The sequence below is a fragment of the Phodopus roborovskii genome, unplaced genomic scaffold (assembly GCF_943737965.1).
Source record: "Phodopus roborovskii unplaced genomic scaffold, PHOROB, whole genome shotgun sequence".
NCBI classification, from domain to species: Eukaryota; Metazoa; Chordata; class Mammalia; order Rodentia; family Cricetidae; genus Phodopus; species Phodopus roborovskii.
Window position 1 is genome coordinate 45884072 of NW_026126407.1, and position 144179 is coordinate 46028250.

The following is a 144179-nucleotide window of genomic DNA, read 5'->3' on the forward strand; positions in this document are numbered from 1 at the left end:
TTAATTGAATTCTCAAGCTATAAAGAAAACAAAAGAAAGCACAAACAAAATAAAAGACAAAAAGGAAAGGTAAAAAGTAAAGAACCTGAAAAAAAAAAACCCCAGCAGTTCAAATAAAATTGTGGTTCTTTGAATATCACAAAGTAAACATTCTACTATATTATTCACCTTTAAAAGTGAGTGTTGGGGGATAAATTGCAAATATATGGGATAGGATGGCCAGGGAGAAGCTGTTATTGCTGAAGAAGCCAGAAAGTTGACTTCATTACACACTGACTTCGTCTAGGTTCATTGAAATGTTGTAAGAAAATATTTGAACCTAGAGGAGACTTTATAGGTTTCTAGCCATTATGAATTCAGAGCACAGTGGGACCACTTTTCAGTTCATAGGTGATACCTTGAACTTGCTGTGTAGATCAGGCTGGCCTTGAACCTTCAGGGATTCTCCTGCTTCTGTCTCCTGAGCGCTGGGATTATGGGTGTGTGGCACCACATCTGGCCATGGGGCTTTTTTATAAGGTCACTAGCTCCATCAGGAGGGCCCCTGAGCAGATCATCATCCCTTAGGTCCCATTCCCCAAGACTGTTAGCCTGTACAACATTTGTGAAAACCTAGTGGAGTGTTAAAAGAAAAACTCAGGGGCGGGGGAGCAAATGGAATGGAATGAATGTCTTAGGAAAATATAGTTGACAAAACTTGACCTTATCAAAGATGGAAAGTTGAATCAGTTTCAAAAGAACAGCATCAATACTGAGGGGCTCCCCATGGCAGACACACACTACCATACTCAGCCTCACAGGAGAATTGAGTTGTCACTAAAAGTCATATTGCTACCTAAAGTGTTCCAGAATAGAGTAAATAAGGGTAAATTTCCCAATTCTGTTTTTGTCCCCCAAACAAGTTTGCTATGGAGATCTGGCTATCCTGGACCAAATTCTCTTTATTAACCAGGTAGACACTAATACCTAAAACTAATAAAGATGGTATATACAATAACATTCACATATAATATCAACGTTAAGCCCCAATTAAAATATTCATAAACACTAAAAATCATATCAAGAAAATGATAAATTATAACTAAGTCATAGTCTTGAATTATAATGAACTCAAGAATGGTCCAGTACTGGGATATCCATGCATTTATAAACCAAAGAAGAAAAATCTTGGTTATCATTAGCTTTGACAGAAATTAAATATCCATGCAAACAAACAAACAAAACCTTTTTTTATTTTTTTGACTGGGTTTCTCAGGAGCTATGGAGCCAATCCTGGAGCCCACTCTGTAGACTAGGCTGGCCTCAAACTCACAGAGATCCAGCTGCCTCTGCCTCCTGAGTGCTGGGATCAAAGACGTGAGCCACCTCTGCCCAGTGCAAAACAAACAAACAAAAACAAAAAGCATAAAAACCACTTTAAGGCATCAAATGGAAAGACAATTCCTTAACACAAATTATAGTTCCCAAATTAGTGTCTTACTTAACAGAAAACATTAAAGCCCAGGAGTAAAGCAAGGACACACTCAACTCCATTACTGTTTAGCATTGTGCTAGAGATATAAGTCAATGCCATTAAACAAGAAAAGTTAAGTTAGGGTGCTGGAGAAATGGTTGGCTTCCAAGACCACTGGCTGCTCTTCCAGGAGACCAAATATGATTCCCAGCACCCATATGGTGACTCACAGTTATAACTCCAGTACCAGGGGATCCCAGGGGATTCTTCTGGCCTTTGTGAGCACCAAGTATGTCCATGGTGCATAAACATACATGTAGACAAAACATCCGTATACATAAAATTTTAAAAATTTAGAAGGCTAAGCTAAGCATAAAATGGAGAAAACTGTGTGGCACACAAATATACACATAAAGCGAGAGGGAGAGGGAGAAAGGGAGGAGGAGGTGGGGATGTATGGGAAAGCCATAAAGAAAGGAGATCAACTACTTTGGTTTTTTTTTTTTTTTTCCAAGATGGGGTTTCTCTATGTAGCCCTGGCTGTCCTGGAACTAGTTCTGTAGACCAGGCTAGCTTCAAACTCAGAGATCTGCTTGCTTGTGCCTCCCAAGTGCTGGGATTAAAGGTGTGTGGCACCACTGCCCAGCTAAAGGTAAAAATTGTAATAATATTGGGATAAGTGGGAAAACATTTGAAAAAAATTCTAAAATTAGATTCACTCCTAACCTCATAAACAAGGATAAGTTCCAATTGGATTACAGTTTTAGTCACAAAACAAATATAAAACTAGACATCTGGAAAGGGCTATATGAAATGATGGCTAAATTATTTTGCAACTTGGGTGCAGGGAAATGCTATTAAATAAAATATACCTCAAAAACAGGTATAGCAAAAACAATTGATTCACTTGACTACAAAAAGAAAAAACTCTTACATGACTAAAACACATCACAATCCAAGTCAAAAGACATGTGACCCACAGGGACAAACTACTTGGACTGTGAGTCTCCAATAAAGGATGGATTTTTCTAATATTTCAAAACCTTCAAAAACTCAGAAGAAAAAAGATCCAAAGATATCCTGTTAAAAGTTTGGCGAAAGCAACAATCAGACAACTCACATACACAACAAAACTAAAATAAGCTTTAAACATATAACTCAAAATGAAAGAAATATAAGTTAATTAAAACTACACTAAGTGTTGAATGCCAAGAAGAAAGCTCTGTTGTTTGTGGTCAATCGAGCAGCCACAAAGGAGCCAAGACAATCCAGTGGGGGATGAATAGCCTTTTCAACAAACAACAGAAAGTTAATTGGATTTCCTTGTGCAAAAGAATGAAGTTGAGTTCCTGTATCACATCATAGATAAAAACTAATCCAAAGTGAATCAGAGTTGTAAAAAGAAAAGCTAAAACCGTAGGAGTCTTAGATGAAATCAGAGGGGTCACTCCCTATGACCCAGGGCTGGGTGATGGTTTCTTAGATGCTACATCAATAGCAAGGGGAACCGTAGTGCAAAGAAGGGGGAAAAGGCAGAAAGGATTGAAAACAAACAACGACATAAAACAGATGAATTGGCACCATCAAACAAGGACAATAGGCTTGGACAATAGGCCACCACACCTGCTTGTCTCAAAAATTAATGTGGAGATTAAGGAAAAAGCTAGGCAATGGTGGTGCATGCCTTTGATCCTGGCACTCAGAGACAGAGGCAATGGGTTCTCTGAGCTCAAGGCCAGCCTGCTTTCTGAGTTCAAGGCCAGCCTAGCCTACAGAGTGAGTTCCAGGACATCCAGGGCTACACAGAGAAATCATGCCTCCAAAAAAAAAAAAAAAAATGCCCTCTTCTGGCCTCTGATGCCACAGTCATGCACGTGGTACACAGACTTACAGGCAAAACAGAATCCAGAATAAAAATACAGAATAAAAATAAATCTTTTTTTTTTTAAGAAGAACCTCATCAAAACCACAATGACATACCATTTTAAACACATTATGATGGCCAGAATTAAAGAGATAAATGGACAACTGTCGGTAAGGATCTGGTGAAACTCGAATCTCCAAACATCATTGGTATTAATAAAAATGGGTACAGCTTCTTTGCAAAAGAGCTTGGCATTTCCTCCAAGTTAAATTTATAGTTGTTGTGTGAAGCAGCAGTTCCATTCCTGTGATTATATTCAAGACAACTGAAAGAATGAGGCCACACAAAAACTTACACACCAACATTCATAGCAGCTATACTCAGGGTAACCAAAGGGTGGAAACCACCCAAATGCCCTTCGAATGACGAGAGATAACCAACCATGGTCTTGCCAGTTAACACCACGCCTTGAATGAGCCTTGAAATACCATGCTGAGGAAAAGAAGCACGTCACAAAAGGTCACCCAGATTTTCTTTTATTTATTTAGCTTTTGGCTGTTTTGAGACAGGGTCTTGCTTTGTAGTTCAGGCTGGTTTTGGACTTGTGACCCTCCTACTATATTCAGCCTACTATATTCAGATCACATTATACATGTCCAAAACCATGTCCCACGTGACTCATTCCAGTGATGATCAGTGTTCAAAACAGTCAAGTCTAAACAAACAAAAAGCAGATCAGTGGGTGCCCATGGCTGCAGAGAAGGGAGAAGTAACTATTAAGGGGTGTGAGGTTTTTTTTTTTCCTTTTTGTTGTTGAATGTTGAAAATAATGTAAAATTACAGTGGTGGTGGCATATGCCTTAAATCCCAGCACTTCATGGCAGAGGCAGGCAGAGTTTGAGGCCAGCCTGATCTACAGAGTGAGTTCCAGGACAGCTGAGGTTACACAGAAAACTGACTTGAAAGAAAAGAAATGAAAATAAGGAAAGAAACCATATATCTATTGCCTTTTGTGGCTGTAATAATACACACTGGTAGGGGAGGTAGAGGCTTATTTGGTTTAGAGATTACAGTCCATCACTGAGGGAAAGGGAAACAGGAACTGAAACACTGCTTGTTCACTTCACTTCATCCAGGAGAAACACTGCTTGTTCACTTCCTTCCAGGTTCACATTTAAGCTATATTTCTTATACAGCCCAGGCCCACTTGTCTAGGGATATTACCACCCACAGTGGGCTGGGCCCTGTTACATCAACCAGCCATCAAGAAAATGCCTCCATGGGTAGTGATGGCTCATGCCTTTAATCCCAGCACTCAGGAGGCAGAGGCAAGTGGACCTCTGTGAGTTCGAGGCCAGCCTAGTCTACAGAGTGAGTTCCAAGACTGGCTCCATAGCTACTGAGAAACTCTGTCTCAAAAAACAAACAAACAAAAAAGAAAAGAAGAAAAGACAATGCCTCACAGACCTGCCTGAAGGCCAATCTATGGAGGCAATTTTTTAAATGAGGTTCCCTCTTCCTATGTGTGTCAAGTTGACAACCAGGATCACCCTACATAACACAGAAATGCTATCTACAACAAAAGATCATACACTTTACTTTTTTCCCCTCAGACAGGGTTTCTCTGTATCTTTGAAGCCTGTCCTGAAACTAGCTCTTTAGACCAGGCTGGACTAAAACTCACAGAGATCTGCCTGCCTCTGCCTTCCGGGTGCTGGGATTAAAGGCGTGTGCCACCAACGCCCGGCGTACACTTTATTTTTAAGGTTTTTTTTTTTTTAAATATACATGGTAGATAGGCACATAATAAATGGAGCTATGTCCCCAGCCCAGAGCTGTAAACTTTAAATGTAAGTTGATTGAATAGAGATATCTCCATAAAACTGATTTTTCTTGATCAAGAGAGTGTCCCTATTTTAGAAGGCTATGAAACTTTTAAGGTAAGTTCTTGCTGCAGGGAGAGAGTTGTTGAGGCAGGCTTTATGAGCTGTGTTCCCTCACACCTCTAGCCAGATGTCCCTGTTTCCTGGTCCATGCCATGTAGCAAGCATCATCCTCACACTCACACTATCCTGAGCCTTGTGCTGCCAAACCTTCTCTGCCAGGATGGACTACACCCTCTGGAACCTTGAACCAAAATAATCCCTTCCTCCTTAAGCTGCTTGTTGCCAGGCATTTGGTCACAGGTGGGAGGAAAGTGACATGTACAGCTGGTAAAGAACTTGGTGTTCCCATTCTTTCAAAAGCAAACAAGGCCAACATGCAACCCGCACCTCAGAGCTTGCCCATCTGGAATCACACAGCCACGGTCTCCGTAGGTATGCAAGGGACAGAGCCTGCCTGCACCCACTGTGTGCCCTGATCCCGAAGGAGGACTGCTAAGGTATCCACATGGCAGGCCTGCACACATACTAAGCTGGCAGGAAACCTGTCTCATTCTGCACAGGCAACACTGGAATTCACTAGCTGGGTGTGATTACAATCCGATTGAAGCTGGAATCCTGAGAATGGCTTTCAGAACCCAGGCTAGAGAACACTATTAAATGCAAATCCTTGCACTCACTAACACACATCTAGATAATACCATAGCAGATGAGTTCTTCCTTCCTCCTGGTTTTGCTTTGTTTTTTGTTTTTTTTTTTTTTTTTTTTGAGATAGGCTCTCATATAGCCCACACTACCTTCAAATTCATGCTGTGCAGTGAGGCAGGTCTTGAATTCCTGCCTTTAGCCTTGTGCTCTTCAGCTGTGCTCAGTCTACCCACAGAGTGTTAAGGCACTACAAAGCAGAGTTGTTTTGTGTATAGTCCCTTCTAAAAGTGAACCCGAGGGCAGAGACTGTCCTTTTCATCCCATGGCCCCTGTTTTCTCCATGCATCCCCACGGCACTGTTATTGCTCAATTGTTGGACTGAATTGGTACAACTAGTAATCTCCAAATGGGTCTGGTCCAAAAAACAACACATTGAAGATAATAAAAATCTCTGTGTTTATTGTGGTTCTTTGGTGACTAGTGACAGAAACTCAAGTCAAACTAACTAAAGAAAAAGCAACCTATCATGGATGCATCGATTGACCTTCAGCACAGCTAGACCAGAATTTTACACAGTATTGCTCAGATACTACACTTGGGTTCAGCTTTTCTCAGGTAAGCTCTGTCTTTGAAATGACAGTGTGACAGCATGTAGACTAAATCCTGCCAGTTTAATAGACCTGGAAGCAAAAAGCTCTTAGCCAGCATGGCAGCAAGTGGGAAGTTGAGGGGGTAGGTGATCAATTTGAGTCCAGCCTGGGCTACATACATAGTGAGACTCCATTTAAAAAGGTGAAAATAAAGTCTGACCCCCCCCCCCATCAAACTCTGCAGCAAAGGTCCTGGGATCAAGTCCTACCAGCCTGGCTTGAAGCTTAGATGAGGCTATACTAATTGGTTAGATCTAGATAACATACCCATGCCATTTGGTGAGTGAAGCTGGTTCCTTCCATCTAAATGGCTGAAGGGGAAACTAACTCACAAGTGTCTGTTACATACAAACAATAGCTCACTCATCATGTGTGTGTACACATGCACAGGAAGAGCACCTTGGCATTCCTGCCATGAAGTCTGAAACCTGAAATGCTACAAAGTCATAAATAAACTTCTTGAGCGCTGACAAGATACCACAACTGGGAAATTCCACACCACAACACCGTTTCCTGTTACTAGGGGTAGGGCTGATGGTGGTGGAAACATGCTGATCACTGGGGCTTGCTGGCCACCAGTCTCGCTCCAGGTTCACTGAGAAACCCTGTGACAGTTTTAATTATTGACTCAACACAGTCTAGTGCCACCGGGGAGAAGGGCCTCTGAGAATGCCCATAAGAGATTATCTTAATTACATTAATTGATGTGGGAAGAACCACCCACTGTGCATTATTATACCATTCTGTGGGCTTGGGTGTCCTACTTAGCTTTTTCAACTTGATATAGCCTAGAATCACCTGAAAGGGAAGTTTCTGAGGAATTGCCTAGGTTAGATCGGCCTGAGGGCATGTCTGTGGGGAAATGTCTTGATTATTAGTTGACCCAATAGGGTCCAGCCCACTGTGGGAGGCACCATCCCTAGGCTGGTGGTCCTGGGTTGTCTAAGAAAGCTCTTTCCTCCTCAAGTTTCTCTTAAAGTGTTTTTAATCACAACAATAGAATGGAATTAGAATATAGGGATCCTGTGTGAGTGTGGAGAAGGGGCTGAGCACTATGTATATATTAACTCACTGTTCTTGCTATGGATGTACTGTGGGTGACCAGCTGCTTCCAGTTCCTGCTATCTTGACCTTCCTGAAATGATGGGCTGTAACTGAATTGTGAGCCAAATAATGCCTTTTCCCCTAATCTGCTTTGTCAGAGTATTTTACCACAGCAACAGAAAATTAAACTAAGATAGACTCTATCTTAAAGGATTAAGGTGGAGAGGGATAGAACAGGGCAACCAACATTCTCAAGGACATATACCTGCACACACATGTACACATACATCACACACATACACCACATACCCAAGTACACACACAAACAAAAATAATTGAAAAAAAAACAAAGTAAACAAGACCTTTAAAAATAAAATAAAATTGCCATCAGGCTATGTATAGATGAGCCATGAATAAATTTCATGTGAGGCATGACCCCTTCCCTAACATCTCTCATTGCGAATATGCAAAGATTTCAAATCTGCACTCCAAAGTGATTCTGGGTCCTATGATACTCATCGTGTATGTAATGTGTGTCCTTACAGGCTAATTTTGTGTAAGCTAATTTTATTACTCAGATTGAAAAAGCTAAGTTATTTACGTCATGCAGTCAAGGTAGTAATGGCAGCTACCATCTACTGTTTGCTGTGTCCTAGGACTGTGTGAATCACTCCAGCCCTGCCAGTGAGTGCAATCTTGACGCTAACTACAATGGCGCAGATACAGTCACTGCCTATGTTCTACTGCCCAAATCGCAGGTCTGTCAACCTCAGTTTAACTCCCATGTCACACTAAGAAAACAAATCAGAAGCAATGGGTTTTTCTTGACTCCTTTGTCCTTCACCCACTCCCTCCCACCTGGGTCTATTCATGCAGCAAATACCGTGGGAGGTGACAAGCCAAGTCTCTCCCACATATGCTGGAAATGGAGACAAGTAGTAACAGGAGACCTTTGCCTAGAGGGTCCCAGTCTGGTGGAGGTGACTGTCACATAAACAACAGGATCGCAGTGCAGTGTAACATATGCTACAGCTAAAGAATTCTCATTTTCTTTCCTGTGGAAAAAAGTCTTATTTTAACCAAGTGGCATCATGAAAAGGTAATCAAATAATTTCAATTAAAATTGCAATTATCTCAACCGTAGACTTCACTAAATACTTATCTCTCAATCCAGAAAAGGTGATTTAAGTGGGTCTATCCTGTTCACTTGTCACTTGGAGATTCTGAAATATACTTGTTGCCCCGGTTTGCCCTGTTGACTTCCAGAGAGCAGATTTTCTCTGTCTCATTTTCTACTACATCAGGCTCTGGTTGCATTGCTCTTGCTCTCCAGACCTGACCGAGGTGTGGAAATAAATCCAACATATTTTAAAGTGTGGGCAGGTGAACTCGGTGACATTTTCAAAACGCATGCATTGGTGCTGGGTTAGTGAGCAGTTATGACTTTGCAGTGATCTTGCCATCCTTTTGTTTTAATGATGTGTACAATCTGCATTTGGTGTTAACTTGCCTTTAACACCTCCTAGAGTGTGCTAACTTCCCTGTCCCTTGACAGAGAACCCTTAATGTGCAACTAATCTTCTAGCTGGAAACATGATGCCAGTTCATTTTCACAATACTTACTTTTTTTTTTTTTTTTTTTTTTTGCTTCCAATTTATGGAAAACTATACACAGTTTTCCAGCCATTGTCATGGATATAAAGCTTCCTGTCAAAGTGACACATTTAATGCCCGAATCAACCTATATATAATACAATATCAAAAAAATATTAGTACAGGTGGGATGTGGGAACAGAAGTGTATGGGACAGGGTCACTCAGGTTAAGTTTTAATGATGATGCTGTCATGCACTGGGCTTTGGTCTTTCAAGTATTGTACTAACAAATTCCTCTTTCCTGCTTTTTGAGCCCCTTAGTCATTTTTCTTTATTTTTTTGCAGTTGTCCTATAACCTCCCACAGAGTCACCTGTCCTTGGTAGCAGGGCTTCCTGGCTGTACTGCAAGCATACCTTACTTTCCCAGCTTCCTAGCCACACGTCTGACCTAGAGAAGATTCCAGAAAGAAGATGGTTGTTCTGCACTCTCAGGCACACAAGTGGAAGTTCCAGGGTCATTCACTCAGGCTCCAAGCCCAGATGTTTCTTTCCAAGGCAGCCTTGCTCCAGGAAGTCTGTCTGCCTTTGAGTCTGCTGGGCTGGAGAGGAGGGGCCTTCACAGGGGAACTGCATTCCTAGCTGATGTGTATACAAGGGAAATGCCCAGTCAAGAGCATGCTCTCACCAGATGTTACTGACTCCCTGTTGGAGGGGAGAATAAGCTCTGCCTCTGATGGACACAGTACCAGGCTTCCGCCATGGGCAGGCAGAGGCTGTCTTTAGAGGAAGGCTTCTTTACTGGTCTCTCTGTCAGCAAAGCCCCTTGCAATCTCCACTTCTCTGTCTTCAGCCCAGTAGGAAAGATATGACTTACTCATCAGTTTTAGCTGATGCTGAAACTGATGAGTGAATCATACACTGGCCTTGTGAGCCTGTGGTCTGGTAACTCATGCCATCCTGAAAGTGCTTTCATATGTAAAATGGAGAGCTCTAGATGCAAAGATGGCTGGGCCAGTACAGTGCCTGCCACACAAACACAAGGACCCAGGTCAGATCTCCAGACCCAAGTCAAAGGTCAGGCATGACAGCACAGGCTTGCAACCCCAGTCTTAGGTGGCTGGAGACAGGCAGATCCTTGAAGCCAGCCAGCCCAGCTCAATGGATGTGCTTTCAGGTTCAGTGAGAAACTTCGTGATTAAAAAAAAAAAAAAAAAGACTTGAGTTGTTATCTCAAGCCTTTAACCTCAGCACTGGGGAGGCAGAGGCAGGCAGGAAGTCTTTGAGTTCAAGGCTAGCCTGATCTACACAGCAGTTGTAGATCAGCCAGGGCTATAATGAGACCAGGTCTAAGAAATAAATGGGGGGGGGGGAGGGAAGAAGGGAGGGAGAGAAGGAAGGAAAGAAGAAATGGGTGCTAGTCTCTGATAGTCTTTTCTCTCCATTTACTTTTTGGCTGTCAGCTTACTGTATATTGCTTTTATATTTTGGTATGTTCCTGTTATCCCTGATCTCTCCAAGACCTTTTTCATGAAAGGGTATTGGATTTTTGTGAAAGGCTTTTTCAGCATCTAATGAGATGATCTGGTGGTCTTTTCTGTTCCTGTTCTGGTTCTGAACATCTGAAAAGTACATCCTGGGGATGGAGAAATTCTCAGTGCCTATTCCCTCTAAAACATGTATTCCTTAACTAAAAAGTTGCCAAGGGTTAAGATAAAAGACAGTTAATACAGGCACTACTTACTAGAGATGTGGACCTCACTCTCCTGCCATGGGAGCAGAAGGGCTGAAGTGTCTTTGTTTGTTTTGAGATATATCTACTGCCATAGTCCTGTCTGGCCTGGAATTCAGTATGTACATAAGGCTAACTTCAAACTTGGAGCAATATTCCTGTCTCTCCCTCCCAAGTGCTAGGATTACAGGCAAATGCCACAAGACCACCTGAAGAAGCGTGTGTGTGTGTGTGTGTGTGTGTGTGTGTGTGTGTGTGTGTGAGAGAGAGAGAGAGAGAGAGAGAGAGACAGGGGGTGGTTGTGGACATGTGTGTGTGTGATTTGCAAGCACATGTGTGCATCTGGGGGCCACAGTGCCACCTTAGGCATTGTTCCTCAGGGGCTGTCCACCTCATTTATTGAGATACGATCTCTCCCTGGGACCTGAGGCTCCCAGACTGGGCGAGTCCAGATATCAGCTTGCTTCCTCCCCAGCACTGGATTGCTGTGGCGGGCATTCAATGTGGGTGCTGGAGATCTGAACTAAGTGCTTATGCTTGTATGACAGGTACTTTACTGATCGAGCCTCTTTTCAGCCCTTGGTTGAAAAGTTTTGAGAAGTCCCAGTTTCTTGGAAGAATTTGCTTTTATAAGCAAACCCTTCCTTCACCAGCTGGAAGGCCAGTAGCCCTTGTGATGTCGCTTTTTTCCTGAGCGTGCTGGGCGGAGTCTAGTTTGGACTGACAGTGCACCCAGCTGGTAGAACACACCTGGAAAGCATGTCTGCCAATTGTCTGTGGCCTAGTGACAGACTGCTTAGTTCGCTTTCCTGCCTCATGTTCCCTTCTGAGCCTGGTGATGAGGCTTGGCCTCAAGCAGCCCACCAAAGCCAGTATTTCTCTGAAATCTGTAGTTTTATCTTAAAATTTTAGGTCAGCTTTGTATTATTCTGCAAGACACATTCTTCTTCATTTTCATATGGTGATGTATGAAATAACATATTGGTTAAACTCTACTCCCCACTCTATTTCCTACTGTCTATTTAGGGGTGTCAAGGAAACTGCAGGAGGAGCTTCATGTCTGTCTGTCTTGCCACACTGTTGCTGTGTGTCACTGGGAAGCCAGTTCTATTCCAAAGTGAATCTTGGGTGGCTTGACATTTCTGCATTGCTCAGGGCTTGCTCAGGCTCCTGTGCCTCCCTCTGCCCTGTAGAGAGGGCACTACAGTAAGGAGGGAGGTCCCTCAAAGAGTTTTCAGCTGGGGAGTCTGCATGTTCCATCCCAGGCTTGCATGGCTAAGCAAGAGGCAGGAAAAACTTCGCAGTGAGAATGGTGACATTCTTTCCCTTTTCTTTTTACAACTTTAGAAATGGAACTTAGGGCCACATGTGTACCAGGCAAGCAACCTATCACTGAGCGGTACATCAGAATATTGACTTTCTGGGTTTTCATTTTGATGACATTAAAATAAAGATGGGTGGGTAAATTGTAAGGAATCTGCATGTTGGCTCCAGTAACCAAGCTCTACTATCAAGCAAATGGGGAACCTCAGACTGGTACTTCCAATTTCCTGGGCTGAGGAGAAAAGATTCAAGTGTGATTTCACACCAAAGTGTTATGTTTGTGCCAAATGAGAGTAAAATGCATGCCATCTTACCAAAGCTTCCCCAATATTTCCATTAGAGTAAGGTGAGTCTCACAGTACAGCATAATAGAAAGACAGACTCCAAACAGCTGCCCCATTAAGGCTCCATCTGTCAGTTTGTATAGGGAGCTAACTGCAGCAAAGATGAAGGGCCTAATATATGCACACAAATATATGTGACTATATATACATATTTATATACATATATTCACAAATATTGAAGATAAGTAACAACATCAGTGCTGTTAGTGTTGTTATGGTACCCTCTTAGTTTAGTAGCTGCACAGTAGCTCCTAAAGGTGGTCATACAAAAAAAAAACCTAACTTATGTGTATGGTTTTTTTTTTTTTTTGCCTGCACATATGTCTGTCCACTCTGTGCCTGATGCTCTGGGAAGCCAGATGATGGAGTTACAGAAGATGCTTAGTGGCTGCCTAGGTGCTGGGAATAAAACTCAAGTCTTCTGGAAGAGCAGCTAATGCTCCTAATTGCTGGGCCATCTTTTCAGCTCCAAGGTGCTCATATTTTATCTCTACTACAGCTACAAGAAGGACATTTGTGCCTGATATATACATATGTACATATATGTATATGTATGTATATATACATATGTATATACGTATATATACATATACATGTATATATATATATATTGGCAGAATAATAAAAGATAATGTAAGTCTATAAGACTTGGGGTCTATAAGAACTTTGTTAACTCTAGGTGAGTACAAATTCAAATTTGAACAAACTTTTTTTTTTTCCAGAATGTGATCAGAAATGAATAACAGAGAGCTATGGAAACAAACACTTCAATATAGGGGCTGGTATGATAGCTGAGTGTGAAGAAATGCCTTCTGTGAAAGCAAGCCCAGAACTCAAAAACCCAGACTCCACACAGAAATTATGCATAGCCTTTAGTGCCTATAATCCCATCACTGCAGGATGGAAAGAGGCAGACCAGACCCTAAGAGCTCTGGCTTAGCCAAAATGGGTGAGCTGCTATATCAGTGAGAGGCACTGTCTCAAAAAAGATGGGGAGGGACAGAGGAGGATACCTGATGTTGTCCTCTGACCTCTGCACAAGTGCATCCAGCAGTATACACCACATCAGCATATGGGATCACCATTGGCCCAATAAGTCTAAACGAAATTGAAGACCTCAGCAGGTATTTGCCCACTTTTAAAAATTAAACTTTAAAGCTGGTTGATGGTGGTGCACACTTTTAGTCCTAGCACTTGGGAGACAGATGCAGGTGGATCACTGTGAGTTTGAGGCCAGCCTGGTCTACAGAGTCAGTTCCAGGACAGCCAGAGCTACACAGAGAAACCCTGTCTCAGAAAACAAAAACAAACTTATTGTTGCATGTGCACACACATGGACATGCATGCTCATTTGAGTACCACAGTGTCTATATGAATGTCGGAGGACAATTCTGGTTTTCTCCATCTGTTTTCTGTGGGTTCCAGGGATTGAACTCATGAGGTCACCTCACCAGGCTTATGTGTCAAGCTCCTTTACCTGCTAAGCCATCTTACCAAAGCATTTGATAAAGACTTACTTTATAAAAAATACACACACACACACAAACACACACACACACACACACACATATATATATATATATATAAAATCATGAATATTTGCATGTGTCTGTGCAGGTCTCAGTGGATGCCAAGGGCATGAGATCCTCTGGAGTTACAAGGATTATGAGCTGTCCAACATGGTCACCAGGAACTGACCTTGGATCCTCTGCAGAAGCAGTACATCTCTTGACTGCTGAGCCATCTCTCCATCTCCCCTTTGTTTGAGAAAGGGTTTCATTTTGTAGCCCAAGCCAGCCTGGAATTCACTTTGTAGTACAGACTAGCCTGGAACCCTTGGCAGTCAGCCTTCCTCAGTTGCCTCAGCCTCCCGCATGGTGGGATGACAGGTGTGAGTCATGTACCTGGCTTCACATCCATAGCAGCATTATTCACAATGGCCAAAAGTCAGTAGCAACCAATGTGCTCACTGATAAATGGCTAAAGAAAGTGGGAACTGATACATAAAGTGTTATTATTCAGCCCTAAAAGTGAAAGGAATTCTGATGTGTACTACAGCTAGACAGACCATGAGGACACTGTTAAGTGAAATGAGCCAGTCATCAGTACACAGAGACAGAAGGTAGAATGGGAGTAAGGACCCTGGGGAGGGAAGAACAGAGAATTACATCAATGGGTACAGAATTTCAGTTGCATGAACAAGTTCTGTGGACAGATGCTGATGGCTGTGTTAACGGTGCACATAATGCCACTGAGATGCACTGGAATCAGTCAACGTGGTAAAATTTTAAAAAAGTCTTTATTACCCTTTTATTTGCTTATTTTGTATGTGTGTGCACATGTGTGTGATGTGCATGTGTTTATGTGGGTACATGCTTAAGCCAGGGTGCATGGATGGAGGTTAGAGGAAAACCTGCATTTGCATTACTCAAATCTTCCCTTCTACCATGTGGGTCTAGCCTGGAACTCAGGTCACTGGGCTTGCTGTTAGCACCTTTACCTACTGAGCTATGTCCTTTTCAAAGTGATCGTGCTGCCTTAATTGGTGCTCTATAGACAGGCCTAAAAACATTTTGCTTTATTTAGTTATTTATATTTTTGTTTTTACAACCCAGTAGAAGTTGTCCTTTCCTCCCCTCATCCCAGTTCCTCTCCCCTAACTCCCTGCCACACCCACTTCTCCTCCACTGTTTCTCTCCAGATACAGGCGGGCATCACATGGATATCAGCCAGCATGGCATATCAAGTTGCAGCGAGACTAGGCACCTCCTCTTCTGTTAAGGCTGGACAAGGCAACCTGGTACAACATGGTAAATTACACATTACTGTGTAATGTGGCACCATAAACACAAGGAAGGGACTGTATGTAGCAAGTAAGTACATGCTCACAGCAGCCTGAATGCAGCCAGTCCAGCTCTCCAGGGTCATTAGGTCACTACCCACTCTCAAGGTAAGTGCTTTCAAGCCTCTAGGACCTTCCCTGAGGAACTTCTACAGGACTCTCCAAGTGAGTATTCAGAGGATTCTGGGGAAAAAAAAACAGTGCATCTTCTGTTTTTTTGTTTGTTTTTTTTCTAAACAGAAGCACTGACCCCCAACCCTGTCCATATTGCTCTGTGGGGGGGGCAGGACATGGGCATGAAGGCTGGTGGCTTCAGATAGGGACACAGGTGCTACAGTATGCTATGACATTGTAAATGACTGACACAGGTCCTGCAGCAGCAGAGTTTGTTCTGTGTGGCATTCTAAAATGTCTCATGAACAACAGGTTAAGTTCCATCTGGCATTTGATGCCCCTTTCTCTTTATCGTCTATTGTGCCCAGGGGACATGGAAGGGTCCTCATACAAGTTTAGCCAAATAGAACTGGCCACAGAATACTTTCTCGGGCCATGCTGAGATGTAGATATCCCACAAACACACTTTGGTATACTTATATTTTATGAAAAACGATAAGCTGGAAGGGCCATAAACACTAGGCCAGAGGGTGGCAGATATTCTTGGGTTTTCTCCAAGACTGCCTTGGTTTTGCTTTCGAGAAATTAGTAAATACTTCTTGTGAGCGGAGAACCTGGGTGTCCTGTACCCAATGATGGCTACATGCCTTCCCTACTTTCCTGTATTCCTGCTCACCAGAAAGCAGTGCCAGTAGGAGCAAGACTCCCTGGTCCTGTGACATTTCCAATCTTTAGATACAACTAAGATACCTTGCAAATATAAAGTGACTTTCCCTTGTGTTTTGTTTGCTTGCTTGTTTGCTTGTTTCTTTTGTTTTTGACAGCCTTGGTTCTCCTGGAACTTGCTTTGTACACCAGGCTGGCCTAGAACTCACAGAGATATGCATCCTCTGCCTCCTAAGTGCTGAGATTAAAGGTATGCACCACCACCAGGCTTTTTTTGTTTTGTTTTTGACATCATATTTAAAAGACTGAAGGTGTGCCAAGGCCTAGGGAAGAGTCACGACTATTTCTGGGCAAGGCCCAGACAGCTTGCATTCATTTCTATTCTTCAGACGCAAAGACCTCAGGTCTAGATACCAGGCATGAAGCCATGCATCTCCTTCAGCCAAATGAAACCCACAAGCACTCCACCTTTACAATGAAGCTTGAAACCAGTCAAGCATTTTTTTTATTTTAAAAAAGAAAAGTCTAATGGTATACAGTCTCTACATGCTACAGCTAGGTGTTCACCCCCCTGCCCCCTCACATTAAACATGGGAAACAAAAGTCAACCCCAGGATCTGTCAGTCAGCCTAGTTGGTGTGAGAAGGGCTGAGAACCCAGGGGTCCCCAGCACCATCTGTGGGCAGACACACAATGGGCCATGCTGCTCAGAGCCCACTGTTCCTAGAGGGATGTCAGAAGCAACCTAGCTCCTCAGTGGCCCCAAAACAGGAACCGTGTATGGCTAAGGTGACCATGGTTTATCACATTCCCCAAGTAAGAGAGATGCTACTAATAATTACAGGGCACAAAGGCATTGCAGGCATAATATGGATACCTCCATTGCATTAGAATTGCTTATTGCTGTAGTAAGCTTGGTGGGGCACCTTTGCTCTTAAAAGCATAGAAATGAGAGTGAAGGCCACTGGTGATGTCACCAGATCTGGTCTTTTGAAGGATGAAAGCCCTCATTCTGACTGGCTTACTGTGGAGAAGATGGAGATGATAAGGAAGGTGGAACACTCACATATGAGGGGCTTGGTACCTCAACTAGATAGCACCGGAGACCAGGCATCACTCCCCAGAGCAGGGAGGTCTGGCCTGTGGGAAGTTTGTTCAGAAGGTGATCCATGAGCAGGTGAGAAGTATGAACCATTGTCTTGACTCTGTAGCTCTGCTTGGGGTCAGGTCAGTCCAGCTGCTAGAACCCTAGCAAGTTAGAAGCTATTCTTCCAAGCAAAGGCAAGGCCTCAGGCCTTGATGCAAATTCATTTCCCACCCATTCAGTTCACCCCTCTGACTTCAGGGAATCTTTGGTCTATGGTAGGATATGGCTGTCTGCAGTATACAGAAAAACCCTGAAGAACAGTTCAGACAGCCAGTGAAAGGGCCAAGATTGCCACACTATTCAGAGAAACAGCAAGGCTTCCCCAGGTGCAGTCTATGTTAGCACGGAAGAGCTCACTGGAAGGACAGGAGCTAAGCCATTAATGTTCTTGTTCATCTGCGATGCTGGGATGGAGCCGGAGCCCCATGAATGCTGGCCAGTGCTTTCCTGTTGCACCAGACCTCCAGTTGGCAGCTTTGAGGGTAAGAGGCAAGTTTCTTCCTCCCATTCAGAACACATATTTAGTGATAAATATTGAACTGTTCTTCTTAAGTCTTGGGGAGATCTGGTACCTATCCTTTACCCTGCTTTCCACCCACTACTCAAGTCCCCAGTGGGTTCAGAAACAATTTAAGGTCAAGAACTGTGCCATAGAAAGCTACTCTATGGAGAAGCCTGGTAGCAGAGGCTAGAAATGACTGTAAATGCCTGGCATGGCTCTAGCCATTTCCTGGCAGGATATGAAGTAGCTGGAGCTCAAACCTCCCCTGGCCTCCATATGGGGCCATGAATGGCCAAGAGTGACTCTGGCTAGTAAATATAAGCAAAGTCTCATTTTACCAAGTAGCCGTTTTCAAGTCCAGGTCTCCAGAGGTCAGGACACTACACTTGCTCAGGCTGAAACAATGCATCTAGAGAGCAGGGCCATCTGGCCCATGACCAATGTTTGTCTAGGAGGTTTGGGGGCAACACCTAAATTCAGAAACTGGGTCACCCGATTGCCTGCAAGGACTATACACTTTTCACTGCTGGTGGCCAGTATCTGGACAAAGCTGGAAGTACCATCATGCTCTACACCTTAACTTTCTTATTCATTACATATTGGGGCTGATTTTTGTCATCTCACAGTGCTGATGTGAAGATTAGTTAAAGGGGGTGGTGGTGGCAGGTTTGTGTTGGTGATCTGATTTGTAATTGGCCCAGACATTGCTTCCATGGTCTTGGAAGTTTTCCAAGGCAGGGATGGGGGGTGGGAGGGAGAGTCTGGCATAGGCTCCATCCCAGAGGACTAGATGTTGAAAAGCTAAGTCCCAGGTTGTGTGAGTCGCTGGCTCTACGTACTCACTTCCAGTTGACCAGAGCAATGATGACCACTATAGCTGATGGAGCTTGCCACAGAATCTTCAGACTGTGCGGGTGACCCAAGAAAAGGACAGTGAATAAGAATGCACCTTGCACACCTATAGTTTGCATCAGCATAAGGAGAGGACAAAAGGCAAATTCTAGTACCTGTTGCAAAGTAGGGACTTGCAAACTACTAGAAAAAGTTACAGAGCCAAATGCAAACAAGAAAACAAACAAAAAATAACAACAACAACAACAAAAAAAAAAACCCTTTGCTTCTTCAAAGACCTGTAAAACAGCTTCATGAAAGCTATTCAAGTGAAGGTGTCAAAACTCAAACAAAGCAAAGCAAAACCAGACAAAAGCTATGAGGCTTCCTGCACAGAGGAAATGTGTGTAGCCATGAAGAAATGCTAACTCTCAGCCTTCCCTCTCTCTAACTACTGCTTTCTCCTGAAGCCTTGGGCACAGACTAAGCAGGAATGTCCCTCAGGAGGTCAGGAGGTGTCTCACACCCTAGCCCAGTACTCCGTGTGTGTGTGTGTGTGTGTGTGTGTGTGTGTGTGTGTGTAGCTAAGCAGAGGAAGTAAATCATGGTGCCTCCACTGGCCAAAGGAAAGCAACCAGAGCTGGGGGGCACAGAGAGGGGGCAGGCAGGGAAGGAATGGGGGTGCAGAAGAGATCTGCTTGCACAAAATCTTTGGCACTGCGGGTAAGATGCAAACATCTTGGGAAAGGGGTTTTGTGGTTCCCAAAGCACAGGTTAAAAAAAAAAAAAAAAAAAAAAAAAAAAGAGTGTGTGTATGACAGATTCCTGGGGTGGGTATAGAGCAGGACAGGGTAGCCTCTTCTACAGGGTCTTTGGTTCATAGGTACCAGTTGGTCTGGGCTGGGGGCTAGAAATCTGATTTTAGCCCTGCAATAGCTATGAGACCTCCTGAGGTCTCAGTTAAATCTTTTAGTCAAAATAGGGAAGGGCTGCCCTGGGAGAGAGCATGCTAAATAGCAAACTGCTCTACAGGAAGCCACACCTGCTAAGGGCAAGAGTCTTGGCTATTGCATGGTCTTTGCTACTGTTGTTTTGCTTAGTTTGTCACCAACGCTGTTGCTGGTCCTTAGCTACCACAGCCCCCTTCAAACCACCAAGGGACGCTGCCTCAGCTTTCTGTATTCCCCTTCTGCATGCGGGGTACCAGCCTACAAGCTCTGTGCTAGCTACTAAGGATCCAGGTCATCCCCTGCCCTGGAGAAGCAGCTACAAGTTTAGGGCAATCACTCATTACTGTCCCCTTGCTTATACCACAAGGAAGCCCCCAGGCCACCTGCCCTGATACCCAGTCAACCCCTATCTCTTCCCTCACTGGCTTGTTCTTTCTGGGAGAATATGGGAGATGGATCAGGCAGGCCTGGACTCGAACTTCCTCCCTCCTCTTCCTAGTGTATGTTCTGGTGCCTGTATAGCCCGAGTTTCCTCATCTAAAAAATGGGTGTGATAGGATAGTGGGGGCTGGTTGAAGGTTTGGATATGAAGGCAAAAGGTCAAGGGCAGTTTGGCACCTACCAGGCAAAGAAGCACCCACAGGCCAAGTGCCTTGTGAAGGGCACCTTATTTAAACAAACTTGGGAACTCTTGTTTTAGGGACTGGGGAGGAATTGTAATTTGAAAGCCCTGGATGGACCAGAGGCAACAGCAACGAAGTGCAGAACACTCCTTGAGGACTGATCATGGTCCAAGGCAGACAGATGGGAGGCAGGATGACTAAGTGACTCTCCAGGACCTCTTCAGGGCAGCTGGCATCTGTTCAGGACTAAGAAATAGAAAGCCCGGAAGCTGATTCCTTCAGGACACAGTTCTTCCGGGTACCGGAACAGTGAATAAAGCCACTACTGGGCTTCTAGGAACATGGAGAAGTTAGAGTGAGTTGTCACAAGCTGTGTGAACTGTCCCCCTATGCTACATCTGAGCACTGAGGTGCAGTCTGGAAGCTTTCCAGGTGACAGGTCTCAGTTCTGGCGGCCTGAGAGTGTCACTGTCCTGCTCCTGGGTGACAAAACCATTCACTAGGAGAATAGATGCTACTATAAGGGGGATGTGACGTGATTTCTACCTGGAAAAGGCTTCCAGGGATGCCCCAATAGGAGAATCAGACCCCAGGCAACAGGACATCTCTGCACCAAGCATTCCCCACCCTGGGAGGGAAGAAGACACAGCACCCCAATGGCCTCCTTCCGTGAAACTATGTGGAGACTGATAAATTAAGATGGGTATTAAATACGGGGGAGAGGCTGGCAGGGAGAGCAGGGGGTCTCTGGGCGGGGTGGCAAAGCTAAGGTTTCTTCCGGAGGTAGTTGGAAGGAATCCAGCCTTCCCAGGAAGGAGCCCCGCTGAGGACCTGGCAGAACCACCAGCCACTGCTGCTCTTCTCCCGAACTTCAAACACTGTCCCTTCCTGGAAGCTGCTGGTGTCTTCATCTCCTTCAAAGTTGGCCACGGCCACATACAGTGAGTCCTTTGGGCCATCGGCATTGAGGAAGGAGGCTGCTTTCTCTCTGTTTTCTCCCACCTTGCCAGCTGTGCGTGGCCCTGGCCCACCTTTGCCTCGCATGTCATCTTGGCCCATTGAGGAGTTGGAGAGGAAGGGTTTGGCTTTTGGAGGGACAAGGAGGGCCCTGCCTGGGGCAGGAACGGCCTTGCTTTCGTTGGCTTCACGCTGTGGCCCTCTCACCTCTGGGAGGGGCCTGCATGACAACGGTGATGAGGATGTTTTCTTGGGGGGCGGGGGTCTTCGAGGCGGGACCACAGGTCTTTGCTGAGTGGCTTCTTGGACAGGCGTGGGCAAATTCTTGGGCCCAGGGTCTGTGGTCTTGGCTGGCCTGGGAGGGGCTCGGCAGGGTGACTCCTTTGGACTCAGCCCATCCTGTCTACCAGACCTGTCCTGACCACGGCCAGGTCCCTCTGCTGGAAGGAAGCTTCGGCTGAGGGCTGTGTCATGGCCCCCAGCAGCATGGTGGCTCTCCCCATCCAATAAGGCCTTTTCCTGGCATTTGGCAGGTCTGAGTTTGCTCCTGAGGTTATGTATGTCCACTTGATCTTCACTCTGAGCTGGCTCTGTCTTGGGGGAAGGAGTTGGCTTGGGCCTAACCTGAGGTCTAGACTTCAAGAATGGATTCTGGGGAGTGACTTCCACCCTCTCTTCGGGCAGCTCAGCTTTGGACCTGGAGATGGGACGGAGGTTGGGCTTCTTTAACTCCTTGGCCAGCACCTTGTGACCACACTCTAGCCCCATGTCGTTTTTCAGCAGGAACAACTTGCTTTTGTCAGGTTTGGGCTCTGGCTTCCTACTGTCCCGGGCTGGCGGGGCATGCTTGGCTGGAATCATTGGCAAAATCATGCCAGGGGGCTTGGGGGACGAGCCCCTGAGAGGCTCCATCTTTTGTCTCTCCCTCTCCAGCAGCTCCTCTTCGGACTTGATGATGGACTCTTTGCGTGGAGGGAGGCTGGGCTTCTCCTCCTGTGTGGGGTCTGAGATCTCCTCATAGCCTGCTGATGCAGACAGGTCTGAAGATGCCTTTCTTGGGGCCTCCTTTCCCCCCTTCCAGTCTTTGGACCACAGCATCCCAGAGTCCATACCACCATGTGGTGCTTCAGGCAGGGGTCTGGAGGGCCCCACTGCTTCTGGACCCACATTGTTCTCCATTGCAGTTGCATCCCCAAGCCGCAGCTGAGTCATCTCATGAGGCAGGGGAGCCAGGAAGTTGGGCCTTGAGGCACTGCTGGTCTTCTTGTACTTGTCGATGAAGGTTGCTGGGGCCCACCCCTCCTTATCTTCCATCTGAATGTACCACCAACCACTTAAGCTCTTCTCAATCACCTAGGAGGGGGAAAGGGAAAACACTTAGTAGGGCAGGTCTGATGCCACCCCCTAGGCAGAGTCCACAATTTATGAAAGAACCCACACGAAACCCTGAAAGCTGTATGACAGTGTGAATGAAAATGACTCCCATGGGCTCTTCATGTCAAAAATCCTGCTCCACAGTTGGTGGAACTGTTTGGGAAAGACTAGGAGGTGTGGCCTTGTTGGAGAAAATGTGTCACTGCAGGTGGACTTTGAGGTTTCTAAAGACTTGTACCATTTCCTCTCTCTCCACCCTTCACCCCCCCCCCCCCCCCGCCTCTTGCTTGTGGATCAAGAAGTGAGCTCTTAGCTGTTCTCACTGCTGTGCCTTTGCTTCACCATTATGGACTCTTAAAAACCTCGGAAACTGTAATCCCAACTAAATGCTTTATAAATTGGCTTGGTCATGGTGCTTTGTCACAGCAAGAGAAACTAATAGAACCAGCTATGGGCACTGTATCAGGGCACCTCACTGAAGGTGGGTTCTTGTCCATGTATTGCTACATTGCCTAGTCTAGCTTCTAATTCCCAGCTCAAGCCATCCTCCTGCCTTAGCCACCTGAATAGCTGGGGTTATAGGTGCACACTGCTATATCTATCAGGTTCTTGTCCACTTTTGGTTGTGATGGGAAACCTTTGAAAGATGTGGCTGACAGTACCTTAGAAGGCACCTCTGGGGGAGGGGGTACTTATTGATACCCAGCCCCTCTGCACCATGGGCTTTAATTCCCTTTCCCTTGTGTAAGGTGGGAAGCTACAGAGACAGCTTGGGAGGACTAGGCCACCAACACCATCTGCTGTAATGCCAAAGAACTACAAGGCAAAAGCCACAAAGTGATCTTGGCTTCTTTGGCTGAACACCAGAAGAGCTGGCTGGTGTTTATGGTAGCTATGAAAATGAGAATCTTCAAACACAGGAATCATGCTTAGGTTGATGATATGCTATGTTAACATCCAGGGGAACGGAGGCTGGTAGAATAATGCGAGTTTCATCTCTTCTCTCCATCTCTCCCTCATGCCCATACCCACTAGATAGATGATGGGTAGAAATGCTATTGTTATTTAAGATATGATATTTCCTGTGTCTTTTTGATACAGTATCATCTCAGTGAATTCTTTGAGATGAATGGCACACAAACTATGCTATGGACTGAAGTGTGCCCCCAAATTTACCTTCAGTACTCCAAATGTCCATGCATCTGGATAGGACCTTTGAAGAGTTAACTAGGTGGAAATGGGTCATAAAATCAGGCTCTAGTTTACCAAACTGATGTCTTCAAAGGAAGAGATTTGGAATACAGAATAAGGGACTGCATGTAAGGACACAACAAGAAGGTGGCTATGTGTAGTTCAAGGAAAGAAGTCACAGGAGATACCAGTCCTGCCACATCTTCATCTTGGACAGCTCCAGCACCACTAGAAAGTGAATCACTGTTGAACTAGCCCATCTGAGGTATTTTGGTATATGGCAGGCTTAAGAAAACCAGCACCAGCAATTCCCCAGCAGGTTCTGTACACAGGAAATCTGATGCTCATGATCCTCCTGTGATCCAGGGACAGTCATCTCACTGGACAAATGCAGAGTAGAACTCCAGGAGAGCTGTGGATCTCGAAGAAGGTTCTGGAGAAAGTGAATGGTGGAGGTGAGAGTAGAGGGCAGGCAGCTGGGCTCTGAGTACTGCCAGACCCTGCCTCTTAGGAAGAGCCAAGCCTGGCCTGAGAAACTGCTCTAGGAGTCACAAGGACTGAGGGCTGACAGGAAGGATAACAGCTACAGACTCAGCACTGGGAGGCCACCTCTGGGGCCTGCAGTGTTGAATTTCAGCTCGGAGATATGCCACCTGAATGATGTCAGCAGTAGTAATAGCCAATGGCAAGATTATTAATGCCTGAACAAGCAAAAGCACACTATCTTTGTGAAAGCATGCAAGTGCACTTGGTAGATGTTACATTAGCAAATCAGAGGGAAGGTCTCCAAGGAAAGGATGCGCTGCACAGGCTGGACAAAGTGACTCTAGTGGGACTGACAAACAGGTGGCCAGCATACTATTCTACTCAGTAGTGCTGGGTACAGTTAATGTCACTGCTGGACACGTAGCTTTCATCAGCAATTCAACTCCATCACTAAGACAGTGAGGGAAGGAAAATGGGATAAACAATGAAAAGAAGAGGCCACTGTGGCTCTATTACACTGACATTCAAGGGAAAGGAGAGTGGTACAAACTCTGGACATTTGGATTTTTGTTTTCTGTTGAGACAGGGTCTCACTATATAGCCCACACTGCCCTGGAACTATCTATGTAAACAAGGCTGGCTCCGGCTCATAGAGGTTGGGCTACTTCTGCTTCTTAAAGGCATATACACCCATGCCTGCCTCCTACTTGGATTTTTAATCATGTTTTTGTTGGTAGACAGAGCCATGTATTATGACAAAAGAAACTAATGCAAGGTCACTAGTATGAGAGGGGACAGCCTGGGCTCTTCAGACAGATTTCAGTTCAAGTCCTTGCTCCAGCACTTACTCACTATGCCCTGAGATGAGCATTTACCCACCCCCCAGAGTTATATCTGTAAGACAGGCTGACATCGATCTCCCAGGCCTCCTGTCAAGCTTTGTTCTCAAGTAGGTAAGGCACCAAGGAAGTACCTACACCAACTGTACACTCACCACTGCCACCTGACTGACATCTCAAAACATGTTTGAAAGATAAACAGGGCAGACACTGAGCTGACTCTCACTGTAGCCTGACTGCCAGGAGTCTCTGGATTCATTAATGAGTGTGGAGGACCTGAAATTATATAGACACGAACCAGAGAGCAAAAGAGGATAAAAGAAAACGGTGTATAGAACTCATCATAGGAAAGAACAGCTGTTTAAGCCCCAAGCTTCAGTGGCAACCATTCCCTCAAAACTCTGCCAGCGGGATCTGTCAATGTTGTAGGACTATAAAGCAAAACAGTCTCAAGGTGGCTGGTGGCTATGATTTTGTTAAAGAATGCTTGACGGGCTGGGCATGGTAGCACACACCTTTCATCCCCATTCTTGGGAAGCAGAAGCAGGCATTATGAATTCTAGACCAGCCTGATGTACATAGTGAATTCCAGGTCAGCTAGGGCTACAAATGGGGCCGCCGGGGGAAGAGTGCTGGATATGAGTTTGTTGCTGGACCAGCTTGAGCAAGAATAGAGGCGGAAGGTCAGAAAAGGAAAAGAGTGGCAACACTCCATTAACATCCTGAACATTCTGAGCTGGGGTGGCAGCACCTACAGCTCAACATCCTGTATTAGTAGAAACTGCAGGAGATACATTGCCAAAGGACCTCTAACTTTCACGAACTGAATCAAACCCAGGGTCTGTGTGCGTACACCAGGCCTATGCTCTACCACAGAGCTGTGCCCCCAGCCCTTAAAGGCTGTGTCTTAAAATCACATGGTGGTTTTCAGCTCTCTGGGGAAAGAAGCCTTTCATAGACTATAGTGTGGGCTTCTGGTTTCAAAGTGGAATGGACAGTTGTCTTCTCTTTATGCAGCATATTCAAGGAAAGAAAGCCATGGGGCTGCAGCCCAGGTCAGAGGGAAGTAGGGGGAGGGGTGGATTAAAGTCTAGAAGAAGCCTCAGGTGACCACTCCCAGTTTCTCAGAGGGCACGGAGTTCTGCAAAGGGTAGGAGACAGGGTGGCACCGAGTGGGGTGGAGACAGGAGCCAGCACATGACCGGGAGAAACTAGGATGTCACCACACAAGCAGCCAGCCTGGCTGGCCTCTGTCCTAGGTCCTGTTCTTGTATGGGAGACTATATAGGTGGCAACTGTGACCCCCTGCAGGCTGGGATCACAGAGCTGTGACACTGCTCTGTGGCTTAGAAGTCTCTAGAAGCCAGTCAACCTCTTTTGTGTATTTCCATGGACTACCTCATATCTTCCTTGTCTTTTCATTCTATGATGCCTGACCATGGGACTCATGTGCTTGGCAACTACTCTTACTTCTGAGCTACAGCTCTAGCCCCTGCAGCCCAAACCAGGGACTGCCAACACGGAATAACTGCAGTAATATCAATAACAGCACAAAGTGACAATCGAGGAAAAAGATAATCACTGATAGCAACAGGACTGAAAGTTCAACCACCATGCTTACACAGATAGAGAAGAACACCAAATTAATCCAAGGCCAGATGAAACAAGAACAGGCAGCTGTGAAAAAGAATCAAGAATGCTTGGAAATGAACATCATAATTGTTGAATGAGAACGAGTAACATACTGAACAGCTGAAGAGAAAACTAATGAACTAAGAGACTGGGCAGGATGTCCTAAGGATGTGCCACTCATCTTCCTGTGGTCAATACGTCATCTTAGATGGCATCTACCATCTGCAGATAGGTAGGAAGTAAGAAGTTATATTGTACTGTTTTGGGGGGAAATGACAAGCCAAAAAGTACATGTTCCACAGAGCTATAATCTTTTCTTTTTCTTTTGTTTTTTTGAGACAGGGTTTCTCTGTGTAGTCCTGGCTGTCCCAACACTCAACAGAGATCCACCTGCTTCTGCCTCCCAGGTGTTGTGATTAAAGATATGTAACACCAACATCTGGTGTAATCTTATCTTTTTAAATGCTCGCCAAAATCACAGATATGATCCTAGGAACATGAGGAGTGACTGGATTATAGATATCATAGAGATGAGCAGATTTAATATCTGCCTCCTGAAGTGGGGTTTACTCATGACAGAGCAGAAGTGGGGGTGCCAGAGGTCAGGTCAGTTGGTTCTGTTGGGAGGCATCTTCGAAGATTTCTTACCCCATGTTTTGATGCTGTCCTGCAACCTGCAGGCTTTCTCAAGTGCATGGGAAACATCTTTCATCCCTAAGCTTGTGGAGATAAAAGATACACACGAGAAGACAAAGGACTTACTATGGCTACCCAGGGATACAGAGCACACATGCAGAGAACGGGATGGAAAGATGAGAGCAGGGAAGCAGGAGGTGATAGGAAAAGGAACATAGGACCGGGAGATGGCTCAGTGGATGAAAGCACCCGCTATGTAACACTGATGACCCAAGTTTGATCCTTGGACCCATGGTAGCTCAGGACTGTATTCCCAGCCTCAGCACTCCTATGGCAACAAGGGAGGTGGAGGAGACAGGGGTTTCTGCTAAGGGCATTGGAACTAGAGGGTGGTGGTGGTTACACAACTCTGAATAAAAGAAACCACCGACTTTTCCACTCAAGTTGGCAAACAGTTTGGTATAATCATACCTTAATAAAGCCATTAACCTTGTCTCCCCTCCCTCATAGCAGGAGGTAAGAAGAGAGAAGGCAATGCCAAGAATAAAGAATGATAGCATGTGTGCTCACCTCGACTTTCAGGCCGGCCTGGAAGCTGATGCCGTCTGGGATGGTGGTCTGGAACTCTGCAATGGTGTAATACTCTTCTTCCACCTGGGGTGGGATGGGAGGCTTCGGCAGGTTGAGGCCTCGAGGCTGGCAGGATTACACATGGGGCTGACTGAGTCATGGTAGGATGAAGGGACTAAGGTATAGAACATCACCACTGATGGGATGCTAGGAAGCCTAATTAGCTTCTGAGGGGCAAAACAAAGGGATTTTGCTGAGCTTAGGTCTCACTTGGCCTTCAACTTCACAGTAACAGGAGCAACATGGGACATGCCAGCATATCATGAGAATTTGGGAAAACACAAAAGTGTCTGAATGTAAGGGACCGCAGACAGGACTTTGAATCAGACCCATGTGGGTTGGAATGCCGATGAAAGGGCCATGTCAAGCCTCCTCTTCATCTCCTGTAGAATGGGCAGTGCTGGACAGGTACCCAAGAAGTGGCTGACATTTTCCAAAGGCCACTTTCCAAATTTCTTGTAGTCACCAGTGTTTTAGAGTTTGAATATTTATATATATAGTAACACATCCTGGAGATGGGATCTAAGTTCACACACAAAATACATTTATGCTTCATGCATACCTAGCCTGAGAGTAGCATTTTATGGTATTTTTAGTCCATCTGTGTTCTGACTGTGCTCTGAGGTCAAGTATGGAATTCACATTCCACTTTTGGTGTCATGTTGGTGCTCAAAGTGTCAAGATTTTCAAGCATTTTAGGTTTTTAGATTAAGGATGCTCAATGTATATTGGTTAAAATGGTACCTACAGTCAGGACATGGTGGTGCACGTTTTTGATCCCAGCACTCAGGAGGCAGAGGCAGGCAAATCTCTGTGAGTTTAAGGCCAGCCTGGTCTACACAGAGATTTCCAGGCTAACCGGGGTTATATAGTGAGACTATGCCTATAAATAAATAAATGGACATAGAGTCAAAAATGGATCAGAGGACCAGATGTTATCACAGACAAACGCGTGCCTCTAAGATTCACATAGGTTGTCCCATGAAAAAGGATAACTGCTTGAAAAGGACTGGAATATGTGAGGTCTGGTGGGTAACCCTGACAGGCCCCAGGCCAAGGAGATGGGGCCCTAAGGCAAGTGTGCACTTACAATGGTCATGTCCCGGCGAGGAGGGGGTCTCTGCCTCATCTTTGGTGATCCTATGGGGAAACAAGACTTCACTGAGATGCAGAGTTCCACAGACAGATTCCCAGCTGTGGGAGCCAGGTGGGGTCTCATCCCTTCCCAGGAGCCACATGTTTGTGTTTCTATGAGCCTTTGTGCGAAGAGCCTCAAGCTAGGCTCAGGACCCTCCATTAACATGGCCTTCCCTGGATCTTTTCTATATGGGAACAACAGATGAATGGCACTGACCTTCAAGTAAAGGGTAACTGTCCATGCAGGGTGTAAAGCATGGGCTCAGAGCTATATAGGGCTGGGCCGAGACTCATCCCAGCACAGCACAAAATTACTGTTTGACTCTGAGCCATAGGTCCTTTTCTGTGGGATAGCCTGATGCATACCTCTCCCCAAACAGCTGGGTGTCGTGAAATACTGACTTCCATATCTACTAGAGTATTTGAAAATGCAATAGTCTTAGCTAAGACATTTAGCTGCCCATAGAAGGACAACCATTCTGAGACTTCCTTGCAGCTTGGTGTTGCCACATGACTAAGTCCAGTGGAGTATGAGGGAAAGTGGAACATTAGAGTTGTTTCACTCCTCCCTGATGAGGCCAACACGAAATGTGGGAGACCAAGATCCTTGACTGCATGGAATTATCATCTCAGCTGTGAACATAAAACTGCTCTACTGTGTAGAATGGAAATGAGTTTCTAGATCAAATGAGCCACTGTTATTAGGTGTGTGTGTATGTGAGGGGAGGAGACTTTGTTTAGGCATCTGAACATCCTAACAAAGTCATGTTACTTCAGATTTTCGTTTGGTCCCCTAGCATTAGCAGACTATGCTCTTGACCATGAGAGTCCAGAACCACAGATCTCTGTGGAGGGAACATGGAACTCAGCCCAGTGCCCTCATCTTTGTGAGGAGCTGGTGTCCTTTCTCCACAGAATCTTGTTGCCTTCAGGACCAGCACAGGATGCTGGGCACTGTGTTGAGGCCACAGTTCCAAGTACAAGGCAGACAACTATGAGTAACCCACTCTTGGGTGTGTGGGGAATACTAATAGGAAAATACATATAGGGAGGCTTGGAAGAGCAAGATGGGTGAAACAAAGCCAACATGGCTCACTTATGAGGTCATGGAGAAGACTGAAGGGTGTGGGCTTTGGGTTCAACCTCCAGTCCCACTGCTACCAGGTGAACAACCTATTTTTATGATTTTTATCTAGAAAACAAAAGCAGTCTCTCAAAGGCTGTCAGGGGAGCTAATCAGGAGACTCTCGACACATACTGAGAGCCTGATCATCATGACACAATGGGGCAATGTAGGGAAGGGGCAGAACACTGCTCAGATTCTGTAGTCTGCTGGTCCAAGGGTCTGGACAAGTTCCCCAAGTTTTTATTTTAGCCAGCAGGATATCAATAGATAGCAGGCTGTTGCAAGGAAAGAAGAAGGGTGACATGGAAGGTGCTCTAAGCTCAGATAGACCTCAGCTATCCGGAGCAAGGGTGGGTATCACTCACTCTGCTTAACGTCACCATCTGGCACCAGGCGACCTTCAAACCGGCCATCCCTCTGGTTGTTGAGCAGCTCCTTGTCCCTGCCCAGAACATTCTGATGCCGAGAAACACCATCCAGGTCAAGGGCCCCTGAGTGGGCAGAAGAGCTGGAGCCCAGCTTTGGGGGCAAGGGCTCCCCACTGCTTTTCTTTAGGTAGGAAGCAGGGGCCCAGCCCTCTTTGCCCTGGAACCTGGGAGGAAGGGAAAGGTTTCTGGTCAGGTTGGTCTGCAGGGCCTTGGTGTGTGGGGCAGGGAAGCCATGCTTCTATATGTCAGGTTCAGGACGGTAGATGTGGTGGTTTGCAAGAAAATGGACCCTAAAGGGAGTGGCACTAGTAGGAGGTGTGGCCTTGTTAGAGGAAGTGTGTCACTGTGGAGGCGGGCTTTGAGGTCTCACATATACTCAAGCCACGCCCAGTGAGACAGACCACTTCCTGTTGCCTGTGGGACAGGATATAAGAACTCTCAGCCTACTTCAGCACCATGTCTGTCTGCACACTGCCATGTCCCACCATGATGATAATGGATTGAACCTCTGAACCGTAAGCTAGCCCAATTAAATGTTTTCCTTCAGGAGAGTTGCTGTGGCCACAGTGTCTCTTCAGAGCAATAGAAACCCTGACTAAGACAATGGGACAGTGAACTCTGTGTTGTGGGCCAGAACATGCAATCCACTGCCCTTGGATGGTGCCTAAGCCTTCACACTAGCCTTCCAGGGTCTCCCCACTTGTTTCCTACCTGCCTCTATCCCTTCCACTTGCGTCTCCCAAATGCAACACTGCTTGTCACTTCCCCACATTGCTGCTTTTGGTGGGCCTCTACCTGGCAAGCTCCCCCCTCCCTCCTGGTGGCACCTGCTCCTCTTTCCAGGCTTTAGTTGATGTCATTAAGTCTTCTTCCAATCCCTAAGTGAGGCCCAATCTCCACAATGGCCCTCTGGCTTCTGCACACTCTGTAATCCCAGCACCTGCAAAATGCACTTGGTTGTGGTATTCTTGTCTAGTCAGAATATGAGCCCTTGGGTACGAGCACCTTGGTATCAGTGAACTCAATAAAGAAGTGAAAGGCCAAGGGGACAAGCCACCAATGTCAAGTCACATCATGGGCAAGCAGCAGTAAAGCTCTGCATCAGGGCTGTCCCCTTCAGTACCGCTGTGATGGTGACAACAGTCACGACAGTGAGGGACAGCACTCTTGCCACCTGCTCCATCAGTCCTGCCCTAAGCACTTCACAGCTGATAGTGTTTGAGCATAGTCAATCTTGGCAGGAGGGACTACAGGTCCAGCCCCCAACCCCCACTTCCCAGCGAAGCTTCTTAAGCACTGATGTGACCCCCACCAATGGAAAATTCCACATTTGACTTCATGTGATGGATCACAGTGAAAATGCAGCTGTAGCAGACTTGCATGAACTCATCTTCCAGCTGTGCTAACACAGTATACATGCAAGACAGCGAATCTTGGCTCTCCCTGTGGCTCTCCTCATCCCCAAGACATCACATTACACATATGCCACATTCCCAAAACATGAAAACATCCCAGATCCCAAAGACTTCTCTTACCATGCATTTGAGATAAAGGGTTTTCAACCAGAATTGGGATCTGTCTTAAAGACAAGAAGATTGAGACCCATTGGTGTTAAATGCCTCACTCAAGTTTTCAAGCACATCTGTGGCAGGAACAGACTTAATTTCTTCTTTATGGCATTTTACCAGCAGCCTCAGCCCCTGGTTCAAAGCCTTGCACTGACAGGGCAGGGCTCTGTGTCGTTTGACATAACATACTTAGACATGAATGGTGTCGTTTCATGTTGGCTGCCACTGAACTGAGGAATGACAGGGACTCCAACACACTAGCTCACTGTCCCTAAAAAGGATATCAGCAAGGACAATGACTGCTTAATTCTCACATGGCAGACCTTGGGTTTCATAATAACAAGTCAGGTCTGTTTGGAACAGAGATGTACTGGAGTAGGCTCACACTGGATCACAAGAGCCCACGACACGGATTTCTTCTAAACTCCACATTTAGTGGCATCACATTGGTGGCTTGAAAGTGGCCACAGGACAGGTATTTATACCATGGAAATCAACCAACCCCACTGAGAGCTACTAGTACCTCTCCAAACAGGTACTCACACCTTTGGGTAAAGAGCTGACCAGTCATGATTCTGGCAGAGCCAAATCTCATTAAAATCACTTAAAGAAGCTGGGCAGTGACACACACCTTTAATCCCAGCACTCCAGAAGCAGAGGCCAGCCTAAACTACATAGTGAGTTCCAGGACAGTCAGGGCTATATAGAAGCCCATCTCAAAAAACAAACAAACAAACACACACACACACACACAAACAAACAAACAAAAAACCCAATCCCCCCCCAAAATAAAACTGCTTTAAAAACAAAATGGCAAAATGGCTTAGGTTTCAGTGAAAAACAGGTAATTGTAACTGGAAGGCAAATTTACAAGGAGTTAGAAATCTGTACAATTAAGCATTTGTCAAACTTAAAAAGCCCTCTGAAAGAGAGTAAGTCTTGCTTTAAGTGGAAAAGGCTAGCTGAAAATACAACACAAGGCACATCCTCAGGCCATCACTTGGGGCACAAAGCCCTAAGCCCAGGCAGCACACATGGGAGCATGGGAGAGTGAGTAGGCTCTGGGGACACTTCTCAGCTTCGGATGACACTTACCCTCACCCTGACAACTGCACCCTGGACTCCAGAGCTGTGAGTTCCAGGGTATGTTACTCTGCAGCATGGTGCTGTGACAGTCACGTGTCATTTAATGATTGAACAATTTCTGAGAAATGCTTTATTAGTGACTCCTACCCTGGGCAAATACCACAGTGTGCTTACACAAACTCAGGCAGAGCAGCCCACTACACACCCAGGCTATGGTGTAAGTCATATAATAGTGTTCTGTTCTCTGAGGCTTGGGGAGCTCAGAGGTCTAGTCTGTTAGGACTTTACAGGAAAGATATCATCAGGGAGGGAGGCCATATCACATTAAGATGTGTCCTCTCATGGCTGAGGCAGAAATGTCACCTGCCTGCAGTTTCTCACAGACCTCTGTGAAGCTGGAGCCCATCAGGGCCCAGGATCCACTGAACCACAGGGGAGGCATAGGCAGATACCTGATCTTCCACCAGCCTTCCAGGTTCTTCTGGATGACCTCCACCACAGCCCCTCGCTCTAGGTTCATTTCGTCCTGGTCACGAGCTGTGTATGGGTAGATGACTGTGTACTTCTCCTCTGCAGGGACACAGGGTGACGGGGTGAGAAAGAGACCGGAGAGGTCCAGGATGCTGGCTGTGAATGTGAGTTGCACAGAGGGAAATTCTCTGTGAGGTTTCTGGCTCTCCAGGCTCCTGCAGGCAGAGCTCTAGAGGTCCCAGTCCCTCTGATGTCCTCAACATCACACAGCCACCCTTGCTTCTTTCCAATCTGTGCCTCAAGGTCATGGTTCATGATTTCATGCAACATTCTGACACACAGCATCCTCATCTCCCTCGCTCAGGTTAACTCCCCCATTTCAGGAATTGCCTTCTAACTAACTCTACTTTCACTATTGTTTCAAGTCTGTTTCCCCTGGGAAGAGTACGGGCTCCATGAAGGCAGGGTCTGGTCTATCTCAGTCATGTCTTTGCCTCCAGCACTGGAAGAAGCCTGGAAAAGCTGGCAATTGTTTCATGAGTGAGTATCTGTTTAGTGAGGGAGAATGTTCTGAACCCTGCCCCCGGCAGGGCTTGGGGGTTCCTTGCACACACAATGAGTTAAGGCCCTGGGCTCCTGCTAGTTCTTGCTGGTGGAGACCAAGAGTTCAGAGATAAGCTGAAATTGCCCCAAGGTGGAGAGAGAGCGCTTCTCATTGCTTAGACCATGACTAGATTACACTTTTTATTGGCCATGTACAGCCCTGATTCAACCATGCTTGTACCTGCATGGCTGGGTTGTTTTTCCCACCCCACTCTCCCCACAAGCTACAGCACTATCCTACAGCCCACACTCCTCCCTGACAGCATCTCCCACTGTGTTACCACAGCAGCTTGGAGATCCTGCTCATTGGCAGACCCTGGGCAGGATGCTCAGGAGAGTAAGGGAACAGTTCCCATCTACAGTGTCTGCACTGGCTGCTGACACAGAGAAATACAGACGCATGTCCCAAGGGAGCCCAGGAAGGAGAAGAGAGGGCTCTTAGATTACATTTCAGACCATAGGTGAGTGGCTCAGCCAGCCATGGTCTGGTGCTCATGCTTCTTGGGAAAACACTTGAGGCATCTGTTGCCAGCCAGCTGCTGCAGAGGAGGTGGGAAGCACTCAGGCATTTATTTATTTATTGAAATGGCCTGCTGACCCACTCTGAGGGGGCTGTGCCAACTTGTGGCACACATCTTGTGTTTAGCATGGTTAGCTGGTTCTCCTTGAATCAGCAGGTACCAGGCTGTGGTAGGAGAGAGGGAGGGAGGATTCTGCTGGCCAAGCATAGTTTTGTGTGGTCTGGGTGGAAAGGGGCACTAGCTGGGTCCTCATCTGAGATAGTTCAAACCCATGAGCCCTGGGTCCCCTCAGGCTCCATCTGGGAGGGATCTCAAACTGTGGGATGCTAGAGATTCTGAGTGACTGCAGACTGAGCTCGGGGGCTGCACAAGCAATGCCTGCCCATTTGCTGGTGGCTCGTCCATGTGCTGTGGAGGTGGCTGAGACCCTATCTCCTGGAGGGGAATGGATGTGCATGTGACCTTGGCCGAATCACAGTACTCTAAGGTCTGGCTGCTGTGATTGGTTCAGGGATGACACACAGTGGGAGGTCTGGGGGGAATCAGTCCTAGTGCTTGTACTGAAAGAGAAGCTGATTTTTTGGTGACTGTCCCTGATAGGTCTAGGATCGGTGTCATGAGAAATAGAACTGTATCGATGAGACAGAATAGGGCAGAGGTGGCAAGGGTACAATCAGCCTTGCTTGAAAGCTAGTTCTTGCCTGGCTTTTCAGTGATTACCACCGAGCCCCCCCCCCCCCCAAACTTTTAAAGACAGAGTCTCATTATGCAGTTCAAGCTGTCCTCAAACTCATGATTGCCTTGTCTCAGCCTTCAAGCTATAGGTATGAACCACTCACTACTAACCTGGCTTTTTGCTTAATCTGGTTGATGTGGCTTCCTCCTGTGACTCAAACAAGTTTGACAAAAGTAATGGGGCTGCCCAGTCACTCTCATAGAAGACCCAGGCACCTGTTTAAACTGGGACACTTCAGAGCCCCGAGGCTGTCAAATACCCAGGCCCACTCCTCCCCATCCTGCATGCTTACACACACAAGATGACAAGACCATTTTTTTTTTTCACATGCAGCAGACACAGACACTCCCAGAGCAGGGAGCTCATGCAGATAGATGCAAGGATCTGGCTCCAAGCACCAAATGCAGAGAAATCTCCAAAGGTAGGCACCTTGACGCCAGCTGATGGCATACAAGTCCCCCAGTGTCCGGCGGCGACCCATGGACCGGGGCAGAGAGCAGTACCTCCAGGAGACTGGCCAGGCAGCATGTTGGAGGGAGGTCAGAAGGCAGAGTTAAGAGCTGCTCACTCCTAGGGCTGTAGGCCTGTGAGTACCTAGCAATGTTTCCTAGGAGGGATCTACCTGGGTCTATTCCCAGCTCCAGGCATCCCAGAGAGGAGGTGCCTGGGGAACGAGCTTCATCTTGAGTAAAGAGGTGTCCAATAGACATTCTACTCCTAGAATCATTATACTTTGAAACTGTCATGGTAGAGGGAAAGAAAATGCCTAAATCTGTAGGAAGATGGGCTCCTGCCTGTCCTCTAGCTATGTGGCTCTGAGCAAAAAACAGCCCCCACTTTTGCTTTCTTTTGAGACAGGTTTTCTCTGTGTAACAGTCCTGGCTTCCTAGCTGCCCCTAAACTCATTTTGTAGACCAGGCTGGCCTCGAATTCACAGAGATCTACCTGCCTCTGCCTCCCACATGCTGGGATTAAAGGCATGTGCCACCACTGCCGGGCTAAAAATCAGCCTTTCTGAATTATCTGTATAATGGAGCTAATAGTTTCTCCTCAGGCATGTTCCTGAGCTTGGAACAAGGGTGAGGGAGGCCATTCTGAGTAAGGAGCCTATAAAACACATCACAGACTGTGCAAGGAGATACAGGCTGCCAGCAGTGTACCCCCTCCCTTTAATCTGAGCTCATCCTGTAGTAGCCTCTGGTAGCTTGGCCCCCAGTTCCCAGGAGGCCACTGAAGCAAGGCAAACAAACTCTGCAGAATGTCACTGTAGTACGACTAAATGCAAAGCCAAGTCTAATCTTTGGGTGTGTAAATTTTTGGGTTTCTAGAACCTCCTTCTCTTTACCCCCTTTTCTAATGTACTTGATTTGTTTCTGTTTCCTCAGAGCCATCCTCTAAAACCCAACAACACTCATCCCCTAGGCAGGAGGGAGACACAGGTCGCCCCATTCCCATGTTCAACAGAGAAGGCTGGGGCTTAGAGAGGCATCTCTCTCCCAGGGTTACTACCAAGGTAAAATTCACATTCAGGTCTGTCAGACTTCCAGACACTTGTGTGCAACCAGAGGCACCGAGGGCCTCTGCTTTGGGTAAGTTCTTGAAGAGAGAAAACATTGGGCCTTGTCATTGCTGGAGCATTGAGCATCACCACATACAACATCTACCATGAGGTGTCCCCAGGAAAAGGAAGTGTGTGGAAGACAGAAGGGGATACCTAATCCAATAGAAAAACCAGGCATGTTTAAATGGACAGGGTCAAAAGTCTTGCAAATAGGTAAGTATAGCTTGGTTTCGTGGCCACCACAGCAATGTTAGAGAGGAGGAGGAGGAGTAGTAGCAGTCAGCTGGGGGTCCCATAAAGGAGTGAGGGCCTAGCTTTGGCAAGGCTCACCTAGGGTAGCTTCCACAAACCCATGAGGAAGCACAGGTTTACTCCATAGTTCTAATCCCAGTCTGTACACAGCTATCAAACTATCAATCCCAGAAGGTGAGCTCCTTCCTACCTTCCTCGGGCTGGAGGGAAAACTCATCTTGCACACCATCCTGGCCCTCGAGGCAGGTTGCAGGGACCCAGCCTTGCTCTTCCGCAGTGCTGACGAACCACCAGCCTGTAAGAAGAATGCAAGGTGCTGTCAGCAGGGCAAAAAAAGGGTGTAATAATCCAGCTGTCCTTCGGCACATACGGGACTCCCTCAGGGCTCCTCTAGAGGTGCCCTGAGGGAAGCAGATCCTCACATATAGCAATCCCTCATAAAGGTATAGGATACACACAGGACCCTCCCACACCTGCAGGCCCTCATATAAAGGGTACAGGACACACCTAGGACCCTCCCACACCCCAGTAGACTTTAATGCATCCCAGGAGACTTATGCCAATAGGATGTCAAAGCTGTGAACAGTAGGCTGCAAATCTAAGGGTAAGGCAGGGAAAAGCTCTGGACATGTTCAGTACAATCACATTTTTTTTTCCTTAATTATTTTCTATCTATGGTTGGTTGAATCCAAAGATGCAAAATTCACAGGTATGGAAGCTGACCGTCAACAGTTAATGTTCAAATTAGGATAAAAAAAATATATAGCTAGCTCTTTGGTTCGAATACATCTGCCAACAGTGGCTATTAATTGCTAAAAAAACAAGCTAACAAGGAACTTGTTTCTGAACCTGGGACAGGGGTGAGGGAAGTTGCCCTGGGTAAGGAGCCTATAATGCATTTGCCAATAGTAGGGCGTGCAATGGACTGCTCATTCTACTTGCATGGTTTTGTGTAACCTTAATATTATCATCCTCATTGCAGAGTGAAGAAACTGGGACACAAGAAGGATAAGAGATGTGACCATGTTCATCAAGTGTGCAGCAGAGCTGTAGTCTGTGTTTGATCCTGAAGGCACAGGCCTCAAAATGTACTTGGCACATGCCAAGAGGAATCTGGCCACAGGACTGACTGCTCAACAGGCTTTGCACTCACACCACGTGCTCTCTGAGGAAGGGCTGTTGTGGGCCCATGGCCTCCACCTAAAGATGCCATGTTCTAATCCCTCAGTAACTGGTTTTTATATTTGTGTTTACCAACCATGAAAAAACATACACAGACCCTTAACATTACACCCTAAACCAGTGGTTCTCTACCTTCCTAATGCTGCAACTCTTTAATACAGTTCTTCATGTTGTGGTGACCACCCCGACCATAAAATTATTTTCATTGCTACTTCATAACTGTTATGAACTGTAGTATAAATATCTGATTGCAGGACATCTGATATGTGACCCCAAAAGGGGTCACGACTCACAGGTTGAGAACCTCTGCTCTAAACAAACAGTAAATGTGGTAACTACATTATATGAAGCATAATGCCACCTAGAGAGGATGTATAGTATTTGGAGGTTGTGTACAGGTCAAAAGTAAACCCTCAGTCTGTTTATATAAGGGACGGAGCATTATCTGTCCAATATATGTTTCTTCTTCACATCCTTCCTAGCAACCCATCCTGGTGGCTTAGGGATGGGCACTGCTTCCTTTTGTGTCCCTTGGTATCTATCTCCTTGCCATACAACCTTCATACATCTCTTGGGAACTAGAAAACCACAGAGTTAGGAACAGTGGAACTCCAGCTCTACAGCCTGCATTCACTTGGAGTCTGGTTCATCCAGCTATAGCACAAGGATTGTTGTGAGATGATGTGTGTTTTTCAGTTTCCATCCATGGGTCACTATTCCTGTAGCTTTCGAGACTTAAGCAGCTAGAATACTATTGGGGCACTGTAGGCCTCAGAAGATTGGGACACACACTCTCTCTGGCATTTCTTGCCTGCCCCTTACATTTGTTTTTTCTGCCTGATGCAGGCATGGAAGTGAAGATTTCCCTCCCCCAAGGGAAGTCATAGAAGCTAAAAATAGGCTCTAATCTTTTTTCACCTTGGAGTTCCTGGCTACAAAGAAATTAAATGATCTGACCTACTTTGATAATAGATTATAAAATTTCCATTTTGGAAGAGTTCCTACCCTATACAACACAGAGGCCAACAAGAGTCTGGATGAGCAGCCTGGCTGGTTTCCCCAGTATCTATTAGCATTTGATCTGACCCTTTTTATTCAACCACAGGTCAACACAGCTGCCAATTGTGCCTCTTCAGTGAGATCTCTGAGAACTCTGGGGGTTTGAAGAGCTTGCTGAGCACAGACGTTCTTGGAAGGCAGCATCCATAGAAGGTGTGTAATTGAAATGTTTCTCCTACCACTTGTCCATGCGTTCCTTTGCCTATATTCTTTTGAGCATCCTTGACAATGACCCTACAAGTATGTTTCTCTTGGTCTTAAAAGCCACTTAATGGAGACAAAGGGGGGCTGTGTGAAGCATGCTTGATAGCCAGCTGTAGGAAATGCAGGCAGAGTAACTAGGTTTGTACCTGGCTAAGGCAATGAGGGATAGCCTGAGCCTATGGAATCCAGCGCTACCCTGAGATTTGCAGGGTCAGAACAGAATTGGATTAAAGGATCTTAGGTGTCCACTGAAGAAATGAGTGCTGCTCATTGTGGGAGATATCCTCTTATCTTTTACAACCACGGGCGTGGCCTTGGAAGAGTTAGAGCATGGGACACTGAGATGGTGTTGTAGCGGTCCTTCCTTCCAGGTCATCAAAGGTGATAATGATTTCTAGACTGCATAATTTAGAGGTCTGGTTGGCTAATGCTAGCCTCATGACTAATGGTGACATGACCTGGAGGATGCCGGAAACATCATCTTCCTGTATTCTTGGAAGCAGGGACTATTCCTAGATTGCACAGTAGGGTCTGATTGTCTAACACCAGTCTCATGATTAATGTGGGTAATGGTAACTTGAAGGATGCTGGAAACACCTTCCTTCCACAGTTACATGGACTTAACTAGCCATCATACAATCATAGAGCTTAGCTCCTAGCTACTGGGAACCCAGTTGGGGGAGGGTGGGTGCTCACTCCCTACTTTTTCTGCATGGTGTAATGGCCGCTATGCAGCTAAGGGAGGAAGAAAAGGGAAGGAAGCATGCATTTCTGGAGCACATGCTGTGTGCCAAGTTCCGGTTGAAGCACTCTCTACAGTAGATCATTTACTCTTTCAACAGCTCTTTTGACAGTTTTCTGTGTTTTGTGGATGACAAAATTGGTGGCCAAAGGCATAGATCAACCTGGACTGATGTGCAGTGTAGAATCCAGGCCCTCTGTCTCAATCACCCCACCACTGGATGTGACCAGTGGTTCTGGGATGACAGGTGGGTTGAGGAGATAGGTGGATGCCCATCCTCTCTGAACAGTTTCTTTTCTTTCTTTCTTTTTCTTTTTTTTTGGAGATACAGTCTATGCAGTCCAAGATAACCTAGAACTTGAGGGTCTCTCATCTCTACAAGTGCTGGAATACAGGAGTGTGCCATCTCAGATCTGCAGCCTTCTAGAGGACTCCCAAGGGAAATCAACAAGAAAATTCTCAACGAAACACTCAACTCTGTACTTGAAAACCAGAAGGAATGTTTATGGTTATGAATGTCAGAACAACTGGCTGCTGACTTAGTTGCTACAAGCTCTCAGTGGTTCGGGGGAGCCAAGCCAGGTTGGTTTGCTTATGTGTTTTGGAGTTTGTACATGCTTCTGGTTTGTGGGGCTTGGCGATGGAGCAGGGTGCAAGTGAGGGAGGTAGTCCAGGCAGGTCCTCACCTGACTCGTTCTTCTCAATGATGTCCACCACTTGGCCCACACTGAGGCTGATCTCTGAGCTCTCCTGCTTCTGATAATCTGCCACTACCACATACTGCTCCAGGACCATGGGGTCCACCGAGGTCAGGTCACTCCCTGTGAACAGCAAAAGCTATCAGGTACCCCATTAGCTCCTGCCCATGTACGGAGGAGCAGAAAGCAGGGGGAAGGTTGGGTCAGGGGGCTTTCTAAGCAAAGAAAAATCTTTGTTACAGGATTTATCGTGCCCTGACTCTCCATCCTTGCATCCTCTCATTCACTTACTTACTCAGCCACCAAAGTTTACCAAGAGCACTTGGGTTCCAAGTGAGTAAGATGTGGCACATGCCCAGAAGCTGGTTGCTTAAGGGAGGGGTGACTCAAGAGGATGGTTTAAAAGTTGAGGTCACCATCCTGCCAGTCTTCATCACCCAGCTTCATCCTAAATTCCTCACCTGTGAACTCATTAGTCTCCAGTGATGCACTACATATTTTGTTGGGGACCACAGGCACAAAACTGGAGGAAATGATGACTACCAATCTTAACTAATAGGGGAGATAGACATGTGGTAAGTAAACATTTACACATACATATGTACACACACACACACACACACACACACACACACACACACACACACACACACGAGATCAAATCACAGAATTATCAGCCTGGAGATATTCAGCGCGGCAGGATAGAGAGTGGACAGGCAAGGCAAAGGTGTACCAAATGAGTGGTCAGTAAGACTTCTCAAGGAGTGACAGAATGTGGAGGCTCATGAAGGGAGGTGTCCTGGGAGCCGGGGAGGACTGGAGCAGGTAGGTGGAGTTCTTCCAGCATGGGGAAGCCGGGGACCTTGAGGAACAGGCTGAGGCTGGGAGGCCTTCGGTCAGAAGGAAGGCACTGCCCTGAGAGGAGCGCCTGAGGAAAGTGGTGCTCCGAGGTGAGGGAGCAGTTTGGATTTGTGAATCCCAAAGAGCAGGGTAAGAGTTGTGTGAAAGGGGAGCCAGAAGATGGCTCACCGGTTAAGAGCACTGGCTATTCTTCTAGAGGTCCTGAGTTTAATTCCCAGCAACCACATGGTGGCTCACAACCATCTATAGTGGGATCTGATGACCTCTTCTGGCATAAAGTCCTTCCTGCAGATAGAGTACTCTTTTACATAAAATAAATAAATACATCTTTTAAAAAAAGTTCTATGAAGGGAATGGCAAAGTTTACACCTGGACAAGTGACTCTGGCTGTCAATGTAGAGAGAGGTGGAGGCTAGCAAGGGAGAAAGTGCTCCAGACTGAGGGTATGAAGTTGTCAGAAAAGAGGTTAATGGGGGGTGGGGGAGGAGGCGGAGGAAGAGGAGGAGGAGGAATAGTAACATGTGATTAGACTGGGGCTTTAAATGAGGCTTCAGACCATTCATATTGCAACTAAGCCCTATTATGAATGGTGCCAGGAATATCCGAGGCAGATAGAATTTAGAAGTTGCCAAGGATGAAATAAAGGATTCCAAGGCTATATCACACAGCCCATAAGGAATTGACAGCAGAAGGGTTATTCTTGTCATTAATGCTAAAAGTATTTTCAAGCCACACAGTGCCTACTCTCAGATAAATTTTTGAGTTAGGTGTTTTTTCTTTCTGATGACATCTTGAATTTTTAAAGTGATGAGTAATGCCAAACTAAGATTTTTTTTTCCTTCCATAAGTTCACTAAATTGCAAGGCTTGCTGGAAGAATCTGTAAATAAGCTCTTGCAAGCATCAGATGACCTGCTCAACTGTGGTGAGATGCCCCCACCCCCCACCCCAGTCGCCATGGGATAAGCAGAATTTGAGGCCACATGAGTCAAGACTACAAGAGCCAGCTGGCTGTGACTGGGCAGTTCTAGGGACAGACAAGCCTTCTCCCATCCAGAGTTTGTCATAGAAAATGTAGATGTTTTCTGTTTTTAATTCGAATCTCTTTAAAATTCAATCAAGAAGGCTGGCTCTAAAATCAAGGTAGTGTCCACCGGTCAGATAAATAAGGAGCCCATTGAGGGTTTGGAGTCTGAATTCAGAAGGTGCCACGTTCCAGCCAGTAGGGCTATAAATAAACTTGAGCCCCATCATTGCAGGTGAGTGATGTCAACCACGGCCACCACAAATTAGAGCCTGGGCTCTCTTTTCCAGACAGGTCCCCTCATCAAGCCTGTTCCACCGGACACTTATTTTTGCCAACCAGAGCTGCCTCCTCCCTCTCTCCCCTCCTTCTCTCTGGCTCCTTCTAGGGGAGTCTCTGCATACTCAAAGCCAGAAACTCTGAGCCCAGTGGCAGCTGCTCTCTGATCTTGCTAAGAAAAGAAATGTATCATTATCCTGGGCCGAGGGCCGTTTGCAGCTTTAGCAGGATGCCATGGCTGTGGCCAGTACCCACTAAACCCCAAAGGAGAGCCAGACACAGTTAGTGAGCAAAAGGGGCCCTGGCTGATTCCAGAAGCTGTGCCTCAAGTAAAGAGTCCTCACTTTCCGCCATGATCAGCCTAGATGCCTGTAAAGCTGATCCCCCCTGCTCCCAGCAGGAAAAGGAGACCATAGCTTAAAATGTGGACCTTCTCCCAGAGACATCTACACGCTTGAGTGATAATCAAACAGCATCAGTTAGACACTACTAAAAGTGCCTTACACATACTACTATAGACTACCTGACAATCCAGTAAAACACATTAATTATTCTCTCTCTCTCTCTCTCTCTCTCTCTCTCTCTCTCTCTCTCTTCTGTGTGTGTGTGTGTGTGTGTGTGTGTGTGTGTGCGCGCGCGCGCGCGCACTTGAATGGAATCCAGGGCCTTGCACATGTTAGGCAACTATTCTACCATTGAGCCACACCCCAGGCCTGGATGTCACACATGAGTAAACTGAGGTAATGTCCTCAGTTTTCACTTACGGAATCTCTGCCTGTGCCTCCTCATGGAGCCCCTCAAACATTCTGGGGTTCAAGGAGGGCAGGATCCTGGAAGTTCTGAAGCCCAGCTGAGGCTGCCAGCAGGAGGGAGCATGGGCAGTAAGAAGAGTAGGGTTGCTGACGTTGTCTTTAGAATGCACAGCCTGTGGGAACCATTGCCCCCACCTCTCTTTCTCATGACCTCTGCTATAAGAGTGACATCATCCTAAGAATAGCATGGCTGTCTGAGGAAAGCCTATCGTGTGAGAAGGGAGCCCAGCAAGGCTTGTGTGACAGGCACAAAGCTCTGCCCAGGGCAGTGGTCTGAAGGGCTTAGAGGCCAGCCAGAGCTGAGGTTGTCTGCGGTAGACTTCACCTCCCTGCCTCGATGCTTGGTGTCCTCTCAGCCTGAAATTCCCTTCTCTCTTTGGAAAGCTCAACTTTAGTCCCTGTGATTCAGGGACTCTATCATCTCACCCCTCCCAGCCCTGGGGAAAGGTCTGAGTGTCCACATTGCTTTGTACAAAGTGGAACAGAGGCATAGAACCCTCTGCAGCACGGTTAGGAAGGCGTCTGTCTTCCCATGCCACAGGCACTCTCACCTCATCCTCTCCATAGTAGTTTTATCAAGGGATAAAATAGCCCCAAATCCTTCTTCAATCATCAGCCCATCCATGCATCCATCCATCCATGCATCCATCCATCCATCATCTCCATCCACAATGCATCCAACTACATACCTGATTACCATCCATCTGTCCTTTTATCCCTCTGTCTATCCACCCATCCATCTACCATTCATCTGCATTGTTGTGTCCCCAGCATGTAACCCAACAAGGGAACATGACAGGAATGAAAAGAAGAGAATGGAATATATGCTTACCCGATTTCTTCTTCCCAATATGCTCCCTGTGTAGGAGAGAGGGGTGAGAGAGAGCCAGTCAGTCCTTGTTTGTAGTGAGATGATCCTATTAGGATGGTGACAGTCTCCACCCACAGCATTCTCAGTGAATTCAAGTCCACCACAGGAACCCAGACTTCTTCTAAGAAAGACTCCCTCTTTGAATTCTGCCTTTATCTGTTTTAGATCCTCGGACCAAGTTTTCTATGCATTTGGAAGAGTGGAGATCCTAGGAAAGAGTCTCAGTCTGCCTAGCCATCACACTCTTTGGCAAGCTTGGTGGTGGTGGTGTAGAAGAGCTGTGGGTTAGGGACACTTAGCCAGGTTCCGTTGCCTCTTAAATGGGACCATCCTTGGACCATCCTTAGCTCAGGTACAGTGACTACACAGGCTGCAGGCAGTGAGACCCTGCAGGGGCCAAGGCAATGAATTCTGGCTTAGTTTTTACTTTGCTGACTTTAGGTCCCTGTGGGTCTGAAAGGACAACAGGAGGGGAGGAGGGAGGGAGGTGTCACTTGGGTAAGTCCACAGACCAACTTACTCTTTGGGAGGATTCAGGTCTTCAGGTCTTGTTTCAAAAAACTGCAGCACCTCATCACATTGAGAGATGTAGGGAGGCAGCTGGATCAGGGCCTAGAGCAGAGACATGGGTGAGCCCGAGGAAGGAGAATGCTGTCACCAGCTGTTCTTAAATTCAGACAGGCACTAGGATCACACGGGGGTATTCCTAAAACATAGACAGGGGCCCACCAGAGCTTTTGATTTAGCAGGCCTGTGGTGAGGCCTGAGACCAAGCATTTTAACAAACTTCCTGGTGATGCTGATGTCTTTGGCTTGGAGAACACACACATAAGCACATGCATTCTCCAAGATGTACGGAGATAATACATTCTGCTGGCATATGTGGAAACATTAAATGTTCATACTTACACAATCTAGCCCATACTGTACATGCTATTTTGGAGAGCGATGCTTTTACTAACAGTGTGAACTCCATTAATTTCATCTTTACCTACCATTTTCTTCTGTATACCATCTTTACCACATCACTGGAGAACATCTGAATGTGTTCAACACATGTCTGAATTTCCCAAGCTGAAGCTATAAATCCCAATGATTTGGATACAGGTTCCTAGCCATCTGGCAGAGTGGCTCAGGTGGGTTATAACGGAGCCTGGCTACATCTACAGTCAGGCTGCATGAAGTAAGGTAGGTACAAAGGAGGCCATAGGCATTTGTTCTGTCTGCTGATCTACAAACAAGGAGTCATTTGAGAATTTAACAGGTATCTTCTTTGCCAAGTGCTCATCACCGAGGAGGCATCACACTGAAAGAACACCACAATTCTACATTTAGTTAAGGTCCCCTCCTCTCATAGAGCAGGTCCTGGACCAGGAAGATGGAGGTGCAGAAAGCTCATGGTAGAGCTAGCTCAGGCTCCTGTTATCGCAGCCATAGTAAATGTGTAGGGTATAGGGGAATCATCTTTTTGTACACTGTGAAGGTGTGTCTTTGCCAAGATGTCTTCTGATTGGTTTAATAAAGCGCTGAATTGTCAATAGCTAGGCAGGAAGAGATCAGGCAGGACTTTCAGACAGAGAGAGAAAAGGGGGTGATGAATCTAGGCACAAGAGAGACACCAAAGGACACAGAGAGCAAACAGGAGGTTGACGATGGAGGACAGGTAAAAAGCCATGATGCACTGGATGGTGGTGGTGCACACCTTTGTTCTCAGCACTTGGGAGGCAGAAGTAGGCGGATCTCTGTGTGTTCAAGGCCAGCCTGGTCTACAGAGCTGTTACACAGAGAAACTTTGTCTTGAACTCCCACCACCAAAGCCACTAGGCAAAACACAGATTAATAGAAATGGGATAATTTAAGCTATATGAGCCAATGTGACAAGCCTTAGATATAGAATGTGCTTTCAAAATTAGTAAGTCTCCGTGTCTTTTTTTTTTTTTTTTTTTTTTTTTTTTTTGTGAGCTGGTGGCCCAAAGGGAAAAAAAAATCCATCTACATATAGTGTCCAATGTGGTGGCTCAAATATCCAAACAGGGCCCAAGAAAGCTAAAAAAAAAAAAAAGACTTTCTAGTCCTGCAGTCTCTGAGATGGGCCGGTGCTTGTTGTACAGAGGCACAGCTACCTGCTGCCCCATGTATAGGTGCTCAGTAAAGACAGATCCAGATGGAGGAAAAACTCTAAGCAGGTTACAGTGTGTTTAAAAAATGTGTGTAGGCTTAAAAGAAAAGAAAATGGGTATAGAGAGTCAAATTAAAAAGTTTACAAATAATAAAGTCTTTAAAGAGAGAATAAAATAATATAAAAAGAGTAAGCCACGTAAAGATGGAAAATACACAGAGAGTCTGGATCCTGTATGGTGCCTTGTTAACTAATTTTTTTGATTGCTGACAAGCAAATGATAGCTGCTGAGAGGCATGGGACTTTAAGAGGGAATGCTGTATTAAACCAGCCTAGATACTTTAGGGATGCCTTATCTTTAAAATGGAGGTCAGTAAATGTATTGCATTGGGGAGGAGGTTATGCTTTTGTTTCCACAGACAACAAAAAGCTGTGGATTCATTCAAAGTTGATGGAGATCAAGTTTGATCAGGAGAGATCCCTTGAAAATTCTGGTTACAGACATAAAAAGATAAACCTAGACAAACTACAATACAGGTGATGTATATTTTACCTGCTTAAACATAAAACAACAACAAAAAAATCATCTTTGGCTGGCTTGTATACAACAAACAGTCCATATTTGTGTTAATGCAGATATGTATGCTTCCTTTGAAAGTTTGTGTGTTTTCTGAGCAAGGGAACCAGACACCAGTGAAAATGGTGCCTCTGTTACAGCTTCCTCAGACTTCTGCATCCAGAGCAGCTTCAACACTGCTGGCTGAGATGTTCCAGTCTCACAGACTATTCTAGCCAGAACAGCAGATAAGCCTGTACTTTCCCATTGCACAGAGACTGGACAACACATGTTATATAGCTAGTTTTCCCAGGACTTTACCATTACCTCAATTTTCTCAGGTCCTCTAAAGATGCCATCACCCCCAGACAACAAGCAGTCTAGAGAACATGAGGACCCACATTCCCAAGTGGTGGGGTGGCTGGGTGGCTTCTGGTGATTTGTTGGGTTACGATGTTTGTTATCATCTACTCTCTGTCCTTTTGAATTTTTCTTCTAGGTGCCTCCTAGGTGGGACCAGATAGCATTTGCCCCTTCATGTCCAGCTAGTATCTTAGAGCATGCTCACCCATTCAAGGGTCATGCTTATTGAAGCACATGTCAGTATTTCTTTGGGCTAAATAACAAACTATTGTCCATGTGCATTGCATTTCCCTCATCCATCCATGAACAGGTGGGCTGCTGGCTCCATTTTTTTAGAGGATAATAGTGTTGGGGATGGGACCCAGGGTTCACACTAGGAAGTGTTCTATTGCTGAATTTCACCTCAGTCCCAATGAGCTTGCTTTCTTTCTTTCTTTCTATCTATCTATCTATCTATCTATCTATCTATCTATCTATCTGCCTATCTATCTATTTATTTTTAATGCACTTTGGTGTTTTGCCATGGGTGTCAGGTACCCTGGTACTGGAGTTATAGACAGTTGTGAGCTGCCATGTGGGTGCTTAGAATTGAACCCAGGTCCTCTGGAAGAGCAGACAGTGCTCTTAACTACTGATATCTCTCCAGCTCCTTGTTGATCATTTTAATTTGCCACAAAGCATCTCCTACTCTGCATCTGGCACCAGGAGGGACCTTTGCCAGGGAGAAGGACCATACTCTTCTGCTCCACCTTCCACTCAGATGCATTTCCTTTTTCTAATTCTGTGCAACGAGTGGTCATCCTTCCACCTTGCCCTGGGCTGGCTGTGGGTCTTTCCTCTGAAGTCCTGTGCTGAACCACATCAGGGAGTTGAAATGGTATGCCAGTTGAATTGTGCCATGCCCTGCTGTATGGACACCTTACATCTACCCAGTTTGTGTCAGCAACAGGCTCTTCAGCAGTACTCTCAAGAATAACTAACACTTTCTCTAGTTAGTGAGGCTTTGCTCTGGAAGGACAATGAACTGCTATAAATCAAGCCTTTCTGACACATTTTGCTCTTTTGTTTTCCATCATGAGTTGGGAATGCTTAAGAAGCTCTTGCTGGCACCACACACAACAACTTCCCAGCTTCCAGAACTATGAGCCAAAAGAAACCCGTTTTCCTTATTAGATATCCAGTCTCAGATATTCTGCTATAGCAACAGGAAATGAGCTAGACAGGGTTGTACTCAGATGTCCTGGGGCTAGAGGTATAGTTCAGTACAGAGCATTTGCTAGCTTGGTATCTATGAGACCCTGGAATCAATCCTCAGTACCAGCAGGTCCTAGTGGTGCACACCTTTAATCCCAGCACTTGGGAGGCAGAGGCAGGCAGATTTCTGTGAGTTCGAGACCAGCTTAGTCTACATGGTGAGTTCCACTACAACCAGAGCTATACAGTGAGACAGTCTCAGAAAACAAACAAACAAACAAATCAAACCAACTAAACAAACAAACAAAATCCCTGGTACCAAATTCCCAACAAAACCCAGTTCATTTTAGAAAAGAGTCCTTCAAGATGTCAGCCATGTCTGTCTTGGATAAACCCCACAGTCTGCAGTCATCAGCATTACCATTGTTAGAAATGATTTTTTTTCTCTATTGGAGAAGTGAGATGTGTTCTAGAGATATTCTGACGCTCTGGCCCCGTGTGAACAGAAGCCAGTGAGGCCATGTCTCACATACATCCTTCACAATCGTGCCCAGGGGCTGAGCCTCTTCTTGAGGGTTTTATAACTGGGTTTAGCTGGTCTGCCCCTAGAACTTTCTGCATCTGTTCTGGGCAGTCAGTCGCTCATGCCAAGTGCTGCCAGATAGACAGCTGGTATTTCAACGAGCCCCAGAGCAAGCTGAATGGCTGTTTATAAGGCTGTGTGACAATACAAGCTCATCATTGAGACAGGTTCAGGAGTCGTGTTTTCACTGTGTCTTTTTATAGACAGAAGTTCTTAGATGAACTGTGGCCAAATAAATACATCTTATTTGTGATCAGTACATTTTGTCTTTAAAAATCCCCCTCCATGCATAATAATAATAATAATAATAATAATAATAATAATAAATTAAAAAGTGGTACATTTACTACTCAGCAGTAAAAGACAATGACATCCTAAAATTTGCAGGCAAATGGACAGAACTAGGAAACAAAACAAAACAAAACATCCTGAGCAAGGAAACCCAAGCCCAGAAAGACAAATATAGTATGTACTCACTTATAAGTGGATACCAGACATAAAGCAAAATATACCCAGCTTACAATTCACAACCCCAGAGAAGCTAGAACCCTCTTCCAGAGACAGATGGAAGCAGATGCAGAAATCCACAATTAACTGTTGGGCCAAACTCCTGGAGTACAACTGAAGTGAGGGAGAAGCAATAATATGAACAAAGGAGTCTAGACCATGATGCGGAAACCCACAGAATCAGCTGACCCAAGCTAGTGAGAGATCACTGACTCAGGTCTGACAAATGGGGAATCTGCATAAGACTGAACTATACTCCTTTAATATAGGTGACAATGGTGTCACTGGGACAATATATGATGCCACTGGCAGTGGGTCCAAGCTCTAATTCTAATGCACAAACTGACTTAGTGGAGCCCACTCTATATGGAGAGACACCGTGCCCAGCCTAGACACAGGAGTGTGGGGGTGGAGAGGCACCTTGGTCTTGCCTCAATGAGATGATGGGACAGACTCAGGAGACTTCCTAGGGGAGGCCTCTGTGAGGAGCAGATGGGAGATGGTGGGGGGAGTGAGGGAAGCAGGAGGAGAGGAGGGAGGGAGGGGGAACTGGGATTGGAATGTAAAAAAATAAATTAATAAAAAGAAAAAAGAAAAAGAAATCCCTCCATGCCTAGAGATGGGAAACTATTTTATTTTCTAAGATCTTTATAGTGGCGGTTTGATCACGCCAGACCGCCTGAAACATAGTACAAGATGATCCTACATTCAAAACAGCTAGACAAAACAGCCCTACAGACTACAGCCAGGATATCTGAATCTTCTTCGAATCCCCCATGACAGCGCCCCTTACCAGCAGGAAGTAGTTTGGAAAGAACGACACCCAAATTCCCAAATATTGTGTATAAATGTTTGTTTTCATTTAATTGGACTTTGTTATATAAAATTAAATAAAAAAAGATCTTTATAGTGATGACTGACTTTAATCTCCTGGAAATGGTCCCCCTGTGCTGTGAGGTTGCTGTTAGTTATCCTCCGCATTCCTATCCCCAGTTGGAGACCCTTCATCTGGGAATCCAGTATTTCCCAGTGATCCAAAAAGTTGTCTCTGTCACGCCCAACCTGCCCAACCTGCAGGGGTCTGTTTCTGGGGTCTCAATTTGTTTCCAGTAGATTTTTCTATCTGGTGATAATTTTGTGAAGGATGGTGGCTTGACACTAGGCCTGGCAGAGCACTTTCTTGTATTTTACTACACACCCAGCAGCCAGGTTTGGGTACCAACAGTCCTTCCTTGCCTATTTCTACCTGTTGGAGGTTTCCATTTTCTACTAAAATTAAGCTCAGTGTGATGGATCTCATTGCCTTAAGTCAGTTCACAATGTCCCTAACAGATGTCTAAATGTTAGGAACAGCTTAAGGATCTTGAAGTGCAGATCTTGTGATGCAAGGGACAGTTTTATCTCCTCCCCAAGAGGGCAGGTCCTTTGATGCTGACCCAGGGAATCTGGACAATCAAAATATCAAAGTAGTGGCTTTGTTTCTTCTGATTTGTTGCAGGGCTCAGCTCGTATAACCTAAGCAGTTTCTTACTTGTGGTTAATCCATGATCTCAGTGTCATCCTGCAACCCAGGCAGCTGTAGGCAGCTGGTGACTCTTATAGCTTCAAGTTCTAAAATCCCCTTTTCAAAATAAGATGTCCAGAGGTGTGGAAGCCCCGGGCATGAGTGCAGCTGGAGGTGGAGAGACGTGGGTGTGCTAAGGAAAGAACAAGGTGGGAAGGTGTGGGCAGAGGAAGGGCAGCTTCTGGGAAATGTACAGGCAGGAACTGTCCAGCTGGGCAAGGTGACCCTAAGGACCTAAAGTATTTGCCAGCAGGGCCTGGACAAAAGGGATGTTACCTCCAAAATGGCAATTTCAGGCTTTATAGTTGAGACCTGGGACTTTCCGCTGAGAATTGGAAGGTAGTAGCAAAGTGCTTGTCCCTGCCTCCCACCCCTTCTGAAGACGGTAGTTAGGGGGGAGGAGTTTGTCTGCCTTTGTTAATCTGTTTCCTGTTGAAATACAAAAGCAACTGAGGCTGGGTCCTTGATGAGATGAAGGTTTATTTGGCTCACAATTGTGGGGCTGGCCAGAGCCTCTGGCTGTGTCATAACATGGTAGAGAAATGCAAAAGGGGACAAGAACACTAGATGGTCTTGGTTTTTCTAACAGCAAGCTCTTGAAAAAATGGATTCCCTTGAGGCCAGTATGAAACCCAGTTCTTTCAGGCTATGCCACCTGCAAACTGCTACCCTGAAAGTCAAATGTCCATCACAGGAACATTGGAGGAGTGCTCTCAATCTGCATTCAGACCATGACTGCGACACAATCCAGGCCCAATTACTTCAACCTCTTGCATTTTTATTTCTTCAGAGACAGTAACTGGTACCCAGGATGCTAAGTCTGGGCTCAGCTTGCAAGCCCATCAACACTGTGACTATGAGTAGCTGTGAGGCGTCATTTCCTCATCTACACAACAGGAATGTGGAAATCCACCTTGCATAGTCACTGGAGGGTTGGAAGAAGGTCATGTCTGACCAGGAGCAGACAACTCCATCAGGAGTGATTTTCAGCCCTTACTAGATGTCGACTGACTAAGAGGGCCCCTCTGTCCTGACACTGACCCCTTTTGTATAAAAGTTTTCAGATTTATTACAGTGTAATTTGCATGCCATAAACTTATTCACTGGAAGTGCCCAGAGCAGTATTTAGTAAATTACAGAGTCCTAGCCTTATCCCACAATTCAGCTTTAGAACTTTCCTATCCATCATCCCAAACATCAAATTTGCAGTCCATCTCCCTCCCACGGTCCCAGGGTCCAGGAAACAGTTCATTGGCTTTTTGTGCTTATGAACTCACCCTGCCTCCACATTTTATTCTATCAGTCACTTTTTGCATCTGGTTTCTTTCACTTAGCATCATGTTTCTGTGATTCATCTAGGTTGTAGAATCTACCCACATTTAATTGCTTGATAGCATCAAGTTGTAGACGACCCCTCCCATTTGGCTATTAAGACTTAATGTTGCTAGGAATGTTAGCATCCAAGACTCTGTGCAGACATAAACTTTCTCTTAGGACAGACCCAGGGCTGATTGTTTCACAGGGTTTGTTGAAAAAGGTTCTTGTTATGTACCCAGGCTGGCCTGGGGTTTTGTGGTCTTTCCATCTCAGCCTTGCAGAAATGACCCCATTATTTCCCAACAAGGTTTCTCATCTTATGTCCTACCAGGACGAGGGCTCCAGTTTCCCCTGATCCTCACTAACATCTGGCACCACTGCCCCACGATTAGACAGGGTTTCTCAATGTAGCCCTGGCTGTCCTAGAACTTGCTCTGTAGACCAGGCTAGCCTTAAATTCACAGAGCTCTTCCCAAGTGCTGGGATTAAAGGTATACACCATTATGCCCAGCTTTTTGTTTTTTGTTTTTGTTTTTTAAAGCAGAGAAGTTTGTCAATAGATTTGATGATGGCTAACATGGCCAAATTTATCTTTTAAGGACTATTATTTTTGTGTCACATTTAATAACCCAGGGTTATGAAGATTTCCTCCATATTTTCTTCTGGAAGTTTTACAGTTTTGGCTCTTTTATATAGGGCTTTGGTCCACTCTGTGTATGTTTTTACATGTGTACTCACACCTATGTGCACAGGTTTGTGTGTGTGGGTGTGACAGGTCTAACTGGACATTGACTGCTCACCTTGTTTCTTGAGACTATGTTTGACTGAACCTAGACATCACCAATTCAGTTAAACTACATGGTCACTGGGCCCGAGAGTCTCTTCTCCCCCCAGCACAGGGATTACAGATGGACACTGTCACATCTGGCTTTTTACGCCGGTGCTAGGGATCTAAACTCAGGTTTCCATGTGTCAGAAGCTCCTGTGACCCCTTTTGAGTTGATTTTTGTACAAAGTATGAGGTAAGGGCTCAAGTTCATGTATTTTTGCATGTGTACAGATGCTGTGGGCTGAAACTATGTCCTCCTTTCACCCTCAAGTCCATACGTTAAAGCTCTCACCCCTTAGGAGTGATATGTTTAGATGGATCTTTACAGACATAATTGAACATTAGACAGAATCATTAGGGGCGGGCCTTGAGCCATATAAATGGTGTCCTTTTGGATTAGGGTGCAGATATATAAAGAGAACACATCTTGCATAGTCACAGACAGCTAACTACAAGCCAAGGATAAAGTCTGGGAGACTCTGCTACTCAAATTTAGCTTTCAGAACTGACAGAAAACCAAGTCCTGCTGTTGAAATCCCCAAGTCTGTGATGATTTGTGGCCCCAATGAACTATGCAGTAACTAGTTGTCCCATCTGTTTATGAAAAACTGTTCCGCTGTGAAATGTTTTGGCATCTTGATGGGTATCACTTAGCCTGGCATTTTGGAACATTTATTCATGTTCACAATGTTGTTCACTGATCTGTGCATGGACCTTAGGATAGTATCACAGAGTCTGGACTACTGCAGCTTTGTAGGGAGTCTAGGAAAACTCACAGAGATCTTCCCAAGTGACACTTGTCTTTCAAGGTCCTTTGCATTTACACACACACACACACACACACACACACACACACACACACACACACACACAGAGTTGATCTTGTCAGCACTACTGTGGTAGTTTGAATGCAATTGCCTCCATAATCTTATAGGGAGTGGCACTGTTAGAAGATGTGGCTTTGTTGGAGTAGGCATGGCCATGTTGGAGGAAGTGTGTCACTGTGGGGGCAGGCTTTGAGGTCTCCTATGTTCAGGTATCACCCAGTGTAGGACTCTCCTGTAGGACTCTCAGCTGTCTCTTCGGTACCATGTCTGCCTGCAAGCCACCATGCTCCCCACCATGATGATAAAGGACTGAACCTATGAAACTGTAAGTGAGCCACCACAATTAAATGTTTTCCTTTGAAGGATTTGAGGTGGTCATGGTGTCTCCTCACAACAACAGAGACCTTAACTAAGGCAACCACTATGAAGTCCACTGGATTAAATTTCCAAAGAATGGTTGCTTTTTCAATTTCTAGTCTTCCAACTTATGAGTACAGAATGCCTTTCCATTCAGCTAGGAGGTTTTGTTTGTTTGTTTGTTTGTGATATAGGGTCTCACTACGCAACTCTGGCTACCTAGAACTATGTAGATCAAGCTCACCTTGAACTCACAGAGTTCTGCTTCTGCCCCAGATACAGGTGATCACTACCACAGCTGGCCTTACTCAGAACTGAATTCTGCTTGGCAATGCCTTGGGGTTCAGTGTATAAATCCTGTACTTTCAGTTAAGTATATTTTTAAGGGTTTTGCTTTTTTTTTTTTTTTTTTTTGAAGCTGGTGTGAGCAGAATTTCCCACCCTCTTGTGTGTATGTGGTATATGTTATATGTACATGTGCACATGTGCATGGGCGCAGATAAAGGCCACTGGTTGGTACTGGGTGCCTTTCTCGACTGCTTTCTACCTCAGGTTTTAGACAGCATCTCTCACAGAACCCAGAACTTGCTGGCTGGCTGGCCAAGGAGCCCCTAGGACCTGCCTGTCTCCACTCCCAAGGTCAGAATTACAGGCACCTAATGCCATCCTCAGCACTTCACGTTTGTGTTGCAAGCACTTTGCTGACTAGCACACCCGAGTGGAAAGTGCCTTCTCAATTCCACTTCTGGCTATAGAGACAACATGTGGCACCTGCATCCTGTGGTCTTACTATGCTCACCTAACAGGGAAACCAAAGGAAATGAAAACATGCTTCCTTCCCTACCAATACAATCCAATTCAGTCCAACGTCACCAAAAGGCAGGCCTCCCCCTGTTGGCACATTGAAGGAGTAAGAGGCCAGCTGCTCCATCAATAATAGGGGTTGAATGCTGACTGGAACATTCATGCCCAGGGCAACACCACACAGCTGCCGAAAGTGGATTAGGGTTGATTCCATAGTAGCATGGGGAATTTGTATGTTTTGTTTTGTTTTGTTTCCCACCCTCCCATGAACATTTGGCACTCAGAAAGGAAAACAAAACAGAACACCCACGAGGGAAGATGGTGTTGGCATCTCAGCTTACCTTACAGTACTCGTCAATTGGTATCAGGCGTTTGACAGCCACGTCCCGGATGTGGCTGCGGCGGAAGAGGATTTTGCCTGCAGGAGATGAGAACACATTCAGCAAGGCAGGAAGTAGTGGCCTGCCTTCTGCACCTGGAGTGGCTGTCTGGGATGGGCCTGGCAGCGCTCAGTGTTTCCAGTCTACACTGGGAGACAGCCTGGGTAACTAATGCCAAGCTGAGCTCTGGAACTCTGCTGCTGAGCTCTGGAACTCTGATGCTACAGTGGCTGGGGAGAATACTGGTAAGAGCTTTTAAAGTTTCATGAGGCTTGAACTCAGAGCCTTGTTGACACATCTCTATACCAGTAGGTTCAACATAGTAGATGGCACAGTCACTATACATATTTATGGACCACATTGTAAAACTATGATATGTGGAATCAAAGTGGTGAGGATGACTGGCATGGCCCTCACTCACTTCCAGCATTCCTCATTCCTGTTAGAAATATCCAAAACCTGTCTACCAGCTATTCTGAAAACCCCAATCTATAGTTGTCAGGTGTGGCTCCATACTGTGCTCCTCCCACTGAAAACCATTCTCACGATTGTCCAGGCTCTGGTAACCACTACTCTACCTGTTGCTTCCATGAGGTCCCCTTTCTCGCTTCTGCATTTGGGTGACACCATATGGAAAAGCCCCTGCAGGAAGGGCTCTTCCAAGCTGAGCCTGTGCAACCCAAGACCCTCCAGCTGTGTGGATAGCTCAGAGTGGAAACTCAGCCCCCTTCCCTTCCAGCATTTATGTCTCTGCTCCTGTCTAAGGGTTTCCTAAACTTGTGTGCTATTTCTGTAATGACTCTGTACCTTTCTGATCTACCCATGTTTGTAAGAAAAGAAAACTCTCGGAGATAATGCACCAAAGGGTTTGGAGTGCCTCGTCTTCTGGGTGGCAGATGACAGATCATGTTTTTTCTCTAAGCTTTTCCTAAAGTTTCTATCATATTGCTTTTAGAACCGCAAACGTGTCCTCCCACAGAAGAGGGGGGCAGTGCTGACAACCTGCTTTCCTCAATGGACCATCCCCATGGGAACTGGGGTGGGGAGCAACAGGCTCTGCTGGTGGCCCTAACAGGGAGGCATCTTTATGGGATTCTGGGCATCCTTTCCAGGGCAGGACTGTCCCCAACCCATCATTTCCAATTCAACTCCAGATTGAGCCAGTGGCCTTCCCAACCCCAGTCAATGTGACAATCAAATAGCCCTCATCATTTTCACTGGCCACTGCAGGTAGGGCTGCTTGTAAGCTAGACTCCACTGAAGTGTCACAAGCCTGTGAGGCCTCAGGACTAAGAAAGAATGTGATGCTGTGGAGTAGCCCTGGGCAGCTAATGCTTTCGGCTCATCTGCTTCTCAAACAGGAGAGGATCCTCTACCCGCAACCCAAAGTAATGTGGTCTCAATAGGTGTCAGTTCCCTTCTGCATGTGGGGGGGGGGAGGGAGAGCACTATTCAGGCTTCTTTCGGTAAAGGTAGTAAGTGGGCTCAAAGTATTAACAACTAGCATGGCACTACTGCCAACCTACGGCACAAGGAACAGACTTGTTCAAAGCCATCACCCAGCTATAGAGTCTGTTTTGGTTAAGTTTTTTTTTTTTTTTTTTAAGTCAACCTGACACAAGCTAGAGTCATCTAAGAGGAAAGCACAGATGAGAAAATGTCTCCACAAGATTGGCCTGTAGGCATCTCTGTGAATTCGAGGCCAGCCTGGCTTGACTACAGAGTGAGTTCCAGGACAGCTAGGGCCACACAGAGAAACCCTGTTTTGAAAAAAAAAGAAAAAAGAAGATGGGTCTGCAGGCAAACCTAAGGTTAGGTATTGTCTTGACTAATGATTCATCTGGGAGGCTCCAGTCAACTGTGGGCGGTGTCTGCCCTACACAGGTGGTTGAATGAGCCAGCAGTCAAGGAGCAGCATTTCTCCACGTCTTTGCCTCAGTTCTTGCCTTGACTTCCCTCAATGATGAACTGTGACATGGACATCTTAACTCAATAAACCCTTTATTCTCCGGCTTGTGCTTGGTCATGGTGTTTTATCAAAGCCATGGAAAGTAAAGGAGGCCAGAGTCAATGCTGAGGCTTCACCCCAGGAGGAGCGGAGAGGGTGGGAACTCCTCAGGCACAGAACTCAGTGCTTCCAGGGTCTCCCAGGGATGACACAAGGAAAGAAGGTGTGGCCTTGAAGGGACCTCTGGGGACACTTTGTAGCAGAAGAGCTCACTAGATGGCTATTACCAATCCCTCCTACACTGAGCTTACAGAGCCAAGGGTCTCTGGAGTCTGTGAACTGGGAGAACAGGGCTTTTCCTTAGAGGTCACCTCTACAACAGACCTAGAGCCTGGCCCTCGGTAGACCTTACAAAGGAGTAATTACCGTGTCCCCCAAAGCAGCATGGCCATGCATGACACTCTAGTTAAGAACACATTGATCCTTTCGCCCACCCTCAGCTTTCTGGGGCCAACGAGCACATGAGAGCCAGGTTACACTCAGGCCAGGAGCCAGGCAGTCTAGTACTCTCAGCAGTTCCTACTTGTTGGTGATGCCTCTCTGGTGAAGGGTGAGGACAGCCAGCATGGGCAAGGGTCTGATCTGATGGGAGGGTCAGGGAGGACGGCGGGGCTGCCTCCACACTGGAGTGGAAAGGGTGTCCAGAAGCAAGACGGGCTTTGATGGGAATGGGCAGCTTTTGTTTACCACAGGGAAGAAGGCCAAACTGCAATTCTTAGTTTTCAAGTCGCATCCTCTGCCAAGTTGGCCTCCACAGCTCCTGCTGGGATGGAAAGTCCACACAGGCTGGTCCTTCCCCCGCCTTTGTGCTAACATGAAACTCGCCTTTGTCTTGCTGACAAGGCAGTCTGGGTAGAGAGCTGACCTCAGGAGAGGGGACCCACTTCCTGCCCAGGGCACTGGCCTGGGGAATAGCTGAGAGGTGGGCTCAGAATGGATGGGCCAGAGGTCCCGGGACCCCTGGGGGATCTCAATCTGGAAGTGGGCACAAGGACAAAGGGGCTAGGTCCCGAGAGCAGCATTTGCATGAATTCTTGCTGGGAAAGAATTACGTAACCACAAAGGCTTTTAAGGGCTGGGGAGAGGGTCGGGCTCAACTTCTCCACCTTGGGAAGTTTCCCAGAGCTGACTTGTGCCTTTCATCCAGAAGAAAGCTACGGTTTTCTGCTCCCCCCTTTCTTGAGGAAAGACTGGCTTTTAGAGCCTGGCTGAACTCAAATATTCTTGGTCATTCCAGAATGACTCCAACATACAAAACCAAGAACCCCCAAAGGTAGGCCCCCAACAGTCCTCTTGCTGCCTTTGCTGAGAGCCTATTCTGTGCCAGGAATTAAACTTTGTGAAGCAGATTCACTGGCTTATTTAACAGATGTGGAAATGGGGGGGGAGGGAGAGGCTGGGGTAGTGATTAAAGTCACGGGGCTGAAGAGGGTTGACTCCAAAGCATGTGTTTTGCAGTCCTGAGTTTTGGCTATTGCAGCTGGCACATGGGGTTCTCTCCAGTGGGAGAAAAATTCCAGTGTGGTTGATTCTATTCCAGTGGAGGGATTAAAAATGTTACGTTTCTGTCCTTTTTTTTTTTTTTTTTTTTTTTTGGCAAAGAATTTTCCCAGCAGAGGGGGTCTAGCAAATACAGCTAGCTTAATATTCAACCCAGCCAGGCTGATAGTATCTGAGAACCTACTGACTGCATGACAGGGACCCATGAAAGGCAGAAGATGGTGAGTTCTCCAAACCATGGGCTATTGGTGTGGCCATCATCCGTGTGTAACAACAGCAAGTAAGCAGTGGCCCTCAGTGACCTGTCAAGATATTTACACCATCCTTATGGGCACCATCCTTATAGTACCATTCTCATCTCCAATGTGCAAGAGAGGAAATCAAACATGCTAGAATCATTCACCAAGGTTAGGGCTGCATGTGTGTGTGTGTGACCAGGGTGCCAAAGTTAGAAGTCACTCCAGCATGAGGCTTGGAGCCAGCCACCCCTTTGTTAGAATCCCAGGTCTGCCAACCATGCACACAGCTGTGGTTTCTCTGGGCCCTAGTTCCTCCTTTGTAACAGCTGTGTAATACCAACTACCTGTAGGGAATGAACTGGGGTGACTAGCATAAAGCACTCAGCCCAACACTGATGTCCAACGACAGCTGTAAGTAGCTGTTGTTGAAATCTGGAGTGGGTTCTGTTTCGGAGGAATCCCCTCTTTTTCACCCAAAGCCTTGACATTACTCTTTGGTAGGGGCAAGGGAGTGCCAGGGACACAAGTATGAGCCAAGACTGCACAGCATCCTTTGCAGCAGCTGGTGTAACAGCTGGCACTCAAGGTGCTTTGTAGATTTTTGTATTATGATCCCAACATAATCCCTAGAGTCTGTGGATATGATGGGAAACTCCATGCCCTACATTATCCTGGATCAGCCTGGAAACCACATGAAACCTGCCAAGCAGACAGCTTTCTTTCTCTGACACAGAGGTCAGAAGGATCTGAAGTTCCAGAAATTTTCTATGCCCCATCCTGGCTCCCTGTGATGAGGGATGCAGGCAGTTTCTAGATGCTGGAAGGCCCTAGCTGACAGCCATCAAGCAGGCTGCAGGGAATGAATTCAACCACAATGTGAATGAGATTGAATAGGTGTTTTTCTCTGGGACCTCCAGGTAGGCGGTGTAGCCTGGCTAACACCTTGACTTTGTCCTTGAACAGGGAACCCAGCTGAGCTTGCCAAGGCTTCTGTCCCACAGAACTTTGAGGCAATAATGTTGTGTTGTGCTGTTAAACTGTTGGTGACTTGTGATGTAGGAACAGAAAATGAACACAGTGGTTATACCACTGTGAAAACCTCCTGTGTTCTAGCTCCCACTTGAGAAGCTGAGCATTATAGATGGCAGGATCCCACCCAAGGACACGCAGCTAGTCAGAGGCATATGCCCATTCTTAGCTACTCAATCTGCCCTTGGCTGAGACTCTTGTTAGTGGAGCTGTGCTGGTTAGTCTGACATGGCTAGGACCATTTCAAATAAATACAAACTGAGATTACCCAGAAGAAGGAACAAGTTGAGGAATTGCCTCCATATGATTGGCCTGTGTGAGTGTATGTGTGTGAGTGGCCTGTTCTGAATTGTTAACTGATGTGGAAGGGTTCAGCCCACTGTGGGCAATGCCACCTCTGGGCCGGTGGTTGTAGGTTGTATTAGAAAGCCAGCTGAGCAAGCCATGGTGAGCTAGCAAGCAGCTTCCTCCATGGTTCCAGCTTGGTCCCTGTTTCATCTTCCTAGAGAAATGTAATTGATGAAATAAACCCTTTCTTCTGAAAGTTGCTTTTTCATTGTGGTATTTATCACAGCAACAGAAAAGCAAACTAGGAGAGAAACACTGCCCCCCAGAACCTGCCCCCAACTCCTCCGTGAGAAGGATGAGCTTGCATGCTCTTTTTGGGGTTGGGAGCTGTTCTTCAGTGGACAGGCTTGTCCTGTCTGAGAGCATGCACCCCACCCACCTGGCAGAAATGGAATGATCCTCTGTTTGGGATCCTTCTGACCTCCTTCCATGGGGAACTTGTCCAACATCTGCATCTAAACAGAGAGGGAAAAAAAGCAGAAACCTTTCACAATATAAAATACACATATAGGACATTGTAAAGGGGTATGTGAAATTTGTGATTTGACATATCAGAAGTTTACTTTGTCCAGCTTTCCAGAATCTAGAGGCAATGGGGATGGGGGCTGGATCTGAGTTGTGAAAGCAACTGTTTATATTCACAGCTTCCAAACTGTGAAAGCTCAAAGTTGCAAGAGACCATTCTTAGTTTTTTTTTTTAAGATTTCAAATTATGTATACATGTATATGCATCTGTGACACACATATGCAGGTGTCTTCAGAGACCAGAAATATCAGAGCTCCTGGAACTAGATTTAAAGACAGTTATAAGTCATTTGGTGAGGGTGTTAGAAACCAAACTTGGGTCCTCTGAAAGCAGGGGCAGTACCTTAACTACCGAGCTATCTCTCCAGGCCACCATTCTTGGTTCTCCTGGAGAGTTTAAGCCCCGGGACTTGAAATGTGAACAATAGCCTGATGACTTTTGTGTCACAGACAGCAGGTCATTCTGCATTCTGAGAAGTGAGAGGTGTGTTAAAATGCCCTTCACCTGGTTAAGCACATGCTTATGACATCATTTTATTCCTGATCGACTCTGAAATCTCCAACCTGCTCAGCAGAGCCCAGTGCTTGATGCTGTGTTGCATGCATGAGCCAGCCATGAAGACAAGCAGTCTCTAAAAGAGCCTGGAAAATAATCTGGTGACTGTGAAGTAGTAGTGTATGAGATACCACAAAAGAGGCAGGGGTAGAAGATGGAGTTGAGGGCAGACCATGAATACTTGTATCTGTGTCTTAGGGTTTCTAATGCTGTGAAGAGACACCACGACTAAAGGAACTCCTATAAAGGGAAATATTTAATCCAGGTGGCAGCTTACAGTTCAGAGGCTCAGTCCATTATTATCAGGGTGTGGAGTGTGGCAGTGTGCAGGCAGACATGGTGCTGGCTACATCTTGACCCAGAAGGCAACAGGAAGTGAGTGGACTGAGTGTCACACTGAGTGAAGCTTGAGCAAGGGAGACCTCAAAGCCCACCCCCACAGTGACATACTTCCTCCAACAAGGCCACATCTACTTCAACAAGGCTGTACCTCCTAATAGTGCCACTCCCCCCGGGGGCCATTTTCTTTCAAACCACCATACTGATAGCTTAAGAAACAAAAGTGAAGCTGGGTGTGGTGGCACACACTTTTAATCCCAGAGCCAAGGCCAGTGTGAATTTCAGGAAAGCCAGGATTATATAGTAATATCTTACAACAACAACAACAACAACAACAATAATATATAAAAATAAATAAATAAAATAATTTTAGAAAAAGAAAAAAAGTAATATGGAATCTCTGGTTTGGAACTCAAAGTCACAAGGATCTGTCACTTAACTCTTGTGTGTTCTGATGTAACTTTAAGGGTCTTCTCTTTCCTTTCCCGTTAATGACAATGAATCACATGCACTGCCTTACAGTTAAGGCTGGGCTGGAGGATGTTACCAGGGCTCTCTGCAGCTGTGTGCCATGTTTCTGAATCCAGAGTTGAACTGTACTTTCTCATCCTCAGAAGAGGACCACGTCTAATGATCAGTGAAACATGTTACTTCAGGGTGGAGGCTTGCCGTTTTCTAATCCCATTCTCTTGTGACGGACACACACTTCTGCCATCTGCAGTCCTGGGGGGTGGGGTGGGTGCAGAGCCTCAGCAACCCCGCCCATGGTCCATCCCATGGTCTAGTTGCCCCTCCATGCAGGATGCAAGTTGCTCTGCTGTCTGGTGGGGTTATTTGTTCGTTTTGTTTTGTTTGTGCTTACTTTTTTTTTTTTTTTTTTGAGACAGTGTCACTATGTTGCTCTGTCTATACTGGAGCAAACTATGTAGGCCAAGCTGGCCTCAAACTCACAGAGATCTGCTTGCCTCTGCTTCCTGAGTGCTAGGATAGTGCATATGTCACTACCACTATCACCAAGAATGGCTTAATAATGTAGATGATGGCCTTTTTTGGGGGGGTGATACTAGGTACTGATCTAAGAATCTCCCCATATACTAAGTCAGTCATCTACCACTGAGCCAGCCCTGAGGTTGCTTGTTACAGCAGCATATTCTGATCTATCCTAATTTACAAGGAAGCCAGAGCAGATGGAAAGGTGTCCCGAGCCTATCAAGAATGGCAGACAGGTGAACACTTCACCTGTCCACGAGAACACTTCAGGGAGATCATTATCCTGACTTCCCAGACATCTCTGATGGAAAGAAATAAGTCTGGAAAAGTCCAGGAGAAATGAGGCTCCAGGAGGGAGTAGGCACATAAGTAAAGGAGGAAATGTGCCCACAGAGCAGGCAGGTACTGCATCTCAGTAGGATTCACACACCCCTACCCACTCCCGAGTCCTCAGGACCCTGTAATGTGAACATTAGCAATCATCCAGTGTTTACAGCCCAAAGTGTGGCAAGGCCAGAGTCTACAGCTCAGGAGTACTTTGTCTCTGCAAAACCACACCTCTGCAATGCTGAGAAGATGCAGAGAGGCCAGGGGTCACATGTATAGTGCTGGAGCTCCTGGCTTCTTCCTCTTTTATACAATGCCTTGGGGGAGTCAGCCAGCTTCAATGTGGCGGGGCTTTCAGGGCAGCTGGGATATGCAGGCTTCCAGAAGCCTGGGGTAGAGGCTTTATCCATGGATTTATTTAGTTTTGGTTTTTCAAAACAGGAGTTTCTCTGTGTAGTTTTGGAGCCTGTCCTGAAACAGTCTTTGTAGATGAGGCTGGCCTTGAACTCACAGAGATCTGCCTGCCTCTGCCTCCCGAGTGCTGGGATTAAAAGTGTGTGCCACCACAGCCCTTGCGGATTTTATTTATTATTATGTGCAGTGCTAGGGATAGAGCCAAGGGCTTTGCACATGCTAGGTAAGAGATCCACCACTGTAGCCACTGGGCTACCCTGGGTTCCACTATCCACAGCACTATTTGTGGCTGTCCATCATTGGTCCCAACTCTGTCCTGCATGGGGACTGGAATACTTGGTCCACTGTCCTTCCCTGACTGCTGAAGCCACTGTGGGCCTCTTCGAAAAGACGGATTCATTTCTGAAGAGTTCCTCCTCACCAGCACGTAGCAGGCTTTCAATAAACACTGGCAGAATGGGTGCCAACAGTGGGGGAGACTGGCAAGTGTAGGTGGCACCTGAAAATACTCTGGGCTTTACAAGACATTCCATGGTAAACTTAAAACCACCCCGAAACACAAAAGCTTAATGAAAAAGAATCAAAGCATTCAATAGGAAGAATCCCTTTCTTCAGGAGGTCACTTCAAGGGACATTAAATAACTCTAATGAGTAACAGTCTTATTACTAATATAAAATGATAATTTAGAATACTAATATAACATATTTACTAATATAAAATGATAATAATGGCAACAGTGCACAGCAGTTGACAGTTAACAGTCTCATTTAGTTTCATCTGATCTTTACAGTGACTCTGAAACAAATGTTACAAATTCCAAGTTACAGACTTGGAAAGCTGGTAGCAGAGAGGGGAATGAACTTGCCTTAAGTCACACAGTAAAGCAGCAGCATGACCTGTCCAAACACCTTCGTCTAATCACATTCTAATTTCACTCTTTAGCTGCCTTCAGGGTTACATGGCTACGGAAAATCAGCTTGAGACAAGGTAAGCTTAAGATTCTGTGCACATGTGAGCAGCACATTCCTTTCCCAAAAGCAATTCATCAGTCTTAGCTGCAGAGGTTCTGAAACAGATACATTTACCTAATGCTATCTATCTCCTTTTCCCTTTTCACTATTAGGACAAAGTTGAAACTCCACCAAAGAGAAACGTGTTGTCAAGAATGCCACTTCTGTTCTCTTGGTGCCTTTTAAGACCTTTGGATCTCCATACTGGCTAACAAGTGTGCACACTGGCTAAGGAGTGTCTACACTGACTAGTGCCCATGCTGGCTAGTAAATGTCTACACTGGCTAACAAATGTCCACACTGGCTTATATACCACTGGTCTAACCTCAGATAAGTGCCCTTGGAGCAGACAGCTCAGGTGAAATCCTGATGCTTCCTCTACCAGCTGGATCCATCAAGCCTGTGTGGCCATTTAGGACATGAGGGACATTCTGCAGGTGGCTATGAATAACACTACTTTGAAACTGATTTGGGAGTAACTTAGTAGTATGGGAGGCGGTTGTTTTGTTTGATTTACTTATGAATATGTATGCTGCTCTGTCTGTATGTACACCTGCATGCCAGAAGAGAGTATCAAATCCCATTACAGATGGTTGTGAGACACCATGTGGATGCTGGGAATTGAACTCAGGACCTCTGGAAGACCAGCCAGTGTTCTTAACTGCTGAGACATCTCTCTAGCCCTACTTTTTTTGTATTACCCATATAAAACATACATCTTTCAACCATATCTGGGTACACAGTTCTGTGGCCTTATGCACACTCACTCTGTGGGCACCCAGCTACTCCACCATCTCTACAGACTTGCATCAGTAAGAGCACCAAATGGCTCTCCATCCACCCTGCCTGGTGCCACCACCACCTCATGATCAGTTGATTTTTCTGGGTACTTTGTACAGGTGTAGTGAAACATCTGTCCTTTTCTCTCTAGCCTTACTCTGCCCAGTGCACAGCTTTCAGGGTTCAATCACATTTAAGCCAGTATCAGAATTGGTTTATTTTGTTTTGTTTGTTTGTTTGTTGTGAGATAGGGTCTTTCTTTGTAGTTCTAGTGACATCTGTGACCCTTCTCCAGGGGACATACTGAACCTGGAGGACTCAGAGTAAAATGGTTGCACACACATTGTGAGGTGAACCCATGTCTGAGGCTTATTTGTAAAGGATTCAGGTGCTAGACATAGACATCAAGTCTTAGTGTCAGACATGACCACAGGAGTTCAACTTTTCTAAGAAGGTGAATGCTCATTATGGGGACATTTTTGCTGGTGACAGTGTTGTTACCCATGAAGTAGCTTGGGCCACGCTTCTTCTACCATGAGTAGCAGCCTCTCTTTACATCTGCTTAAATTTTCCACCCTATCGGTGTGGACACCTATGGTTCTGGTTTTCCTGATGTCCTCTAGTAGCTGGCATTTGGGCCCATTATCAAGATGTTGATCCTGTTTTCTGTGCTGGCCTTGAATACCTCATCCTATGGTCCAAGATGAGCTTAAACCATAGCAGACATTCATTTTTCCCCAAAGTAATGGCGCTGATGTGCCAGACACTGTCTGCAGCAGCAGCTGCTGCCATGGGGCCCAGGCACAGTGGAGGGGGGACAAGTCTTTGACACGGTGGCCCTGGGCCTAGTTGTAGCCAAAGCCAAAAGTCCTTGGATTTCTCAGTTCCATTCAGCTAACAAACATGAGCTGGGAGAATCCAACCTAGCTGGGGTCCTCCTGTCTGCACCATGATGATCCGACAAAAACTGGACCTTGGTCCAGAAGCATTGAGAACTGACAAAAGCCCAGCTGTCAAATTCCAAAGTCTGGAAGCTCAAGCACTGGTACCGTGCCCTCCCTTTCTTTATCTTTCTGCTGAGCTCAAGCAGCCTGGGCCTGTCAGGCATCCTACCAGCTAGCACCTGTTCCATATTCAGCAGCCCAGGGCTATTCTTGTAGTCTCCATCTCTTAGGAAAAATAAATAAATAAATAAAATAAATAAAAGGAGCTATGCTTCACATACCACAAAGATCACTCTTTAAAATGTACCACTCAGCAGTTCCTTGTGTATTTACACAGCAAGCAGTCATGACCACTATCTAATTCTAGAACATTTTCATCACCCCCAAAAGATACCCAACGTCTACAACCACTGTCTGCCCATCGTCCCCTTCCCCAAGCCCTGTGGGATTGCCCCTTCTGGGCACAATCACCAATTTGAACTTGTAGCTGGTAGCAAAAGCAGTGACAGAGAGCAGGGTGGCTAAAAGCATGGACTTTGGCATCACATAGCCTCAGATCTGAGTACTGTCATACTCTGTGTGACTGCACACGTGAATGGACTTCTCTGAGCCCAGGCGCTTTGGTCTGTGTAACCTGATAAGTTTGGTTGTGATGATTAAATGAATGGACTGGGCCCAAGAACAGTTTCAGAAATGCTGGCTGTTTTTACTGACAAGTTCCCATATCACCAGTGACATTACTCAGACACAGAAGAGTAAGGGAGTATGCCCAAGGCCACACAGCAGGGGGTGGCTGGACCCAGGGCTTGAGTTCTCTGCTTTTCTATTATACCACACCAGTTCAGCTGCCCCTCCTCCACCAAGCCTCAGCCTTCCCCTCACTGTGAGCCAAGTCACTTCTAAAAAAATAATTCAAAACAAAAATTAAAAACTGTGCCAAATAGGACATGAAATCATGAAATCATCTAATGTTGGGGTGTCATGGCCCCACAGGAGCTGGTTTCCTTGTCTAGTCCTTGGGGACAGCTGAACTGAGTGGCCCAACCTCTCCTACCCCTCTGGGGTGGGTATGGGTATGGGGAAGCTGCTTCTAGCTTGAACCAGACCCCCTAGAATCATATGGCTTTCCCACTTTGCCACCACACCATCTGGGACTCCTTAAAACCTGATGGAGCCAGGCTTCTGAACAGTGACACCATGGCAGGATGGCCACCCAAGGCAGCCAATCCTTCTCCAGCAAACCCTAATCCTTACTACACTGAGCTGACTGGGCTGGGAAGAAAAACTGAGAGTAAGAACAGGGGCCTCGTAAGTGCAGGATTTGGGTTGGGAAGACCTGTGACCAGACCCAGCAACGGAGGTCACTGCAGGGTCACTGCAGGTGTCACATCCGTGGAGAGGGGCAGATGACAGTTAATGCACTGAGTCAAGTCCATCTCATTTCACTGTCATAATAAGAACACGGCGGAAGCACTTTCTTCCCCATTAAAAGCGAAGGAGAAAATGGAGGCGTAGAAATGGACGGAGGTAACACCAATTCGAGACCTGAGTCTTGAACTTGTGTTTGTCTTCGGCCTTGGGCCAGGCTGGAATAAGGAATTCAAGTGGCAGTCTAGCTGTAATATGCCAGGATTCACAGGGCTCCCTCCCACTCAGGTGTCCCCTAGCCCAGTGTTACTGGCTCCCCACCACAGCTGACAGGCTGGGACAGAGTCTGATCCAGGTTCCCGAGAGCAGGGAAAGACAGCTGACAGAGACTGAAGGTGTTGACTTGAGGACACATGCTAAGTATGATGGCCAACAGACAAGCCAAGAGGCTGGACTAGGGTGGCCAGTGGGAAAAGAAAGCAGGTTGGTCAGAGGGTCCTGAGGTCACAAGTGGTCACTAGGCCCTCCCAAGGTCAAAGCAGTGTATTCTCTGGGTTCCAGGCAACACTCTGCTCTGCCCATGAATCCAACCCACTTCTCCCTTCATGTGTTAACTAGCTGAGTGGGTTCTGCTCTGCAGATGTAAATAACCCCTGGGATGACAATCATGTCACTCTTCTTCCTTAGCCCCACTGTTCCTTCTTGGAGTTGCCAGGCTGGCAAGAAGCCACCGAACACATGCCAAGACAGGACTCCCGAGGTAGACACCACTGCCTCTAACAGCAGCCTAGCAATAGGCAAAGGCTCTAGGTCATTTGCATTATCACCTGTCTGTGTGAATGGGCGGAGCATCACTGAATGCTATTGGCCACTCTCAAATGGGCCTGTGTCACCTGCTCAGGGCACTGGATGGAGCCAGTCATCACCACTGCCCCATGCCTCCTTTCCCTGTGTTTTCTTCTCCTATCTGCTCATTTTAGATGGTGGTTGGTTTATTTATTCCGGGGCAGGGGTCAAACTCTCGGTCTTGTGTGTGTGAAGTACATATTCTCCCACTCAGCCGCATCCCAGCCCCACAGCAAGTTTTACAGGTATCCCCGCTGTTTATTAATATTCAGCTCATTTGCAGCGGAGCAGCAGAAAATTATAACTGTATGTGGCTACATGCGGCCAAACACAAAGCATCACGATGAGCTCATTATGTTTTAAATAATTAAATGACTGGTATCTCACCCACTTTACACAATGCAGCAACTCCTGGCTTTGTGTTGTGAAGGCATTTGGGGACTGTTTTAGCTGCACTTGAGAGAGCAGTCAGGAGCCTATTGCACTCCGGACATTCTCCAGTCCACATTCTCAGGAACAGCATGGGTCTATGTCGTCAAGGATGCCTGCGGTTAATATTATCAGAGCCCGTGATTCTCCTTCCTAGCCCAGTCTATGCCCTGATATCAAGGTTGGAACAGCAACCCAGGAAAGCCCATTGGCTGTCATAGTGATTGGAATAGAGCTAAGGCAACAAAACACAAAGTGCTTGCCAGAACATGTGAGAAGTCATTGCTACCCTTTACTATAAAGCAGGAGCCTAGAGTTGTAATCACGTGTGATTGAGGATGAAGCCAATAGCACTGATGTGGGGACACAGAAGGAGGAGTCAGGTCAGACACAGAGTGAAAACTCCACAGTAAGCTGTGTCTGAAGCCTGGAAGCCTTCTCCTCCTAGGATAGTCAATCTCATGGCCAAAATACCCCAAGTAAATCTTAGCTGCTCTGTAACTAGTAGGGCAGATACCATACACCCATTGTGGGATGGAAGCTTGCCCTGGACCCTCACCACACAATAGGGAGAATGCACAAAAGTTCAGAAAGCCAGGGACATCCCTGTGTGTCTGTGGCATTGTCTAAAGAGCTTTGCCACATCGCCTCCTGAAGGACCCTGACTTCTCCAGCCTCCTTGGAGTTATCTGCTTTTGGAGACATGGAAGCTACAGGCCCAGAATTAGCATCATGTCACGCTAGTGAAGATGACCCTATTGAGCTGTCCAAAGCTCACAGTGAGACTGGTGGTGTACTGGTGGTGTATGCTGTTCACTTGTTCATTTGTTTATTCATTCATTCACATACTCACTCATGCAACATACATCAGTCGCTAAGTGAACATGTGCTATGTGCCAGGCCTTGAATAAAAACATCAAGGAAAGAAAGGATGGGAAAGACATGGTCCTGCCCATGACTGTCATGGTCTAGAAGAGACAGATAAGCTGAAAACATCAATATGAAGAAACTCACAGCACTGAGTGATGGCTCCTGATGAGCAGAGAACAAAGTCAGACAAGGTTTCCAGAAGCTGGGGACCCTGATGGCAGAGAGTCATCCAGGCCAATGATTCAGGTAGGAAAGCACAGAGTAGCATCCCAGCTGACAGTCAGTGGTGTACAAGCTAGGAGATGGTGCTGGGGAGACGGTGTGTGCAAGGTGTCCAGATAGGCTCAGCATTCTGGATCGCCACATGGTCACTGTACAAAACTCAGTTCAACATGGTTCCTCACTTATGCCCCAAAGTCCAAATAACCTTCTCCCTACCATAAATGCCCACCTGGAGGTCGAAGAACTTGCTGTAGCGCCGGTAGATGGCCTCTGTGGTGCCGCTGGACCACGTGACTCGGATGATGTAGACCTGCAGGGAGGGACAGAGGAGATAAGTGTTAACTATAGGGGGATGACTTGGTTGGAGCATCCTCTTCCAGTCCAGATCCCAGGGATTCCATCCCCATGGAACAGTACTGGCAGGTGCACCTGTGTGAGGTCTCTAATGGGTCAGGGGCATTAGCTCAGGACTGGGTTCATGATGCCCAGTGGGTTTCTTAGCAAAGTGAGTTTAGTCCAGCTGTCCCCGTCCTGCTCTCTCACCTATCTTCTGCCATGAGTTAAGCATCACAGAGGCCCTGTCGGATGAGAGCTCCTCGATTGTGGGAAGCTTCCAGCTTCTAAGAAATAAACTTCCATTCTTCACCAATTACCCACCTGTGCCATTCTATTACAACAACGCAAAGCAGACTAAGAAACTCTTCCATTCCTAAGACTGAGGAGGAGTTTGAGGCAGAAAAACTCAGCTTGGCCAAGGACCAGCTAGACCAGTCAGTCCCTTACTGTCTTGGAGCCTTAATAGAAGGGGAATAATAGCCCTTGCCTGCAGAGCTGTGGTGGGGATGGCACAGGGTCAGCTTGGGGCAGTTGCACGCCAGCACTGTAAGGGTGCCTGACTGCTCCCCAGGTGGCTTCTCTGTCAGAGTAATTCTTAAAACCTTCACACCAATCAAGAGAAGTCAGGTACTTGCATTATTAACCTCTTCCATTGCCCAAATACTGAGCTACCCTGATGTTTCCACCAGTGAGGGCTCAGGCCAACTCAGATGTCTCTGGAGTTTCAGCTTCTCCATCTGTGAAGTGGGCTAACAGCACCTGCCTCCTCTGTTTCCTGAGCTATATCTGACCTCGATCACATGCTCCAGTACACACAGGAATCAATACATTGGTAACAAATTTGGGGAAACTGAGGTAACGGTCGGACAGGCATATGCCTCAGTGGGGACAGCACATTAACTTTTCTCCATGGAGCCTCCTTCTCCATCTTGTCCAGCCCCTTAGAAACAGAGGAGGGGCTATCCAAGGTGACTAGGAAGAAGTGGACATGTGAGCTGGACCAATCAAGGTCAGTTAGCTTCAGCCCTGAGACTTTAGGGCCAACTCTGAGAGAGACCAATGCTCCTCCTCTGAAGCTGATCACCTTACCACATCTGTGGTGAGGTCAGCCTGAGAATGAAGCGATATACAGAAACTGGGAGGATGCAATCTGACGGTATCTAGTTCAGCTTGAAGCTAAGCCTACAGACACCTGTTTCCTGAGCCAATAATTACCATTTGGTCCACAGGGAGCTATGTATAATTATAATAAATCTGTATAATTACAATAAAAATAGCTTATTATTTTCACTTGTACATATTTATGGAGTATATTATGATAGTCTGATGTATGCATACCACGTGTAGAGATCAAATCTAAGTGTGTGTGGTATACATGATTGACACACATGACAGACATATCAATCATCTGATATTTACATGTGCACACACACACACACACACACATATACATACACATACACACACAAATGGTGCTGAGGATGGAAACTGAAGGTGTTAAAGCTGAAAGAAACTGCAGAACTCAGCTAAGCTAATTACCTTCTAGTTTGGTAAATTAAGGCTTACAAAGTGAAAACGCAGTATCAAAAGTCCCTGTCCATGGAGAAGTCCAAGCAAAATTTGGCTAGCTGGCTGCACAGGACATTACCATTAAAGATTAAAAGAAAGAGAAAAAATATTAAGAAAGAGTTTTCTTAAAGTCAATGTGAAGCACCTACCCATTTATGGAAGGCCTCTTCACATACGATCCCCTTCTGGACTCCTGTTCTCAGTCTCTGAAGATCCCGGACTACAGCAGGCCTACTGACTTACAGGAATGAAGCCCTGAACAAATCTAACTTAGTGTCTTTAGGCACGGGCCAGACTTTGTCACAAAGCTGTCCTACACCAGCCTCAAGGCCTCAGGGCTGGAAGACGCACACACCTGCTCTGCAGCCATGAGACACTTGCAAGGTGCTGGCCTCTCCGGCTGTGGTGCCCTTCACTCTGGAAGGGAGACAAAAGCCTCCTTGACAATCAAGCAGGAGAATGAGCAGCTATGGCCCTGTCTGGCACCTGGAGCACATCAGGAGTGCTCACCAGCTCCTCCCATGCTGTGGTTACCATGCTCCCGACTGGTACCCATCCCCCTATTTTGTGGTCAGTATCAGTTTCTCTTGGAGAATTACCTCCTTTCTCACTGTTTTCTTATAGGGAGGCATGTTTCCCATGCTTGGCCAAATGCAGCACTGCCTGGCCCCAGCCACAAAAGGGGGTCTGCACCTGACCCAAGTCAGGCTGACAGAATTCATGATTTCCAATGAATTTTTCATGATCTCCAATATATTTTCCCCCTTGAAAAGGCCCTGGCGGGAGAACACCCTGTGAGAAATGATTCCATGACAAGCATTTGTTGCACGGAAGAAAGCCGAGTGAAGAAACGACATCTATCTGGGATGCCTTTTTAAAAGCCTCAAAACTCATGAGCAGGAAACAACCACTCATTTATAACAGGCATATAGAAGACTTGATCATACATCATCACTGGAGTGGATAGATGGATGGCAAGAAAGCCAGTGAGAAGACAACAACGCCACCAGCCATTGGAGAAAAGCAGACTAAACAGCGACGAGAAACTGTACTAACGCTTGGTGAGTGTCCTCATGAGAACCTTGTACTGCAGGCCTGCTCACCAGCCTGTGGTGCGGCCATTAGTAGGTGGAGCCCAGAGGGAGGATGTTAAGTCGCTGAGGGCTTGCTCTTGAAATACGTGCTGGAAACCCTGTCTCTTCCTGTCTTTCCTCTTCTCTTCATGGTCAACACAACATGCTCCCACCATACACTCCACCATGATACACGTTGTCATCACAGATCCAAACGCAAAGGAGATAACTACTCTAGAACCCTGAAAATATGAGCCAAAACAAGCTCTTCCTTCTTAGAACACACTGATCTTGGGCATTTTGTCTCAGTAACAGAAAATCAGCACCCTTGAGACTATCAGCATGGATGAAATGAAAAATACCGACAACCTTGGGCATGATAGTACTGCCTGCAGCCTCAGCTCTTGGAGCAGAAAGATTATGGGGGTTCAAGGTCAGCCTGGGCTATACAGTGAGACCCTGTCCTAATGTCACTGTGGTAGCATTCCAGTCACTGTGACAGAAGGCCTAATGTAAACAACTTAAAAGGAGTGCTCAGGCTCAGGGTTTCAGAGGTGTCAGCCTTTCGTGGCGGGAGGACATGACAGGCCAGGGGAGTACACACTGTGGTGGCAGGAAGCAGGGGGAAGGGAAGGGTTCAAGGCAAATACAGCCTCTGAGGCACACAGATAAGAGCCTGCTTCTGCCTAGGCAGGCCTCTCAGCAATGCCATAGCAATATTATAAAGGCATGGAAAGATACAATGCGCCCATTGGCCAGAGCCCTCTTTGGAAACACCACCCCAGACACGCAAAGGTGTGTGTTGCTGATCTCCTCTGCCCTTCTCAATCCAATCATTCAAGCTGACAGTTAAGGCAAACTGTTACTATCTCAGTCATCACAGTGATCAAGGGAACACACTCCATTGCACTACTTTCTCCCTAGGACGCCCCTCTGTTCTTTCAGCCCTACAGGGTCACAGAAGGACTGTACCTCCAGGTCACATCACCAAAGCTCAGTCACAGGTTCCTAGATGCTGCATGAGCCTGGGCTCTATTCCCTCCTCCTGGTGCCTAAGGGGAGCCCTGATGCCCCAGCCTCCACTCCTGAACTTCAGTCTTCCTGAAAAGAAGTCGAGTCTGGCTAAATGCTCTTTCACCACCCACCCGCGAGCCTGCTGTCCCTCTATGTAGGCCTAGAGACCACCCCAGGGAGCTCTGGGTTTAGTCCCACCCTGCGGGGAAGTTGCCCCAAGAGGTCATCAGCTACTCATGGATGATGTGAAGTGTTTTGTGGCCTGGGCCAGAGTGACTTCCTTCTTTGAGGATCACCACCAGTCCTGGCTAGACTTGGAACATGTTCATAAGGTGGGAAAGAAAGCATCAGTACCCTAATGGATGTACCCTGTGAGAAGGCCAACTCTCCTGCCTGCTCCCACTGCCAGGACTGTGTGGGACAGTCCTCCACCCCACACTGGGCTCTTGCTCAGGAATAAGACCCGAGCTGCCCCACACAAGAGCCACAGCCTTGAGGCATCGGCACAAACAGGGCAGATGTCTGGTCTGCAGAGAGACGAAGGCCGTTACAACACGGGGGTCTAGGGAGAGCCCACCTCGATCTGGCCAGTGCTCAGGAGCCTACTTCCAGGCCCCACCCCTGACTTCTCCTCAGCACAGCAGGGCCTGGGCCTTCCCTTCGCTTCCCTTCTGTCAAGACAAGGGGGTTTGTGCAAATAACAGAACTCCAGGGTTATGTCAGATGAAGTTCTTACACCGAAGCCAGTCACCTTGGCTTCAGGGGAGTCACAGTTGGCCTCTGTGCCTGAGGTTTTACGTGTGAGGTGGGAATGGCAAATGGCACTGGCCTGTACTGAACATAAATAGCTTTTTCCTTCTAGGCATTATTCCTACCAACACAATCTAACATTGTTCACATGGCATCTCTGTTGGTATCAGGTGTCAGCATCATGAGTGACCTAGAGCTACAGAAAGCATGTGGGGGGATGTGTGTGTGTGGGGGTTATATGCAAATGTTGAGCTATTTCACTTAAGTGTCTACAGATTTTGATGCCCATGGGGGAGGAGGGACTGGAATCAAGCCCTCATGGGGACCAAAGGATATTGTGCAAAATTATATGCACAGTACACATACATGCTATGCTATATACACATGCCATATCATACATACAATATACATATGCGTAGCAGCTCCTTGCCACTTGAAGTAGCTCTGTTCTACAATGCTGTCAGTAACAGTGACTTGGCCAATACTTCAGCATTACTCCTTGGAGTAACACAGGGACCTTCAAGTTTTCAAGCATTTTTATCATCAGATCAATATATAATTTCATCATCTATGCTTAGGTTCATTCACACTGAACTCAATGGTCAGTAGCTCCATCATTCAAGCCTGGATGAAGCTTTTCTAACCCACACATACATATGAGGCTCAGTGACCTTTTCCAACTCAGGGTCCCAAGTTCCACCTCAGCCCCAGTCATGGGGACATTTAAAAATAGGGAAATCACTAGCAAATGCACACAAATGTAAAAGGTGGAAAAAGAAAACCATTTGTTCAGGACACAGAGTGAAAACAAGAAAGCCAAATGTCATCCTACTCAAACTCAGCCGAAAAATGTCATGTATTGCTGGACGACACGAATTCTGACATTTGTGGCAAACCCATGCCTGCAAGCATCCCCAAAAGCCACTAGTGGCCATTTGGGTCACAGATAAATGCCATCATGTATTCAGATTCACAAATATCAATAATGAGGATGTTGTTAACTCTGGTCTTGACGCTTTCTCTTATTTCCAGACGTTTTTGTGCTGTACCAGTGCTCCTCGATTTATGATGGGCTGTATTTTTTTTAAAAATGCATTTGTTTTTATGAACATTAGTGTTTTGCCTGCATGTGTGTCTGTGTAAGGGTGCCAGGACCCCTGGAACTGGAGTTACAGACAATTGTGAGCTGAGATGTGGGTGATGGGAACTGAATCTCAGGTCCTCTGGAAGAGCAGTTGGTGATCTTAACCTGTGAGCCATCTCTCCAGTGACGGACTCTATCTTCTCCCCCCCCCCCTTAGGTTTTTTTTTGAGACAGTGCTTCTCTGTGGCTTTGGAACCTGTCCTAGAACTTGCTTTGTAGACCAGGACTGCCTCTGCCTCCCAAGTGTTAGGATTAAAGGCATTCCCCACCACCACCCAGCTATGGTGCACCCAGCTATAACATGATAAATCCTTACATTGAACACCTTAAGCAGAAAATGTACTGACTCCACCTGATCTCTTCATTTCCAATGTCAATACTCAAAGGGTTGGTTTTTCCAAGAATAAAGTCTGAAGCCAAAATCCAGCATACAGCCCCTTGGGAAATCAGAGCTGGGCCCTGGCAAAAGATATCAAGCCATCTCCTGTGGGAAGGACCCATGTTCTGGTCAATGAACATGCCTCATTTCTGCTCACTCACTAGCTTAGGGTCTAGCACTTGGCCCCAGTGGCCCCCAGAATGGGCAGGCCATTCTCCAGGGCAGCCTGATGACCTGTGGCTGCTGCTCAGAGCACACAGAACTGCGATACTAAAGGGTTTCATCATGTGAACTGCAAACATGGTTGAGTTGTTCCTTGGAGGCTGAGGGATATCCTCTAATCTTATTCCAATTTGCAGATCTATTGCTGGAGTTTCTGGGGGATTCTGGCTTGGCTCCAACTCCAGGCTGAGAGCAACAATTGGGTGAGACCACTATGCTGGTCATAGAATGGTTGTCACACTGCGGGGCTGCAGGGGCCAGAGGCTGATGCTTATTTACCTTCCTCACACTCTTTCTCAACAGGTTCTGGTCTCCTACCACAAAGGACTAACAATCTCAGAGTAGGACACACTGGCCAGGAGGGATTTAACACCAGAGTTCCTTGGTTCTATTTCTAGCAAGTGTTAGTGGTTTTCCATTTATGGTAGATGGCTACAGTTTCCCTTTAAAAGTAACGGAACTGTCTCAGTGAGTGCATGTGAGGAGCCAGGCTGTGCTGGGAATATATAGTAAGACAGTCTGTGGGCATAGAGAAGTTCTGATGGTGCTGGGGGAGCGAGAATGAGGCTGGTCCTATGTCCATGACTTCCCTGCCATTCTCTCTGCATCTGGAGTTCTGTTGTTCATAGCCCAGTGGACAGCATTTCTAAAATCAGAAGCTCTCCCCTGCCTCTTCTGTGCCTGTGGGTGGTCTGCAATGACCTTGGGGTGACTGAAAAAAAAATCTAAAGGAAAGGCCCCAGTGGGACTAAGGCTGTTTCCCTGGGGGGGGGGGGGTTGAGAAAGATACATCGTCAACAGAAAGATACATTGTCAACAAGACTGTGCTGTTAGTCATTAGCAACGTCTGCCATGGGGGCAGGCTGGATGGTGAAATGCATGCTACAATCCAGACTTCATGGAGAAATCCAACCCTCATACTGCAACAGAGATTAACCTCCTCAGGATTACACCGCAGGCTCCTCCTACTTCTACAAAAGGGAAGTTCTGAGATAACCTTTGGGCTTTCCACACAATAGCTTGTTCAGAGAAGTGTAAATGTGAAGAACTCTTAGGCTAGCTGTCAAATTGGCCTTCCTTTGCAGGGCAAAGGCCAAGTGGGTGGGCCTCTGGACTGTCTACCCTAGTTTCCACAGCACATGCCACTTTTAGCTCTCCTATATGTAGGAGAGGGTGTAACCAGCACCCCACAGACCAAATTGTTAGACACTGTGGATCCATGGTGCCATGGGCAACCATTCCCTGGAGCCTGCAGACAGGGCCCCAGCTCTTGGCAGACTGCAAGGGCTTCCAATACTTTAATAGAGGAAATCCTTGTTTTAGGATAACCTTTATTTTATGGTTAGGGAAAGTTGGAAGGAGTTGCCCAAGGCCACGTAGTCTATGGGGAGGAGGGTTGGAACCAGAAGCCAGGGCTCTCTTTGGCAAAGGTTAGGGCAGGGATCTCCCTCTAGAATGCTGCTCTTGATCCCAGGGAAGAATACAGATCTTTTGGGAGGTGGGGAGGTGGCGGTTTAGGTGGGGGGGCATGCAGAGTATACAAAGAGCATCGCTGAGAGCCTGTAGATTCTGCTCACAGGCCACAGTCAGTCCAGTGAGCCATCAGATCAGAGTAACTAACACAGCCCTGCTCTGCCACCAAAGCAAACCCCAAAGTCACTCTGCTAAGTGACCCTGGGATGAGGAAAGGCAGCATGGGAAAGGGGGAAAGGGCATGTGACAGTAAGATGGAAGGAGGAAGTCTGGGTTTCTTCTGAGTGGTAGATGACTACAGTTAACAATGCCATTATATATTTTAAAACAGCGAGCAGAAAGGCTGTGTGTAGCTATAGAAAAGATACCCATTTAAGGCAGTAGACACACCAAGTGCTCAAACATCACACCGTGTTCCATAAATTATCAATAAAAAGTAGTTTAAAGTGATCCGGATAAACCTGTTTCCTGTTTTGGAGCATGCAGGGTTATGTTCAAGGAGTCCACAAACCTCTAGCAGGGCATGAGGGTGCACACCTTTAACCCCAGCACTGGGAGGCAGAGACAGGTAGACCTCTTTGAGTTCAAGGTTAGCCTGGTCTACGAAGTGAGTTCTAAGACAGCCAAAGACTATAGTATTGATATCATGTCTCAAAACCAACAAAAATCATCTCTAAATCGTAGGTGGGTTCCCCTTAAAGCTCCTGCCTAGCCTGTGCTCCCAAGCTGAGTATTAGATCCAACAAGGAGCCTGACTGTGCTTGCCTCTGGCCGTGTGCTGCCCTGGCCACGAGGCCCAAAATGGACAGCCAAGTCAGGGGTGAGAGGGAGGGGCCAGAAAGAGAAGGGGCTAGAGAGAGAAGAAACAGGGAGGGGCGAGGGGGTAAAAAGGAGGGGAAGAGGAAAAAAAGTGGGTCTGGGACAAGCACGTTGGAGGACCAGGGGCACAGGGGAGTGAGGTAGCTGCAGCTGGCCTCGTTTGGGCCTGAACTAATAGGAAACATGACTCCACCGCTCCTCCTGGAGACCCTGGGCTCCCTTTGGTTCTGATTCACCAACTCTCTCCAGCTGTTGGCCCAACATCTGGCCTATGTAGGTCAGTGCCTCCAGCCTCCTTCTGAAACTGCAACACGCTGCAGTTTGATTTCCCAACACCCCACGGCAGCCCTGCCACAGGAAGTGCTGAAAAATGTGGATTTCTCTTAAATAAAAACATGTTCAATTTATTCCTGGATAGGAATGCTGCCGAGCTTCATGACGCTACAAAGGAACACTGGGTGCTAGTGGGTAGTGCTGGTGTTAACAGGGAACACTGAGTGCTCTCAGGGAGTACTGAGTCCTAGGAGGAGAGGAAAGGCTGGGCGTTCAGAGGGAAGGCCGGGTACTAAGAGGAAGCGCTAGGACGGCAGAGGTAGGCAAGCCAAGGTGCAGGCAGGGCAGGTAGCTCTGCCCTGGATCTGGGCCCGTTTCCTGTCATGTACCACCAGGTCCAGGCCTGGATCACCTGCCAGGAAGGTGGGGTCATGCTGGGGTGAGACAGAGCAGGAGGAAACCACACATACTTGAGATCAGCCAGTGGGGAGGACAGGTCAGCTTCACCCCAGCCCACCCGCCTCTGAAGTCCTTTCTCCCAGTTCTCCAGGCCCCAAGTCAGCAGCAGGAATCACCAAACTCAGTGGCACCCCACAGCAAGAGACAAAGAGACACTGGAGATGGCAGGCAGCCAATTTCTTCCCCTCCCTTTTTCTCTTTCCCATTTTTTTCAATTAAGTGAATGGTTGGAATGGGGCCCAGACACAAGAGCTGGCGGTGCCCTGCACCAGTTAAGATGTACCAGACTTAGGGCTGGGTCCCAGCCACCTTTGCACACTGCGAGGCAGGGGCTGGTGCCTGAGGGTTTGTGGCTACACCTGTCTGCAGGTGTGTGGCCTGGAGGCAGGCAGGTAGGAGGTAGAGCGTACCCTAAGGGAAAGTTGGGCCCTTTGTCCAACATATGCTACTCAGCTTCATCTGATACACACAGATCTGCTATGTACCAACTGGGGCCATGGCCACGCAGAGCAGAGAATGTCACGTGATGGAGAGGTTGTAAGGACTTCAGCCATCCACCCCTCCTCTCCAGGAGCACGAGACTATCCCTCCCAGGGATACTTTCCCTGTGTCTTCTGCTTAGCCACTACGTGACCTCCCACTGGAGCCTCAACAGACAGCCTGAGTCTGAGTTGGCAGGGATTCTCTGTGTTCCCTAGACGCCACAGCCACCTTCTCAGCAAGACACCAGAAAACACCAAGCTATGTGCCCGGCTGTCACCCACTCTCACAGGACCCTCCAGCAGCAGGCCCCAGTCTTACCACTGTTCTGCCAGGGCCTGGGAACAGCGGGCTTTTGAAACAGCCAATAAAAGAGAGCCCAAACAGGGCTCCATGGTCAAAGATCACAGTGACCTCGCTCAGGCTCTGTGCCTGGACAGTCACAATGCTGCTGAAATGGACGAATGAATAGCTCAGCTGCAAGGGGAAAAGGAACAAAACTGCTTTGTGACTAGGAGAATGCAGGCATGGGCTGAGCCTGGAGGGAAGCCTCACTCTGCTGGCTGCTCTAACTGCCCTACACATTAGCGGACATAGAATGACCCCGAGTATTAGAAACTGCAGGGGAGCAGCATCCTATTGCCGGGTGAGAGCTTGACCAGTGCCTGGCCTGTAGCAGTCCGTATAAGAGCTCATAGAACATTAGACCAGTGGGGTGTGGTGGCATATGCCTTTAATCCTACAACTCAGGAGGCAGAGGCAGGTGGATCTCTGTGAGCTTGAAGCCAGCCTGGTCCATATGGTGAATTTCAGGCTAGCTAAGGATATGCAGAGAGACTCCATCTCAAAAAGAAAAGGAACCTTGGATCAAAAAAAGTTATATGTTCTGTTTTGTGTTGTTTTCAGATGGGGATCTCAAGTAGCCCAGGCTGGCCTTGAACTCCTGATTCTCCCCTCTTCCTCTACCCTGTACTGGGATTATAGATACAGGCCTACTGATGGTTAGAAGAGCTGATAGTGTCCGTCCTCTGGTCAGTCAGTGTCTAGATCTGGCAATTAACAAGCCAAGGCTGGAGCTCACAGCATGACCTGTGCCTTTCCTTGGGCACACTTGGATCCTGTGGTGGAGGCCATGTCAGCAGGAGAAGGTGGAGCACTGGTGAGCAGGGAAGGTGAACACTGGTGAGCAGGGAAGGTGGAGCACTGCTGGTCAGGGAAGGTGGAGCACTGCTGAGCAGGGAAGGTGGAGCACTGATGAGCAGGGAAGGTGGAGCACTGATGAGCAGGGAAGGTGGAGCACTGCTGAGCAGGGAAGACAGCTCACAGGTCTTTGTGCATGGGCATGCCTGGGGCTACTCATACTTCGGCCCATGTCCCCTTATTTTAGGGGGACATTCAGGGCCAAGGGCTAGAGCTGCCACTGGACTGGCCAGGCGAAGCACTCTGCTTGCAGACTAATGTACTAAAGCCTGGAAACACCGCTGGCCTGAGCCTGTGGCTCCAGCTGGGCCTTGGCTGCCAACTCACACATCTCTGCACACATCTGGCCTGAGCAGCATGGGAATTTTCCAATGGCAAGCAGTGGTGTTGGCGCCCAAGCCCAGGCTCAGGACACCAACCTTCAGGCTGGTTTTCTAGGAACAACTCCAGGGCAGGCACTTAGGGTTTGCTAAGATTTTGAAGACTGCCAGGCCTTAGAGGTGCCTGGGCAATGTGAGAGGGGTTGAAGCAGATGGGGCTGCCTCGTGTTGACAGGGCTGCCTAGGGCCACTGAGTTGATAACAGTATCCACTAGGTACACCACACAACTACTTCCTTTATGATATGCCACTGGCTTTGGACTCAGAGAGGGTCAATAGTTTTACCCACCTTCACATGGGACAGAACTGGGAACAGAACCCAGCCTGTGTGATGTAGGAGTCAAAGCCCATGGTATGTAGTCAGACACCTAAAGGGCCAGCACAGTATCCAGCACCTTAGCAGGGTTCCTTCATGGGCCACAGGCCAGCTGGGCGCTAAGCAGAACACAAGGGGACTAGTTCTGTTAGTGGCACCTAGGGACACCGTCCAGGTCAGAAACAATTGCTCTAGATCTTAAGGGGTGATAGAGCCTTCTATCTGGCAGCCACACTAATGACCCCTCCTCCTAGGAAGCCAACCTCATGTGGTAGAAGATATGATCTGCCCCATTTTGTAGCACACAAAAATGATGTTCAGAGAGGCTGTATTGCTACTTGTCCAGTGTCACACAGGGTCTGATTAGGGAGATGACAGAGCAAGGGTTCGGATTTCCTTCAAAGCAGAAGAGCAGTGTCATACCACAGTAAGGGACCACCTCAGCCCAGCCAGGCAGGTGACTACCAAAAAGACAAGCAATGACGAACGCAGGCAAGATGCCAAAGGAGAAAGCTCCTGCATGGCTTGTGGGGGATGCAAACTAGTACTAGACTGTGGAAAATAGCATGGTGGTCCTTCCACACTCTAGAACTAGAACTATCACTGTATGACCCAGAAGCCTGCTCCTGGAAATGCCTCCAGAGGAAGTGAAATCAGTATGTCAAAAGAACAGCTGGACCCCATGCTCACTGCAGCACTGTTCACAACAGGAATGTGGCTGATGCACAATGGAACGTTATTTGGCTAGAAAAAGAATATGACAACCTTGATGGAGCCAGGTGACATTATACTTTGTGAAATAGCTAAGGCACAGGCAATTACGTGGTGATTTCACTCACAATGCATCTTAGGCTCTCTATTGCTGTGATGAAACACCATGACCAAAGCAACTTGGAGAGGAAAGGGTTTATTTTAGCTTACACTTCCAGGTAACAGTCCATTGCAGAGGGAAGTTGGGATAGGAATTCAAACAGGGCAGGAACCTGGAGGCAGGAGCCGATGCAGAGGCCACGGTGGGCGTGGCACTGCTTACTGGTTTGCTTCTTGTGGCTTGCTCATCCTGCTTTCTTATAGAATCCAGGACCACCAGCCCAGGGATGAAATCATGCACAATGGACTGGGCCCTCTTTATCAATCACTAATTACAGGCTTGTCCTACAGCCCAATCTTACGGAAGCAGTTTCTCGACTGAGGTTCCCTCTCCTCAGATGACTGTAGCTTGTGTCAAGTTGACATGAAGCTAGCCAGTGCATGTAGAGAAGCTAAAACCTGTGGATCTCATGGAGGTAAAGAGAATGGAGGTGTCCAGAAGCTGGGAGGGGTAGAGACAAGACAGTTACTGGAGATGTGACACAATTAGATAGGAGGGATGATGTCTAATGCTCTACAGTGCCATGGGCAACCATGGTGGCAGTTAACTGTATACTTCAAAGAAGCTACAGGAGAGAATTTGGGGCATCCCCACACAGCACTGGTAATTATCTGGGGTGATAAACACAGCAATACCCTGATCTGGTCATCACATACATACATGTTCAGATCTCAGTGTGTGCCCTATGAATACGTGTGACCATTATGTGCCAATTAAAAGAAGACTATTGAAAACAGAAAAAATCCTAGCAGGTGGTCAGATGATGTGGAGTGACTGTAGGAGGTGAACGTCACCATGGAAAGCTGAGTGCAGCGCTGGTGAATGGGTGTGGGCTGTGGGGTTCATGGCCAGAGAAAATGAACCAGCCATGGCCTGACCATGCCTGCTGTCCCTGGTAGTCTTCAAGAGTGACCACTCTGAGTAGGGCATGCTGGCACATGTCACAGTAATCCAGCATTAGGAAGGCTGAAGCAAGAGAATGAATTCCAGGTCAGTCTAGGCTACATAGTGAATTTCAAACCAGCCAGAGTTATACAGAAGGGCAGTCTCAAAACAGTAAACATGGCTGTGCTTAAGATGCCGAATTCCACACTTGCCAGTCCCCTCACCACACATGTCCAACTCCTGCCCTCTGGTCACCCAGCTGTGTGCCTCAGGAAAGTCCTCTCTCAGCCTTTGTTCTACCTCTAGATGTAACACAAGGTGAGGTCTAGCCAACTGCACGCATAGTGCCAGCACACAATGGCACCCAATAAAGTTGGTTATTGCTCCAATCCACTCCTGCTATCTGGGTAAGCCTGGAAACCCACAGAACTGGGCCCAGAGGCACCCATCCTGCCAGGAGCCTGGCACCTCCCCAGACAAGAAGGGAATGGGACCTGATGAGGGTGTCATTCGGGAGATGTGGGCTGGCATGGCAGGAAAGGCAGACAAGGCTACTGCTCATGTTCAGTTGGCCGTCTCCTCCACCACACAGCTTCCCCTGGGCCCAGCCTGCCATCTGCCACTGGTCATCCAGACAGGGTTTTCCTAAAGCAGAGCTGTGGTTTGTTCCCCAAGGGCTCCTGTGTTAGAAGTTTGCTTTCTAATTTGCCACATGGGACCTTTAAGAGGTGGGGGCCTAGTTCCAGGTGATTGGGTCTCTGGGGGATTAAGTGGTTCTGCCAAGATTCCAGTAATTCTATAAGAACAAAGAGTTGTAAAAGAAGGACTTCTGTTCCTGGCTTCCTGTCCTATACCAGTGACAGTTCCTGACACCTACTGGGCCAGCTGAGGACCCTTACCACTGCTGCCACACTATTTTTGTGTTTCCCCACCTGTGAGCTAAAGAAACTTTTTATATTTTTCAGTTACTCAACCTCTGGCATTTTGTCACAGAAACAGAAAACTGACTAATACATACAGCACTTAAGCTAATTCCTCTCCTCCGTAGGGCCCCTTTGTGGCTCCTTTAAAAAACAAAACAAAACAACAGCGAATACCACAGATTTGTATTTAATAAGCACAACTCTAGCACTGGGCAGATGGATGAAGGAGCAAGGCTGCAGAGATAGACTTCCTCCTCAGACATACCAGGAAGTCTCTGCTCCTGCATCAAGTATAAGTGGCTCTCACAGGCCAGGTTCTGTGAGTACAGCTGGTCACCCATGTCCAGCCTTGCTGGTTCAGAACCTGGTGGACACGAACACTCTCATCCCAATCAGGGCTCTGTGTGGACTCCTATGTCATCCTACACTGGCCTCTCCTCTTTGGGAGAACTAGATAATATGTAAAAACAAGACGATTTCATGTGACTGCTAACCACATGCCAGGTCACCACTGCTCTGCTCTGTTCTGCTCTGCAGGGAGGCACCCAGGCTAGAGTTTCTGTTTTGCAATGAGGATGGTATGCGGGGAGGGTAAGGAACTCGCTTACAGGAATAAGCAGGCCTACTAACTGCAGAGTCTGAGGTCTTAAAACCATTCACATTCCCACCCACTGAGATGACACTCTTGGCACACTCCCCAGACCCACTAGCTGCACAGAAAAGCTCTGCTAATGAAGATCACACTGTATCCGGCCATCCTCTCTATCCTCCAGGCGTGGCTCTGGGTTCCCTCCAGATTCACTCGTCCACTTCATCCATCTCTAGATGGCTTAAAGCCTAACACAACACAAGTACAATGTAAACAGTTGTTATACACATTCAATACAGATACGGCCATCACAGGCCTAACCACACAGAACACTCCACCAACGGGTAAATTTGCCTCCCTCCCAAAAATGTTTTCTTCCTTCCTTCCTTCCTTCCTTCCTTCCTTCCTTCCTTCCTTCCTTCCTTCCCTCCCTCTCTCCCTCCCTCCCTTTCTTTCTTCTCCCTCAATATTTTCAAACCATGGTTGATCCCAGCCCATGGACAGAACTGTAGGCACAGAGGCCAACTGGACACTTTTAATTTAATTTGCCTTGTATGCTGAGCATCTCTTCATTTCACCAGACAAGCTTTGGACAAACCACTTTTAAAAGGATCCTTGGTCTATAGCAATGCAGTATATCATTCTTTCCCAGTGGTAGATATCTAAGCTATTTGAATAGTTTAAATGCTGGACATCTTAACCTGTCAGTCCTCATAGAAGCTGTTTAATCTGAACTTTAGTGACCTGGACCCTTGTCCATCTAGAACATGGATGTGTGCATGGCCATTTCTGACTGGTGTGTACTTGAGACTGCTGAGTAAAAATCCTAAGGCTTTGATCCAGCACTTGGGAGGCAGACAATCAGGCTACACAGTGAGACCCCATCTGAAAAGAAGAAACAGACACAAAGACAAGAGCACATCACTGGTCTGAAAGCTGACCTTGGTGGTAAAGCCATAAAAGAGAACTGGCTGCAGGCGGTACTCTAGCCACTACCCACCCTGCTGTTCTCACACAGTGTACTCAAGAAAATGTTTATCCTTTAAAAAAAAAAATAGGGAAGCATTTATTCAGCACTTCTATATGCCAGGAAGTGAATGAAACCTTTTCTGTGACTAAGCCGCCTCAGTCATTATCCTACCCTCATTTCCCAGAAGAGAGAGCAGGCACAGAGACGCTAAGCCACTAACTCCAGGTCACTGAGCCAGGTCAAGTCCAAGCCACCTGGCTATCAATGCCTCTGAGCATTTTACCCAGGGACTGTTCATCCTTTTTGGGAGCTCATTTGTCAATCTCGTGTAATTGACCACTCCATTTTAAAATGATTTAAAAATCAATAAAATACATAGGATTCCAAATGAAACTAAGTCGAACTCCATTTATTAAAATTAAAAGCAAAATTGTGAAGGCATATGTTTATTCACATAAAAAAAACTATCAACAAGTCATGTGACTCCAGGATTTTAAGCAGTGACAGGGACCAGGGAACTATTAAACATACGCAGAAGAGTTGGTGAATTTATCTGGAAAGACAAGTCAGTCACATCAGGATGGAATGGATGGAAGACAGCCTCAGAGAGTTGTGGAAACTAAGTTCTAGCCCTTTCTAAGCCCTAGGCCCATGCTGAGAACCCCCTGCTAGATGCCATTGGCTCCCCAGACCCCAAGCATCATCTCCATTTGGTTTTCCTCACAGGGAATGGGGATGCCCAGGCCTCTGACCCCAGCCCTGTCCCCTCCATCCTCTGCATCAGATGCATGTCACCAGAGGTGACCTCTTTAAGGACAGCCCTGTGACTGCTCATCACTGCTTATCCCTCTGGCCCTGAGCCACAGCTGGCCCAGGGCAGACATTAAACCACATCTGTGGAACTGACTGGAAGCCAAGGGTGGCCCAAAGCCACAGCTGCTGATTCACACCTTGGCCCGAGAGGAGGAAACAGTGACGCCACCTTGTGGGTTCTGGCCTGTGGGCCAGCACTGTGGGCGGGGGTTCGTGCAATTCTGCTTAATTAGGCAGAACTGAACACATCAACCCTGTGTGCTTTAAGGCAGCTTCCCTCCAGTGAGGGGTGGAAACGCTGTTGGTACCGGAATTTCAGCCAAGAGTGGTCCTGGGCAAACTGCCTCACCTTTCTGTGAAGCACACTAGGGCAGTACTCCTAAGTCATATATGCATGGTGTCACCTTCCCAGTCCATGTCTCCTCCTTCCAACTCCAGCACCCGTTGACCTCTGCTGCCCACTTGAAGTAAGCATAGCACTGTCAATCAGGATATCCCACCTCCACCTGACTGACGGTCAGGAGATCTGGCCAATTGGAGTCCCTCTTAGAGCTATGGAAACAGATGTCTCAGGTGGTGCTAATGTCACTTCGTTCAGAGATGGGAAGGACAGAGATTCATTTGGTTCTGCACATTTCTCTGGTTCAAGTTGGTCAGGCTATTTCGAGTTTTGTTTGTTTCTCTGTCACTGTTGATCAACTTTTTATTCCGTAACACTGTTGCACAGACTAAGTGGCATCAGGCACGAGACCCTTGAGCACACGAGAAACACTCAGGTCAATGACAGTTACTGTCTGATATTATTACCACAATAAGCAATAAAAATATTGTTTAATTCTGAAAGCAAAAGAGACTTAGAGTTACCAGGACACTTAACAAATGTCATAATCCCAGTGGCTTTTACACTGTCCCCTGAAGAGCCAGTCTTGGCTCCACTGTCTACATGGGCTCTGCCCTCTTTCTGCTTCTGGGATGAGTACAGGAGGCTCAAAGACTAGCTTCTCTCTGAGGATCAGCTTCTCTCTAAGGATCAGCTTCTTTCCAAGGATTAGCTTCTCTTTCTGCCCAGTGGCTTTCACTGTGCATATGGTCTGTGCAGTGCACAAGCCCCAGCCCCAGCCTACAAGCATGGTCCCAGATGCCCAGGTCTCTTATTTCCTTCTATCTATGGTGTCTAGCTCCATTCCTCACATTTCTTCTGCTTGCCCAATCTCTGCCCCTCTTCTCTTTCTTACCCTCATCCATGAGGCACCACCCACCCCCTGCTGGATGATTAGCCTCAGGTTACACCCTCAGGGCTTGCCTTCTGGGAGTCCAGGGCTAGAGGCAGCCCAGGTGAGCTGTCTGTCTGCCCTCTTTCTCGGAGACCCTTTGTTTATCTGGACATTGCCCTTGTGTTTTTTGAGTACCTGGCCCTTGGGTGTCTTGTGTTTGTCTATAAATTCTCAAGACACAGTGGACTTCATTCCCAGTAGGAAGGTTCTGGAGTGCTGTGTTTTTAAAGAGGTATGTTTGGCAACATTTCACGAAGCACAGTGCCCAGTAAACCTTAATTTCAGCTAAGTGATGAATCACAGTCCAGACACGTTGTGCATATTTATCTGGAATTCACGTTGTACTAGGTGTGCTGGGTTCTTATTTGCACAGTCAGGATGGGCTGAGACAGGGTTGCAGAGGTTGACTGATGGTGGAGTTCCCCTCCTTCCAGCCCCTTCGCTTTGTAGCTCAGGAAGAAGGCTCGGGAAAGCAAGAGGGGGCAGCCCCGCAGCTTGAGTATAGAGGAACTACAGCTTCTAGTGAAACAGCCTGTGAGATCCCAGAAGGGACAGAGTCCTGGGAGTGGGGGCAGCCACACCACCCATCCATAGAACCACTGATGAGCCACTGTTACTCTGTTCCAAATCTTGACCCCATGTTTGATCAAAAGATAAGGAATGCCAGCTTGTTACAGGCTCTGGTCAGTATCACCACTCTGGGCTCTAGGAAAGTGACCACAGAGCATCAGCTTTGGGACCCTGCTCCTAGGATAGAAAAACTCCAAGGACAAACATCCCAGTAATTTGTGTCCCCAGCACAAAAGCTTTTAGATCCTGGCAAAGCCACCAGCTTTGAAGAAGGGCAGCAGTAAGCAAATGACAGTATCAGCCTGGAGCTCAGTTCCAGATGTCACACAAGGCCATCTGAACAAGCTTCATTTTCCCTCAGCCACCTCACTGCCAACACCACATGGGGACTGTCACCTCCCTTTCCTGTAATGGCAGGTACACAAAGGAAAGTGGGGAACTGAGTCATGAGAAGAAAGAAACCTTCACCAGTTTTCCTCCAAGGAGAAAGAGTGCTGTATCACAGTTTTGTGTCAACTTGACACAAGCTAAAGCCATCTGAGAGGGAGGAGCCTCAACTGAGAAAAATGACTCCAAAGATTCAGCTGTAGGACATTTTCTTAATTAGTGATTGATGGAGGAGGGTCCAGCCCATTGTAGGTGGGGCCACCCCTGGGCTGGGTTCTATAAGAAGCCATGAGGAACTAGCCAGTGAGCAGCACCCCTCCATAGCCTCTGCACCAGCTCTGCCTCCAGTTTCCTGCCCTGGTTGAGTTACCTCAATGGACTGAGTCAGGATATGTAAGCCAAATAAACCCTTTCCTCCCCAAAAGTCATGGTGTTTCATCACAGCAATAGAAACCGTAACTAAGACGACAGATGAGTAATCACAAGCAGAGCCCAAGCATCATGAATGGGATGTGCAGCTCAGCAGGGGGACGGGTCCCCAGTCTGGGACTCTCTAGAGGTGCAGTAACTCCACTTGCCCACTGTGGGCACCTGGGTAAGGGAGCCCTCAGACACACAAAATGCCCCAGGAGCAGAGGCCGGGACACACCTCTAGCTGAAGGACTTTTCCAGTACCCCGTGACATCAGGGAGCACACGGAGTGTCTTTAGGACTCTGGGCTGCATGGTTCCGCACCCCTCCTTAGCTACAGGCACCATGAAGGACTGGGCTCTCTGGACAAGTTATCCTATAGCCAGAAAATCACCTCCCTGGTTTCCCTGTGGGATTTCACACTCATAGATTTTGCTTCTTCAGCTCATGGATGGAAAACCACACTGGAGCCCTTCATGTGTGGCAGGAGTTGGAAAAGGGTGTTTGTGGCCATCAGAAACCCATCTGAGGAGGCCTTGCCCTGGGAGGATCAGGAAGAATCCATAGGGACTTCACAGGCTCACAGCAGGATGTGGGGACCTAATGGTGCTACATCAGCTTGGCACAGCCTCTCTTTTTTAAACAAGCAGTCACTGGTTTTTATTTTCACTAAAAATAGGGCCATATGTATACTGCAGAACATTTGGAAAACATAAAAAAGCATAGACAAGGAAAAAAAAGTAGACAAGGAAAAAAAAGTACAACTTTTTTTTTTTTTTTTTTTTTTTTTTTTTTTTTTTGGTATCAGCTTCATTTCTGGGTCTTTATAGATGGCCATTTCCACCCTTCACTGGCAATCTGCAGGAAGGGCCTGAGTATGTGCCCACTGCAGTTTGACTGTGATGACCCAGCAGAAGTCAGGCACATCTACATCACCCTCCTGGAACTCTGAATGTGCATGTCACCTGGGTCCTGTTCTCTACGGATGGACATGTAAGCTGCCACCAGTTCACAACTATAGTAAATGACAGTATACATGGATGTCTCTAGTAAGGCTTGCTCTTGCCAGGCCTGGACCAGGGCCTGGGCCCACTATAATCCTCACACTGTCCTCATCAAACTGGAACTACTAGCAGCCAACCCTATTTTATAGATGGGGGTAAGTGATGATTGTGGTCACAGAGTTGGTAAGTGGCAGAGTAGAAATCTGAACCCACTTATATGGTGGGCTTTCTCCATTCACTAGAGGTATGGAAAGGCACAGACTCAGCCTGCACAGAAATTGTTTGGAGCTATGCTAGCCCAGTCTCCTTCAACCTGCAGGACCAGAGTAGGAGAGGAGTAATTGAGACACCTCCCTTGGAGCAGGCCTTCAGTGAGGGGAGGGCCAGGTGCCTGCACCTGGGGTGGAGGGGATTGGAGCAGTGAGCACAGTTGTCAAGGTCCCCAGAAGAGCAATCTGAAGCCATCTCACTTGCCACCTGCTTGGCACACAGCTTGCTTCTGACAGGCACCCCACCTGTTTATTGTTTGTTTGTTTGTTTTGTTTTGTTTTCAGCCTCAAGAAAGCAACAGACATTCTTTTCTTTTTTAAGTTCTACTCGGAGGCTGGAGATATAGCTCGGCAGTTAAGAGCATTTGCTGCTCTTCCAGACGACCCAAGCTCGATTCCCAGCACCCAGGTTCACAACTATCTGTAACTTCAGCTCCAGAGGACTGAACACCCTCTTCTGGCCTCCGAGGCCAACAGTCTATTTTTACACAATCACTCATACAGACAAGCACATGCACACATAAGATAAAAATAGAATAAATCTCTTTTTAAAATGCTGTGAGGGCACTAGTGCTGTGTGACAGACACGGTGAAGTAAGGACCATTTGTAGAGGAGGCTGGAGTGGCTCTCTTCATGCTGCAGCATGGTACCCAGCCTTGGCCAGGCAACACAGGACAGAGCAGAAGAGTGAAGGCAGGCACAGCACATCTCAGAGCATCGTGCATCCAGACCATGACACCACTATGACTGTCCACTAATGAGGCCCAGCACTGAGGGTCAGGACTTAAACCCCTGTCATTCAGACACCCTGGGAAGTGTCATTGGCAGGCCTCCTGGCTCAGCAGTGATGAGATTCAAAGCCAGGCTTTGCCACCACAAAGGCAAAAGGCAAGTAGCTAAGAAATGTGCTAGTCGCTGGCAGTTTTCTCCAGCAGAATTCTAGCACCTTTGAATTCTCACACTGTCTTCTTAGGAGGAGCCACCTGGCTCACAAAGCCAGAAGCCAAGGTAGGGCCAGTTGGCTTACTGCCCCAAAGAACTTAAATCCAGGCTGGTTTGTCTCTAACATTCCCAACGGCCGCCCTGCTCTGAGGGTTCCCATAAAAGGGGTGGCAGAGGAGGGATATACATGGGCAGCAGATCTACACTCCACAGCTCAGCATCTGGGGATCGCCACACAATACAGAGGACAGCTCTGGCTTCACAGTACACCGGCATGATCCACACTGACTCATCAGGCAACTGTCACTCCCAGGCTCCTGGTACCTGATCAGTTAAGGAGGGACAGCCTGACAGTCTCTCAATCTAGGAGGTCCATCTACTCAGAGCTTCTTTGGAATAAGTAGCAAAGGCTGATGACTTGCCCATCAGACTGAATGAACAGAGGGAGGAGAGACTAGGGTGACCCCAGCATCTCAGAAGAGCTGGCAACAGTGAGCCCCCTGGTGTGTGGTGGGGATCCCAAGGCTGCCTCTATTTCCCAGACAAACACACCTAGCTCAGGTTCCCATGGAATCTCTCCCTGCACATACTTTGGATTCTCTGAGCCTACAATCTCCTCAAGGGGAAACCGAGAACATTAATCTAACCACCTGCAAGATTAGTATCCCAGATGTATAACTCTTCCACATCAAGAAGAGATGAAAGGCAAAACACACTGAGCCAGCAGCAAAGGATAAACAGGCAATTCACAGAGGAGGGAACCTCAGCTGGCCAATGAAGGCACAAGGCCACTTGACCTCATTAGCAAGCAGGGAGAGACTAAGGAGCACCATTATGGGACACTACCGTGCAGGAAGCATACTGACATCACATAGAAAAGCTAACGATAGAGACTGAACAAGACCCAGAGCAGAAGGAACCGAGGGGCGTGCCTCCTGCAGTGACATGCAGAGCTGAACATACACTCCAAGACCCAGCAGAGTTCCTGTGCTGGGACTAGACACAGCAACAGTCCCAGCCAGGTTAACTGCTGGTAAGAACAACCCTGAGTCTCCAGTAGGAGAGGACCTGGAGGGTGGAGGGAAACAGCCACAGATGGAGTGCCATGTAGTAGTTACAATGAACGGGAGCTTCTGAATTTACAGATCCAAACAGGGCAAGGCTTTTATAGTTTCAAAACCTCAAAGACAAGACTGAGATGGGTCAGCAGGTGAAACGTAATGGGGAAGGAGAGGGAGACTGATGGCAAATGGGGCGACAGAAATGTTACAAAACTGGACTGGGGTGATGACTATTTAGCCCTAAACAGTTACTACAAATGCCAGTGACTTCTATGGTTAGAATGGGTCACTGTGGTGGTATATAAATGATACCCTGAAGAAAGCAGCTAAATAATAAAAAATTATCCCTATAGACCCACGTTTTATTTTATGTGTATAGATGTTGCCTGGATGTGTGTGTACCACATGTGTGCTGGGCGTCTGTGGAGGCCAGAAGAGGGCACCAGATCCCTTGGAACCGGAGTCACAGTGAAGCTCTGGGAATCAAATCCAGGACTTCTGCAAGAGCAACAAGTGCTCTAAACCACTGATCCATCTCTCCAGCCTGTGAATCTGTATTTTAAAAGTGAGTGGGGGCCAGGCATTCAGACTTTAATCCCAGCAGTCAGAAGGCAGAGGCAGGAGGGTCTCTCCAAGTTCAAGGCCAGCCTGATCTATGTGGTTAGTTCCAGGCCAGCCAGGGCTACCAACTGAGAAGTGCATGGGAATGATAAATAACAGATGCAGGGCAGTAGTCTGGAGGAAAGATGAGACTGGAAGGGCACAAGGGGCTCTGTCTCTCATTTATTTTAAATATAAAGTCAGAAAGGATTTGAGACAAATGCAGACTCTGACAGAAGCAGGAGTCTATAGATAGGGGTGGGCTTTGTTCTCGCTGTGCCTCTGGAACGCTGACGTCACACGGAGTGTCTACCACCCTCAAAGAGCTATCATGACAACGAAACCCACACCCAGGGCTCCATCCAGGGCCAGTTAGCACTGCTGTGGTTGGGGGCCTCCTGTGCTCTTGACCTTGTGTGTCCCTTATCAGTACATGGGAGAGGATCCCAACAAGACCCCCCCCCACAGGCTGCTAGAAGACACCCTAGTTAGGGATGGCGGCCCCAGTAGGTCACTCTGAGAAGCTCCCTTCACATTCATTCTAAAGCCCGGACTCTGAGTGGGACAGGCACAACAGGGGTACACATAGTGACAACATGGCCTTATCCACAGGTGAAAGGCAGCCTTTGTGGAGAGGCTGCTACCCTGGCAGGGAGGTGGAGCAGGGGACCTGGCTCTGAGCCCTAGGCATTACTGTCTAACTGCAGCCTCAGAACCTCTGACTGGGTCCATACCAGGCGAGGAATCAGAGGGACACAGCAGCCAGGAACGCTGAACTGATGTGCACATTGCACTGTGGTGCTTATGACAGGGGCAGGAGAACATGGTGTCCCCCCCCCCCTGTTAAGGTCTGGATATGGCCTGTCCATGTCCAAGAGTTTTGTGTTAGAAGCTTGGTCCCCAGTGTGATGGTGTGAGGAGTGGTAGAACCTAAAGGGCAGAGCCTAAGGAGAGGTAGTTAGGTCATTGGGTGCATGGCCTCAAAGGAGATTAAGGAAGTTCTCCTAGGATCTCAGTTCCCAAAGGGCTCTTTGTTACAAAGAAGCAAAATGGCTCCTTCCCCATCATTCTGACTTCTAGTCTCACCATACACTCTCTCCCTCTGCACATGCTCCCACAGTGACATCACCTGCAAGTCTGTGATGTGGCCAAGAAGCCTGGGGGCCAAACTGATGAGGCAGCCCAATCTTGGACTTGCAGCTTCCCAGGCAGCTAAATCAACCTCTTTATTTTACCAAGTACCACACCTCAGGCACTTGGCTATACAATGAAGAACAGACCAAGATGGTTCCCAAAGGGGATATGGGCCACTCAATACTTAGTCATATTTTTTGGTTGCCACAACCGAGGAAAGGGGAGCTGCTGTACGGAGCAAGGTTACTTCAGTCAGGTTGCTAACACCTGTCTCCAGACCCATTCCTTTCAGGGTTTGGAGCTGGGGGACAGGTGACATAGTCCAGTGTGTTGCTGTTGGCTTTGGGACCCTACCACCATAGCACTAAATTATCTGTTCCTCTGGTGACTCAGGGAGCATACATCCTCACCCCCTTCCTCACCTGGGGAATCAAAGCCCCCTGTCACAGCAGTGACTAAACCCACAGTCAGAGGAAGAAGTTCTCGGAACAAACTCTACCATGACGTCAGCACATTTCCAATGAGAGAGACACGGACACCACTGGGCCACAGTTACGGAACTCCATGTTGGTCACATGACTGACTACTCCCACTGGGAGGGGGTGTCATCACCCCATCTTTCATATGAGGACACCGAGACTCCAAAAAGTAATAGCACCTGGGGTGTCCAAGAGCTGGGCTCCAAGCTAGGCTGCTGCCCAGACCTGGTTCAGTGGGCCCCTAACAACTGGTTGAAAGTTCAAGGGTATCCCTCAAAGCTGCATAGTGCTGGCAGGGAAGCATGGGCCTAAGTGGATCCCCAGGTTTTGAGAGGACTTTGTCTAGGGCCTCTGTGGCACATGGGTTCTGAGAAGAGGTATGACACAACTGTTTTGGTCCAACAGGCCTGGGCTTACACTTGCTCTGCAAACGGACTTGAGAAAACCACCACTAACAGTTTATGGCAGCGCAAGAAAGAGTGGTGGCTGTTGCGGGCTCACAGATGGGGGGGCTCACAGACCTGGTGGGTTGGTAGATCTGGCAGGCTCACAAATGGGTTGGGCTCACAGATCTGGTAGACTCACAGATCTGGTAGGCTCACAGATCTGGTAGGCTCACAGATATAGTGGGCTCACAGATGTGGCTGGCTCGAAGATCTGGTGCATTTATATATCTGGTGGCAGGCAGCATGAAGAATTCCAGACTTCTTCCAGTTGGTTTGTTACTGAAAACTGTCCCATACCCAAGAGGCAACTCAACAGGCTCCAACAAGAAACCAAGATTTGGCAGCATTTTAAATAGTTAAGGGGGAAAAAGAGGGTGGGGGTTGGGGAAACCAAGATAATTTAGCTGAGCTCTGAAGCAAGGAAAACTTAGCTCTATTTAAAGATACCACAGGTCCAGGAAGCAGCCCCCGCTGGCTGGCCCAGGACTGAGTAACTAAATGCCTAGCCAATAACAATACATGGGAACACAGCACACCCTTTCTTGAAGAGTATAGTGGATTCCAGGCCATCTCCTTCCAGAATTTTATGGACGACTCATGGAAGGCATGTATATCTGTCTGCTTTGTAAGAATGACTCTCTTAAACAAATAGAGCCAAAAGGGGCTTCCAGGGAGGCCCCTGGCCAGCCTTTTTCCAGCCAACGCCCTTTTCTAGTCATTGTTCCACACTTCTTTGTTAGGATTTTTTCCCTCCCTCTTGCTTTTTTGCTTCCTGGTTAACTTCTCCAGGGCTGCCACAGCCAGCTTCTTCCAGGCAGGGGCACCATCCCCCTTCACTCTTGGAGTGAAGTCCCCAGGGCCTCCTTTGGATCCTCTGTCCTACTACCCAGAACCTCTGAGGCGGAACCTGGGCTACCTCAAGAGCAAACAAGGTCCCTAAGCAGCCCTGGAGACCACCCACCTGCGGGTCACCATGGGCCCCAAGTCCACTGTCCATATTCTAGAACCCTCAGCCTTCCCATCTGCAAAATGACACCAAGGACCTATTTCCTCCATACCTTGCCAGCTCCAAACAAAAGTCTCATTTCACAGAGGGGGGTACTCCTGGGGAAACTTTCCCACATTGTTAAACGGAAGTTACTTGAGAGGGGCACTCAGATGACCCATGCCCAGAAGAACAAGGGGCTTGGTTGGCTGGTCCCACGAGGCTGGGCGCCTCTGGACAGGAGAGTGGCCTGAAACCGCGCCTCCGTGGGTCTCTCTCCTGGTTTCTGTCTGAGTCTCCAGCAGCGGCTGGGGCCAGACTTTTGCACGGGTGGGCAGGGCGGGGGCTCGCGAAGAGATGGCGGGGAGGGCGCGGGGGACCGGGGGCGTGCGGGGAGATGGCGAGGAGGGCTCGGGGACCAGGGGCGCGTGGGGAGACAGACAGCAGGGAGGGCGCAGGGCACAAGTTCTGCGCGGGGCTAGGGTCGCCGCGTGGCGTGGGCGCAGACTCACATAATGCTTGTTGGGCACGCGCCGCTTCTGCACATCCAGCACCTTCACCTCCACGATGCTGCGCCGCGGCGGCATGGCCTTTCTCCGCGCCCAGCGCCGTGCGGGCCGGACCGGGCCAACGCGATCCGAGAAGCCGAGCACTAGCCGCCGCTGCCGCTGCCGCCGCCGCCCTCTGCGCCCCGCCCCTGCCCGCCCCCGCGCCGCCCGCCCACCCCGCTTAAAGGGCCCGCCCGGCCGGGCCCGGCCACGTCCGCCCGCCCGCCCGCGGGCCTTTGTCCCCGCGCCCGGCGGGACGGCGAGCCCCGCCCCCTGCGCCCGGGCCTGGTGACTCTAAGCCCACGCAACCAAGCAGCCTGCTAGGGCTCTTCATCCCTGAAATGGGCTCAGGGTGGTTGCCCACCCCTCTCAGCATTCAGTCGCTATAAATCTGGTCGTCCACCCCCAACTCTGGGGTTTCAAGGGAGAAGCAGGGGTGACTAGGTCTCCTGGGTTCACTGTCTGTGACTTGGAGAGAAAAACTGCAAAAATGCTGGGCCGCAAATGTAAACGAAAGTAGATAGCTAACCCCTACCCCATCCATGATGGGCTGAGTTCACACCTGGTCCTGTGCCCTATCTCATAATGCCTGGGAATGGGGGAAGACGATTAATTGCCTTTTACAGAGGACCTAACTGAGAGCAGCCTACTAGATTCATAGAGCAGATGGGCTGCACCCTTGGTTGCCCCACACCAAGCAAATCAAAGCTACAGGTGGCTCTATAGTTTTTCACTGAGTGCCTCCTAGCATTGGCTAGACACTTAGTACCTGACAGATGCTGAATGAATGAATGAATGAATGAATGAATGAATGAATGACCAGACACACATAACAGCATGGATAGTTAGGGCTGCAGGTCAGTGTTCTCCCAGGCACTGATAAGGGGTTCCTCCCAGGCACCTTGCTATCCATAGTCCAACATCAGCCAAGGAATTTCTAATGGGAGGGTTTTTCCCAGTCCAGTCAGGCCTTGCAGATATTTTCATTTTGATTCCCTCTGGAAACCCCTCCAATGCCTTTCTGGCTTCCTTGCCCGTCTTTTCCACTGCTCTGGAGGTAGAGGCTGGTCTGATGGGCTTCACTTGGGTAATTTGGCTGGTGGGGGGCCCTAGCAGGAGAAGTCTGGGTAACACCCCTCTCTTCTGAATTATCTTTACCAATGGCTATGGTTTGATACTAGCAGTAGGCACAGTTCCTGGCGCAGGGCCCTCTTTTTGGTTCCCTTGGTGCAGCCCATCTGGTGAGAAACAAGACTCCTCATTAAGCTGTTCTAGCTGAACAATTTGGAGAGTGGCCTCCATTTTGGACCAGGGCCTTCTCTGGCCCAGTAATTCCCCGGGTACCTTCTTCTCCAGCGGAGTAGCCACCCAAGACATCCACTGGCCACACTAGAAATATACAGTGTGATGACCGACTGGCTTCTCCCATCCTCTGCACAAAGCAAGCCTCCCTAACAAGCAGGACCACAGACTGTAGCAGAATGTGAATGCAATATGAATCAACCAGCTCCCAGGTTTCCAGCCTTCCTCGTGTATCAGTTCCCTGCCTGGCCTGGGAAGATTATGTCTCCCACCCACCTGTAGCAGCAATTATACCTCATCTCCCAAGTCCCCCAACTCCCCTACCCCACCTGCTTATTTCTGTCCATTTGAGTCTAATCACTCTGGGTCACTCAAGAAAAGTTCCCTCTCAGCATCTTTCTTGGGTGTCTGGCTCATTGCACGCAATGTTCATCCTCATCCATGGTACCTGCTTCAGAATCTCCTTTCTTTTTGTGGTTGAATACTGTTTCATTGTTTGCTTTTTACACTTTTCTTTATTCATGTGTCTGATGGTCACTTTAGTTGTCACCACCTTGGACTGACGCTGCTGGGAATGTTGACATACAGGTATGTGTTCAAAGTCCTTGCTTGCAGTTCTGTAGGGTATATCCAGGAAGTAGAATTTCTGGATTGCATGGCAATTCTATCTTGATTTGTTCATTCTTTTATGGAATTGCCCTCTATTTTCCTGGTGGCCTTGCCATTTTTACTGCCCATTGGCAGTGCACAAGAGGGCCAGCTTTCTCTGCTTTGCTCCCCACCCCTGTTGCTTTCTGCTTTTTCTATTGTTCTCCACCACAGCCACCCCAAAGGTGTGGAGCAGTGAATCACTGTAGCTTTATTTGCATTTCTCCAGTGATTAGTGACAGGGAAAAAAAAAAAAAAAAAAAAAAAAAAAAAGAAAAAGAAAAAAAAAAGAAAGAAAGAAAAATGCCTGTTCATGCTCTTTGCTGATTTTTATACAGGGTGTCGACGATTTTTCTCTTGCCTTTAGGAATCTTCAATTTAACCTCCTACACATCTGGGCTTTCCCAAGCAGCCAGCCTATTTGAGGTGGGGTGGGGACTGAAATGTGGGCTAGTGATGTGATGATTGGCAATTCACACTGGAAAGGGCTACCCAGGCTCTGCCTGGGAGGCACTGAGGATTATCTGCTGAGAAACAGAACAAAACAACACAAAAACAAAACAAAACAAAAATCCCTAAAACAAAAACACAAGCCCTCAACTCACAGTCAAAAGAGCTTAAGGGGGCAGGGCTACCTACTTGGCTAGCCACACAAAACACTTCTGCAAATTCAAGTGCACTAGGGAATCCAAATCTCTAGCAGGAGAGAAAATCCCACTTGGATTCTAAACTTACTCCAGCCACTCACCAGCCTAATAGTATTTGCTGAGGTTTGCCAGTGAGCTTGGCACTTTCCATGCCAATCCTCTTACTAGGGTACCATAGCCCTGTGACTTATAAGCCATCCTTTCTGTTTGCTGATGGGGAAGTTGAAGAGGTTTGAACAGGCAGTGCTTCTTGAGATGACAATTCTGGGATAAATCGGCACTTACAGATTGTCCGACTTCACATTTTGTGCCCAGCTATAAACCCGTGTCTAACAGAGTGTGACCTTGGGCAAGTACCTTGGTCTTCTCATCCACAGGTAGCATAAGAACAGCTACAGTTGGGGGCTGGAGAGATGGCTCTTCCAGAGGACCCAGGTTCAATTCCTAGCATCCACATGGTGGCTCAAATCTGTCTGTAACTCCAAGATTTGACACCCTCACACAGACATGCATGCAGGCAAAACACCAATGCACATAAAATAAAAATAAATAAATTATAGATATAAAAAAGAACAGCTACAGTCTTGGAGACTTGTCTGAGGGAGGCAGTTCCTGGAAAATGTGTGTATTTTTGTGATTTTTCTATCAGCTATACCGATAACAGCTAAACTCTCCCTTAAACCTCCTGTAAGTCTCAGGTTTCACTTTAATCTTGGTGATGCCCAACTACAACTATGTTCTTCTTACTCTGAACCTCCTTGAACTGCTGATCACATGTCCATCCTCATTCCCTACCAGTCACTTCTCTCTTCTGGTTCCCAGGGACTGGGGATATGACTCAGGGACAAAGAGCTTACTGTGCAAGTATGAGGCCTCAGTTTGGGTTCTCAATACCCATATAAAAAGCAGAGTACAGTGGCTCATGTCTGCAAGCTCCCCAATGGAGGAGGAGGACACAAGATAGTCTGGTTCCTGGAGCTTGCTGGCCAGACATTCTGGCCAATGGGTGACCCTCAGATCCAGTGAGAAATTCTGTCTCAAAAAATAAGGTGGAGAGGGACAGAGGGGAACACATGAACGCTAGTGTGTACATACAAGCAAGTACACACACACACACACACACACACACACACACTGGTCTATGGGCATGACTGTGGGCATTTTCTTGACAGCTAATTGATAAAGAGGGACCAGCCCACTGTGGGCAGTGCCATCCCTAGGCAGGAGCCTTGGTTGTATGAGAAGGCAGCTGAACAAGCCAGGGGAGCAGCCAGTCAGCAATGCTCCTTCATGTTCTCTTCTCCAGTATGTCCTGGATTCCCCCAGTTGTAAGATGAAGTAAATTCCTTTTTCCCCGGTTTGGTTTTGGTCATGGTGTTTTATCACAGTAATACAAAACTAATTAGGTCAACACACAGAAACAAAAGAAAAGACAAAAAGAAGAAAAACAGGCTGGAGAGGTGGCTCATGATAAAGAAGCCCGATGACCATTATGATAGAAGGAAAGAGTTGTCCTCTGCCCTCTGACCTCCACACATGCATTGTGACACACTGGCCCCAGTGCACACACACAGAAGCCAACAGATGGATGTTGAGACAGCAAGACTACCACTGGGAGGCAAGACCATCCCAGTCCCCTCCCCTCCTGTGTGGACACTGCAGACAGAACGGCCTCCTCCTCCCTGTGGCTATACTTTCTGTTTCAACACCCTTAACACCAATCCTGGATCCTGGTTTAATCCTTAGTACTGCCAGGCCAGAGCGGCCCTTAGGCCCTTCCCCAGCTCCGATAGAATCCACAGCCTGTGAGAGAGGCTCACTTCACTATCCCTCAGGTTTTCACTACCCTGCCTTCCCTAAGGGCTATTCCTCAGGGCTATTTTGAAATAAACCATTCTTTCACTGTTGAGCTTTGTCTTCTTAATGTAATCTCTCTCTTTGCTTCCCTCTTTCTTTTCTTCTTTCTTTTTTAAAGAAAAGGAGGGCTTGAGAAATGGCTCAGCAGTTAAGAACTTTTGTAGAGGACCTGAGTCTGGTTCCCTGCACCCATCAGGGAAAGCTCATAACCTGTAACTCCAGCTCCAGGGGATCTGATGCCCTCTTCTGTCCTTGTGGGCACCTGTATTATTATACATGCAAATAAAACATGTCTTAAAAGAAAAGGAAAAAATTCTTCTTCAGGGAACTGCTGTACCTTACACACCTACCCTATTTCCACAGCCTTCTGTGGTCTAATGATTGGCACACAGTCTTGAGGGCGCCCTCTACAGGCTGGTGTGACAGTGCACTACTTATCAGCACCATCCTCATCTCTCAAATCATAATCACTTTGCACAACCCAGTGCTTGTTAAATGTCTGCTTATAGGATTCAGCCCTGAGGGTGCAGACAGTCTCTGCATGGGTGCATGAACATTGTACATCCCTACGTGTTCACACACACGCGCACACACACACACACACACACACACACACACACAAACACGGCTTCCTCACCAGACTCCAAGTGTCCTAGGAGCCAGAGTGGCTTTACTTGTTTTAAAACTCCCAGTTCCCTAGAGAGATGCTCTGTGATGGATAAGCCTGTCTCTAGCTGCTTGACCACAGTGGGTCCTTGCCAGTAACAAGCCAGTCTCTGGGTGGTAGCAACCCAGTCTTTGCCTTCCTGTCTTATAGGGGCATCATGGGAGCAGGGCATTGCCCTTTAGGTATGCAGAGACCAGGGATAGAGCTCAGACTTCCACCTCAGCTGGTGTATTCCAAATTTCTGGCCTAGAAGGCATTTTGCAAACTCAAGCATTGCAGAGCATAGAAGGACACCGCTCCCATGCTCCCCCCCCCCAAACAGGCTGGAGCTGATAGAGTGCTGTGTTCCACACGGCAGGGTCATGCAGGAAAGGCCACACACTGGAGGGGCATTTTGTCAAGCTTGAATGAGCTCCTGGCCTTTTTGTGATGTTGGTGTCATCTTGGCTGGCAGGCTGTACTTCTCCTAGTCCATAGACCACATTAAAACAGGCAGGCCAAGAAGGTTGTAGCCAGTGTTTTCCTGCCCCCTTATCAGCAATCTTTGGGATGGTACTGGACAGAAAGGGGGACAGAGATGTTCTCTGTGAGGTGTTGTCTGTCTGTCTCTGTAGGGATGCTGTTCACAAGAACAGCACCTGTGAAGGCTTAGGGACCAAGACATTTGAACCTGTGGAGCAAATAGCTAGAGGAGGCTGGCTTAGGCAGAATCCTATGCAGGGAGAGCCTCATGGGATGGGAGGAGGCCATGTGGTCTCAGGGGTAGGGAGAGAGTCTGCAGCCTCCCTTCCATTTTCTCCATCTTTCCTGCGGCCAAGTTTATTTCCCTAAAGGGAGCTCTGTTTGCAACTGTCCCCTTCTCAGAAGCCTTCCCTGAACCCACTACCCACAGATGCTCTCCACTATAGGTGGTGTTCAAGGCCTCCATGGCTAACCTGTCATGCTGCCCGCATTAGCCAACCATTGTCTCCAATACCTTAAATTCTGTGGTCGTGTTTCTAACATGCCTGTTCTAGTTCATTTGCTACAGTGATTGGATGTGTCATAAAGAAATGATAAGGTTTGTCTAGTTCACAGTTTTGAAGGTAAAGGTCCAAGGTCAGGTGGCTGCCCCCCTGTGACCTCTGGTGAGGACCTGAGTGCAGAAGAGATTATCGGTGAGATGGGCACCCAGAAAGATGTGGGAAGAGCATCACTCTTTTGTACATGACAACTTGTTCTTGAGAGGACTAACCAGACTCCAGGAGCACTGTATTGATCCCTCCGAGGGTGGTGCTCTTCCTAGTGGCCCACCCTCTCACAGCGTCCACTACCCTGCATTGTGGGTCAGGCTTGTGGCTCACAGACCTAGCCTCACAGATCTGCAGCGCACATGAATTTCTTCATTTCGGTGAGAAAAACAGGAGCTAAGATGCCCAGGGTCACAGCACAGGAGCATGGTGAAGCTGGCATCTGAACGAAACATCTCTGGCTGCCTCTGAGGAACAAAGCGTCCTTTGAGGACTGGAGAAGTCTCCCTGACCCCATGTCTCCTCCCTCCACTGAGTGGCGACTTCGGAGCTGTTCTCTGTTGTCAGGCAGGAGAGTGTTGAATCAAGGAAAATCAGATTGTACCCCCCCTAATCCTCGCTACACATAAGAAAAAGGCAAACTCTTAGAGCAGCCATTAGGGACCAGCAGAATCTGGTCTCAAGGCCCTGTTGACCTCTTCTATGTCCCTCCTCACACCCTCCTCCAGTCATTCTCTCGGTTTCTACCAATGCACCCCATTAAGTACGCTGTAGCCTGCGCCTGAATGCTTTCCCTGTCTTTGAAGTTTTAGTCTAAGTGTCTTTCCTTCTGTGGCCTTCCCAGTGCAGCCCCCTTCACCTGCCACATGCATTTTCTTTACAGCTTTTGCCATTGCCAACTCTTCTTACATAGCCTTCAACCGGAATGGACCTGCATGAGGGTCCTCTTGCCAGCTATAATCCCCCATGTCAGCATAGTCCCACAGGCCCTTAAAATGGGCCCAGAATACATGAGTGCTGCCTTCCCTATGAGAGGATCAGAAGTGTCCCCACAGTGTCCTGCCCCCCAGCAGCTCATCAGTAGATATTTTCCAAATGAGTGGATAGATACGGATGTGCACAGCTACAGATCATACCTGATCACAAAAAAAAAAATCGTTTGGGTTACATTTCAGTCATTGAACACATACTCCAAAGGTCAATGAGAGGTCAAACCTGGTCACCAGTGTCTTTAATTATAGAAGTGAGAGACACTGGCAGCAAGATGAAATTGTCTAATAGTGACCATCACCCTGTGAAGACTGGGTGTGCTTTTTCACTCAGCCACAAGGTGGCAGCCTCTCTCAGCAGTCCATGAATCAATCCCCAAAGGAGCAACTGATTGTTGGTTGTAATCATTCCTCAAAGCCTACTCCTGACATTCCCAGGACAACCTAACCCAGGCCGTGGTGCCCAGTGTTCTGCTCATCCACATGGGCAAGCAGCCCTTCCCACTGTTGACTCTACAACATCTATGGCCCCAGGGAAGCAGGCCTGACTCCTCAGAGTGGGTGGCCCTGGCCAACCAGAACCTGGATGCCAACGACCAGCAGGGAGCTTTGGCTGCCATCCGACCACACAACATTCAGTCTAGACCTCCATGTCTGTGCCATGTTGAGAGGAACTTCTTCCTCATCTCTGAGTGTTCCACAGCAGCATGTCACTGGAAGGTTCTTGCTGTATACTCTGGTTAGCTGGTGGCACTCACCTGTTCCTTGAAGGGAGTGCCTTTTTGATCTGGTTCCAATTCATACCCCTCAGCAATATGGAAACCAGGCTTGGTTCTTTGAGCCAGCTGCTCAAAGAGGATTATCATGTATGTTACCCTACAGCAGGTGAACTGGAGAAACTGGGGAATATTCCAACCTATGCTTGTTGCAAAAAATCAAAACCAAAGCCAAAAAGCCAAAACAAATACATGACTACAGGTCTGCAGGGGACACTTCAGATGCAGTAGCTGCTGCTCCTCAAAATGCCATGTCCACTTTGGTGACAGATTATAGCCTGATGGCCAGGTGACAGAAGGTGATTACATCTCTTCCCTGGGTGTGGCAGGATTTAGGGTCCCAGAGTCTAGCTATGGGGTGTGCTGCCTTAAGGGGGTGGGTCCTCTTTCCTCCACTGTGGAATATTCCTTTACATGGTGTGAATATATATTTCTGTGATTGGTTTAATAAAGAAGCTGATTGGTAGCTGGGTGGTGGTACATACCTTTAATCTCAGCACTCGGGAGGCAGAGGCAGGCAGGTCTCTGTGAGTTCAAGGCCAGCCTGATCTACAGAGCTACACAGAGAAACCCTATCTTGGGGGGGGGGAAAGCTGACTGGCTAATAGTTGAATAGGATAAAGTTATGCACGAGAGCCAAACTGTGCATATAGACCAACATACCATCTTTACCAGAAGCATCAATGGTGAGTATGATGCCTTTGAAGAAAAGGCTTCTCTAGAGTCAATGAAAGATACAACTAGAGAAGAGGTGGCTCAGTAACTGATTCCTTCTGATTGCTGTGGGCACCTGGCATGGATGTGGTACACAGATTACATGGGGGGAAGACAGACACTTATGGACAGAAAATAAAAATAAATACATTATTTCTAAAAAGATGCAAAAGTCAAGAGACCAGTAGACCACAGTTTAAAAAAACGTTAAGTGATTTTCTTTGTTCTCGTAAATGTGTCTGGAACAGTTACTGATGGGATTTGTTAATAGTAAGTGAAGTAGAGAGACTCCAAATTCATGTTTAATTGTCACTATGTAGCTTACTCAGAAAATTCATGCACAAATGTCTTACAAAGGGGACCATCAGCCTTTAAACCCAGAACTTGGGAGGCAGAGGCAGGTGAACCTCTGAGTTCCAGGACAGCCAAGGCTACACAGAAAAATCTTGTCTTGAAAAACCAAAGGCAAAAAAAGGGATCTGTCATGCATACTGTATCAAGACTGAACTTCACAGGGGCAGGGAAATTAATTCATCTCCAGCCCACAACGCCTCAGAAGTGTTTATGCTGGCTACATCTACTTTTCTGAGTTAGGATAGCTAAGTCAAGGCCCAATGTTGGGAAGACTTTATGATTTGTGAAATGTGATAGTTGTCAAGTCATTTATGGTATCAAAACCAAAATTTGTCTAGAATTTGAAAATCAAAATCAAACCAGCTTATGGGCTTATCCATCCATCCATCCATCCATCCATCCATCCATCCATCCATCCATCCATCATCTTTGTTTATCTCTCTATCCATTATCTATTTAATTTTTAAAGATGGATTTTATTATTGATTTGTAATTGTGAGCATGAGTACTCATATGTGAGTTCAGTGCTTGAGGAGGCCAGAAGAGGGCGCTGACTACCCAGAACTGGAGTTACAGGTAGCTATAAAGAACAATGTGTGTGTTGGGAAACAAACCCAGTTCCTCTGGAAGAGAAGCCAGTGCTCTTAACCTCTGAGCCATCTCTCTAGTCTGAATCTTGAGCTCACTGACTGGCGAGGAGCCTGGAATCTTCCTGCCTTTACCTTTAGTTCTGACATGACAGGCACAGGTGCCACCATGCCCAGTTTTTTTATGGGTGCTGGAGACTTGTCTCGGGCCCCTAGGCTTGAAGGATTTACCTGTGAGCCATCTCCCCAGTCTTTGGACATCTATTTAAGGGCATTAGGCAAGTGTCTTCAAGGGGAAAACAATTTATCAACACAATGTTTCAAATCACAGCAGTGCCCAGAAGAGATGGAAATTATGGAAAGTTCAAACCAAGTTCAAATCAGGCAAACAAATTAAAATGAAAGCAAACAGTTTTACGAATTTTGGCTAAACACCCCTGTGAACAACAACAACAAAAATATGTAGTCTTACTTTCCAATTTAAGAATTTGAAAACATGGTTTAACATTTCTGAGAAGATATTCAATAGTTTTGTGTATCTGGGACTGCATTTCCACCAACACAAATACGCGTACCTGGCTGTTTGGAGAGGAATCTCTACAGTTGTCATTGGACATTCATTGATCATCTCTCTTGCCTAGGCTTCTATGGATCAGCATTAGTTACTGAACACGTTGAGGCAACGAAACATCTGACAAAAGCAACTTACAGGAGGGAGGGCCCAGCCCATCGTAGCAGGAAATCACAACAATAGGATCCTGAGGCAGCTGGTCACCCTGTGAGCTTGGGACCAGAGGTGAGTGATGGCACACACTTAGCTTTCTTTCTCTCTTTTGCTCAGTCCAGGATCCCAGCCTGCAGACTGGAGCCACCACATTCAGGGTGGCTCTTACCATCTCAATTAACCTAAACCAGATACCACTTCACAGGCAAGCCTGGAGTTAACCTAACCTAGATAACCCTTCCAGAGAATGCTTAGTACGTTGGTGTCGGAGGTGAGTGTAGATCTTGCCAGGTTGATGCTACAGTAGCCATCACAGGTCCTAGCTCCCTAGGCACGGACATCCCTCACTTACCCATCATGCCTTTCTCACATCATCACTTGTTGGCATTGTTTATATTTGTGAGTGACTATTTCCAAGAATAAAGCTGGGCATGGTGGAGCGTGCTTACTACAGTAGCAGCTTTGGGGAGGCAGGGGTGGGCAGATCACTGGAGCTTTCTGGCTGTCCAGCTAGACTGCTTGGAGAGTACCAGGCCAGTGAGAGACCTTGACTCAAAAGTAACATATTAAAATTAAAATATGACACCCGTGGCTGTTCTCTTAGCATGCACACACACACACACACACACACACACACACACGCACGCACACACGCACACACGCAGGTGAAGCACATGGTGAGAACTGACAGCTGCAGCTCCTCCCATCCTCCCATTGTGCCACTGGCTGAAGCAGTAGCTACAGCATCGAACATCCATTAGTTTTTTTTTTAAATGTTGCCCTCTTTTATTTTACTTTTATAATAAATATAATTTTAAAAATCAATAAAGTTTTATTTCTACCACATGCCCATTTTTTTTTTCCTGGTGGCCACAAACCCAGGACTGTAGACCAACCCTTATATCTGATATTTTCTACCTACATAAGAATTTCCCAACTATTGTCCAGAGTGGTTATACTACTCTGTTGTTATTTCAAGACAGGGTCTCACTGGGTAGCACTGGCTGGACTGGATGTAGCTGTGTAGACCAGACTGGCCCCCAAATTCATACAGATCTACCAGCCTTTGCCTTTTGAGTGCTTATATTAAAAGTGTGTGCCACCACACCCAGTGGCACTATTTTGTTTTTTTATTCCCATCAGCAATATATGAGAAATCCAAGTTTTCTGCCACCTTATCAGCAGTTGATGTTTCTACTGTTTTCAGGTCCAGGTGTTCTGACTGGTGTGTCATGACAAGGCACCATATAGACAAACCCCAGGAGTGTTCAGTGGGTGCCTGGCTGGTCTCCAGGTGTGGGCTAGCGTGAGTATCGACACTGTGAATGCTGTGTTGGTCATTGTTAGAACAGCTGCTCTCAGTTCTTTGCAGGTGAATTTGTTAATTCAAGAGGTGATTCCTGGATTAACTCCCTGAGAACATGAAATGGCTTCTTCATAAGGTGAGAAGAAAGAACCAACTTCTGTGTTTCAGAGTCCAGAGTTCCTGGTTTACTGTTGTGTAGCCAGTCCTGGGACCATCTTGCCTTCTCAGATGAGCTAAGGACAAATGTGGGGCTTCCTGCAGGCACTGAGATGGGCAAGATGCTCTGACGAAGGCCAGAGTGAGACAGCTGCCTGGGAGTGGAGCCAAGACTGACTGGCTGCTGACGGTGGTGGCAATGGGCCCTCATTGTGAAGCCAGTCACAGGGAAAGTGGATTCAGGAAGACGGAGGCCTTTACAAAGGCAGCATTAGAGGAGCCTGGAGATGATTGGGAAGTCCTAAGCGGAAATGGAAATCAATATTTGTTGTTTTTGGATTGTGCAGGCCAGGAGCCACACACAGAACACCAGGACACAGGACCAAAGCAAGCAGAGTCGTGCGGGAAGTGAGGGCAGGGGATGGGTGGCAGAGCAAGAAACAGAAGAGTAATTCAATTGGAGAAACCGATCGCTGAGCTTTTAAAAGCAATCTAGCGCAGGAAGTGCCTGAACAAATCCAATGACTGTCGGAAGATGGATGGTAAGGAGATAATAGACCCCATAAGTACTGGGCAGTGTGGGGACACAAAAGATGCTTCTGGGAAGAACACTTGGACAACTCCTTTTGTTTTGCTTTCTTCAGAGATGCTCTACAGCCTAGGCTGGCCTGGAGCTCACTGTGCATCCCCAGGATAACTTCAAACTCAAGGCAATGCTCCTGCTTCAGATTCCCAAGTGCTGGAATGACAGGTGTGAGTCTCTTTACCCAGATCTGTAAATGTCCTTCATGGAGCAGCAGACTGTGTGTGAGAGGTAGGCAGGCATGACAGTAGAGATGAGAGGTGACTGAGGTGATCCTGGAGCACAGAGCCTGGGGGAGGAATACAGAAGACACGACGGTGGCAGAGACAAATGGAGTTCTGGGCTGGGAGAGAAGGCCTTTAACTTCTGTCAAGGAGCTTTGCTATTGCACTAGACACAGGTCACATGTGCAGAGCAGCAAGTGCATCTCAGACCCAGATAGCTGAGCAAACTTCTGCTTGTGTAGGGCTTCCTGAGAGATGCCGAGCAGCAGCTATGGCGGCGTTCCTTCGTCAGCTGACATTGATGGCTGCTCCCTGTGCTTCTGGAACAGTCATAATGATGAGAGCTAACCCTGCCTGAGCTGCCCACCTGTACTAGCTCAGTTAATGCCCTCAACAACCTTGTAAAGGAGTTAAGTCATTGCATAAGGCCAGGATGGGGGCAGCATGAATGGAATGGAGTTCCAGATGCAACATCTAAAGTCGGTACCAAAAAACCTCAGTAATTAAGGCAATATGTGAACACAACACTTGAAAAAAACAAAGTTAATGTAAAAACTAAATCATGATGATCAAATTGTCAAATTAATGAAGACAGGATCAACAAGATCACAGACTTTAAGTAGTGGATCTGGGACCCAAACCCACGCAGCCTGTCTGTAGGAACCAGGCCGCTCTCACTACTCCCTGGTTACATTCAAAACTGGCCAGCAGGCTACACCTGCCACTCCTCCACTCTGTGTGTCACTTGAGCAGGGTCCAGCACATAGGAGGACTGCAGCTCATGGATGCGAAGGGACCCACAGGGAGGCTACAGCTCCCTGTGCTTGTCAAAGTTGTCACTCCCCAGGGGAATGCATGGCATCTGCTCAGTAATTGAGGTGAAAGGTTTTGTCTGACTAACAGACATGAAACATGCCCTATATTATTCCTAGAGAATAATGAATACATGAACACATCCCCAGGCCTGGTGTTCTGTAGGGTCTGGAAAATGATGTATGCTAGCCACCATGCTTTTGGGTTTGAGTGAGTTTCTTAAGTCTATAACAAACAAAAGTAAAAGAATAAATAGCGAGTAGTGGATATTGAGAAGCAGCAGATAGAGGGATAACAGCACCAGACTGGAAGCTCACAGCGTACAGCAACGGTGGCTGCAGCTGTCCAAGCGAGAGAACAGCTAGAAGGCAGCACCAGCCAATCAAGGGCTTATAGACCCTAGCTGATATCAACTAGGGAAGCTGTGGCAGTCTGCTGGAGGTTTGGATAGAGAGGGTCCTCTCCACTCTCTTATGGCCGAGCTTCCTATGGCCGAACCTCCTGCTGTTCCCACTGCAGGCATTTTATATCAAGGAATAAATAGTAGTAAGACCTGTTAGAAACGGTTCACCTCTCTCAGTCCTCAAGGGTACAGAGTGTTGTTCTTTTCCGTGCCACAGAGTCAGTGGGGCACAGAGCCCACCCCTAAGTCGAGGAGGACAATGAGATGCTTGGGTCTGAAGTGGAGGGGATGACCCCACTTCCAGAGTCGATGTCAGTGAGCCTAAACGGCACCTAAAAACCTATCAATATAATGCATATCATTTTTGGTCTCTGGTATTAAAGTTATTGCTATTGCAGCCGTATTGGAAGGCAGGGCCTATGAGATGTATGTGATTAGGTCAAGAGTGATTAAAGCTTTTTTTCCCCCCAGGGAAGTTCGAAGAAAGTGTGGGGTTGTAGAGAAAGTGGCTCTTCTGAAGTAAGGCCCGTACTGTGTGTGTGTCTCCCATGTGAGTCTTTGCCAGATGCAGCCACCCAACCCTGGACTTCCAGTCTCCAGAATCCTGAGTTCAAATAACTGCTTTCTTTTTTAAGTGACTTGGTATCAGGTATTCGCTATAGTAACAGAAACAAACAGACAAACAAACCATGACATGGGCCACAGAAACCCAGAGTTAAGAGGGAAGACTTCAGTCTTGAAATGCTGTGATGGACTTTGGGAGGGGTGACATTCGAGCTGGGATTTCACCGGGTAGGATGGGGGAAATGATGTAGCAAGCAGAAGGCAGAATCCTGAATCCTCAAACACGGTTTTGAGACAGTGTCTCGCTACAGATTGGAGGCTGGCCTTGAACTTGAGATCTTCCAGCCCTGTCCTCTGAGTGCTGGAATTGTAGATGGGTGCCACCACAGCTTGCACAACACTCCAGTACTAAAAATCTAAAAAGAGGGCAGCATACATTTGTTAATTAACTTAATAAACAAAATACAGTAAGAAGAAAGGGGGAATGGTTGTGTGCCTTAGTTTTTGTCAGCTTGATACAAACTAGTGTCACCTGGGGAAAGGAACCTCAATTGAAGAGTTTCCTCCATCAAACTGGCCTGCAGGCATGTCTGGGACATTTTAGAGGAGAGGAGGAGGAAGTGAGGGACAGAGCAGGGAAGGAAGGGGAGGAAAGAGAGAATGAGACAAGGGGCTGGGGCTGGGGTGTCTGTGCAGTAGCTGAACCCCAGCAGGCAGGGGCTGGGCTGGGGTGTCTGTGCAGTAGCTGAACCCCAGCAGGCAGGGGCTGGGGCTGGGGTGTCTGTGCAGTAGCTGAACCCCAGCAGGCAGGGGCTGGGGCTGGGGTGTCTGTACAGTAGCTGAACCCCAGCAGGCAGGGGCTGGGGTGTCTGTGCAGTAGCTGAACCCCAGCAGGCAGGGGCTGGGGCTGGGGTGTCTGTGCAGTAGCTGAACCCTAGCAGGCAGGGGCTGGGGCTGGGGTGTCTGTGCAGTAGCTGAACCCCAGCAGGCAGGGGCTGGGGCTGGGGTGTCTGTGCAGTAGCTGAACCCCAGCAGGCAGGTACACCCGGGGTTGTGTGTGAGGGTGGTGCAGGGGGGGCTTCCTTTCTTCTTGGTACCAAAGCCATTTTAGGAAGATCCTGCTACAACCTGGTGACTCCAGAGGCATAGTCCCTCCCTGAAGTGCACACTATTGGGAATCCAGACAGAGGGTCAGGAGAGAACTTTGAGTCAGACCTGCATGCTGAAAGCAAGGAAGGAATCTGACTTGAGCTAGAGTCTGGAGTGGAACACACAGACGGAGGCCCCTGCTTTCTCTCATTGCAAAGGACTGCCCAGAGGTGGGACCCGGCATCCCCACGGACTGCCCATTGACTTTCTCTGAAGGAGATAACAGTCAATACAATTCTGATGTCCTTCATGGCAGGCCAACAGTTGCCTCTAGCCCTAAGGCTAAGAAGGCTCTAGAGGGGAGGTAGGTAGTGTAGTCCATGAGGTACACCACACTACTGAAGAGCTTAATGAGTCTGCTAATTCATTCAAGCAGAAGTCTGGGGAATATGCGTGGGAATGGGTTTTAAGAGTGTGGGATAAAGGTGGAAGAAACATAAGACTGGATCAGGCTGAGTTTATTGATATGGTTTCACCAAATGGAGATTCTATGTTTAATATGGAAGCTCACACAGTTAAAAAAAAAAAAAAGGTGTCAAAATTTGAATGGTTGGCTGAAGCATTTGTCAAAAGGTGAAAAGGAGTTGGAGATGCCTGATATCCCCTGGGTTAGTGCTGATGGAGGCATTTTAAGGCTCAGGAAAACTGCGATGTTAGAGTGGGTAAAACCTAATCCTCCACAGTGGGAAGGCCCAGAAGACATGCCCTTCCTAACCCTGTAAGATGCAAAATGGTGACGGGGCACCAGCACATTTGAAGAGCCTTGTGGTCACCCCTTTCCTTGCACCAGACCTTAGGACTGGAGATGCTGCCGATCAGTTGCATGAATTCAATGAATGGGTTTAATTGGGTCCCAAGGTAGCAGGGGCCAGGTGACAGCACCGAACCACCAAAGGCCAGGTGAGTGTAGTTATCACAATGGGCAGCATAGACAAAGCAATGTCCACACTGGCCTGACCTGTAATCGTCAGCACGGGCAAAGTGACTTTTATGGAGACATGACTCACACACAGACCTTTGGACCTGGCTAATCAATTGTGCTTCCAGGCATGAAACAGGTAAGAAGCCTACTGAAATTTTGTTTGATCCATATAAACAAGAAAACTCTCAAACAATTGAAAGAAGGCTAAATTGGACTGTGGCAAAAGGGGATCGAAGGCTGTGGACCAATTTCCAGACTTGAGCCAGTTCATAGATCCAGAACCCCTTGAATGGAGGGATGGCCAGGTTCTCCTGAGGGAGGACCTTGATAAAATACCCAAGAGTTTTACTGTTAGCCTTTCTCCAGTCCTTCCCCAGAGGGACCTGCAGCCTTTCATAAGGGTAACTGTACACTGAGGAAAGGAAACAATCAGAAAAGAGCACTCACACCTCTTGCAGAGAAAGGATCAGAATTTAGTTCCTAGAATCCACTCAGTTGGCTCACAACCACCTGTAACTACAGCTCTAGGAAATTCCAGGGTCTGTTGGATACTGGTTCTGAGCTGATGCTGTTTCTAGGAGACCCCAAGAAGCATTGCAGCCCTCCAGTTAAAGTAGTGATTAATGGAGTTTTGACTGAAGTCTGACTCACACTAGGTCCACTGTGTCCCCAAACTCATCCCATAGTTATTTCCTCAGTCCCAGAATGTGTAATTGAGATAGATATACTTAGAAGTTGGCAGAATTCTCATATCGGTTCCCTGACCTGAGGAGTGAGGGCTGTTATGGTTGGGAAGACTAAATGGAAGCCTTTAGCATTGCTTCTGCCAAAGAAAATAGTGAATCAAAGGCAATATCATAAGCCAGGTGGTGGTGGCATACGCCTTTAGTCCCAGCACTCGAGGGCAGAGACAGGCGGATCTCTGTAAGTTCGAGGCCAGCCTGGTCTACAGAGCTAGTTTTAGGACAGGCTCCAAAGCAACACAGAGAAAACCTGTCTCAGAAAACCAAACCAAACCAAACCAACCAAAAAAAAAAAAAAAACCCAAACAAACAAAAAAACAAAAACAAAACAAAACAAAAAACAATATCATATCCCTGGAGGAACTGCAGAAATGAGTGCAGTGCCACTATAAGGACTTGAAAGATGCAGGGGTGTGGGTCCCCACCATGTCTTCTTTAACTCTCTTATCTGGCCAGTGCAGAAGACAGGTGGATCATGAAGAAAGACAGGTGAGTATTGAAAAATTAGTCAAGTAGTGCCTCGGATTACAGCTGCTGTAGCAGATATGGTGTCCTTATTTGAGCAGATTAACACATCTCCTGGTACATGGTATACAACTATTGAATTAGCAAATGCCTTTTTCTCAATAATTGTCCTTAAGGTCCACCAGAAGTCTTTACTTTTAGTTGGCAAGGCCGGCTGTATACCTTTACAGATGATTTTTGTTTGTTTGTTTTGGTTCTTGTTTGGATTTTTGAGACTAGGGTTCTCTGTGTAGCCTTGGCTGTCCTAGAACTCACTATGTAAACCAGGCTGGCCTGGAATCCACAGATATCTGCCTGACCCTGCTTCCTGACTGCTGGGATTAGAGGTGTACACCACCACCACCCAGCTATACATTCACATTTTAACCTTAAGGATATATTAACTCTCCAGCCCTGTGTCACAACTTAGAAGGGGTCTTGATCCTCTGTCTCTTCCACACAATATCCCACTGGGGCACTATATTGATAACACAATGCTGATTGGACCAAGTGAACAGGATGCAGCAACCACTTTGGTCTCACTGGTAACACACATGCTTATCAGAAATAAATCCAATCAAAATTCAAGGACCTTCTACTTCAGTGGAATTTTAGTACAGTGGTGTGGGGCACGCAGAGATATTCCTTCTATGGGGAAGGATAAGTTATTGCACTGGTCCCTCCCACCACCTTGAAAGAAGTACATTTAATGGGCCTGTTTGGATTCAGGAGACAGCACATTCCCCATTCAGACCTGTTACTCCAGCTCATATACCAAGTGACTCGGAAAGCTGCTGGCTTTGTGTGGGACCTGGAACAGGAGAAGGCTTTTCTGCAGGTCCAGGCTGCTGTGCAGGCTGCCGCTGCCCTACCACTTGGACCATATGATCTATAGACCTGATGGTACTTGAGGCATCAGTATGGATGCTCTTTGGAGCCTTTGGCGGGCTCCTATATGTGAATAACAGAAAAGACTTATGGGAGTTTGGAGGAAGGCTCTGCTATTATCTGCAGACAATTATTGTCCCCCTGAAAGACAGCTCTTGGCCCACTATTGGGCTATAGTGGAAACTGAATGTTTGATAATAGGCCACCAACTTACCATTTGCCTGAGATACCCATCATGAGCTGGGTGTTGTCTGACTCACCGAGTCATAGAGTAGGATGTGCACAGCAGCAATCTATTATCAAAGTTTGGGCAGGTCCTGAAGGCACAAGCAAGTTACACGAAGAAGTTGCCCAAATGCCTATGGTTACTATTCCTGTTACAATGCCATCTGCTGCCAAGTATGCACTTACAGCCTCATGAGATGTTCCCTATGATTGGTTGACTGAGGAAGAGAAGACCAGGGCCTGGTTTACTTATGGTTCTATACATTATGCAGACACCACCCAAAAGCAGACAGCATTACAACCCCTTTCTGCAACAACCCTGAAAGACACCAGCAAAGGGAAATCTTCACAGTGGGCAGAACCTTGGGCATTACACATGGTATTACAATTTGTTTGGAAAGAGAAATGGCCAGTTATTCAATTGTTCACTGGTTCATGGGCTGTTGCCAATGGATTGGCTGGATGGTCAGGGACTTAGAAAGAGCATGGTTGGAAAACAATTGAGAAAGACATCTAGAGAAGGAATATGTGGCTAGATCTCTCCAAATGGGCAAAGGATGTGTCCCATGGAAATGCTCATCAAAAGGTGACTTCAGCTGAGGAGGAGTTCAATAATCAAATATTCTGCAGACTGTTATCCTATCTTTCTAGCCATTCCTGTCATTACCCAATGGGCTCATGGACAAAGTGGCCATGGTGGAAGAGAGATGGAGGTTATGAATGGGCTCAACCACATAGACCTTCACTCACCGACGTGACCTGGCTACTGAGTGCCAGGTCTGCCAACAGTGGAGGCCAACACTGAGCCCCAGATATGTTCACCCTGGGGTGACCAGCCAGTAGCCTGGTGGCAGGTTAACTAAACTGGGCCACTTCCTCTATGGAAAGGACATTCTTTGTCCTTATTGGAGTAGATACTTATTTTGGTTATTGATTTGCCTTTCCTGCATGCAATGCTTGTATCAAAACCATCATCTGTGTGGGTTTATAGAATGTCTGATCCCCCGACATGGTATTCCACAGTGTTGCTTCTGACCAGGAATCTCACTTCATAGCTAGAGAAGTGCATCAGTGGGCATACAGTCTTATAATCCACTGGTCTTACCATGTTCCCTACCACCCTGAAGCAGCTGACCTGACAGAAAGGTGGAGTGGCCTTTTGAAGACACAGTTATAGTGCCTGTTAGGTGGCAAGAGCCTGGAGGGCTGGGGCAGGGTTCTCCAGCAGGCAGTCCATGCCTTGAATCAGTGTCCAATATATGGGACAGTTTCTCTGATACCCAGGATCTATCTAGGGATAGAAAAGGAATAGTTTCACTCACTCACTATCAGTGACCCATTAGGAAAACTTTTGCTTTCTGTTCCTGCAGCCTTAAGTTCCACTGGCCTAGAAGTTTTGACTCCAGATGGCAAGTGCTTCTGCCAGGAGCCACAACAAACATTCCATTGAACTGGAAGCTCAGACGCCCCACTGGTCACTTTGGGCTTCTGATGCCCTTGAGCCAAGACTAAGAAAGGAAGAACATTGTTAGAAGGGGTGATAGATCCAGATTACCAAGGGGGAACTGGATTCCTTGTCCACAATAGATGCAAGAAAGATGTCTGGAGTGCAGGCAATTCTTAAGGGTGTCTCTTGGTGCTATCATGTTCTGTGATTAAAGTTAATGAGTTGCTACAACAGCCTAATCTAGGCAAGGTGACAAAGGGCACAGGCCCTTCAGGAATGAGGGTATGGGTCACTACTCCAGGAAAAGAGCCAAGACATGCTGAGGTGCTTGCTGAGGGTGGAGGAAATACAGAGTGGGTAATAGAGGAAGGTGACTATAAATACCAGCTAAGGCCACGTGACCAGTTGCAGAACTGAGCATTATAATTGACATGTTTCTGTCTTTTTTGTTTGTTTGTTTTTTGAGACAGGGTTTCTCTGTGGCTTTGTAAGCTGTCCTGAAACTAGCTCTTGTAGACCAGGCTGGCCTCAAACTCACAGAGATCAGCCTGCCTCTGCCTCCTGAGTGCTGGGACTAAAGGTGTGCACCACCAATGCCTGACTTCTGTCTTGTTTTGTTAAGAAGGCATTTGTACTCATACTTGTGCTTTCTTTCCTCAGTTTTTTGTCATATGATGAACATCAGTTAACAGAATATCGATGATTATTATATTGATGTTTGAGATACTAAAAGAATGCCCTTCAAGGGCATTGCCACCGATTGTAAATTTCTAATGTGTTTGCAGTTGTACAAGAGATAGTTATACCATGTTAGGTATAATTTTTTACATAGCATAATTCTTTATTGATTCTTTGGGAATTTCACTTCATGTACCCCAATCCTGCTCACCTCCCAGCCCCTCCATATCCTCCCCTCATCCCTGTAGCGTCACCCCAAAAAGAAACTGCCTCCATCAATAAAAACAAAACAAGCAAGAAAACAAAACAAACAAATAAAAAACCCATCTCATGCCTCCATCTTTCCAACCTCTTCGTCCATTCTAGTGGCATCAGGAGCTGCAGTATGTCATGCAGTATACCCTTTTGTCCAATCAGTCCTACCCACAGAATGTTCACTGCAATGAGTCATTGGTTCAAGGCTCTTGCCCTCAGGCACACCATCATCACTGGACCCTCACCGAAACTCCTCTCGAATATCCTGTTGTTGCTCCGAGTCATGGGGATCCTACAGCGTTTGTTCTACAGGACCAGTCCCTTCATGCATTCCAGCAGGTCATAGAGGTATATGTTAGGGTGAGGCAACACAAGGCCCAGGCTATGGGTCTGGGCCACTAGGACCATCACTCTCAGGAGAGGTGAAGAGCCAGCTCTCCCACAAACATGGTGAGAGGTAGGGTCATCTCTCTCGAATGCAGGGTGGTGGGATGGGATAAGGGGGGGGGAGTGTAAGGGATAAGGTTTTTCCTCCCGCCGCTGGTCTTGTCCCGCTGCTGTGCCAGCCCCAATTAACACAGAGACTCTGTATTTGACATAATGCTGTTGCCCAGGTACTTGTTTCTTATCAGCTAGCTCTGTCTTAAGTATTAACCCATTTCTATTAATCTAAGTATTTCCACATGGTCTTATCTTACCAGAGAGAGGCCACCAGTGTTCTGCTCTGTCTGTCTTCCATCTTGACTCCTCCTTACTATTTCCTCTTTCTTTCCTCCTTGTCTCCTAGTCCCGCCTGTCTGGTTTTCCTATTGGCCAACAGTGCTTTATTCACTAACCAGTATGAGAAACATATTTACAGAATGACATCTCCCATCAGGGGAGCTCTACCTCTTCTGCTGCAGTGACCATCGAGGGGCAGGAACAGCTCAGCACAGCTTTTGGATTGGATTTTTAACTCAAATAGTTCCTATGACTCCCCCCCCCCAGTGGCAACAGGGACCATGACCCCAGCTACAGCAGGACTATGGACCCAGACATAGCCTGGATATTACCATAGCCCCTGTGGCAACACAGGCCACCCAGATCATTATGGCCCAGGCAGCAGCAAGGCCCACGGCCACCAACATGGTCTTAGGGGGTTGTCTAGACCCCAGTCATCTGCACAGCCATCAGTGGTAACAGGAATCACAGACATCAACTTAGACCCTGGCTGCTGCTGGGCCACAGAGCCTGACATGGCCCTAGGCAGCAGTCTAGGCCTGAATGACATCATGGCCCCATGTGGCAGTGCAGGCCACCCAGACTGTCATGGTCCCAGTGGTAGCATGGCCTTCAGACACAAACATGGCCAGGACCCTAGCCCCTGGGGCGTCCATGCAGTCTTTGGTGGTACCAGGAGCCATGGACATCAACACAGGTAGGACCATGGTCTTCATCAGCTACCTGGGTTCAGATGTCACCATGGCCCTGGGTGGCAGTGCAGGCCACTCACATCAGCATGGCTCCTGAGGCAGTTTGGCCCTCAGACACCAGCATGAGATTTTTCATTAAATTCAATAGCTGCCCCTTGGGCAACTGCTGTCCTAATTGGCAACTGCAACTCCAAGTTACCAGTAGCAGTTCACAGAATTCTGTTCCCTCGGGTACTCTCTATCACAGCCACCAAAGGGAACTCTATCTAGATTTCTGTCTCTCTATAGAACTCAGGATTCAGAGGTTAAGGTGAAAATCTGTTCGCTCAGAGAGGCTGAATAGCAAGTAGCTAACCTCCCCTCTTAGCTTACAGCTGCCCAAAAAAAAACCAGGTGTGCTTCTGCTCAGCCCCCATTTAAGAATTCTAGCTACACATGGTTCCTCCCTACCACTTCCTGTCTGCTAGTTGCTGACTCAGCCTCATGACCCAGGTTAATGTTATTTAATCAAACAAATGTAACACATCTTTGCATCATTAAGCAAATATTCCACAGCATAAACGAATGTAACCCATCTTAAATTAATATTCCGCAACACCAACATGGATGCAGATGGTGGCCCATACTCCTGGCATTATCACGGCCTTCAATCATATCAGGGATCTCCAACACCAACCCAGACCCTGGCTGAGGTAGGGCCACAGACCCAGACAGGGCCCCAGACAAGACCCTGGCCTTGATGTCACTATGCCCCTGGTGACTGCACAGGCCTCTCATATCTGTATGGCCCCTGCTGCAGCATGACCCTCAGATCCCCACCTGGTCTCAGGCGACAGCCCAGATTCCCAGTGTTTGCACAGCCTTTGGCAGTATCAGGATCCATGGATACCAACCCAGTTCCTGGCTGCTGTAAGTCCAAGGACCCAGACATGATCCCACGTAGGATGTCACCATGGTCCCAGGTGGCAGCACAGGCCATTCAGATTAGCATGGTCCTGGCGGCAGTGTGGCCCTCAGACACCAACATGGACTCAGGTGTCTGACCAGACCTCAGTCATTGGCATGGCCTTCAGTGGTTACTGAAACCATGGACATCAACACAGACCCTGGCTGATACAGGGCCATACACCCAGACATGGCCCCTGGCAGCAGCTCAGGCCCAGATGCCATCACCTCCTCAGGGTGTCAGCATAGGCCACTCAGATAAACATGACTCCAGAGGGGCATGGCCCTCTGACACCTAAGTACCACAGGTGGTGTCCCAGACACCAGAATTCCCATGGCCTTGGTGGCAACATGGGTCATGGATCCTACGATCATGGACCCAGACATGATCCTAGGCAGCAGGACCCTGGTCCCTGGTGACAAGCAGGCCACCAACATCAGTCCATTACTTACAGCCCTCACGTCTTCAGATCTGCCTCTTACCACAGCACACAAACAATTCTGACTCTCTTTGCCCCCCATTTCTCCACCATGAACTTTCTCACCATAACTGTGAGGATCCAGGATGCCCCACGGGACCCTCCTGAGCCACATCAGGTGTAATTTTGACCTGGTTAAATACACATTGTGTTTAGTGTATCCTGGGATAGTTATTTTAGGCATAATTGATAACCTGGTTATTGCTTTCATTTGGAAATTAAGCATGACATAAAGAGATATGATTGCATGACAAGTTGACAAGGGGTAAACTTGTGATGGTTACTTTGGCTGCCAAAGTGACTACATCTAGAATTAACTAAAATCCAAAAAATGACTAGTTGTGAGGAATTTTTGCTTAAAGAAATCATTTGAAGTAGAAAGACACAGCTTTAATCCAGATCCTTTGAGCTGTGAAGATCCGCCTCTAATCTGGGCCACACTTTCCGCTGGAATCCTGTATAAACACAGAAGGAGGAAGCTGTACTCTTTGCTTGCTCTTGAAGGCAGGTCCATTTCTTCACTGGCTTTAAAGTCTGCTTCTTTAGAGCTGGGCGTTGGTGGTGCATGCCTTTAGTCCTAGCACTCAGGAGGCAGAAGCAGGTGGATCTCTCTGAGTTTGAAGCCAGCCTGGTCTACAGAGAGAGTGTTCCAGGACAGGCTCCAAAGCAAAACAGAGAAACCCTGTCTTAAAAAACAAAAAACAAAACAAAAACACCCCCCCAAAAAAGCCTACTTCTTTGGGATTCCAGTGTATACTGTAGACCAGCTCAGCCAGCCAGCCTCACGCACTGAATAACTAATACAGCTGGAGTTGGAGTTCTTCCTGCCTCAGTTTCCCGAGTGTGGGAATGGTTGGCTACCTGTTGCATGTCTTCACCTTTTTCTCTGTTCATTCTGCCTTTGCCCAGTGCTGCCTCAGCTCCTCCCCCTGTCCTTATTATCTCCTTTCTACTTACTTTTTCCACTTCTAGTTTTCTCTGTTGTCCTAATATTAATTGGTGGTCTTTCTGCTTGCTTCTTTTATAACCGTATCCCAGTGACGAATAGGTCAGTGCACACAATACTATCCATGTCTCTATTCTATAACAAGTACTAGCACTGAAGGGTGTTTTACACTGATTGACACTGTGCTTTCACAGTGGGCCATTAGTTGTGCCGACTTCTTCAGAGAGTACCCCACTCTTGGAGTGGTACAGGGTATTGAGCCAGTGCCTAAGCATGTGGGCAGAGGGTCTACTGAGATATACCCAAGTCTAGCAGAGGGAAATGACACCCCAACTCTACTACAAGCTGCACTACTAAAACTTCCCCTGCAGTGATTATGGGTGATTAGACAAGAATTCAGCCAACATCCTAACCCATATACACAAGTCCCAAGAGCGACAAAGAACCAAGGCAACAGGACTGCTCCAGAAATTACCAATCTCACAGTAACGGCCTCCAACGAGAGTGAACTAAATGAAGTCCCTGACAAAGACGTCAAAAGAATAATGATAATAAATGTTAAATAAAATCAAAGGTGACACAGATAAAGTCCTGAATAAAGTAGAAAAGAACACAAGTGAACAATTGAATGGAATGAAGATGTCAGTACAGGCCATGAAAGTGGGTTCAACAGAGAACTAGAAATACTGAAAAAAATCAAACTCAAATGTTGGAAATGAAAAGGTCAATAAGTGGAGAAACTCAGCACACTGAACCACGAGAGTAGAACAGATCAAGAGGAAAGAGTATACAAGTTAGAACATTAAGACAGTGGCAAAGACAGATTAATAAGGAAACACAAACAGCCAGCGTCTCTATGACACCATTACAAAGCCAAGTCTACAAATTATGAATGAGAGGAGAATTGTCAGCAGACTTTTCTGCCTGCCAGCTGCTCCCTAAATAACCACACAGAGACTTCTTAATATTAATTATAAATGTTCAGCCAATAGCTTTAGGCTTGTTTTTAGTTAGCGCTAATAACTAACGTTAACCCATTTCTATTAATCTGTGTGCTTCCCTGAGGCTCAGCTTACCTCATGTATGTACTTCCTATCCTGCTTGCTCTGCTTCTCCTCAGACTCTGCCCCTTTCCTTCCCCAGCATTCTCTCTGCCCCCCAATCCTGCCTAGCCATCATCCAATCAGCTTTTTACTGACAATGAGAACATTACAGGATTATTCTATAGCAGACAACATCAGGATAAATGCACAAAAAAAAAAAAATCCAGTAAAATCATACCAGAACATTCCCTAAATCTAGGGAAATATATGGCTATCTAGGTACAGGAGGAATTCAGGCTGCCAGCCAAGGCCAAGAAAGACCTCCCCATGCTGTACTTCTGCTGAAACACTAAGCAGCCAAACAAAGCAGGCTTACTGAAAGCCAAAAGAAACACACATAATGGCGGAGCTGTCAGGGCAACAGTAGGTTTCTAAATAGAAACTTTAAAAGTCCCCAGAGCATAGATTGACATATTTCTAACAAATCCTGTGACAGACAGCAGCAGTCAACCCAGATCACTACAGCTGAGAAGAGGAAGCTTCCTATGCTGAAGACACTAAGCCAGCATGACAGGACCTCATGGCTACTGATTTCCTCATGTTAACTTGGTATTCTGTCATTTTGATAAGAGTTGCTCATCTTCTCTGGTTTGTGGTGGAGTCTTTAAGGTTCCTTTGATATGGAATAATACTATCTGCAAACAGGGCAGTCCTTGCAGGCAGCAAACAGATGGGCTGCAGAGGGCTGTGAGACTGTACAGCAATGACAACTAGTGTTTAACTACTCAACCCACTTGGGGAGCCCCACTTGGCAAAGCCATGGGGCTATTGACTGTGTAACTGGTTGTTCCTATAACTTTCTCAGGTGCCACTACTATACTTTCCTAATAAGAACAGCTGTGGGATTCTTCCTACAGCCCTGAGGTGGTGTGTTTTATACATGTGGGCACAGGTATAGCTGTGGGTGGTCAGTAAGATGACCACAGGATGATCAGAAAGATGGACATAGATTCCTCAGTTACACAGTTACAAAGACAGCCTTTTACAAAGACAGCCAACTTTAGACTTCAGAACAGAGTCAAAGCAGTTGATCCTGGAGACAAATATCTGGTTGCCCTAGAGACAAATACATGAGGTCATTTCCCCAGGTGTTGTTTTACTGATTCAAGGCCAGAGATTGAAGTAATAATGGGGTTGTCCTTCTGTGTACATGTTTCTCTTATTGGTTAATGAATGAACACTGTTGGACAATAAGGCAGGAAGCTAGGCAGGACTAGGAGAAGAGAAGAGGAGAATTCTGGTAATGCAGGTAGAGAGGAGTTGCCATGTAGATACCTGGAGGATTGGATGCACTGGACCCTTCTCCAGTAAGATAAGATCACGTGGAAATAATTAGATTAATAGAAATGGGTTAATAATTAAAACAGAGCTAACCAATAAGAAGCCCTAGTCACTGGCCAACAGTTTTACAATTAATATAAATCTTGTGTGTTTATTTGGAGCTGAAGGGCTGTGGGACCATGTGGACAAGAACCTCTTGTTACAAAGCAACTTTAGTCTGCTGGTACTTCCTACCACTCAAGGTCCTGATAATTAATTGTTATAGTTAAGTCTTGAATTCCAATGTCATTTTCTGTCTGGGAAAGAGCTATGTGTATGGGTCAATGTGACATTGCTAGCCTGAGAGAAACTACATGACTTAACATGTGTTATGAGTATGGGCCAGGCTCTAAAAAGCGTGATTTATAATTGTCCAGAGTTTGGCTGAGAGAAAGCACAGTGAGAAACAGACAGCAGAGAGCAGAGAAGCAGAAGACAGCAATGAAGGGAGGCAGAGAGCAGAGGCAGAGAATGGATACAGCAGAGCAGGAGTGGCGGTGTTGAGAGCAGGCTGCTGTGTGAGAGAGAGATAAAGAAGAAAAAGAAGCATGAGAGAATGAATGAGTGAGAGTGAGTGAGCAAAGAATGAATGAATGATGTAAAAGAAGTGTGCACACGTGAGAGTGTGGATGTGAGATTGTGTGTGTATGTAAAGAGAAATCTGTAACAGTATGTAAAGAGATGGAACTGAATGTAGAAATATGTAGTTGGGCAGAAGAGAGATGTATGTTGTTATGAGCACTTTCCCGCCAGCCTGGTCCTACAGCCTCATCAGCCCCAAATAACACACAGATATACTGTATTAATTATGAAACTGTTGGCCTGTTACTAGCATTACTTATTGGCTAGCTCTGTCTTAAATATTAACTCATTCCTAGCAATCTTTTTCCATGTAGTCTTATCTTACTAGAGAGAGGTTTGAACCTCTTATTCCTCTTGCATCCTATGTTTCGACTCCTCTAATACATCTTCCAGAATCCTCCTTGTCTCCCAGTCTGGGCTATCTTGCTTCCCTGTAGGCCAACAGTGCTTTATTCATTAACCAATAAGAGAAACATATTTACATAATGACATCTCCCATCAGTACGTAAAGAGGAATTGTCAAGAAAGAGATTATTTAAGTTAAAGTAAAGAAAAGATCACCATCAGGAAAGCCTGTGCTTGTTCCTTTTTTCTTAGGTCACCAGCAGGAAGTGTGTTTCCTTATTTACTCCTGAGATGGAAGAGTCTAACTACCCTCAGATAAGAATCTTTCCTAAATCTTGCTACATCAGGAAATTCTCTCTATTACCCTGGAGCAGATCTGGGAGCTGGCCTGTGTCAATGGGCTATTCCAGTTCATATCTTTTGATTGGGGAATTGTGACCATTGACATTCAGTATTTGAAATAAAAAAGTATATATTAAATTTTGTCATTTGTTGATTTTTGTAATGTCTGATGCTTTCAAATTTGTATTTATTTATTTACTGTTATGATGCGATTTACTATTTCCTGTGGCCTCATGGAAGAGTTGGCTTCCTGGGTGTCATCCATCTTGGCTCTGTCATTTTAGCATGTGGAATATTCCTTTACACTGTGTGAATATATGTCATTGCGATTGGTCTCATAAAGAAGCTGACAGGCAAACAGCAGAACAGGATAAGGTTAGTCAGGAGAGCCAAACTGAGAAAGCTGGGAGGAATAAGGGCAGAGTCTGGAGTCTCAAGCAGACACAAAAAGAAGCAACATGCACATGCCATACTGAGAAAAGTACCAAGCCACATAGCAAAGCATAGATAAAAAATATGGGTTAGCAAAGATGTAAGAGGTAGTTAGTAATAAGCCTGAGCTATTGGTGGAGCATTTATAGTTAATATTAAGCCTCTGGGTGGTTACTTGGGAATGACTTGCTGAACAGAAACTTCCACCTACATTAGCATCCTGACTGTCATGGAGAGACTTGGGCTTGTATGTCAGTTTCTTTCTGTAGGAAATCTGGGGCTACAATTTCATTGACTGGCCTTTAGTGTTATCTCTGGTCCTCTTCTCCCGGACTTTTGGGTTTTATCCTTTGAAGTGACCTCAGAGTGGGCAGGTGTCACGGCCACACTCTTTAGTTCTTTTTTGTCATTGATGTTTGGATGCAGCACCTCATCAGTCTTGTCTTCAGACTCAAGGTCCTCCTGCTTGGTGGCCTCTTGGTGATGCTTTCCACTGTGGTTTTTATTTGATTCACCAAGTTTTCATCTTCAACCTTTCTAGTGTTTCTTTTTTTCTAAATTGCTATTTTCAAGTTTTTTTTTTAATTCATATTATTGCTTTTCTCATCTATTTTAGTGATTTTTTAACTTTATGTTACGGACTTTCCTCTCCAGTCATTGACCATTTTTATCAGAAAACCATCTTTACACACACACACACACACACACACACGTGCGCACGCGTGCGTGACTTGAGGTCAAGCAGAAAGAAGAGTGGGGGAGTAGGAGGGAGACTAGTGGAAGGAGAGTAGAAGGACAAATTTTTAAGGGAATGAGGATGGGGTAGGGGGTGGGAGACTGCGATAGGAGGTGACTGTGGTCAAAGTGCCTGATATGCTTAGATTACCTTCATGAAACCCACACTATGTACAATGAATATCCATTAGTAATAATAAAAACAAAAGAACAAGGCAAACCAGCACAAGGCGGGGTGCTTTCCACAATCAATGTAGAGTAGCTCCTAAAATATACTGCCTACAAACAACATTGTTTCTTTTTTAAAGCAGACATTCCTTAAAAGAAAAAAAAAAAGCAGACATGGAGCATGGGAAGACCAGTCCAGAAACAGCCAATGACTTACAGGGACAGGGATTGAGGACAGGGAAGGAAACAGAGTGGGAAGGGATCTGTATGTTCTATAGTTTAGATTTTGGTACCGAAAATTGCTTATTGCTTATTGCATCAAAAAGGAGTCAGGGCTCCGTAGCTTACTCCATCACTGGCCCAATATGGCAAGGCCCCAACACCACACAAAATAAAACCACCACCAACAACAAATCAACCTCAACTTAAATACACGAGAAGCATGGAACCTATCTGTCACATTGCCGATGAAAGTCCCTGTGGCTGTGGCAATCCACTCTTAGCAGGACACACATCAAAGAGGGAAAGCCTGTGGACACGAAATGGACTTGAAAAAGTTATGTTGAATGAGGTGTGTGTGACCAGGGTTGGGTAGGTGAGGGTTGGGTACATCTGTGTCCTGAGTGAAGCGGCGGAGTCCCTGTTCCGCCACACGGGGGCGCTCGCCGCCTCCTCATCTCTCCCGAGCTGCAGCTGCAGGGACCTCTGCAGCCCTGCCACCTTCTTCCAGCATCACAGGGCAGTGATGGGTTTGGGTGGGTGCAGTTTTCTTTCTCAGTGTCCTCCACCTCGTTGTGCTCTGAGGACCGGGTGCTGCACTGGAGGGGATGGGTGGTTGGCAGGGCTGCTGTGCACAGACCAGGTCTTGGTGTCACTATGCACCTGCCTTCTCCCTGAGATCTCCTGGCTTCTAGCCTGGGTGACTCCGGAGACTCACAGACTCTCCCCGGCCTACCACTCCGCTTTACTGCTTTTATCACCAGCCTCAATCCTGAAAGAGATAATGTAGAAAGAACAGCAACCTTTTTCTCTCCCCCAAAGTGCAAGAAACTACAAGGCTCCCGATATATTTGAGTTGAGTCTTTCACACCATCCTTATGTGGTCATTTGACCCAACGAATCTCCCTTGTGCTTTTGAACATTTGCATTGTTTTGATGCTGTCATCTTGGGGTTTTTTAAGAAAATGACTGCTATTATGGAGAGTTGAGACTCTGAATTCTGCAGACTGCAGAGTAAAAGGTGTGATCTTACAGCAGTAACCTCACCCGAGATTTGCCGTCTTCAACCACTAATGGGAAAGCTAGAGTACCTTTTCCAGAAACTTATTTGTGACGCTTTGAAAATATACCTTCACTATGAAAAACGCCAGACAAAAAACAATTAGGAACACCAGGGTGTTCGATGCATCGACAAGGGGGCACAGGCACCAGCCAGGCCTCCCTCACTGCTCCTCTCATGGGCTAAGTTTGAAGCAGATCCTCACTCTGCTGGTTCATTAGTGAAAACAATGTGAAGAATAAATGCTCTTTTAAAACAGTGTTGTTGTGGGGGGGGGGGGCTTTAGGAAGCCTGTTCTCTGTGGCCAGGACTTTTCTTTTAACCTTTTAATTATTTACTTACTTATTTTTGGTTCAGGGTTTTCCTGTTCAGCCCAGGATAGTTTCAAATTCACAATCCTCCACCCTCAGCTCACGCCTCCCTCATCCTTTGAGGCCTGGCATTACAGGCCTGTCTGAGGTCTGGATCGATATTTGTGAATGTGTGCTAGTTATTTATCCTGATGCTGTAACAGAATACCCAATGAAAACGCTTTAGGAAGAAAGGGTTAGCTTTGGTTGGCAGTTCAGGGGATCCAGTCCATCATGGCAGGAGGAGCGAGAGGCGGCTAGTAACATTTCGTCCACAGTCCAGTGCTCAGCTCACTTTCTTTGTTAAATTCAGGACCCCAGCCCATGGAACGGCACAGTCCACAATTACAGTGGGTCTTTTCAGCTCAACCCAATCTAGAAACATCCCCCAGATGTGCCCAGAAGCTTGCTACCATGGTAATCTAAATTTCATCAAGTTGATACCAGTATTAACCAGCACACCCCCACCCCATGTCAACAAGACACCCAAACATGTTGTTTTTAAGCTGTAACCTTTCACCCCTTATCCCTGTAGACTTGTTGCTATCTCGTAGTGCAAAATGTATTCAGCCCAACTTCAAAAGTCCACATGGTCATTAAGTTTCAACACTGTTCAGAAGAGAAAAATCCAAGTCTCAGCTGAGACTTGACCTCTTAACTATGACCACCTATTAAACAACAACGACAAACAAATTAAGAATTTTGACCTGCAATGGCACAGAGCGAATGTTCCCATTCCTAAAGGGACATTTGGGCCTAATAAGGAAAGCTCCGTCAGAAACCCAGCCGGGGAAACACCAAATTCTGCAATTCCACCTGGGGTCTGGAGCTTGTAATAGAATTGTCCTGGCTCAGTCCCATCCTCCAGCTCTGTGGTCAACCCTGTGCTCCAACCCTGCTGCCTGGGCACAGCCTCTCTCTTGGGTCAGCTCTATCCTGTCCCTGCAGGTTTCTTTACATATGTCACATGGTTGTGCCATCTTCAATATCATGGGATCTCCACTACAACTTAGGCTTCACCTTCATACAGTGGCCTCTCAGGGCCTCCTTGCAGGCTCTGTCACACACTGTTTGGACTCAGTGGCCTGTGGATGCTGCCACCAAGTTCTTCTGCCATCTCTGGTTGGAGCCTGGGCCCCTTGGACCATAGCTTTACTGGGAAACACCTTCCCCGAGTTATTCAAGCAGGGAACCTCATATATGGCAGCCTCAGTTCAGACTCTTTCCTCTTAAATGAACTTGCAACTTCACAGGATGGAGCCTTCCATGGGTGGGTCTTGTCATTCAGTGTCGGCTTCTCTTTAATGCCACTTATCTCCTTAACCGTCACAGCTGCTGTGTCACCCGGCCCTCCACCTCGAAACCTTCATCTGACCTGGGCACCTTTCTCACCAAACGTCAGGCTCACCTGTCTTTCTGATCCACTTTTCTCCCTCTCTCTGGAGGCCTTGATGAGAGCAGTGAGCACGAACCTTGCCTCAGCCCAATGTTCTCCTGTCTGGAGGCTTCCTCTGCAAGACTTTTAAGCCCGTGCTCTTTAAATCCAACCCCACTCATGTTCTCAGGACACAGGCAGAGTGCAGTTAGAGCTTTTTCTGGGATCGCACACAACGTCCCATAACCTACTTCCTGATAGAACATTTCCCCCAAAGCCTCATTGGGTCCTACTGTCCACATTTCTCTCTGCTTTCTTATCCTCCAGGCACATATCAAAATGTCCCATTTAATCTGTGTTTATAGTGTCCCAGGGCATTTCTAGCACAAAATTCCAAGCTCTTCCACATGCCTCCCACAAACCAGCTCAGAAAACCTGAGAATCACATGGTCAGACCTCTTATAGCAGAACCACTCCCAATACCAATTTTCTGTTATTAGTTCCCATTGCTGTTGCTGTGACAAGCTGTTTAAGGAAGGAAGAGTTTGTCTTAGCTCACAGTTCTAAGGGGCATAGTCCACCATGGTGGGAAGGTATGGTGGCAGAAGAGATGCGTCACACTGTATACACATTCTAGATGCCAAGCAAACATGTGCTCAGCCACCTTTCTGTTTATCCAGTTCAGGACCCCAGCTCTGCCCACATTCAACATGTCTCTCTCACCAGATCCAGGGTTGCTCATGGCTTCAGTTCAGCTCATGCCACATCTTTGTCCTTGTGTGGAGTAGGATCTACCCTGGCAGGCAAGCAACTACCTAATAGGTTTTCTGTAGCCTGACTGTAAGCCAAATCAAGGCAAATGGTAACAGTATAACAATAGGTTTATTTGAGCAAAGCAACTCCTGGGTGGGTTCCCAGAGATCCAGGCTGGAGAAGCCATGCAGCCAAACTAAAACAGGGAGATTACATAGCCTGGAGGTGGGGTGATGACATATCTACCACACACTCGGTTTGTGCCCAAGTATGACCAAAAGCTGGAAAGCTCAGGCGGGAATTGGAGGAAGCTGCGACAGTGGCCAGGGATTTGGAGCTGGCTTTTTGGTGCCTCTTCCTCTTTGGGGCCTCTCTGAGTGGGTGGAGTTTGGAAAGGGAGAGAGACAGGAAGGGGCTTTCTGGATCATGCAGGGGTGAGCTGGAGGCTCCAGCTGAACACAGTGTCAGTGAGATGCCCACCAGAGTGCCACTGTGCCTGTCTGAACTGACCACTGGCAATTACGTGGGTAACAACAAGAAGGAAGTGTCTTCTACATCCCACAGGTCTGAGTGCAGTCCTACAAGTAGACTCCCATCCCCCAGCCCCACACGCCCATCTTCACCCCACCCCCAACCCCATACCCATATACTCCACAGAGTTTCTCTGTGCAGCACTGTCTGTCCTAGAACTAGCTTTATAGACCAGGCTGGGCTCAAACTCAGAAAGATCTGTCTGCCTGGCCCCCTGAGTGATGAGATTAAAGATTAAAGGTGTGCCCCACCCCCCATGACAAATAGACATTTAACAAGCATTTGGCTATGTAAAGCCATGGTGAACTGGAGGTGATGTGTTAGAAAGCCTTGCACCTACCTGCAGTGACCTGCAGAGGGCACCCTTGAGACTACTTGCCTGGTAGTCATTAAACTGATAAGGTGGGCCCCAAGGTGGCATCACTCACTGGTTTTATAGTAAGAGTTGCCTCACCCTCCCTGGGAAGCAGAAAGGGGATGGGATGGGGGTTGGGATGGGGACAGGAGAGGAGGAGAGGGCGAGGGAACTGGGATTGACATGTGAAACAAGATTGTTTCAAATTAAAAAAAGAGTTGAGCTTTATTGCTTCTCCTTACCTAGACCCCCTGACACATTTCAATGTGGGTCAAAGCTCTCATCAGATGCCTATGTCATGCCCTCAGACCTCTCACCCTCCAGCACTGTGAACAGAATCAATTCCATTGTCCATCCATCCCCCAGGAATGCTGCAGGGACAGAGCACACACCAAGAAAGGACAGAAAGGTGCTTTTGTGACATCAATTGGTTGTGTGGATGGAAGTGCTCATTTAAGACTGCCTGATGTTGTCACCATTTGGGAAGCAGAGCTGGACAGAGGTAAGCCAAGGTGAACATTCTGGAAGAGGTCCTTCCCCACAGGGCAATGTGGCTAGGGATATCTGGTGCAAATCACCGGTTCCCTGTGTGAGCCCCTGGTCTGAGTTGGTTGACTGGGGTGCTGGCTCTGAGGATTGGTGACAGTGTCCTGGGCCCATTGTCTCAGTTTCCAGACAGTCCCAGACAAAACCAAAGGCAGCTGGCTTCAGAGGCACACAGGAGAGAGACAGGCTGCTATTTTAAGACAGCCACTGAGCTCTTTTTTCACAGCCCTGGAAGCTGCCGGAGACGACCATGGGGAGGGGAAGGGAGGTGAGTCATGAAGGACTAGGGAGGGCTTTGTGGACAGAGCGGAGGCCTGGGGCATCTGCCTGGGCAGATGGGCAGTTCAGAACCATCATTTAGGTGATGCCTCCATGCCACTAGTGGGGAAACTGAGTCAGAGATGTGCATAAGCAGGGACTATTTCCTTTATAAATGACAGAAATCCTTGTTTTGTTTTTGAGCTAGGGGACATGTTGGTAAGAGGAAAACAAATGTAGACAAATGTATACAGTAGTAAAACATATGGCTGGAGAGCCTGAGTTTGAACCCTGGAACCCATGTCAAAAAGTCAGTACAGTGGTTCATATCCCCAGAGCTGGGGAGGCAGAGACTGGAAGATCCCTGGGGCTCATTCACCAGACAAAGATGCCTGCTTGGTGAGTTCCAGGACAATGAGACTCTGGTTTTTTGGTTTGTTTTTGTTTTTTAAGGTGGTGACTAAGGAATGATGCCCAAGGCTGTGTCCTATTTTCCTATGGTTTCTACATATGTGAGCACGTGCTCATGTGTGTTCTCTCTCTCTCTTTCTCTTTCTCTCTCTCTCTCTCTCTCTCTCTCACACACACACACACACACAACCTACACACATATGTACACCCCCACACATAGATCCACACACGAAACAAAACCCATACTACCTCAGTTCCAGCAGGTCCATAAACATCAAGGCTTTGAGAAATTCTGGGAGGGGGCAAAGTGGTCACCTTTCAGAGGGGCTGGACAGAATAGAACAGGGGGCAACCTTCGGTCAGGCTCCACTGATCTGATAAGGCTATCTTTTTGGATGCTACTGTGTCATTAAAATGCAAGATACATGATACTTTAAAAACATCACAAGGCTTGTTGGTTCTGGCCTGCTCTCAGAAGCCAGGCTGTGTTCCTTCCCTCAGTGTTTATTGGCCTCATAAATTACAGAGATGGGATAAAATGCTAATTTAGCAATGTGCTTCCCTCCCTTTGCCCAAATGCTAAGGGAAGAGGCCTTTTCCAGAATGCCTCTGACTTCCAGGCACTTTCTAAGCCCTGGGGACAAGGCCTGCGGAGTACAGCCTTGTGAAGGCAGGTGTGGAGGGTTAGGACTGGCCCCTTCTGCAAATTTTCTGTCTGTCTGTCTCTCTAGTTTGTACCCCAGACACTTCCTTCCCAGATACCATACTTCTGGAACTTTCCTTCTGCCTTGCTATGCCAATAGCAGGTCATTATTGAAGTGTGGTTATCTATTGATAATCTTTTTCAAAATTAATTTCGGGTGCCCCACTAAAATCAGTGAGCCCCATCTTCACAGAGACTTTATGTAAAGTGGCAGCATTGACCAAAACTTCTGTTTCTGTGTACTTCTTATACTGGGTAATGGCAGCGCCTCATGTGATGGCCTACCGGAAGTATCTGAAGTTGCCCTCTGTGACAGACACCAGAGACAATCAACCGGGAGCCAGCCAGTCCATTCTGGCTTCCAGTTGTGGAGGCTTCAGTCTGCAGTTGTGTGGGCTCTTACATTTGGGACTGGGGAGAGCTGGCACATCATGGCAGGGTGGTGGTACATGGAGCAGACATGCTCAGTTTAAGGGCAGGCTATGGATGAAAGAAGAAAGGAAAGAGATTGGGTTCTTACTATTCCCCAGTGACCTCCAGACTTCCAACACGCCCCTCCTAGGAAATCCCCCGCCCCCCCACACACACACAATGAGCCAGGCTGGGGATATGACCTGAACATTGGTGGACGGGTTAATTTTAGGAAGAGTTGAGGAACTGTGTGCAGCAGGTGCAGCAGATTGACTTGTATGCAAGTCTGTTGGTCACTTTCTTGATTAATGATCCATGTGGAAGGGCCCAGCACACTGTGGGCGATGCCACCCCTAGGCAGATGGTCCTGGGCCGTATCAGAAAGCAGGTTGAGCAAGCCATAGAGAGCAAGCCAGTAAGCAGCACGCCTCCACGGCTTCTGCTTCAGTCCCTGCCTCCAGGTTCCTGCCCTGAGTTACTGTCTTGGCTTTCTTCATGATGGACTATAAGTTGAAGGGTGAAATAAACCCTTTCCTGCCCGAATTGCTTTTGGTCATGGTGTTTGTCACAGTAATAGAAAAACCTTGCTCTCTCTGTGTCACCTGCCTGTGCCACCAGCCTGTGCCACCTGCCTAACCCTCTCCTGTCCAGGTGAAGCTAGTGGAAGGGGATGGTGTGAGCAGCCAGGACCATGATTCGATACACATTTGTGACCCTGGACTACCACAACCCTGCAGGCTTCAACTGCAAAGATGAAACAGGATTTACAAACTGTATGGTGTGACTTGAAGACCAGAAAATTGGAGACAGGTTATTTAAGAGACATCTACAGTAGTGGCTGGCCCATGTCTTTGAATATTATCTGCAAGATAAATTTACTGTCCTTTCAAGATCTGAAATCAGCAAGGGCAAGAGGCAACTGACTGGCTGCTTGGCTTAGCTGTTAGACTGGAATATGAGATAATGCTGAGAAATACAAAGATTCAGTATCCAGTAACTTAAAAAAATACCAACAACACATCTAAAAGCGCAGAGGCTATGACTGGCCAATCTGAGTGTGAATGGTTTCAAGATTGGGGTGATGGCTCTAAGGTCAGTGTCCGCTGAAGGCTGACTTCCTGGAAGTGCTTGAGGCAGTTCACACTTGGGTTCAGGAGCCACAAACACTGGGTGCAGTTGCTCTTCCAATAGAAGAGAGCCTGCCTGTGGTGCTGGACAAACTCCTTGGTTCTTAAGGAAGCTCCTCTTCAGATTCTGAGGTTGCTGCAGGGAGACGACCTCAGAGAGCTACACCCCAAAGAAAGCTGGTAATTGGATCCTGTGATGAGGCCTCTGTTATGGCTCAGGCTTCCCTATGTAGTTTCTCAATGGCTGTCCACAGTGTGACATTTATCTTCATACCTTGGAGCAGGAATGAAGTGTTTCATAGCACCACCAGCCAGAATGGGGTTTGGGTTGCAGGCCTCTCATGGTGGGGACAGATCAGATCCCAGCTGGTCTCTTTTAGTGGTCAGACTCACCACAGGACAACTGTGGGGTGAGGTTTATGAGCTTCCCTGCTGGTCATGTGGCCTGAGGGCTGGGGAGGGCAATGGACATTGAAGCACCTGGCTCTAGAGGCCACAGGATCACCGAGCCTATGAAAGAAAGAAAGCCACTCCACAGAGTACAGGGAAGATGGAGGACTTAGCTACTTCCTGCTGTGCTTCAGAATTAGTCTAGACCCAGGATTTCACAAGCAGAGGTCTTAGTTCCAGATCAAGGAACCAGTGAAGTCAAGAGATTTGTTTCTCCAGCCCGGCAGCTCAGTGGCTGAGCTGGTGATGGGTTGCAGACATCCTGATTCCCAGAGGATCATCAGCCAGGTATGAAACTGTATTAGGTATTTTCCTCCTCGTGTGGGGAGAAAAGACTTGACAGACGCTAAAAGATGGTGAGTTTAATTTTGCATCACAGTTTTAAGGGATCTAGGGCATCATGGTAGGGAGTGCGTGGCGGGTGAGGAGGTCGTGGAGGGTGGCTCCCTCCATAGCAATGGGGATTTGTAGTATGGGCTTGCTCACACAGCACAGCAGGGAAAGGGAATAACCTTCAAAGTCCTGCTCTTAAAGATCCATTCCCATCAGCCAGTCCTACCTCCTAAAGGCTACATAGCCTCCAAAACACAGTGCCAGCTGGGAACAAGCCTTCAAAACACGAACCTGTGTGGGGCATTTCAGATATAGACAGTAATAGAGAAGTGTATGTTCAAGGTCATACTGCAGGGGTGGGGTGGACAGCTGCTTCTGTGTAGAGGAGCAAGAAGGGACATCCTTTACTTAAGATTTTATGTCCTAGTAGGCTGGTGGAAGGTCCTGGGAGTAGGCAAGGTCTTATGGAGTTGAACATGGCTTCAAGCCTTGGAATGCTTTGTAGAGGCTATCCCTAAATTCTTAGTCATCTTTCTGAAGCCATAGGGGGGAAATGAAACTAGTCACAGGCAGTCAGACCTGCACCTTATTGCTGTGTGATCAGCTGGATATTGGTGTTTCTGACTGCTCACCTATGGATGGAGGGGGTCACTGCCTCTCTAGACTTAGGAGAAGGGGTGAGTGAAGATGTGTAAGGGGTCCAGAGCCAGAGGTAACCTGTGTCTGACTCTCAATGGGACAGGCAGCCGTGCAGCTCTGGCTACGTGTTTGCCCCCGAACCTGTCTCAAGGCCGCTTTGGGGCTTTCAGGGAGGAATGGGGATTCTGCCTGGCATCTGAAGATGAGTTGGAATTGCTTCTAGAATGATCCAAGCTAGCCTGGGCTTGCCACTCCCAGATCTGCTTTGCCCACAGGCCTCCTTCAGTCCTGGGAGACTCTTCCCTGGTCTCCAAACAGAGGATTGGCAGGGTGAATCACCTATAGAGAGAAACCAAGTTAGAATCCAGATAATGCCGAGGAAGAGGGACTCCTTCTATCTCAGGGACAGCAAGATTCTGGAGGGACACCATGTTGTCAATTATTCACGGGTCTGAAGGAGCCTGAGCAGCAAGCGCTCCTGGGCCCCATGGCTGATGCTTACAATGTTTCCTCGAGAGATCTTTCCTAGAAGAGCTGTGTTGCAGGGGGCAGGGCATCTTACACTGTCGTGTTGTCATGTGGGATAGACCCTTGTATGATCAGAGAGATGGCACTGCTATGGTGTGACCAGCCTGGGACTAAATGGAAGGGACTGTGTTCCTCTAAGCAGGAAAGTTCTTGAGCTTCTCAGGGTGCTCAGTGGCAGGCCTGTGCTGGGGCCTGTCTGTGCACAGCGAGTCCTCCCTCCAGGGTTATGTTTATATGTGAAGCAATAGACAATAAACTGCAGACACACAGAATTATTTTAAGTAGTATAAGTGCTATGAAGAAAACAAACATGGGAGCCTGTGCACAAGCCCGGCCTGGTGAGTGACCCAGACCTCATCCGCCTGCCCATGATGTCCCCACACTCAAAGACCTAGCTGGGGTCACACAGCTTGCACACAAACCCAGCTAGATAAATGTAGCTCTCAGCTACTTTTTTTTCTTCGGTGATGGAGACTATAAATGCAGAAAGTAAGTGGCTATGGTGTGCCCAACCCAAGATGGGACAGCTGCAACTCAACTCCTACATCTAAGCTTCAGTGAACATTCTGGAAGGGGGACAGACAGATGGTGAGAGTCAGAGGGCCAGGACGTCTGCTGCAAAATTGTGTCTTCTGGGATGACAGGATGATACACTCTGAAATCCCAACAATATGGCTGTAGTGACAATACATCCCAAAGTGGTTGGGGGAAATTTCACAAGGCCCTACATCTAGAAGAAGAGCTACAGGCAATCAATGACTGCTGAGAGGAGAAGGATTGGTTTTCTCCAGGGATGAGGCCCCTGGGAGGTTATCAAATGCCAAGTGTGCAGCTCTAAACATGTGCACATATGAGGGACACTAAATAAACTCAGTAGGTTGCAAACATGTGTACCTCTCTCTCTCTCTGTGCATGTGTGTGTAATATAATAGTAATAATGAAAGAAGAAGCAGCTATGAGAGGGAATAGGGGAACATAGGAGGAGTTAGTGGGCAGGGGGAGATGGAGGGGTAGAAAATAATGTAAATACAGTACTCATGTGAAATTCTCAAAAAGTTTTCAATTAAAAAACCACAAATGTGGTGGTGGTGCATGCCATTATTCCCAGCACTCAGGAGGCTGAGCCAGGTGGATCCATGTGAGTCCGAAGCCAGCCTGGTCTACAGAGTGAGTTCCAGCACAACCAGGGCTGTTACACAGAGAAACCCTGGCTCAAAAAACCAAACCAAACCAAACTAAAACAAAGCAATAGACAAATGGGGAAGAGAGTACAGGGTACGAGGGATGGGGTAGAGATGAGATGCACTTTCAGTGGGGTGGCCTGGCCGGGATGCTGAAGTCAGGAGGAAGCAAGGCACCGGGCGGCACAGACAGGGGAAAGGTTGGCACGGACGCCCGAGGCTGCAGGCTCCTGGGTGCTCAACACAGTGTGAGGATAGTGTTGTACAAGGGAGCCTCCTTCCCTCTGCACACACACTGGGGGACCACGTTGTTCCCTGCGGTCAGGGAAAAGCTTATCTCAGAGCAGATCTGGGTTCACACAGGTCTGCATTCTCGGCTTGCTTCACCCCATCATCTCCTCACATGTGCCAGGCCCAGGGTGCAGCACCACACATTCCCCATCACTGTCCCATGCTTGGGACATCCCAGGCTCAGCTCTGCCATGGTCACTTATAAAGGATCACACAGCTACAGACACTGAGAATGTTCTACATGACTGGGAAGTTTTGATGGGTCTGCTTGGATCCCTACAGGACAGACATTCCTGGCTCCATCTCTAGTCACTCTGTGTCCCAGGACCTCAGACTCCACCAGCCATTAGCATTATCAGTTTCTGATAGGGAACAACAGCTTGGCTGATGGGGTTTCCATGAGAAGCCCAGCTCTGTGTCTGTAACTTCATGACCTGTGACCTGTGACCTGTGACCTGGCACCAGATGAATAGCAGGAGAATAGGAGGGACATGCTTCAGTGTTAGTGAGATGGCTGGCTCCGAGAAGCAGGTGTCATGCTGTGGTTATCCCATCTGAGGGATAAGTGGAGGCAGGAGGATAGGGAGTTCAAGGCTATCCTCCCCATGTTTGAGGTCAGCCAGGGTTACACAGACCCTGTCAAATAAAAAACAAAAATCAAGAACCGAGCAACCAAACAAAAGTCTCGGCCACACCTCGGCTCTACATCTTGGAACTGGTCCAGGAGAAGTCACAAGCTATGTGTAGAGATATGCACATGGGAAGCAGGAAATCTATCACCCGTCCATCAGTAGAATTGGTCATCATCAGTCTACTCATCTTCTATCTGCCAATCCATCCACTCATTTATCACCTCTCTCAATTAAATACAGATACAATTTTTTTTAAAGTGAACTTCTTACCTCTTCTTTTAAAAATGTCAGCTTGGGGCCAGGCTGGATGTGCACACTTATGACCTTAGCACTCAGGAAGCAGAGGCAGGATGATCGAAAGTTCAAAGATGATCTGGGTTACACGTTAAGACCCTATCACAAAAACTAACCAGCTGATGGACATGCGTGGATATATGCAGGCAGGCAGACAGATGGTCAGGCAAACCCAAAGTGGGAGAGCTGCCCCGTAAATTCACATACCCAAACATATCATTATAAAGAGGGTTTAGGAAGCAATGGCCACTTCATGGTCTTTTTTGAGAATGCCAGGTCATTTAGTAAAAACTCAAGCCATCCAATTCCTTCAGAAAGTGTAAAAGCATTAAGACGGCCGGGTCCCTGCTACTCAGAGACCCCAATGCTACTGTTTCCCAGCATGGCACTCATCTTGCCAGTTCCAGGATGAGGAGAAACTTAAAGTCAAGTGAAGCAAAGACAGGGCCATGAGGACCTATAAGAAGCCTCAGAGAAGCAGGTCCAACCAGTCTGTGCCGGTGTGAGGTGGGAAAGCGAATTGTCTACTCAGCATGAAGAACATGTCAGAAGGTTTTGATTAGTGGCCAGAGTCCAACAAAAGGTGGGGGGACTCTGGATCTGTGATGACAGGCACAGGCATCACTCTCCCAAGGGACATTTGGGCATCAACTGTCACCAAGGTGGAATCCCTTGGCTCTAAGAAGAGAGCATCTCTGTGACAGCCACACTGGGCCACGCCACATATTGAGGCAGATGTGCCTTCTTTGACATAGTGTGGACCCAGCCCCTGCCGTGTTGTGGGGTTGAGCCACTCAGTCTTGTGGGGGCTTCTGGTTGACGTTTTCACGATGGGAATGATGACACCACTAGGTTGGGGAGGGTGGTGAGGGGTTGAAGGGAGGGCAGTGAAGTGTCTTGAGGAACAATTCGAGTGGGAGTAGGTGCTGTGCTTTTGGGGGCCCAGCACCCATGGGAGGAGGCATCAGTTACTGGAGACCCCAGGGACAATGCTCAGTTTCACCCAAGATTCCCAAGACCCCGTTGCCTGTGACCCTGGGTCTTCCGGCCGTGGGCAGCTGGGGTAAGTCCTACCCCTCTTTGACTTGGGTTTCCTGGAGACTATGTGATGAAACCTGTCCTGCCTGCCTCACAGAGGAAAGCATTATACATGGGATGAGATGGGGTGGGCATCAGAGGAGAGGAGTGGAGAGAGAGCGAGCCATGTTCTATGGGAACACCACAAGTTATGGGGAGGATGGCTGCACCAGCCTTTCCTCCAGCCTGGTGAGCGCTAGCATCCTAACCACAGATCAATCTCCTGTGCTCTGACCCTGTTCTGGGATCTGTAAGACAGTTTGAGACCATGGGAACAGCTGAAGGGACATGGCTCAAGCCACCAGGAAGGGGGCGGGCTACAGGTCCCATGAAGGGATTACTTCACCAGGAGAAGGCACTGGGCCCAGGGGTCTGAAATCTGGAATTAGGGTAGGGTTTCTTACAGGGCACTGAGCTGAGGGCTGAGCTGTAGGCAGGCACATCATCAGCAAATGGAGAAAACCCCGTGGGGGCAATTCCAAAAAAGCTTCCAGCAGGAAGAGAAGCAAGAGCTGTGGAAACCAGCTCAGACCAGAGGGACACACTCAAGATGGCCAGAAGAAAAATAGCCAAGAGGACTGTGAGAAACAGGGACCTCTTGTTCTCCTCAACCGCATAGGAGTTCTGCCTGCTTGGGGCTCAGATTCAGAGAGGGTGAATATCTTGCCTAAGGGCGTTCAGCCTATAGGAGAGTTGGAGGTTATGTTTAGGGGAAGGTGGCTGAAAACACACCTTGACAGCCTTGAACACAGTGTTGAAAAGCTGAGGTGCGTACACTCCGCAGCAGGGAGCTAGAAAGGTCTTGGAGTATAGCAAGACCTTGGTATTCACAGTGCCAGAAAGCTCAGACAGTTGCCAGGGACAATGTTCCAAGGCCTGCTTGTCATATGCCATATTTACTTGAAGTCAACAGAGAGTGGGCAAGGAACACAGATTTACTAGGAGTTGTGCAGGGGCCTGTTTGGCCTTTGGAGAAGGTGAGCTTGCTTCTTCCACAGGACATTTGCTTCCTGAGGAGTCGGGCTGGAGATGGAGTCAACATTTCCACTTTGAGCATAAGCATAAGTGAGGCAGCAAACTCCTGAGGCAGCTTGGGGGAGGGGCCTACAACACCCTTTACTCCATGGCACTTCCTACTCTGTGGTGTGGGCTGTCACAGTGACCTGGTATTGATGGCCAATGTGCCTGGTTTTCTTTTCATGGCTATATTCTCCTGATCAATTTAAAATAAATATGCTACAATACTACTCCATTTACAGAAGGAAATCATTAGTAAGCAATGTGGGGGTGGGGATGGGGCGTGGGACAGGGGCTGGGAAAGTGTGGATCCCTTGTGACACAGGAAGGAAGTGGTCGGGGGTCTCCTATGGTCTTTCAAAGCCTCAGCTGAGAAAGATGGCCAAGATCATTTGCTGTTAGTCCTAAGTCAGGTCTGGACCTCACATCCTACCCACTGGGCCAGGTCTGGGCGGTTTTGAATCTTTGACCTTTGCTGCCAATGTTGCTCATCTAGGCCCTGCTCGGCCATGTATGACCTTGGGCTATATGGGCTGGGGCTCATTTTAATGCAGGGCCAGTGCTGTCTTTCAGATGTCCATAGGGTTTAATGAGGTGTGCCTATTATGACCCCCAACTTAAAAGAGACTGTAGACTCCTCCAAGCAGGGAGTCACTCTCCCAGAGTCCAGCAGGGGGAGAGAGGAGGAAGCAGAGGCATGCTTGCAGACTGCCAGGCATACCACTCCTCACTGTCTCCAGTACTGTCCCCTCCCTGTTGAGAGCACCCACCCCCTTTGCAGGGGTTCTGGAAAGAACTGAGGGGCCTAGAGAGGGTCAGGCCCATGGGGAGGAAACTCATATTTCTTAGGCCTGTAGACTTTGCCAAGATCTCTAGAAGAAGCCGACTTGGGTACAAGGGCGGGTGCTTTCCTGTGGGAAAATGTGGGGCGTTTCCACTTATAGCTCAAAAATTGGGCCCAGCGAGGTCCACAGCACCGATGACATCATTCTGCCTTGCTGGCCTTTGGGGCTTAGGGACCCTCTGGGAAAGTGGTGGGGTAGGAAGGGCTAGAGGGCAGAGGCGCTGGAAGGGACCACAGTTAAAAACAGGAACAAGATTTGGGTGGGTGTGGACTGTGGCCAAGGATGGAGCAATTGAAGCAGGCTAGCCCAGGGAACAAAGCACACACCAGAGTCAAGATGGGTGGCAGGGACCAGGTCCGGAGACAGAACTGGCCAAGGAGGTTGGAAGAATGGATGGGCAATAGAAGGGAAGTAAACAGATGGAATTGGGGATTCCGGGGAGCCACTGAGCCCTGGAGAGGGCTGTGCACTGTGACACTGGA

General features: G+C 47.3%; 1 protein-coding gene and 1 pseudogene across 3 annotated transcripts; one reads left to right on the forward strand and one right to left on the reverse strand.

Annotated features, from left to right (window-relative positions):
* Positions 1-20755: 20755 nt before the first annotated feature.
* Positions 20756-98494, reverse strand: Sh3pxd2b (SH3 and PX domains 2B). 3 transcript variants are annotated; one of them, XM_051180994.1, is made up of 13 exons: positions 98332-98494; positions 71548-71628; positions 62077-62152; positions 56535-56611; positions 45694-45785; positions 45135-45160; positions 41316-41450; positions 37633-37737; positions 33751-33868; positions 30582-30808; positions 29044-29093; positions 27894-28019; positions 20758-22518 (listed from the first exon to the last, which is right to left on the reverse strand). In XM_051180994.1, the coding sequence occupies exons 1-13, from the start codon at positions 98404-98406 to the stop codon at positions 20974-20976; spliced, it is 2733 nt and encodes a 910-aa protein (XP_051036951.1). In that variant the 5' UTR covers positions 98407-98494; the 3' UTR covers positions 20758-20973. The 3 variants fall into 3 exon arrangements, with proteins under 3 accessions (XP_051036949.1, XP_051036951.1, XP_051036950.1); XM_051180992.1 differs by lacking the exons at positions 56535-56611; positions 62077-62152; positions 71548-71628; positions 98332-98494 and adding an exon at positions 36059-36142 and having other exon boundaries at positions 20756-22518; positions 45135-45156; positions 45690-45785; XM_051180993.1 differs by lacking the exons at positions 56535-56611; positions 62077-62152; positions 71548-71628; positions 98332-98494 and having other exon boundaries at positions 20760-22518; positions 45135-45156; positions 45690-45785.
* Positions 98495-135974: 37480 nt separating this feature from the next.
* LOC127218743 (RNA transcription, translation and transport factor protein-like) lies at positions 135975-136594 on the forward strand (annotated as a pseudogene).
* The last annotated feature ends 7585 nt before the right edge of the window (positions 136595-144179 follow it).

Excerpts from the sequence above, each read along its gene's own strand:
- Sh3pxd2b (XM_051180994.1), bottom strand. The coding sequence starts at position 98,406 with ATGCCGCCGCGGCGCAGCATCGTGGAGGTGAAGGTGCTGGATGTGCAG. Across the intron at positions 45,786-56,534 it reads CAATTGACGAGTACTGTAAG|GCCCTGATCCAGCTGCCTCC; the intron begins GTAAGCTGAGAT and ends TCTCTGCTCTAG. Across the intron at positions 29,094-30,581 it reads AGATGGTGACGTTAAGCAGA|GATCACCAAAGATGAGGCAG; the intron begins GTGAGTGATACC and ends GTTTCCCCATAG.